Genomic DNA, 116,134 nt, shown 5'->3' on the forward strand with positions numbered 1-116,134 from the left:
AACGCTTTTGAAACCTTCTCACCAGTATCAGTTTATCAGCAGCTGGCAGAGCCCAGCACAAAGTCTGCGGGGGGCGCTGAACGGGCATTTGGGCTCTGATCCAGCATACCCTGCAGCCAGACTAATGACCTTGGGGAAGGACGAGCCCTAAACACTAATAATCAGGGTTTCCTAGGCCATCGGTTTCTCCCAGATGGTCATTAATCCCCAGAAAAGGCATGATGTGCCTCGGTTGTTAATGCCTAATTAACCCCAGAATGGCAACCCCTCTGCCGTAGCTACAGGTTTTCTATCCCACCTTAAATGTATACAAGACCCTGATACTTCCCAGCCAAGGCATACACTTTCCAAGAGAGGCAGCAGACTGTAGCCTATCGATTACGTTCCTGTGGAGCACAGATATGTCAGACGATACTTGGTGCAGCTGCAGGAAATGCACTGGCCATTAAAAACCTGCTGATCCCAGGACTGTATATGCATCCAGATCCCGTTATACAATGTTCACTTGGAAGTCATCATACAGAGGAAGGCTCTCAGCTTTAGTAACTTTTCTTGCACAATACCCTTTCCCAGGACTTCCTTCAGGTGCTGCACATTGTGTGACTTCCCAGGATTGCTGGGGCTGGGGGCTGGCACTGAATCAGAGCAGCAATGAGCAACCGTCACTGAGTAGTTAATACTTTATTTCCTCTTCACTAGCAGCAGGTGACTCACGTCTTACCTCCTGCATCTATGATAACTGTTGAGAATTAACAAATCCTTCTGGCTATGGCACACAGCAGTTACTGGTGCTTCACAGCTTCACATTTCAGCCCTGAGGAGGCAGGGGATATTTTGACCCCCACTTTAGCGAAAAGCAAAGAGAGAGATTTTAATCCTCCCTCATTTTGGATGCCCAGATCTGGCCAGATTTTTCAGAACACGTAACAGAATGTAGGTGACCCTTCCACTGCTGCTCATATGGCAGGGACACTCTGTGCACCTCCGCCAGCAGGGTGTTCAGCTTCTCACCTGATGACAGCTCCTCCGCATCCTCTTGTTAAACTTTTCTGTCTCAGGCACTTTCTTCAGCATCTCTTCAGCAATGCTTACCTTAATCCTGGTCTGCAAAACCGGGTCATCAGCCTGCCTCCCGTGCTCACTGCAGTCGTTCATCAGAGTGGGAAGGGCTGTTTGCCTCCACAGTTTATGACAGAAAAGCATAAATTGTGTTTTTCCAAGCTATTTGCTGTTTGGAGCAAACATATATAGAGAAGCAGGGAGAGCTACCTTTATCCTACAAGTCATCTGAACTTGATTAATTCTGACCTGGGTTTTTGAGGCTCATCTGTGCTGACACATCTCTTTCTTGCCTTCTCTATTTCATTGTTTTCTGGTCCTCTTGAAATCTCTCTGAGCAAGCTGCTGAGCTGATGCTCCTGCTGCATGGGCTGTTGGCAGCATGGTCCGGGTCCAAGTGCTGGGAAAGGATCCAGGAGCTGTTTCAGTCACGCTTTAAAATGACTAGTTCCAGATTTTTGGTTGTGTAGACGGCCTTCAAATTTTAATAATCCACTCAAAATTTGATGAGAGATAATTTCTCCCTTAAAGATATGCTACATTTATACTGTTTCTATTTCTCCTACTAGTATAGAAATTGGGGTAAACATGGTCAGAACACTCAGCAAGTTACTCCAGCCAGTATGATCCCCAAATTGTCCTCTCAGGCTTTCCTGGCTTATTTTGAAGATAGAATAAGAAGCTTCTAAACTCTGTATTCAAGCCCACAGCAACTTTCAGGACAACCTTGATATGTACCAGAGAAAAAAGGGTCAGGAACCCATGTGGCACCTGTTAATCCTTTGCCATTGCGATTTACCTCAGATTAGCCCTTTTTGGTTTTAATACCTACATGGTGCCAGCCCACCAGTCTGAAACACTGGTATATTTATTGTAGTTTGTAGCGATCTCGCAGCTGGAATCACTCAGCACCACACAGCACATCACCTTCCACCACTTCAGACCTATAAACATGGTCCATACAGCTTGCTCGGGATGTTTCCCTGTTTATTTCAGCTTCACCTTTGCTACCCACTCACCACTGCCATTCCTAGCACTTCAGTTCCTATCCGCCTGTGCTTTCGCAAAGGGGGTGCACCTGCTATTTTAAAGGTTTGTTCCCCCAGACTTCCAAAATCTGAAGATATATCTCTCTTTCTTTTCCTCCCTTCCCTTTCTCCTCTCCCCCAAGCCAGAGTAATCTGAATATTTGTGCTAATTTATCAGCTGATTCAGCTCTTTGCTTGGGAATTTTCCTTGCAGATGATAGAGGTCACCTTAAGTCAGATTCACTCTGATAAAGGGCTGTTTGGAAGCCAGAGGATGGAAACATTCGCTCCCTCTGGGGACTGTGATTTGGGTATTTGGTTTCCTTGATAGACTAGGACTTGGGTATTTGTTTTTTGTTTTGTTTTTACATTTCTTTTGACAATCTGTGTATAGAGGCTTAAAACAGAAGAGGACTTCGGAAATACATACTGTACCTCGCAATGGCATGTTACATTTTAATCTTCCCAGCTATGATAAACAGGGAAAGAGCACGCAGCTTGTTCTTGCTATCTGCATTGAATGTGTTGATGCCGACAGACTGTTTCTCTGGGATCTAATGTGGTTACTGTGTAAAAGAGATGGAGAAACTTCTCCAAAAACCCCCTTTGGGTATTTCCAAGGTGATCAGATAGTTCCTTCTTTCTCCAAAATGAGTTTTAACATTTTGACAAGGAGTGGCTTTACCGTTGGCCTTCTTGGCCACAGGGCACATTGCTGGCTCATGGTCAACCTGTTGTCAACCAGAACTCCCAGGTCCTTCTCCGCAGAGCTGCTTTTCAGCAAGTCAACCCTTAACCTGTACTGGTGCCTGGGGTTGTTCCTGCACAGGTGCAGGACTCTACACTTGCCCTTTGAATTTCATCAGGTTCTTCTCTGCCCAGTCCTCCGGTCGATGATGCAGAAGAATTGGACACCAGCATTTTTATAAAATTGTGAGAAGTCAAAGACAACCTGAGGCTCAGACCTGGGTACAAAATAGCACAGATCTGCCAGACTGTCCACTAGATGGAAGTGTTATCCGGTCCACGCATGGGGGGTGTACAGGATGGCTCCTTGCAGGGACAGAACCGTCACTCGGACTTGGGGGGCCACAAAAATCCACCTCAAAGTCTCTCGCTGCCGGCTTTCCCCTGGCACCAGCGCCCCAGCTCCAGTGTGAGCCGAGCACAGCGAGTGACCTGCACTGCCCCACAGGCACTCGCCGCCTTGGCACACCGCGGGACTTCTTGTCCTGGGGTTATGTTACCAGACCTGCACACAGGCTTGGGTAGTGCTGTGTGAACCAGGGGGCAGGGAATGAAAACAGTCAGTGAACACCAAAGAGAAGACAATATTATTTCAGCTTTTCCTACTACAGCCACCTCTGGAAACTGCACAGTTGCTCCTTCTGTCGCAACTGCCCTGCGCTCTCCTGGCATGTTCTGTGCTCCCATGCTTACGTTATTTTTCCTTTTTGATAATCCTTCCAGAAAAGCTCAGGTCTTTGAGCAATTGCTCTTACCTTTGTCTCCTTGTTAATAATCCCAACACCCTCTTTTCTCCTGTGCTCTTGTCTCAGGTCTGATCATGCTTACCTTCAATTGGAAATGGCCCGAGGCTAGGGAGTATGTGCAATTATGAAAGGGAGGATTAAATCTCATTACTCTGAAGAAATTACACTTCTTAATAATGTTTTTAAGAAGCCAAGCCAATATGTATTGAATGAATGATGCTATGGGGAAAGGGAAGAGTTACTATATGACGTTTTGCCTTTACAAAATCTGCCTCAAATAAAGCTTATTTTTGTCCTAAAACGGGATAAATCCTTTATAATCTTACGTTGTCTTAATTCTAAAAATAAATAAATAAATACACCTCTGCTTGTGGGAAGCTGGTGCATCGGATTCTTTACTACAGAAAAGCACCATGTGCTGCTAAAACTGTGCTTGAAACAATAATATGTGTCATGATGGAGAAAAAAATTATAGGATCAAAAGCCATACCCATGTACAACTGACACTGTCATCAACCTAAGGCAGCCTTCTTGTTACAGCTACTGTTTCCTTAGTTATTAGAAGGACAGGTGCAACTGTCTGAGAGATGAGCATTAACCAATAAGTTAAAAACGTTAACAAAACACTTTGAAGGCTTACAGTGTATTGGCAAAACCAGCTTGTCCTCATCACAGCTGGTGAGGATTAACTTAAGCGACTTTGCTCTGAAGTACCTCGCGCCAACAGATTTTTTTCCTCGGATTTATTTTTTTAATAACTGAGTATTTGGAGGAATCATTTGGCACTTAAGCGTATGATTAAACTCATTTACAGTGATGCAAGACCTACTGGTTTTCAACAAAGCAGGTGTGGAGGCATGTCTGTTCCAAAGCAACTTGCTCACTAGTCGTGTTCTCCCACTTCCACGCTGCTCTGCTGAGCCCCATCTTTTCACCTGGATTCCCTCTGTGATGACGGGTCTTCATAGGCGGATGCAGCTTCTCTCTCTGAGCGTGCAGCTCCAGGGTTTGTCCTTTCTGACATTTGCTTTCCCACTTTCCCACACTTTGGATTACCCGTCATGTTCAGGGAGACCTGCCCTGGCAGGTGGGGCTGGTGTTGAGGAGACAAGAACCACCATCACTCTACATGTATCTCCCAATAGATAGCACAGCAAATACAAGATAGTGGAGGAGTTTGCTGAAATAACAATGAAACAAAGAAGCTCTGGCACTGGCAGCAAGAATGTTAACAATAGCAAAAGGGTTTTAGGAGGGTGTGCAAGGTACCCAGTTACAAAGGGAAATAGGTGAGATCCCACCACCAGCTGCTGCATGTTGTAGACTTCCTAACTAGTCCCCAAATTCTTGGGCCACCCTATTTGTGCAAAATTTGTTGTCTTCTCTCTCTTTTTTCTCCCCACTGTAACATCAGTAAAACGAAAAGAGGGGACAGAGACACAAGTGGGAAATGATGAGCCAGGCTCTTGTCGGTGACAACCAGTGATAGGACAAGGGGCAATGGGTGCAAATTGGAACACAGGAGGTTCCACTGAAAGGTGAGAAGAAACTTGTTGGGGGTGAGGGTGTCAGAGCCTGGCCCAGGCTGCCCAGGGGGTTGTGGAGTCTCCTTCTGTGCAGACATTCCAACCCGCCTGGACACCTTCCTGTGTAACCTCATCTGGGTGTTCCTGCTCCATGTGGGGATTGCACTGGGTGAGCTTTCCAGGTCCCTTCCCACCCCTGACATTCTGGGATTCTGGGATTCTGTGACTGCTGTGTCACATGGAGAGACAATCCAGCTCCCAGGAGCACAGAAAGCTTGAAGAAGTGACTTTGTCCACATGCACAATTCTGAAAGGTCTGACTGCATATAGCACAAGGCAGCAGTTCCCCCTGTTCTGCACAAGCAGGGCGCTGAGGATGTATTTCAAAATCTCACAGCACTGTGGGGCTGTGGTTGACCCTGCTGGGGTGGGTGAGACCTGCAGACCCAGCCGCTCCTGCTCATCCAGTGGCAGGAGACAGAAAACCTGCAGAAAATAAGCGTGCCCTGAGATATTTGTGTAGCCTAGGTATGGTCACAAAGCAGGGGTCATGCGGTGAAGCCTTTGAAGTGGGAATATGAGGAATGTAAACAAGCAAGAGAAAGAATTAGGGCGTTGAGCTGCGGGCTTTGATGACAAAGCTCTGCTAAAGGAGGCTGTGGTCAGCTGGAAGTGTATAATCTAAAGGTGGAGTTGGGACTTTTAAAGGTTTGCTGGACAGGCAAGCAGCACGAGGGAATGGCAGAAAAACAACAACAACGACAACCAAACAAACACTGAACAAAAGAGAAATTCAACCCTGCAAGTGTAGCTACATAGGATCAGTCTCATTGGAAACATTACCTGCCTGGCAGGAGAAGAGAAGGAGGAAACGGCAGCCTCAGCATCTCTTTCTCGAAACACTCTGGTTCTACTCGTTCTTAGTTTATGTAGACTGTAAATAGTTTAGTTGGATACAGACTCTTGAAGTAGGGGAATGGGGAGGCCATGGTACAAAGTCTCATTGAGATGACTCCAAGGTTAATCTCACAAATCTCAGCATTTTAAGTGAGTTTCTTACTTCTCACTCTCACTGGGAAGTTCTCTTCTCATTGGGAAATTATGCTGTAACCCAAGCCTGCTGCAGAACTAGGTGGAAAAGCTGGGGAAAATCATCCCTTTCTTTTGCTGTTTGTTTTATCAGTATTTAGAGAAATGAGCAAGTTTCCGTTCTGTTCAAGTTGAATACTGGCATAGAAAAATCTGCAACAGTGATATGCAGACATAGCTAGCACATACACTCTAGAGAGCTTGGAGCTGGCTATGTAGTTGCTCGTTTACAGCAGCAGTAAAAACACTCTTCATTTTGCCCCAGAAATGTTTTATTTGTGTGAAGAATTTTGGCACAAGGTAAGTGTTTGGACCATGTAATGGATACAACTTATGTTCCCATTTTTATATTTTATTCTAAACTTGCATATAAAAGCCATGGGGTTTATATATTTCAATCAATACATCCCCTTCTACCTCACCCTTCAGTATTGCCTTCAGAGTGTCATTGGTTCCCAGGCAGAAGATATCCATGATTCAATCTCAGCCCAAGGGAACAAATGCAAGAATCTCTATGCAATTGCAGCCTTCTGTTCTGTATCTTCTAAGTCAGCAGAAAAACTCAAGATACCTAATTACAGTTCGTGTAATTGTTAGTGTGTTAAAAACGTGTGTAAATCTTCTAAAAGCGGGAATCCTTCTGGCTTTGCCTCACCTTCCAAGACTTGAGTGGGGAATCTATTCTCCTTTCTTCTTCCTACACTGCCATTTCACTATTTCCTTTCTGTTTGCTTGTGCTGCAGCATCAGGATAACAGCCACAGCCACATGAGTAATTCAGTTAGGGGATATCCTGGTTTTATTCTGCTGGAAAGAAGAATTTTTATATGCCAGGTGCAGGATAATGCTTTCTTTCCTCTGCTTGCTCTTTCTTGTTAGGTCCCTAGAGGCAAGGGCAGTTGTGAGCCTCTGGCCTGGTGTGAGCCTTTGTTAATGGCCAGAGCTCAGCTGTTGTGCACGGGAACACATTTGCTTGTCTCAGGGGCCAGTTTGGGGTGGTGGGGTGGCAGGTTTCTACAGGGTGCAAGCAGAAGTGAAATCACAGAATCCCAGGATGTCAGGGGTTGGAAGGGACCTGGAAAGCTCATCCAGTGCAATCCCCCCATGGAGCAGGAACACCCAGATGAGGTTACACAGGAAGGTGTCCAGGCGAGTTGGAATGTCTGCACAGAAGGAGACTCCACAACCTCCCTGGGCAGCCTGGGCCAGTGTTCTGTCACCCTTACTGAGAAAAAGTTTCTTCTCAAATGTAAGTGGAACCTCTTGTGTTCCAATTTGAACACATTACTCCTTGTCCTACCATTTGTTGTCACCAAGAAGAGCCTGGCTCCATCCTCCTGACACTCCCCCTTTATATATTTGTAAACATTAATGAGGTCACCCCTCAGTCTCCTCTTCTCCAATGTGCTGCCTGAGGATGCCTTTAACAGGGATGTAAACCATCTGTAATCACAGTTGGGCAATTGCTAGAGAGACCATTGCACTCTAGCAATTTTGCCTAAATTGTGGGGAAGGAGCAAAGTGGAAGATGTTACCCAGAGAGGCTGGGAGTAGCTGAACCAATCCATGGGAGACCTGGTCTTCCAGTAGGATTCTGGGCTGCATACCCCCAGGTGCATCCTTCCAACCTGCCCTTCTGTGACCGAAGGCTGGGCACAGGTCCTGAGCCTGCAGGATTGGTGAGAGAGTGCCTCAGATGGAGAGACGGTGCCCCAGAGATCCTGTGTCTGTCAAACATCTGTGTCCCTGCCCCAGTAAGTCTCCTCTAGCCCGTTCAGATAGCTTTGTGCACAGTGTGAGTCTTTCAGCCAATGTTACTCAGGGAGGAATAGTCCTCCCAGGGCAGAGCATCTGCACTGGTTTCGTGCAAAGCTCAGTGAGAAGCTGTAAAACTGGTGTTGTCTGGGGAACTGGTGCAGCACTCAGCCTCTGTGGGTGGTGCCTGTGCTTGGCTATTTTCTTCTTTTGTACTTATAGAAGAAAATATATTTAGTTCCTGCTCCTACAATCCATTAAGTGCCTTCCATTTCACAGCCGGGTGCTGTTTTCCTCAGGGGAAAGCAATGCAATAAACATGCTTCAAATAATGAAAGCTCTCTACCCCATTAATGGCTTTTTGAGTTATGCCTTTGGGGAGAGATTTTTGAAGGTACTGAACGAGGTCGAATTTCTCCCTCTGCTTTTGAAATCTCTCTCTCTTACTGTACAGGCTCCAGGGGTGTCTGGGTCACCCAATACAAATAACAGCAGGGTCGTGGTTTTAGCCAGTTTTCCCTGCTATGCCCAAGGGGGTGAGTTGATGGTGAGCCCCACCTTGAGTTACTGCTCAATTGTTCACACCAGTAGGTTAAAAATCGAGAGCCATTCTCAGAAGTGAACATGTACTTCCATGTGAAAGGTGTTATACATCATAGTTGTTACATATCTATCCATATAGATAAGAAGCTATATAAATAGCAGCTATCTGTATCAAACATTCAAATAATCATTAGGGAATTTCGTGAATCTTATCTGAAGACTGTCACACAAATGCAAAGCATACCTTTCAACACATCATTTGCTTTCAGGGCTTTTTTACCTGCTGTTTGTATTTCATGGATCTGACTCATATTTTCCACAAGAGACAAAATGTACTTAGAGGCCACTTTCCAAACCAAATTTGCCATGTGGTAAGAGGGACTCTTTCATGCTCTTAAAGAAGAACAACCCCTTTCCTATGTAGGTACCTTATGTGAAAACACAATGTACAGGACATGCTGAGAAGAGCATGAGGTTGCGTTCAAACAATAAAAAGTCAGTCCTGCAGTGACACTTAATTTGGGTGTGCAATGTAGTAAAAGAAATTACACGGGGTTATACAATTTCCTTTAGGCTGCTTTAGTTTTAAGTTAAATGCCATGACATATGTCAAGTTAATGTGCTTTTATCTGGTTGTGTCAAACTGGGAGATGATATCCCTTTCCTCACTGAACTACCAATAGTGAAGGAGCAAAACAAAACACTTCTCCAGCCGTGCTGGCTCCTGCATGATCATGCAAACACTTGCATGAGGCATTTTACTCATGTCAATAAGTTTTCTGAAGTTATTAAGACACAGAACTGTTTGCAGAAATTGGTGTGTGGTTTGTCTAATCAGTGTTGCATTTGGAGACAGATGCTTCTGGTCAATGTCTGCTCTCTTCGGTCCTAGCTTAGGCCTCACTTCTGACATGTCCTTGTTCCTAAATACATGTTCAAAGCCCAACTTGATGGTTCCAGTTGGTTTATTTTTCTTAATGTTCATTTCTTTGCACTGAATTATGCTGTCAAGCACCGGAACAGGCTGCCCAGGGAAGTGGCTGAGTCACCATCCCTGGAGGTATTTAAAAGACATGTATATTTGGTACTTAGAAACACAGTTTAGCGGTGGACTTGGCGCTGTTGGGTTAATGCTTGGACTCGATGATCTTAAGGGTCTTCTCCAACCTACATGATTCTATGATTCTATATTTAGAGTCAGTTGGCATTTTAAAGATGTTACATGGCAGTACTTAATCAGCTGGCCAAGTAAAACATTTGGTTTACACTTCTCTCTGTAAGAATGTCTTCAGGAAGCAATGGGACATTACTTGTCCATCTGCCAAAGGTCTAAAGCAGTAGGAGTTTAATATTCATTGCTAACAGGTAAAGATGAGGCTGATGGATTTAGAAATGTTGTGAGTGGTGCTGCACTATGCCAGAGACCATGCACCTTAGGGACAAAGAGGAGCTTTCCAGAGGACTGAAACCTGGTCCCTTGTGCTGAGCTAAGCAGGGCAAGGTGGGGAGCAAGAAGAGCTTTGGAAGATGTTAAAGAAACAGAGGTTGTGAGAGCAAAACATATGGATGAAATACTGACAAATGCTGTACTCTTTGAAACTAATAGCCACAATGACATAAAAATACAGCTAGTTTCAGTGAAGTGACAAGTAAGTGGAGCATGTTTTTTCGAGTGTGAGAGGTCTGGGATATATATGGGTTATCTGTGTGGAAGGTATGCTTAGATGGAAACAGGAGAATTCCAGCTATGTTCTTGGCATCATACTCATGTGGGTTTTCACTTATGATAGCACTTTGTCAGTGGACCTTCTCAGTGTAATGATGGGCTATAATTACCATGTAATTTGCATTCATGACTGCCTATAAGAATTGCAGGTATTCCAGTCAAGAACAGGACTACTAACTTTTTATTTTGTGCTACATGTTGAATGATGTTACCTCTATAATAGTGTGAATTTCTTCATGACAGGGTGATAGAGGGTTGCGGTTCTTTGGATGGGGCTTCACAACCAGGCCGTCTCTGGCTTCCAGTTCTTCCCCTCCAACTACCAGTCTTTTTCCAGATATGGTGAAGGAAGATGTAGCTTTTGCTTTGGTCAGCCTATTGTATTTCCTGCCAGAAGAAGAAAGCAAAACTAAATCTATTTTTGTTTGTATTTTTGCCAAGAGCTTTCTTTCTTTATGTGTTCTTGGCAGTCCACCTTCATATGGAGAGCCCTAGTGAGCTACCAAAAGAAATGGGACATGCTAAGAAGAAAGTGCACCTGTTCCCTTACAATGGTCCCAGTGGCCAGTGAGGTGGGATGACACTATGGATGGAGGCACCTAGTCCCACAGACACTGCTTAGGAAAAGCTGTGGCGTGTCTGCTTTTATCTTTCTACGGAATTAATTATGTTTATAGCAGCAAAGAATTTGACTGCTGGGTACAACCATGTGCTTCTGTAGTGCTGCACCTCTGTTTTTTATCAGTGTAAATGTAGGCAAGTCTGTGTAGAAGGGACCTGGCTCTTGCTGTGCACCGGTGCTCTCTCCACTGAAGACTGTACAGCTATGTTTGTCCATAACTAGTGTGAATAGATTCTTGCAATGCCGTCTGTACAACTCGCACCAATACACTCCTGCATCTGCTTTGCAGATACACAAAAGCCACTTCGAAAAATAATTCAGATGTATAAAACTGCAGTAGCTATAAAAACTACCCCATTAAGGTTTAATTGTTTAAATGGATACATTTAACAAGGTGCCATTAACCTGGTGCTCTGCTTTCCTGAACCCTCCTGTGGAGGCTCTGAACTGAGCAGTGAGGCATTTCATTATATTTTAATTGTGGATTTTATAACATCCAGTGGAAACGCTGCCCATAGCAACACATTACAGTTAACCCTTTTTATGCATCTGACAATTTTTTAGTCACCAGGGGTTGACTTCATTTGCTTTTGGGGGTTTGGTTGTTTTTTTCACTTTTTGTTTGTGGTGTGGTTTTGGTTGGTTGGTTTGGTTTTTTGATAGCGGGTGTTTCCAATCAGTTCTGGAAAGGCAGCGTTGTCTGAAAGCCAGAGCAGAGGAACCGGCATCAAAGGACAAAGGCTAAGCTATGAGTCTATTTATTCCTAACCAGATGTACAAAATAGGAAGCTACTGTTACAATCTTAAACCCACACAGTAGTATTTCCGAGGGCTGAATTTGAGCCCTGCCTCAGTTACCAGTGTCTGGCATTGACCACAATTATATATTTTGCTTTCATAAAACAATTTTATTTAGGAATCGTAGGAATTTAATAGGAATTCAAGTTATTAGTAATTATAACAGGAATTACAGCAGATGGACTGTAATATGCTTGTCCCTGCACACTGTCACCTCTCTGTCTGCTCTCACCGCTTCCCAAAATGCAGGAACTTTGCTTCACTACCAGCCTGTGCAGCTACACCAGCCTTCTGATCTTTCTTTATTTAAACTCGGTGCTCTTGTCATTGAGGGCCTTATTTATATGAGAGGAAAATAACAATAAGCTCAGACCTACTATGAATTATTTAGTTGATCAGCTTTTAAATTAGTTGATTAGCTTTTAAGGCCACTGTGAGGTTTTGGTTTCTTTTTTTATTTATTTAATTTTAAAGTTTATCCTTAATCTAATCTAGAAAATTGGCAGAGCAATATTATGCTAAGAACAGGTCAAGATGAGCAGAGAAGGACTAACAGCCATTTCTCACCTTGTTGAGCTACTTAGAAGCACAATGGGCAGGTGAATGCACCAGCAAGAGATGTAATGTACAGTTTGGCTTCCCTGATGTAGGGAAAACGCTCTATTTCAAACTTACACATCACCTAGTGAGTGACATTAAGTCATTCAAAATAGATAAATTCCAGCCCAGACATGAGATGCCACAGAAGTGCGCTTGCTTGGAAGTAGAGAGGAACTTTTGGAAGGACTTTTACACGAGCCTTGTCTTGAAGCACTTCCCAGAGCTTTGCTTGATATTAGGAAAACTGGCATTGCCAGGAAGATATTCTAGGAGTGAGGAAAATCGTCTGACTGCAGAAATGCTGCCTTGCTGTTCCGCCCAGATTAACTCTTCAGCAAAAAGTGATGGAGGAGAAGGTGCCCGCAGCATCCTGGGACTCTGGCACATTGCAGGAGGCTGCAGAAATGCTCCTCAAAGGCACCAAAGCTCCTGTGTCCCCTCTGAGGCCGAGACTCTGACCCACTGATTTTACCCATGTCACACCAACTTGGAGTAATTAAATTGACTTCAGTGAAATTCTGGCTGCATTTAACAGTGCAGCCAAAAGCAGGCTCTGGATTATGCCTGTCTCACTTCAGAGCTTATGAGAAGAGAGAAAATACACAAACTTCTTTCCTCACACTGGTGGAAGCAAGTAGAAATGTTTCTTACATGCAAAGAGGAAAGCAAAATCTGCCCCGCCAAAGCACGTACTGCATTTCTGTGTGTTTGCATAACTGTATTATTCCCCTGTAGGTGAGTTGTAATAGGAAAATGAAAATGAAGGGAAAAAAAAGAGAGAGGGAGCAATAGCATTGGAACGATCTGCTTGGTTATAGTGGTACACCCCTCGGTGGAGGCTCTTGTTTTGCTTCAGTTTAAACATGTGCCTATATGATTTATCTAAAATGAAACAGGCTTGGTTTAAATCCAAATAAGGGTGTGTTTACCTCATCAAAAGAGAGTAAGTAATGGCAGCTCATTTACTCCTTGTCAATCAGGTTTGCAAAGATGGTTTAAAAGGGAACATTTTCAGCAGCATGAAGCATAAACTTTACTGCAGTTCAGTTGATGAGAGGTCAACCGCTTGGGATGACCTGGCCCTTTCTGCAGACCTACAGCAGAGGTTTCCTTAGGTGAATGAGACCAACGAACAAAGATGCTGGAAAGCAAGAGGGCACAGCATGGTCTGGAGAAGCTGCAGGTGGCTCTGAGAGAGGTGCCAGGCTGGCAGTGCGAGGGGGAAGAGGAGAAAACGGAGATGTTTGAGGGGGAAAAAAGCCTCCCTTCCTCTCTGGCAGAGTATGGACGTATCCTGAGCATCTGCTCCCTGCTGCACCTGGCAGATGTCTGCCAGATGTGCCGTTATTTGGACCCTCCAGACATTCCTCCTTCACAGCTCCTGGCAGTGGGCCCTGCGTTCACCAGGCTGGATATCCAACCGCTCGGGTCACGGAGCAATCCCCACCGTTGTTGTGCGCTCCCAAAGGCAGCCCAGGTGTTCCATCAAATGTCCAAAGTTAAGTTGCCTCTTTCTCCTGATCCTTAGACATCTTAAGAATTTGGTTTTGTGACAAACATATCTTAATTCCTCTGCTCATTTCTTGCATGCAGGTGCTATCACTAGCAGCTTTCTGCCAGGAACCCACCACACTCTCGAACATAAATATTTTCAAGCCACCTGAGCCTTTCAGTTTCTTATTTTGGAGGATCTTTTTTTTGAGAGCAGTCATTACCATACCTTGCACAAAGATCTACCCAGTCCCGAAGTGTTCCTACCCATAAAGTGTTTGGTTTTGTTGTTGTTTTGTTTTGCTTTGTTTTCCTTAAACAGAAAACAAGAGAAGGAATTGGGCACTGCTCACCAGGGTTAACTCCCACAATAAGAAAAACTACCCAATTTTATTTTAGCATTCAAGATGTTTCCTGTGTGTTTCTACCACCTTGTGCTCAGTGGTTAACTTTAAAATCTCAGCAGGAAAAAAAGCTGGCCTTCTATTGCATAAGGCTTATTGCACCGTAAACACACTTGGCTGTGACACCTTGAGTCAGTGGGGTAACAGCTAAGCCTTTGGAGTTTGGAAACAGTGAATGGTGCCCAAAATGGGCAGTGACCCCAGCTGTGCCCAGGAGGAGGTGATGGGCACAGGCCAGGCTGTGCTTCTGCACTCATTCCAAGCTTTTATTATGCTATAACATTACCTAAAGGAGGGTGAAGCGGTGAGGAAGCCAGACGAGCTCCCCTGCTGATGGGGGGAGGCCCCCTGGGTGCAAAGCAGGGGCACATTCACAGCATCTTTGTGGAGCTGCTTAGGAATCACAGTGGTCCAAATAAGAGAGGCATCGGGTCCTGTTCAGCCTTTGATGTGTTTTAGAAATTAATTCTACCCATGGTGGAGAAACGAGCATCACAGTTTCTGTGCCTTTGACTCCATACTTGCCCAATGATGTAACCTATGGCAACAGCTGATCACATTTTTCTACCAGATTGGCAACTTCTTTTTCAAGCAGCATGGCAAAGTTGCCCAAGTATTACTGTCTCACAACTGCTTATGGCAGTTGAACTTGCTGCGACATCTTCCTCCTTCCACCATGCAGTCCGTTGGTATGTGAGCAGCTTGTCCCATGGATGTGCTTATCCTCTGGATGATGCCAGGGAACATGGGTTTTGTTCCCTGTCAGCGAATGGAGAACCACTTAAAGCAGGAACTGCAACAGGAAAAAGGCATTGGTGGCTCTTGACTGCGGACTTGCACTTCTCACGTCAACCTTCTGGTTTTTCTGTGCTGGCGTGGCCTACAATACCCTCCATTCTGGAAAGTGGGAACCACCACACCGCATCTGTGATTTTGTCCCCATGTGTGGCTTATGTTAGGTGTCCTTTGCATGGCACTCACTGTGTTAACGACTTCTGACACCTCCTGACTTCCAGCAGTCCTGAGACAGGGAGCCAGCTGCCAGGGACGTGTGCGCGGCGGTGCAGTTTCTGCTGCGCTTTCACTTGGGCTGCATGAGGGTTCGTTTGTTAGTTTGCTGATATTGTGTCCAGCTGTGGCCCCTCAGTTCCAGCAGGACAGGGAACTGCTGCAGAGAGTCCAGCGCAGCCACCAAGATGCTGGAGGGAGTGGAGCATCTCCCGTGTGAGGAAAGGCTGAGGGAGCTGGGGCGCTGGAGCTGGACAAGAGGACACTGAGGGGGGACTCATTCCTGGGGATCAATATGGAAAGGGGCAGTGTCAGGAGGATGGAGCCAGGCTCTTCTGGTGACAACCAGTGACAGGACAAGGGGCAATGGGTGCAAACTGGAACACAGGAGGTTCCACTGAAAGGTGAGAAGAAACTTGTTGGAGGTGAGGGTGTCAGAGCCTGGCCCAGGCTGCCCAGGGGGGTTGTGGAGTCTCCTTCTGTGCAGACATTCCAACCCGCCTGGACACCTTCCTGTGTAACCTCATCTGGGTGTTCCTGCTCCATGGGGGATTGCACTGGATGAGCTTTCCAGGGCCCTTCCAACCCCTGACATCCTGTGACTCTCTGAATTTCCGGCGCCGCGGCTGACAGACGCTGCCGTGACAGACGCGGCCGTGACAGACGCTGCCGTGACAGACGGCGCCGTTACAGTCGCTGTTCGGCCCCGCCCAGCGGACTCGTTCCCGCGGGCGCGGCCGCCGCCGCCCAGCAGGGGCCGCTCTCCTCCCTCGCCCCCGCCCCCGCCCGTCGCGGTGCATGCTGGGAGTTGCAGTCCGGCGGGCGGAGCGCCCCGCGGGGCGGCGGCGGGGCCGAACTACCGTGCCCAGCGTGCCGCGGGGCGCCGGGCCGGCCGTGCTTTTTGAATGATTTCACTGCGGTCGGCGCCCGGGCTGAGTTCCGCAGCGGCGGCGGCGCGGCGTGAGGGGCTCTGCGGCGCAGCGCAGCGGGCGCCTCGCCCGTTGATGGCAGCCCGAGCGGGCTCTGCCATGGCCGCCCGCGGGCCGCGCCGCTGCTAGGAGCGGCACACGGGCTGCGCGTTCGCCTTTTCGCCCGCCCGCCTCAGCCGGGGGCCGTCGACATGTCGCTGGCCATGGAGGAAGAGGAGTACGCCAGGCTGGTGATGGAGTCGGAGCCCGAGTGGCTGCGGAGCGAGATCAAGCGGCTCTTCCAGGAGCTGGGCGAGACCACCCGGGAGAAGATCCAGGCGGCGGAGTACGGGTTGGCCGTGCTGGAGGAGAAGCAGCAGCTGAAGCAGCAGTACGAGGAGCTGGAGCTGGAATACGAGACCATCCGCAGCGAGATGGAGCAGCTGAAGGAGGTGAGGCGGCGGCAGGTGCCTGCCCCGCGGGGCGGCCCGCGCCCGGCGCGAAGGGCGGGCGGACAAAGGCGGCCCAGGGAGGCAGCGGGCAGACAGATGGGCGGCTCGGAGCCCGGGGATGGTGGGCTGAGGGGCCGCGGCGCTGCTGCGAGGCCGTCGGAGGGCGAACCTCCCCCCGCCCTCCCGCAGAATTTGGAGGAGAGCGCCCAGGCCTCGCTCTTGCTCCGGACTGCGAGGTTAAACCCACCGGGAAAGGAAAGGGGAGAAAAAAGAAAAAAAGAAAAAGGCTTTTGTGCCCCTGACCGCTCTCCTGTGCCACGGAGACGTGGGGGAGCACCGCGTCAATGCTCTGCTTTCTCTTCCCGGCCCGTTTCGCCGCGGGCCGCACCGGGCGCGGAGCCGCTCGGCCGCCCGGCGGGGAGCGGGGACCCGGGACCCGGGACCCGGGCGGGGCAGGGCCCGGGGGAGCGCCGGGGCTCGGCGGGCCCGGGCGCCTCTTTGGCGGCTGCCACATCCCTGCTGTTGTGCGGAGGGAGAGATCTTGCGTTGGTGTTAATGGCTTCCTTCATGCCGAGCAGCACGACAATCATATAGCGGGCTTTAGTTCACACAGCTTTGGTTTGATGCAGCTCCCTGTTGTTGGATTATTATTATTATTATTATTATTATTATTATTATTGTTATTATATTTCAGATCTAATCTGTACAGGGGACTAAGGTTTGTCGGAAGAAATACTATTTTCTTAGGTCAACTGTCACATACATCATAGAATCATTTCATTTGGACAAGACCCTCAGGGTCATTGAGTCCAACCATAGCCCAACTCTAGCACTAACCCATGTCCCTAAGACCCTCATCTATGTGCCTTTTAAATGCTTCCAGGGATGGTGACTCCACCACTGCCCTGGGCAGCCTGTTCCAATGCCTGACAACCCTTTCTGGGAAGCATTTTTTCCTAATACCATTCTCGTGCAAGATCTTCTCCAGTCTAGAAAACAGGAAAAGTGCTGCCTCAGGAAGAGTCCGTGCATGGAGTGGCACTCCCTTGCCAGAATATGTAGACACATGGCTGGCTTTCCTTATGAGAGCACAGCTCATCCCCTGCCAGTCTGCTGCTTAGCATGTCCCATGGGAACTTGTTTGTCTGCCTGTACCTTTGGTTATTCTGGTGATTGTTTCTGCGCAGGCAAACCCCGTGCTTATTTTCAAGTGATTTAGGCCTTGTCTTGATTGCAAAAGATTTTATACAGCCTAAGAGGTGAATATATGTGGGTTTAGTTGACGGGTGCAAACTGTATCTTTTGGGTTTTTGGTTTAAACTCATTCAGTTGGAAATGGATTTCAAGTAAGTCAAAATACCTGGTTTCAAATGGGAAGTAAACAAACTGCTACAAATTCAGCTGAATCTGTCAACGCCCTCACTTCCTGCATCCTGTGTTTCTTTTGGTCTTGTAAATAAAACTTTATTCTGCTTTTATTATGTTAAAGAAGCATAAAGAAAAGAGGTTAATTACTTTGAATTACATGACTATAAACTTGTTAACTAAATATGCAAGCTGAACTGATGAACTGCTCTAACTAAAGCCACTTGAGACAAAGGTGGTTACAGCAGCATACAGTAGCAGAGATGCTACATGAGAGTCAAGGGTAGAGGAGCCTTGAAAAGAAGGTGAGCGCAATAGAACTTGTGCTAAAGGCAAAGAGAAGTCAGTAAACCCGTTTGGTAGGTGGGATGGGGAATGTGGCATTGAGAGGTGAAGGGAGTGGCCCAGCATCTTTGAGCAAGCCGGTGCCTGACCCACGGGAGGGAGCCTGGTTGCCTCCGTCACAAGCAGCGCTTTATTCACTGGGCTGTGCTTTGAACACTTGGGCATTACATACGTTGGCTTTTTGATGGAAAAAGGCTTGAAGACAACTTCTTTTCATTCTTTTAGGCCTGTATAACTTCAGAAGCTTGTAAAAGATTTGAAAAAAAATTAAAATGGCAGGATCAGCAATGATTCATTCCTTTTTGCTTTTAACTTTCTGAAGGATTTCCTTTGTGTGTGCGTGTCCCGTTGTAATTAAGTCAAAACCTGGGAGGCATACAGTTTTGGGAACAGCTTGAGTACTCTGCTAGTTAACCTACGCAGGGAAAAAGCATTGCTCCTCTAGCTTGCTTGTGATGCTGTGGAGGAATCTGGTCTGCATTATATCTTGTAAACCTCTAGCAAATGCATGAAGCATGCTTCAGAGGAGGAGTTTATCAGCTTTGCTGTTTATGCAACTTGCTTTTCCCAGGCTTGGCTGGAGGAGCCTTGCATGCAAGACTTGCTACACGTCATGCTCCAACCTACAGGGACTCCACCTTGGGTTACCTGCGGTTGTTCTTGGGAAAGACATGGGGTTGATGGTGGCATGTCTGACTAGAACAGGAGCGCTTTCCATCTCTTGCTCCTTAACTGTGACATCTTGCAGCCTTTTAAAATACAGCAATTCTAGTCTCTCTAAATAATCTTGTGTTGTTCGCTCTACTACATCTGGAGACTTCAGTAGCACAAGGCCATGTTATGCTGAGTGCTGTGCAGGCACACGGCCAAGCTTTCTGTCCTGCTGGGCGTTGTAGGTTTGGATATACTTTAATTTGTTTAATGTTATGAGGCACCCCATATCACGGCCCTGTTCATACTGTAGTTAAATGGGCTCTGAGCATGGGAACTTTGTAACATATTTTGTTGAAAGTACAGGCTTTTCTGCTACAGTTGCCAGATCTTCCATAGATTTCTGGCCAGGTTCTCCTACCTGACCCCATCCTTGGCTGTGGCAGAATTTCATAGCCTTCACCTCCACAGTTTTATCCCTTTGGTAAACACAGATGGCATCCTCAGAGCTGTACCCATTTTGTAAAGCTGTTTGTGTGCAGCCAGTATTTGCAGTTCAAGTCCTACTGGTGAAACTGGGCAGCTGTCCTGCCCTTGCACTGAGGCTCCACACCAGCCTGACTTTAGTCAGGGTCCTTGATATATTGTCGAGTCTTCCCTGAGCTTGTCCTTTTACCTGTTTGCATGCTGTTTTGATCTCATATGTTTTATGGTAATTTGTGCTTCATTTCTTCTGTCACATTCATTTGAGAGAACTAATTTTAAATACCAACTGTCTCCCAGGTAAACTAATTTGTTATCTTGAGTCCCACCTTTGCTTTTGTAAAAAGGAATTGATTTCAAACTTTTAAACACTGTAGATAAATAAGTTTTCCCTAGTTCAGAGCAATAAGCTACTGGTTTTCTTGTAGTGAAATACTGCATCACATTGTATACATATAAGTTTTATTGTTATTTTTTTTTCCCCTCTAGGAGGTGAAGTAATAAGGATTTGTTTCTGTAGGCTGTGTTCAACTAGTAAGTCACCGTGTGAGCCTTTGTCTGTGATGGTGCTAATTGTAGAAATTATAGGGCTGCCTACCTGCTGGAGCCGGGATTTCTGTAGTTACAGGGAAGATAACGTAGGATCAGCTCTTTGTGTGCTCCAGCTCACAGAAGTGATTGTCTGAGATTCAGTTATTGGCATTCCTGATGATTAGCAGAGGAAAGTGTCGTGGAATATTAGACTGGAAAAGGGGTTATCTGCCTCATTCAGTACTTTCACGCTGCTTTTGATACGTCAGATTTCTAACTATTAGCTCGGTTATGAAACCGGCTGCTGTCCAAAGCTCCTTTCTGGTTAGGTGGTTATGTTGTATTGGTGATGGTCTACTTGCCTTGAAGTCCCTTGGAAAGCACGGGCATTATATGATGAATAATTTATTTCTATAATAATGTAAAAGTATGCAAGTAGATTGTGGCTGTCCTTAAAGTCTAAAAGCATGTGTCAGTACAGCACAATTAATGTGATGTATATGTTGTTTAAGGGAGGTGAGGGGAGCTTACAATGAAGGGTGGCATTGCTCTGTACATGCCTCTGCATTTCTCTGTAGGGTGGCAGTGACTCTTGTTTCTGTTTTTTGCCTTTAAGGATCACGTATTGACTTTATGCCATGATATGAATTCTCTGTAGAGGATTCCCGGGTAGGCTTGGAAACTGTATTTGAAGGAAAGATTCAAACAGCACCTTGCTGCTTAATTTCCCATTAAGCTAAGGGGCGGTGGACTATGCAACTGAGGTGATACATGCCCAGGTGTAATATTTATTCTGCTTAGTGGACTGTACAGTATCTGTGGTCACTAGTGGAAGTTTTGCTTTGCTTAATTCACTTACATATGTAACGATTATTTGGATATGTGATACTTTATCCAGATTGGTTTAATGCTTTAACTGTGCACCTTCAAAAGTGGAGGAGAAATTGTTCCCTTTCCTGTATGCCTTATATAATGCTGCATACCTTATAAACAGACATATAAGCTGGTTACTGAAGTAGCAGTGATTTTCCTCACTGGATGTATCCATTTTCAAAGCCTTTTACCAATTATGCTGTTGTACTGCTATGCTCATTTTGTGTGTTAGAATATAAGGACAAAGAGGGAAGAAATGGCCAGCCTATAGTCACCTAATAAGTCAGAAGTAGGCTGGGATTAAATCCTCTGTGCTCATAGTTCAGTGCTGGATTGGCCAGGTCTTTCTATTTAACGGTGGTAAATAATGATGTTCCGTAGTAATACCTCTAAGGCCTCAGATACACCTCTGCAGTTTCCTACCAGATATTCAGGTGTCACATTGATTGCTGCTGAAAGGGAAGGACTGTAATGACACTTGAGATTACCTCTACCCTTCCCGTGCTGTTAAAACCAAAGGTTTAGCACATGAAGTAAAGGAATTATTTTGTGTTGGGTTATTTTGTTTGGTTTGTTTTGATTTCTTTTTGGTTTTAGACAAAACTCAATTCTGGTTATATGAATGTAAATCCAGAATAAGAAAAGTACAATTACAAATTGATGTTGGGGAACTGATACCAGTTTTGCACATACTAATGGAAAATAGTTATAGTGCTGTGAACCTGCCTTGTGGATTTAATAGTGATTGTTACTTGGACTCCAACACCTGCCACACTTGGAATGTAAGAAGAGAACAGAATTGCTGTCTCTAGTGTAAAATCAGACTGAAAACTGCAGTTGGGGTAAGCAAAATATTCCCACGTAAACTAAGCTTCTTATATTTTGATAAGTTATAGTTGGTTTACATTGAGAGTAGAGCCACCTGTAATTTAATCTGTTCTCTACAGTGGTATAAAGACACTTAATACAGGGTTTTGGAAAAGCTACTTTTCTTACATATCCTTATTCTGGAAAAAGCAAAGCCCGAAGAGCTGAACATTCCAGTTTTTCCTGCTGTACTAGAAATAGTAATCTCTAAGGCTTCGTGTTGCTAACTTCATTTTCTTTGCCACTATTGCTTGAACTGCCTTTCTTAAAAATCAGAAATAATAACATTCTCAAAGTGATGATTTCATATTATTTTATTGTAAAATTGCCAAGTTTTCTTCTTGGGCTTTTCTGATAAAATTCACTATACCTTGTGTAATAGAACATCTATAAATATTTGGCTCAACAGTAAGGACCTTTAGGTGGAATTATTAAAAAACCTCTATGTTTCCGGACGAGTGGTTTTCCCTAAGGTGCTGTCGTCTGAGCTGAGAGCTGGGTCTTGCTGAAATGGGGTGTTTCATTTTTGTTTTGTGATGCTTGTTTTTGCCTTGGCCCAGAGTGAGGCCTGTCCCTGACCTTCCAGCAAACATTACATTATTTGTCTCTAATTTTCTACATTAGATTAAACCCAAGGTTTCATGAAAGAAAAGTTTGGCAGCAGTAGTTCCATTTGCTACGTATTTTTCCTCTGGAAGTGTGGCAGCACTGAGTGTTTGCTGTCCTGGTGGAGGGGATACAGGCAACTGCACTATGGAACAGAAACAGATTTTCCTCTTTATTCTTTTACTTTGTTGTTGGTTTTGGTTTTTTAGTTGTTGTTTTATTGTTAACAGATCCTTTTTGGTTTTGAATTAGGTCTTTTCCCCAATTTGGTTCACAGACATGCTGTATGTGGTTGTGCAGGTACCACCTCACCAGCAGCGTGCTACAGCAACAGCAAACAGGTGATGAGAAGAGCATCTTAAGCAAGTTTTGCTGCTCAGTTTGATGGTGGCAACAGCATCACCGTCAGGCTGGAGGGTATGGTGAGGATCTGTACTGGGATGTAGTCTCTCTTGCAGCGCTTTTTGTCTTTACTCAGATAAGCTGTTCATATTAGAGACTTACATTGGGCATCCTTCAGTGCTCAGTCCGGGCTGAGGGCACTGCAGAGCTGAGGCTCTGTGGGTGGGATGGAGGGGCTGCCGGGGCATTCAGAAAACATGGCGAAGGGCTCAGCAGCTGGGGCAGGAGCGCACAGAATCCCAGCATGTCAGGAATCGGAAGGGACCTGGAAAGCTCACCCAGTGCAATCCCCCCGTGGAGCAGGAACACCCAGATGAGGTTACACAGGAAGGTGTCCAGGCAGGTTGGAATGTCTGCACAGAAGGAGACTCCACAACTCCCTGGGCAGCCTGGGCCAGGCTCTGCCACAGAACCTCCTGTGTTCCAGTTTGCACCCATTGCCCCTTGTCCTGTCACTGGTTGTCACCAGAAGAGCCTGGCTCCATCCTCCTGACACTCCCCCTTTCCATATTGATCCCTAGCAATGAGTCCCCCCTCAGTGTCCTCTTGTCCAGCTCCAGAGCCCCAGCTCCCTCAGCCTTTCCTCACACAGGAGATGCTCCACTCCCTTCAGCATCTTGGTGGCTCAAGCCACAGAGCAGCACAAGAAACACCAGTTCAAGCACCTCATGCTGCAGCCTCTCTCTGCAGATGCTGCAGGGCAGCCTTCTTCAAAGCGGTATTGCTGGGGGTTTCTAGTGGGCACCGCTGCGTGGGTGACGGCTGCGTGTTCCCACAGCCCTGAAGCAGAAGCTTGTGCAGCCCCTGGTGTGGCAGAGGTCCCGCTTGGAAACTGAAGGTCTCAAACCTACAGTCATTGGTGTTTTGTCACATGGGAGTTTTCATGCAGCTCTACTAGGGTGATAACTGCAGTTTACTCATTTCAAATTACGATTCTCGCTTGCCATTTCAGCATCTGCTGAAACAAACTCAGTCGTTTCAGGGATGTTAATACTTCATTTATCTCTTTGAATTTAGGACCATTTTTCTTTGAATGTGAAAGAAAATTATAATGACTTGGAAAATTGCCTGGTTTCCCTAAAAAGGGGCGAGTGGGTGGGAATAGCAGTTTCTGGGTCTGCGTGCTGCCCCGGAGTTAATGGATTCACCATTTCCTCTTTCACTCTACTGTATGTGAAGTTGTGACTAATCTGTAGCAGCGTGGGGCCACAAGATGACTTCCAGAGTGTGATGCATCCTCCAGGCATTCATTCGCTTGCTTTCTCTGCTTTTGGCAGACTGCGGAGAATTGTTTGTTCAGATCTGGTAACCCAGCAACAGAGGAATATAATGTGGGTTTGAAATATGATCCACAAAACCTTAGCAGAGGGAAGTGACATAAATAAACTTTGCCATCCAAATGAATGCAGGACCATCCATTTCAGAGAATAGCTGAAGTTTTAACTGTAATCGCTGCAGAGCTGCTCCTTTTTTTCTCATTTTCCCCTTCCTCTAGCTCTTGTCTGTCTTCTTTCCGCCTCCTGCTTTCCTTCCCCTCCTCTCTTGCCATCTGTTTTCCCTACTCTGACTGAAATACAGCCCAGGCAGGGGAGTCTGACTCCACACCCCCCGTGTGCCAGGCTCACCCCCCACACAGGCATCGCTTTGGAGAGGGCAAATGGCACCTGAAGGTTGCAGACTACCTGAAGAATCTGCTAAAGGCTGCGGTCTGGCTTGCCCATGAACCAGCGGGATTTGGCACTGTGGCTCTGGGGAAGCAGGGACCCATGTCACATGTAGAGGGTCCTTTACACAGAAAACCGTTTGGCTCTGGGGTCTGTGTGTCTGCTCATGGGCCTCAGTGGGAATCTTTGGCCCAGAGATAGTTGGAGCAACCTGGGGGTCCTGGGACAGCAGGGTGACCATGAGCCAGCACTGGGCCCTTGTGGCCAGGAAGCCAATGATACCTGGGGTGGGTTAGAAGGGGGTGGTCAGTAGGTCAGAGAGGTTCTCCTGCCCCTCTGCTCTGCCCTGGGGAGACCACACCTGGAATATTGTGTCCAGTTGTGGCCCCTCAGTTCCAGCAGAACAGGGAACTGCTGGAGAGAGTCCAGCGCAGCCAAGATGCTGCAGGGAGTGGAGCATCTCCCGTGTGAGGAAAGGCTGAGGGAGCTGGGGCTCTGGAGCTGGACAAGAGGACACTGAGGGGGGACTCATTCCTGGGGATCAATATGGAAAGGGGGAGTGTCAGGAGGATGGAGCCAGGCTCTTCTGGTGACAACCAGTGACAGGACAAGGGGCAATGGGTGCAAACTGGAACACAGGAGGTTCCACTGAAAGATGAGAAAAACTTGTTCCTGGTGAGGATGGCAGAGCCTGGCCCAGGCTGCCCAGGGGGTTGTGGAGTCTCCTTCTGTGCAGACATTCCAACCCGCCTGGACACCTTCCTGTGTAACCTCATCTGGGTGTTCCTGCTCCATGGGGGGATTGCACTGGATGAGCTTTCCAGGTCCCTTCCAACCCCTGACATTCTGTGGTTCTGTGTGAATGGATGTGGTTTCTCTGCAGTTCTCGTGGCTGTATTTCACACTTGGGTCGGGGAGGACTGCACTGTGTTGGGACTGATAAAGCTCTCGCCGAAGCAAATGGCATGTCTGGTGGTGTGCTGCACTTGTGGTGTATGCCCCAGCCTCTGCAATATGCCACAGTTCTCTGTCTCCTTCAGTCTTTTGGTTTTACCCCTTAATTGCTGCCAACGTGCAGCGTGGATCTTGGCAATGGAGTGGTGGAGCCTATGGAGTGGTGCTGGGTGCTCTGCCGTAGGCAGCAGGGCAGTATTACAGTAAATTCATTGGGAACTATCTCTGCGTGTCCTGTCTGTCAGTGACCGATCCTGGAGTTCAGCTCTGGCCCCGAGGCAGAGAAGTGCATTGACCTAATGAACGAATAACCTTATTTCTTCACTATTGCTACAAATAAAACAACTGCCATCTATCTTGCCAAAACCTAAGAAGTTTCTTTGTTTCCTGTGCACAGAGAGTTTGTTACATCTGATTTTACTCTCTTCTCAAGGTCAAAATCCTTTTTGTTGTCAAATGATCAATGGATTCTGTTTGTTTGGAGCTTGTTCTGTTGATGTCTTGCACTCCCCCCACACAGGGCTATGTGTGTTTTGAAGGAGGGATTTGGTTGTGATGCTCGGTGAGGTGTGTGCAGCACAACCCAGCTCTTGCCAGGGCCCTGCCAGTAGCTGTGAGAGAAGCTTTATGGCACTGTGATGCTAGGAAGGAAACACGGGGAATGCATTTTCAAGCAGTCGGCATCTAATTATATTGTGGTTTGTTCTGATGCCATTTGGAGGGGTATTCTGGCCTTTGAAATGGGACTCGGCTATTGTAGGATGAGCACAACTGTCCCCGAGGGGCAGTGAGCGGAAAAAAGCAGCGTCGTATAGCATGTGCGCTCAGCTTTGGTACGTACTATCAAAAGAAGAAAGATGATTTTGCCAAAACATACCTCTCTAAATAAATTTTGGTCTCTGATTTAGCTGAAATAATTCAGCAGTGATCCCGATTTAAACTTTTCTCTGGCACGGTTTAATCCAGTAGCTTTCTGAGACACATAGCTATGTGAATAAAGGCTCCAGTCTGACTCACGTCTTAGTTAACTGTGTTCCAGCAGCTGTGCAAGCAGTTCTGCTTGCCTCCCTTTGGTGATGCTTTCATAAAGTGTTGCTTTTTAACCAAGAAGTACTTAAAATTAAGCATTCTTGGCTGTTAAAATCAGGCAATAATTTTTCACATAAATAACTTATCTCGAAGTGAGGAACAAAGATGGATCTATTCATTTCCAGCTCAAATTTTCTTTTGTCCCCTTCAAATTTATATAAAGGTACATAATTTAACAGCTGTAACATCAATAACAGCGAGGCTTGACCTATAACAAGAGGTGTCATTTTTCCCTTCATCAAACACCTATTCCTTCATGTGTGTTGCTTTGTCCTCAAACCTTTGTGGCTTCAGTCTCTGACATCTCTCATTGCACAAGTGCATTTTACACATTTGGTGATGGTTTTCATTCTGTCAGCCAGTGGTACGGGAAGATTTTCCCACATCTTCCAGCTGCAGAGGGTTTTAAAGAAGAATTTGCATTTGGAATGCAGCAACATATTTAGTGTGACGAAACACATAAGAAAACGCGAACCTTTGTGCACCCTCTGAAGCGTTAGTGCCCTTAAGAAGGCTTTGTCCTGGCCTTGTCCTCTAGAAAAATACGGCGATTTTCTTTTCTCCCAATTATAATGGAACGATAAGCTTTGTGATCTTAAATAAATCCGCCTGCTCTAGCTTTTGTCGGCCGGCTTTCTGGTCTTTCATAACAATATGGATGGTTGTTCTGAAATTTGAATGGCTGGTTGGTTTTCGAGATGAATGAGATCCTGTCATGTAAAAATCTGTTCTATGGTGTACATAACAAGTACACCTAATGTGAAAGTGGGATCTTTAGCATAACTGTATAGCAACACAAAATCTGCATTTAAATAGTGTCAACGAGTTAACTTCAAGTGCATGAAAACCAGAACGTTTTGTTAAGTCGGAAAATCCCCTTGCTGTGTCAGGTTTATTCGGCATTGCTTCTGTGTTTATGGGGAGGCCTCGCTTTCCTCATGGCAAAGAAAAGATAAGTACAGTAGATTGCAGTTTCAAGTATTACCCTGGCCTTATTGTTTTGATTCACGATTTCTTGTGTATCTTTAATAAGACTTTAAATCCAAACTTGCCTGATTTTTGTGTCATTGTTTTGGCAAACATCTCTGAGTTTTTCAGGCTTCTTGTGTTAGGATATAATGGTCTTTTCCTCCTGGCATTTTTGTAATCAAAACCATTTCAGGTGGGCAGGAAAGCACTTATCTAATGCCTCATGTCAACTGCAAAGGTTACACAGAGCCAATGAAAGCAGAATTGTAATTTGCTTTTCCTAATTAGTGAAATTGCTCTAGCATCTGCTTATTCAGTTGTGACAAGATCACCTGGGACTTCAGTGGGAGCGGAGGCCAGTCCAATATGACTGTTTCATAGGTGAGTTATGGCAGTCTTGCAAGAAGAAAGAATTGGAGTCAGGGGGCTTAATAAATCATTAAGACCCCTTTTCTACCGTGTGCTGGGCTCGCACGGGATGTGCTGATCTCTGTGCCCACACTTGTGCAGCAAACCCATTCCTGGCAGACAAGCATGAAAGCACTGCCCGTCTAGCCTCAAATACAGTTCCTCATAGCCAAAATCTTGGCTTTGCGCACTGCAGTGTTGCCAGTCTTCAATGCCAAGATATCAAGAATTGTGCCTTTAAAAGAAACAAACCCCCTCACACCTACAGTTTTTTGAAATGAAGAGAGCGGAAGGAGGAATTGAGAATTAGGTTGACTTATTTCTTTCGTGCACCCGCAGAGGCTGTAATAGAAAGTACCTGAAGTGCCCCTGCATTTTGACCTTTTCTCCTGAAAAGGATGAATTACGTGACTCCAGTAGTGGAGTTTTAAGTGCAAAATAATTTGAGACTTCTGATGGTCATGAGACAGTTTTGTATATGGATGTCTGAAGTATTAACTGAGCATCTAACCTTTTACAGACGTTCATACTTTGAAGCTCCTTATATAAACAAATGCATGCACAAAATCATACCCTTAACTCTGTAGCTGCTTTGAGTTTAATGAGAGTTAAAACTTGCTCTTTCAAAGAGCCTTTGTTTCGACGTTTCTAAAACCAGCAGAAAAGCGTAGTCTGTGTTTTGCTCTAATTACATACAAAACGGGAGATTTAATGGGAATGCAGGCAGACCCTGAAACCTAATGACCAAGACTGCAACGACCTTTCTTCTCCAATAACAGGAAAGTGATATATTAGCATTTCCTTGGAGCCGTGTCTCGGTGCTTGGTGGGCGCGTGGGCACATGGAAGTTCAGGGAGACACCCCTGTGAACACTTGGATTTTGTTCTGCAGTTGCAGTACCAGATTTGTGTCTTGTTTTTCCTCCCTCCTTTATTTTAAATGGGCTGGGAATGTTTTCTGGGCAGGAAATGGGAATGGCTGTGTTGTGAGCACAGCTGTTTCAAATAAACCAGTGGAAGTGTGTTGAATTCTGTCCGTTTGGAAACAAGAAAAAAACCTCATGGAATTGGAATCGCTCCTTTGCTTTTTGAAACAGCAAACTTAGTCTTTAAACTGTCCTCTTGCATCCTTAGTTTACAGATTTCCCTCATTAAATTTGTGAGAAGGTAAATTGAAGGAAAGGGATTTGAGACTTTGTTTTCCTACTACTGGAGTTTAATCTTAAATCCATTCCTTCTTTAATTCTGTTTAAGGTTAGAATTTCTAATTCTTGTTACCTTTGAGAAAGGAAATAACATCCTGAAATTCCCAAATTTTGTTTTCAGGTAAAACTTAATGTACTTAAGCAATTCTTGATAAAACTCCCAAATACAGTCCATGTAATTAGCGCTTTCTCTCGCATTTGCACTACAGTACAGGCAATTAAATACTGAATGGAAGGACTTGGCTAATTTAACATGACCTTGGTGAACCGCATTGAGAAATCTCTTTGAAGGCATCAATCCAAATTGTAAACACAGATATCCCCATGACACACAACTAATAGATTTCTGTATTACATTGGAAGTTAATAAGGCATAGATGTGGGGTGAATATCTTGCAACAGGAGGCAGCTGCTTGTATTTTTGCTCCTTTCTGTGTGTACATTTGCATGTCTGAGAAACTGTAGCATTAGGAGGAAGACTGAAAAAGCTCAAGTGTTTATTACCTTAAATCTGCTGCTTTTAAGAATGATTTTTGAAAGATGTTTATGATCATCGAGTTTTTAATATATAACGAAAGGATGTGTAAATCAATCTCTTAGGTAGATCTTGGTAGCTGCCAGTTGAGTGGGAAGAAAGGGTAAGGGAGAGCAAAAATGAGAATAGGAGCTAGTGACTGAAATGGTAATGTTAAATCTTTCTTAAATCTTTGTTTATAATCTTTGTTTATTTTGTATTATCAAAACATTCCCTCTGAGTACCCAAGCATTGTGTTAATAGGAACGTCCTTCCTGGAGCGGTGGGGCTGGAGGATGTCACTTCTTGTTCCGTCACTCTTCCCCTTCTCTCTTTTCCCAGCCCCCCTGTAGTCTTCTAAAGTTTTGGAAAGGGTGTTGTTTCTGCTTTCCAAATAAACTTTGCTGGAGAGTTTCATTGGATCTGTGAAAGGATTTTTGGAGGTAACTTTCCCAAAAGTGAGCTGGGTAGTTGTAGAGCTGCCTCTCTCTTTTTCTGGCTCCTGGTCATTCCATGCTTTCCATTGCGTGAAGGTTTGGCCCTTTTGTTCAGATCCCTCCTTATTACAGTTGCTGAATTCAATCTCCTCATTTAATACGCGTCCTTTTGGTAGTTCAGTTTGGTCTCAGAATTTCTTTGTGTTTGGAAGATAAAAGGGAATACATGGAAAAAAACAACAACAACAGCAACAAACCTTTTGGGTGATCTTTCTGTTTGTTTGTGCTGGTGTTTTGTTACGTGGTGTTTTGTTTTCCCCTCAAAGGATGCTGTTTCTCTGGCCCTCCTGCCTGTCCCTGTATGTATTGAGTGCTCAAGAGCCACAGTCTTCATGGTCTTGGAGGGGAATCTCTGGGGCTGGGGGTCACCTGGGGTGGGTCTGTGGGTCTGTCCGAGCTGCCCACAGAACCAGGAGACGCTGTGGTTGGGATTTGACAGTCACCAGCCAACTCCCGTGTTCCTCTGTAAAACCCACAGGGCTTTGATTTGGTTTCGTTCCTGTTGCCGATTGTGAAATCGCCGCGGTTGGAGTGCAGAGCACTTTCCGTAACCTTTATGAAGTCTCTCCTTCTTTCATGAAGGGTTTTTACTGAAAGACTTCAAAATTGAAGGCTTAGAGTAAAATAAAGAAAATATTAGGGAGGTTTATTCGAAATTTAACATGATTAATCTGTAACAAGCTTGTCATGCTTTTCTTAAAATGTTAGCAATTACCTGTTGCTTTCAGTTGTGCATGTATGCCATGTTTTGTGTTGCACGGGTTTATTTATATAATAAACACTACGTGGTAATTTCTCTGTTCACTATGTTAACATTATAGCAATGCCAGGTGTAAAAGTATATGCACAACTGGCTTAAAAATAAAATGATAAGCCTTGGCCAAGGCTACTTTATCTAAAGCATAGTTAGCAGGAAGGAATGTTGTTCTGCCCCAGGATAAGCAACATGCAGCCAGCAGAGCTGTCTCGCTCCCCTGGGACTGCCTGTAAATACCAGCAGACTTCAACGGGAAGTTTATCTTTGCAAGAGAGCTACGTTTGTCAGAGGGGGAGAGCTGATGGTGATCTTGCAGCAGATTTTAACCTTAATAGCTTGGTGCTTGTGTGTCTTGTCTTGGCCAAGCGGCGGTTTCTCTGGGGCGAGGGTGAGCGGCGGCAGAGAGGGGACGTTCTCCTGGGAAGCTGCCGCACAGCAGCGTGCACCGGGGGTGCGAACTGCGAGGAGAGGCTGTGCTTTCTGCCTGACAACAACTGAGGTTCACCTTGCCATGCTTCCGGGCTGGGATGGATGGAAAGGGCCCAGGACATGCTGGTGAGCAGGAACGCAGTGGGTCCACTGACTCTTCTAGCTCTCTGGTGCAGTTTGAGGGCTTGCTACATCTTCTGGTTCCCACCTGCAGCTTTAACACTGGCTTCAATACAGCCACATTTGACTCAGACTCAATAGGCAAAATATAAGGCAGGTATTTTTGATAGGCTGCACTTATTCAAACAAAAACTAAAAGTACTGATTACCACTAGAAGAAGAAGCCTATGTTCTCTACTGTTAGTCCAATTTAGGAAGCTATTTAAAAGTGAGCTGAAGCAAAAATATCCAAACTAATCCCTGGGAAATGAGACTGCTTGCACTTAACTGGCTAAATTGGAGCAGTGTTTGGGGAGTGGGGGTGTTTTAAAACATTTCTCCCCTCCCCCACTGGTTACAATGAAGTCTTGTTCAGTAATCACAGAAATATTTTCAGAGCACATTTGAGTCACTTGGAACAAATCCAGCTGTGGAGTTGTTTAGCTCCAGCCTCTAATGTATTTGTGTTGCTGCAGAACAGTCTGTAAAAACTAGATTGAACCATAGCATATACATAAGTAACCGCAAGCACAATGTGCCATGTTTAACTTACTTTCTCATTTTTTCTATTATTTGCCCCCAGATTATGGAGCCTCCGTCTTTGGAGGCATTCAAACCCAACTGGGCAATGTCCTGCGCAACCTGCTGTAGGTGGCCCTGCTTTAAGACTATATGGTCTCTAAAGGTCCCTTGCAGCCTCAACTATTCTACAATTCTATTTTCCTGCTGCTTTTATATATTTTTATCGTATTATTTTTACACACTGTGCTTTCTAATATGCCCCATAGTCTGGGACACAGTTCTCAAGTTTGAACTCATTTTTATGATTCCCCTCCCTCCAGCTATTTTTAGGCAGTGAATAGTTGCTGACAGATTGAGTAGCTGAATCAAGATTTTAGCAAGTGGAGCATGTGAGATATGTTAGGTGTTTGACTGGATTTTGGGAGGGCTGAAGGAATGCTGACTGCTGTGACACTTGCAGTATTACCTCTTCAGAAAGGAATGCAGAGATGAGTTGTCTTCCGTCAGCGTCTGGCCTTTCACAGGCTTGATAGTTTTATTCCCGCATTTAGGTTTTTGCAATGATCCTACTAATCACTCTCATGTTCAGGAGTGTTTAAGCCCAGCTCCCACCTCTGCGTGCATTCTGCATCATTGTGCAAGACTCTCTGTCTGGTTTTAGCAAAGCACTTCAAATCCAAGGTAGCCACTTTCACAGGGTAATTCAGCCTACAAAATCCAGTTATGTTTTGGCCATTACATGAAAGCCAACAAAAGTAACTCAACTGCTTTAATACCTAGCTGATCATCATTTTTTCCAGTGTGTTTTGTGAATGAGAAGGCAGGAAAGAAAAATGTGGGAGCGAGCTGAAAACAATAATACTTTTGTGTATTCGTATTATTTATGGGGTGGGAGGGAAGCACATCCAATTTTTCTTGCTCTCCTCCTCCCTTGAGGTTTGCTGTGAGTGGAGTTGAAACTCAGATGTTCTTTTAACACCTGTTTTGTTTAGAGAATTCCTGCAACGGAACTCGACCAAACACAGGGCTCAGTGCTGGGGTCAGTTCTGTTTAATCTCGTTATCAATGGTCTGGATGAGAGGATCGAGTGCACCCTTGGTAAGTTTGGAGATGACACCAAGCTGGGTGTGAGTGTAGATGTGCTGGAGGGTGGGAAGGCCATACAGAGAGATCTGGACCGTCTGGATCGATAGACTGAGGCCAATTGTCTGAGAGTCAACAAGGGCAAGTGCCGGGTCCTGCACTTGGGTCACAACAATCCCATGAACGCTGCAGGCTGGGGAAGAGCAGCTGGAAAGTGCAGCGGAAAAGGCCCTGGGGGTGTTGGTGACAGCAGCTGAACATGAGCCAGTGTGTGCCCAGGTGGCCAAGAGGCCACCAGCATCCTGGCTGGTCCCAGCACTGGTGTGGCCAGCAGGCCCAGGGCAGTGACCGTCCCTGTGCTGGCACTGGGGAGGCCAAACCATGAATCCTGGGGGCAGTTTTGGGCCCCTCACACCAAGAAAGGCCTTGAGGTGCTGGAGCGAGTTGAGAGAAGGGAACGGAGCTGGTGAGGGGCTGGAGCACAAGTGTGATGGAGCGGCTGAGGGACCTGGGGGGTTCAGCTGGAGAACAGGAGCTGAGGGGAGACCTTCTGATCTCTGAACTGCCTGAAAGGAGCTTGGAGCCAGGGGGGTCGGGCTCTGCTCCCCAGGAACAAGCGCCAGGAGCAGAGGAAACGGCCTCAAGTTGTGCCAGGGGAGGTTGAGGTTGGATGTGGGGAACAATTTCTTCCCCAAAGGGCTGTGGGGCATTGGAACAGGCTGCCCAGGGCAGTGCTGGAGTCACCAGCCCTGGAGGGTTGGACAGACACATATATGAATGTCTTAGGGACATGGTTTAATGGCAGTGTTAGGTTAATGGTTAGACTCAATTTTGAAGGCTCTCTTCCAACCAAAATGATTCTGTGATTCTGCTCTCTGTCCTTGGCAACTCCTATTTAACTCCTAGAATGGTGTGCATGAGTTGTGGGTCACCTTTAACATCTGTGGGGTTTTGGCATGGTAAAAATCCTGTATTCCAGGATTAATTTTGACTGAGGTGAGCCATGGTTGAATAGACTGTCCTGTCCTTCTGGGTCCCCAGTGGAGGTGAGTACAGTGGTGAATTGGAGGGAGACTTGCACCTAGGTTTGTCCATGGGCAGTAGAATCAGACTTGAAGTATGGATTTTAGCTTGCGACTCCTCCTTTCTGAATTTTGGGAGGTTTTTAGGAAGATGAGAGACTGAGTGCTGAGGTGTAGGCTTTGTCTCAGGGCTGCTAGGACAGTGGACTTGAACATTGGGCTGGCCTGGAAGTTTGGAGGAAAGCTTTCCCATCAAAATGCTCTGTGTTTCAGTCTCCCATGGATACGTGCCAGGGTAGGGAGAACGCAGCTTTCCCGGCTGTTTCATTTTTGAGATGCCCCTCACTCAAGGACTTAATAATAAATCTGCTCAATTTTATTATTCTCTTCGTGGGGGGAGTCAAGGAAGAGAAATGTTTCTAAAGATTCCTTGTTTCTTACTCTTGACTTGAGAAACAAGTAGAAACCGAACAATAGTACAGTAAGAAATATTGTGGTGACAGCTGCTAATATCTGCAGGTACATCTGCATAGAATGAAATTGTGTGGATTTACATTAGCTACTATACTGGTTGGTAGCTGGTTGTTCTGACCTAGCCTGTGTGGCCAAGCACACTGAAATATAAATGAGTTATTTGGACTGAAGCAAATAGACCTTTTGAACGTGACACAAAGCCTGTTAACATCAAAATTGGTCTGATGTTCCCTCTGACCTCCCCATTGTCGGGGTTTGCGAGGAGCATGGTAAGGCATTCATTCCTTTCATGCTCCTCAGCGTGCAGGGCTGCAGCTGCGGAATGTCTCTTGGAATTTGGCTCATCCAGGGAGGCTTTTGGGGCTGGCGAAGCCTCTGCAAGGCGTCTGCTCGCTTTTAAGGTTCTTGGCTATGGGAACTGTGAGAACCATCCTCAAAGAGCATTTATTGCCTCCTCTCCATCAGCGTGCCTGTGTATGCCCTTATTTTCACAACAGGCCTGTCCTGTACTTACTCACAATAGGCCTGAAATAGCACCAAGGTTGACACTGTATTTCTGTGCGTGCTTCACAAGGAATGTATTTTCTCATCTTATTATCATTCTTCTCCTCTGTGGCAAGGTCGTCTCCATAGAAAGTGATAAATTTGATGAAAGTATTTCTCTTGCCCTGGGCTTCTCTATTTGCTGCATAGTACCACGCTGTGTAAGTCATGTGTTAGCTTTGTGTTACTGCACATAATATTAGGCTTTGTATGAAGAATGTGGCCTTAATCTTCAGTGGACGCTGCTGTACAAGGGAATAGAGCCTCCACAAGATGTGGAGTTTATACGGATCTGAGTGTTGTCTTGTTGCCTCTTGGTTCAATGAGGCTCTGAAGCTAGATTGTACTGGTAAAAGATTGCCGGAGCTGCCAAGAACAGCCCGCTACTTGATGTCTGTGTGCACATGAATGCTTTCCAGTGCACAGGCTTGGATTGTTTAACTTTTCCTCTTTTAAGATCAGTCTTAATGCTGCCTTTGGAACTGGTGTTGCAGCAGAGCATAATTATAGTGTTTTCCCATTGGACTTACTGATCTAGTGTCTGGAAATGTCTATTTCTCTTCTTGGAGTGCAGGAAACCGCTGTAATAATGGAAAAGCTACATTTGCGGAGTTTGAAAAACATCTGTGGAGACAGCTAGAATTCATCTTTCTTTAGTTTTTCTTTAACTTCTAGGCCTTCATGTGCTTCAAAACAGCGTCTATTAATAATGCAACAAATCAATTTGCTCAAATTTCAGCTCTAAACACAAAATGTGCTCATGGAGAGACAAAATTCTTTCTTGTAGTCTTGAAAAATAAAACTGATCTGCTTCAGTATGTTCACCAAGCGCAAGGTGGGGCTCTGCTTCTCTCAGTTCTGTGTTGGGATTGTAGATTAGATTTGAATTAATTGTGTTTTAAACATCAGTCCTATATAGACATACCCGGTGTTCATTAGAGAATGAGCAGCAGGGGCAGCAGTGAATGCAAAGTGTAATAATATCCAAGGAATGGTGGGTAGCTTGCTCTTAAGAAGAGCCAGATGTTTGATTCTGAAAGGCTGAAGACCATAGCTTTAATACTTCAGTCCTGACTTTGCTCTTCGGTCTCTTGCTTACTTTTCCGAATCTGGGAAAATGTACTTTTGATAAATTACCTCTCTGTGACCAGAGCAGGGCAAATGTGAATTGAGATGTCCTACATTACATCTTAAATGTAGTTAAATGCTTTCAATCATCCGTTGGTAGTAACTTCAGCATCCATGCAGCTGCACCAGAGCATGCGGAATTGCTTCACATTTGGTCCTGGGGAGAGTGGCAGAGCACTGAACTTCTTTTACCAATATGCCAAGAGCATGGTACTTTGCAACGGTTTATTGAGTCAGATAATATTACATTTTATAATATGACTGCAAAAATGTATCCCTCATTAAGAAAACAAATCCAAGCAAGTCAAAAATCCCACTACTGTTTGCTCCTCTAAAGTGGCTTTCAAGGCATTTTTGAGTGCGATGCCAGGCTATTGGTGTTGACGACAACTTAAATATTTAGGGAAGAATGCCCTTGGTAAATGGCACAATATTCAAGTCCAGCGTTGTTCTCAAATAATCCACAGTGCTTCAAACCAGTATGTGCTTACTTGGTGAAGCTTAAGTCTGGTCATCCACTTCTCTTCTGTAGCTTCTGATGCAGCTGAAAGAAGGTCTGAAATCAACTGCTTGCATGTGTGAAAACTAGACAGAAAGTGCCGTTCTCACATACTGCTAAGTTTAAAATGCCCCTATTCCTTGTCCTGCCTAGGATGATTTCTCTGTCCTTTGTAAAGACTTAGGCTGAATTAATGTCTTGAATAGACCTGTATCTCTGCTAGATTTGGTTCATGTGTGGCCTTTCTAAGGACCCTCACACAGCTCTGTTGGAGGCCATGCTTTTGATCTTTCCCTGAGAGACCAGCATGGGAAGCAAATAGCCTTAGGCTGAGACTTGGAAGCAGCTACCAAACAAAGAGGATGAGGACAGTTGGCTGCCCATTGACATCTGAAAGCCAATGTGGTCCAGCAGCTACAGGTTCACGTCTCCTCTTCCAACTCCTACTTCCTCCTGCCCTTGGTTGTGTTCCTCTTCCTCAGTTTCCTCCTGAACTCAGTTGTAGTCTCAGCCACGCAGGTTCTCTTGATTTCCCTGTTGCCACTGTTATCTTGTGCCACTGACTATTGTCTCTTTTCCCCGTGGACTCTTTGCCTCCTCCTTACAAGATTTGCTTTCTCCCTTGACACTAATAGTTCTTGTGGCTCCGTGTCTGATCAGTCCTTTCCTGACGATTTTCTTCTCCAGCTCTCAGCCTCCTCACTGTAGAGGCTCATTCTCCCCTCCCCGGTTCCCTGTATGACTCCACCAGCTGGGCAGTAGCATCATCTTTGAAACCTGAGGCCATCAGAGGTGCCAGGCGCTGCCAAGCACGGGTAAGAAGCAGAGAGGGAGGAGGTTTGACCTTGCCTTAAGGCCTTGTCTGTGCACAGAAACTGCTACTTGCCATTGAACTTTTAAAAATAAAGCTGGATTGAGTTAAACTATGCAACAGGCTCTGGGATGTCCTATGCCAGCCTAAACTGGGATTATTCCAGTTTATTGTTTGTGCACAGAGGTAAGACGGGACTTACTGCTGCAGCAAAATGTTTGAACAATAATTACACTTTTGTGGACCCCATTCTGGAAGAGCATTAGGATTGCTCCCAATTAGCTGGTATTTGTGACGGGCTCCTGAGTGGCTGAGAGGTGATGGATCTTGGCGGGGCTCTAGCAGCTCCATGCCTGAGGCACCTCAAGTGTCTGTTCAGCAGAGCTCCCGAAAATACAGCCCAGTGCCTGTGTCACCAGGGAATGGCAGAGCAGGACGGCGAGCTGAGGGCTGCTGGCCCAACCAGACTGGTACCAAATGGAAGGAATTGGCATCTCCCCTGCTATGTGATCTCTGCCTGAACCAGCCAGGGCCCTGAGCAATGCCAGTGCCTGTCTGGGCTCCACGGTTTATTTACGTCTGAGCCCTTCACAAGGCCACAGCTCCTCCCTAGCTATTGTGGCAGCTTCTCCAGCCCTTCCTGATCCGCATGTCGGTGAACGCGGAGCGTGTGTCGTCCTTCGGATGCCGTTACCTCCGCGGCGGCGCTGCCGGGAGCCCCGGCCTCCCCTCCCTCGGCCCCGCGGGGCGCAGCGGCTGGTTGGGGACAGCCCGGGGTGACTCTCATCTCCTGGCCGTGGAACTGTCACTGGCCGGCTGGAAGCTTTGCAGGATAAAGGCTTTTCATTGCTGTCTGTGTCTGCCAACTCCTATTGCAATTAAAGGGTAATCTTTTCTAAATGGTGCTAAATTAAGGCTAAATCCCTCCCTCATGCCACATAAGAGGATGAATCCCCGGTTTTCTAAAAACAGCTTATTGTTTGGGCTGCTGTCCAACTGACCCATACAACAATGGTCTGGATAATTTCTTGAGAGGAATCAAACTTTCTGGTCGGTCTGTGCAGATCCTACTCAAAAAATCCCCTATAGGGCTATGGAGAAGTAGATTAGTTATTTCCCACTTCCCTGTGTTGCATTTGGTTTGAAATTGGGGAGCATTTTTTGGGGAGATGACTTTCCCTGTGGCCATGTGGCTGGGTCCCTCAGCTCCTCAGCCCCTGGCCCTGCATGGGGGAAGCCTTAGATCAAAGAGAACAGTCCTGGCACCATGGCTTGGGTTGTTTTAATCAAGGCAACTGTGTGCATAAAACTGGAGCTTAAATTATTGTTTGGCACCAGGCTACTGCCACGACAGAAATCATTGCGGGGGGGAGGGTGCTAACTTTTGACCTCTCTTTTGGGATTACTGATCTGGATTAGAAAACGTGATTTGCAACCAGTTTCACCCTCAGGGACAGGAGAGGACTACCTTCTGATCACTGGTTAACAGGGGGCTTTTATGCCTCTTCTTAGGTGAACTACTGTGTCTATAGGGCAAGCTGCAATCAAAAGTTTATTTGCTTATAAATATGTGGATTTGTTTTTTGAAAAGTTCTTAAATAAGGAAATGCAGTTGAGTAATAAGGAGGGAGAGGGAAAGAGTGGGGGCACAAATTTGGGCCCAACTCATCAATGAATGTGCTACTGTAAAACATATCCAGACGCTTGCCTTTATTCCGTGTTCCTTGGTGGGGGGGATGGGGGCGGAAATCACTTGCGAAATTTCAGTGGGATGATTCCAGCAACAGGATCTGAAATCCTACAATATTATTATGTAAAATCTTCTATTTTTTATGTAAGTTGTGTTGTTTTTTTTCTTCTTGTTCACTTATATAAACCTCTGACATTCCTCCAAAGATCAGCCCTGGTTTTGGCTCCAGAATGTGTACAGGACTAGCTGACTCCTCAAACAGCATGGTCTCACCAAAGCGTCAGGGCCGGTGGTTCTCGCGGGGATGCTGGCACATGGGTTCAAATGCATAAGCTCCTCAGGCAGGTGACCTTAGGGAGCTGAACCTTTCTGTTTGGATTATAATGAACGGCAACGAAACCTGTGTTTTGTTCCTACTAAATGTGAGTTCAGAACTTGAGTCAAGATGTGTTTGCTTGTTTAAAGATGGGGTTTCGATTACCAGTTACCATCTGTAGCGGTTATTCGGGAGACGGGCTGCACACATGTGAAGGGCCTCCGGCTGCAGGGATGGTGGAAATTTTAATAGACATCCCCAGGCTTGGAAAATAACATCAGGAAAACTGAAGAGCCGGCTGAACAGCTATGCTCATGAAAAATAGCCTTTGAATTAGGCCTTGCAGCAGGTAAAAAATGAAGTCCCCTCACATGTCCGAAATCCTAAATGAAGTTTCTTGTATGTGTTTGGGTGTATTTTTAGTTGACAATGACGTTTGTTTCTTTTTAGTGGGTATGGAAGTCAGTGAGAGCACAGCTGAGGAATGTCAGCACTCCTCCCTGCTGCTCTGCTTTCCTGCACTCTCCTGCCCTACTGAAATCAGGCCTGCGATGCACTTGTGAGCACAAGAAACTCAAATTACATCCATTCAGAGGAAGAAAAATAGTTCCTTTTCCTTTTTAAGCAGTACTTGGCTACCGCTTCATTAGTACTGCTTAAAAAGAAAGTGCCTGAACTTAGCCTTTACGTCTTTTCATTGGATTTTCGTGTATAGAGTTGTGTCTTGTGTTGTTTAACAAGCAATTTGGGATCTGCTTTTTATGGTTGGGATTTTACATTTATCATCACGGCTGCATTTACTGTCTGCCATGCAAACCACGGAGCTGTTGCACCCTTCACACAGTGAATGTACAGTCACGCTGCACCTGCCTAAGTAGCACTTCCTACCTAAGTTTACCAGTTGGAAACAATTACTCATGGAGTATGGCAGCAAAAATGAGATTCTTATCTCCTGAAATGATGAAGCACAGGTAATTATTTTTAAATTTGTCTGAAGGGGGGAGAAAATCTCTTCACTAGATGTATGTAGTCATCTTCTGTAATGAAATACAACATATAGACTTAGATTTAAACAGATGTATTCCACCAGCTAGTTTAGGAGCTCTAACTGTTATCTGCTTTCAAAGGCTCCAAAATTCACAGACTTAATTTACTGCCTTTTATTTCTGAATGTCTGGAGCTTTGGAATGAAGTCACAACGTAGGTTATTCGCGTTTCTTGTCTTTGATAATCTCGATCCACTCCTTTCCTTTGTCATGTTTTTTGCGGTTCCTCACTGTGTGCGCATCCATCGTGCTGTGTGATCATCTCTATTGCGCTTCATTGGATCCTCTGTAGCACTGGTGGTATTTCAGATTTCAGGCTTGGCTCTGGACTCCCAAGACAGAGGTTTTCAAGACACTCTACTGGATCTTCTTGTAACGATCCATATTTTTGTTCATTTCTAACTGTGGTTAAACTGTTCTTTGCGTGTATTACATGTCTGCTGAGCAATTCGCTGAAGAGTTTGGTAATTCTATCTTTTCTGTGTTGAATCCTGCAAGTTTTGAGGCTGCTTTTAACTTCAAAGGTGTGGGTGGTGGTGGTGGTGTTGTTTTTAATGGTTTCCTTTTCTGTTGTGGCGCTTTATAGTTCAGTCAATAATTACAGAATCTACATGAGTTCTCTTTTCTTCGTAGTCTTTTAATTAACAAAAAAACCCTTTATCATTACTAAAAATAATCAGACTCTTGTCATGTTATAATTTAGTCATTTATTTTAAATAATTCTGGTTTGTTTTCAGTAGCCTGTGATTGTGTACAGCTAACGTGCAGTCTGAAGATGGCTTTCTCCTGCCTCTTATGTGTTGCTCACTTGCTGCTCCATTGCAGGCAGGGATAGGCCACTGGTTGCTGGGGTGTTTTTGGGTGGTGCTGGTTTTCTTTTCTGAATTATTTTTTTTTAAATTTCCTCTGAAATTATTTTGAAGTCAGGAATAGACCGTATTCACAGGCCATCTTTGGGTTTCTCAGATTACATCCAATTTGGAGAATTCTGGGTTTATCTTGATGCCAGAGGCTGGGCCTTGGTCTGAATGAATGTCAAGGGTTGGAAGGGCCCTGGAAAGCTCATCCAGTGCAATCCCCCCATGGAGCAGGAACACCCAGATGAGGTTACACAGGAAGGTGTCCAGGCGGGTTGGAATGTCTGCACAGAAGGAGACTCCACAACCCCCTGGGCAGCCTGGGCCAGGCTCTGCCACCCTCACCCCCAACAAGTTTCTTCTCAAATTTAAGTGGAACCTCCTGTGTTGGTGTAGCTATATTGCATAAATAGAAATCCAATACCTACTAATAAGGTCTTTACTATTTTGTGCACCCCGCACTTGTCTGCATGTGTGTTATTGGTGTGTTCTGCATTCTAGCTTCCAGTTTCCTTGGCTGTTCACCTGTATTCCTTCCTGTTTGGGCAGGATACATAAAATACCATAAGCTTTAATGTCTCAATGCCATCCATTTGGCTCAGCGCCGCTCTGCGGTGCTGCCGTTGGGCTGTATTTGGCTGCTGATGTCACCGTGGCCGGCAGGGACTGTCACTGGCCCCCTGCATGCGGAGCACAAGCTGCGCTTTGTGTGTAGCGGGTGACTTCACGGTGCTTTGCTTTTGCAGCAGCTCCTGCTAGTGAAGACCCTTGTGTTCACAATTCCATATCTGTGTTAGACTAAAGCCTTGTGAGGAGAGCTCTGCACTTGACGGGTAATAGACAAACTGAAAATTCGTAAGGCTCTTGTGTTAAATATAGATCTAATTGAAGAAAAACGAATTGACCAAAGGGGCTGCAAGATTCTATAAAGCAACGTGGTTTCAGTTATTTGGAGAGTTCTAATTTAAGGAATTCTGAATGTTTTAAACACAAGGGCCTTGCAGAGCTGGAAACCTGGCAAGTGCTGAAGCATCGATGCTTTTAGTGGGGATCTGTAATTCATAGCAGCAGGACCTCTGCATTCACAGCCTGCAAGTGGTAATTTCTTGTAATACTAAACAACACATGATGCTTATTAAAATCATTAAGAGCTGAAGAATGAAGACTTTGTTTTGATGATTTTTTTTTTTTAAATTTTTTTAGAAAGACCATGGAAAAAATGAGCGTCTGTATTGAGTGAGGCTTGCTGGGTGTTTTTAAGTTGTCTTACGAAAACGAGTAGTGGTACAAAAAAATGGCAAGAAATCACTACCAGAATGACATATTTACAAATCTGGAGTAGATTTCAAATGTACTGACTGCTTGTTTCTTTCTGTGATACAAACTGTGTAGCATGTATGAAGATCAGGCATCTCTTCTGATACGGTCTATTTTCTCTACTTGGTTTTATCAGTCTAAGTCTTTACCATTTTATACTTACATTCCTGTAAATGAAAGCAGAACTTAATTAAGCACGTGGTGTAAAATTTAGAGCAGGTAGTGGGAACAAGAAACACATTGTTCTAAAGTTGCTTTTCTGAGCCAGCAATCGTGGCTGGAAATGGCACGAATGGTATTTGTCAATAGTTAACTACAAAGGTCCTTAAATTGCTCCTGTGAGCTTTAGAGTTACTCAGTAGGTAGAAGAAAAGTGCCTGTCGCACCATGGCACAACTAGTTAATGTGTGGCTCTGACATCCGTTAGGAATTCGTGAAGACTCTATGCTTTAAAATAAGACCTCAGGTTTTGTTTGGGAATGTCAAGGTGGTTAATGGTATGGATGCCTTTTGTTCTGGCGTGACATGGAATTTTGTGGCTCCTTTTGATGCTGTTACATGTCACGGTGCTGAGGCCTTGATGTCAAGGAAATAAAAGAATGGGCTTGTGTTAGGGTTAATTTCATCAATGGATTAAAGTGTCTTGGTGCTCCTAAACAATTCTTTACAATTCTACAGGATTGCAGTTGTCATAATTGAAGAACTCAGCGTTAATGAGCAAAGCCCAGTGCTGCAAGGTTGGATTGTTTGTGTTTGCCTGTGCACTAACAGCAATGAAGCCGCCTCTTGTTATTTGGTGCCAAATGTGGACGTGTTTATAATTCAAGTGGAGTTTGTGATAAATTCTGAGGTCTGTATGCAAGGTTGTGGGTACCTGGTTACCATTCCTTGGGTAGCAGGAAAATGGGTGTCTGGAAATACAGTGACCATGTATCTACGAAACTGAGGAAAATGAATGTGAAACTGATATAATGAATATTTTTTTATTATTTATAGGATGGAATAAGAATCTAATTTCTAGTCATTCCAAGGAGTGGCCAGGGGGCACAAAAAGCAAGCAGGAATCTTTCTGATTTTAGTAATTGCAAACATTCTTTAATTATTAAAACAATATGGCACTTGAAAGAATCTACAGAAGAGGTGCCAAAGCACCCTGTAGTTCCATCGAGTCTGGGCTTTGGAGACTGCGGGTACGCTCGTGAAGTGGAAAATAAAAATGAACTTGAATCATGAGAAGTGGGAGAAATATTTAAAAGCTCGAAAAGCAAGCGGAGGCGCTTGCTTTGCTGCTGACACAGTGTCGTGAGGATTTGGTGATTTAGGACCCTCAGATGGCGACAGAGCAGGAACACGTCCCAGGAGAACTGGGCCTGGGCACAGTCTCTTTGGTGCTGTGGCCTGGAGCGGAGCGGTGGGATCCGTAATCATTTTGGCACGTATGTGGTTGTGCTCAGGTCTATCTTTTGCGCTACCCATTTTAGCAAAACCTCTTGCTCTTTCCATCTGCCAGCAAGAACAGTGTCTATAATTTCTTTATTTTGACAGGCATTCTGCTCCGAAATAAGCAGCAACTGCTGTAACCCTGATGGGCCCATGTAAAAATAGCTCCCAGCACGTCTGAATGTGGTGTGATGGGGCTGCGTCCTCCTGGCCTGCGTCACGGTGCGCTGGGGACCCACGGGTGCGCTGGGGACCCGTGGGGACAGCGGTTCCCGCAAAGGAAGCCTTCGCTTCCTGTTTGCCAGCGCTAAGTAATGCACTAGTGCTTCATTTTGCGGTTCTCGCTTCCCTAATCGTTCCTTTTTCTCCGAAAAGTGTCTTGTGGAGTTGCGTAGATTGAAAAGCATTTGTCCTCCCTTTGGTTTTAATTGTGCAGAGAGCCTGTCCGTGAATCGTTTGTGACAGCGGCAGCGCTAGCAGCGAGACGTGCGAGCGCAGCGCGGAGCAGCCCAGCTGCGCTCCCTCCGGCTGGGCGCAGCGTTGAGTCTGCTGCGTGTTTCGGGTTCAGTGGTGCACACCAGTGACTTGGCCGTGTGTGCTAGTGCAGTTGGCAGTTGCTGTCTCCTGTCTGATTGTAGAAATTGTATTACCAGAAGGCTGGTTTTTTTTCCACTGTCCCTTCTTGCTTTTTAACTTAAAGCTTAAAATAAAGGTCCAAATGTGTCTATGTCTGTTTATTTTCTTAAACAATATACAACCATAAGGGGCAGTGGTAAGCGGATATGCTGTAGTTCAGTGTGAAGCCTGGACGTAGGCTACAAGCAAGAAATGTGAAATGGAATCAAGAGACTCATCTGGAGTTTGTTGTTAATACTGTACAAGCTAGACACAAAAGATTATGAAACTAGTTGGATTAAATACTCTAGGCCTTTGCTCCCATTCTAAGTGGAAAATACATTTGCTGTTCAGGTGTAAGGAGTTTTTAATTGAAAGGTTAAGATAACAAGAGAAAGTCTGCTTTTGTAGTGCAGAAATTGCTACTAATGGTATATTTGACAATACATCTTGTGTGCGTGTGTCAGAGTGATTGAAGACCAGTAAGGCCAAAAAGCCTGACCAGTAGGTTTGGTTTTTGTAAAGCCGTGTGCAAGATAAGTGAGCAGCTGAGATCACCTGACCACAGGTAACTTTAACATATGCAGTAAGTGATCCCACAGTTATCATTCAGTCTCCTTTACTATTTCAGTGATTAAAAGTGGGCTTAGATGTTTTAAACAACTAGTCTGAGGGTTTGTTTTTTAATTTTATTTTTCCATGAAGTGCCTCGTGTTTTGGTCCATTCTGGTACTAACGACTTACAAGTATTTCTGTGTGCCGAACTGCATTTACACAGCCGTATTTCTGCCTCCTTGTGGAGCAGCGTTTGTTCACAACAGCCTCTACTATCGGCACGCCAGAGGAAGCCAACAAACAGCAGGGTGACGAGCTTTACATTAGATACGTTTTGCAGGACGCGACTTCCTTCCTGTGGCTGTTCCTGGAGCGCGTTGTGCCCACTGCGCAGGGAGTCAGGATTCCTCGTGCAATGCAATAGGCACTAATGTCCATTGACTGTTGTATTTTAAAAAAATATTAAAAGGTAGAGAGTTACAGAAGTATTACTGCAGAACTTTGCGCTCGCTGTTAACCACATAGATCAAAGATCATTTGTTGTGGACTGAAACTTTCCACAGCGTGCTAAGTCTCAGTACTGAGGAGAACGGAACAAGACTTGCAACGCTGTGCTCTGTGCTTGTGTGGTCCTTTGGTTACCAATAATTAAAGAGTGAGTGGAAGCTGTGTCTTGTCTTCTCATCCCTAAATACTCAAACTTGCTCCCAGTTAAAACAAAAGTTGTCTTAGTTCTGTATTTGCAAATGCTGGGTTGGGGCAGAGGAGGTGAGAGAGAGGTTAAGTCTCATTTCCTTGGACTGGATGCTGAGACAGGGAGCAGTTCCCTCAGCGCCAACTTAAATTCATGGTCAACCTTGTGGACCTCTGTAATTAAACATCGTTTGCGTAAGTGAGTTGTATTCATATTTAATAAGTAATTTTCTCATGTGAGAATGAGGTGTTACATTTTTTTTGTTGTTTTTATGCTAACTTTATAGAAAAGTAGTTCTTAATATTGCAGCAAGATCTCTCAATTGTTAAGTTAACCCATAATGTTGAAGGATCTTCAGCAGGCTTTTATGGGAGTAGATGAAGAGCCTGATTCCCTGAAATTCTGCAATGTCACTTTATTTCCTCACAGTTACAGTCTGTTACTTAACAGACATCTACTGATAAGCAAGCTATGCTTCGGGCTTGTGCTGCTGTGATGTTCTGCAAGGACTAATCCTGCTCCATATTCTTGGCTCTGCCAACTCCAACCACAACATTTTATAGAAAGGCAATCTAGAATTTTGTGTATTAATTGGCTTTCACCAAAGAAAGCACAAACTATTATTTTAACAACATTGAAGTGAGATCAAGGGCTGGATTCTTCCCTGCAGCATGCGTGAATCTTCACCATTGTACAAGGAAAGGCTGAATGATCTGGGGCTCTGCAGCTTGGAGAGGACTGAGGGGTGACTCATTCATGGGGATCAATATGGAAAGGGGGAGTGTCAGGAGGATGGAGCCAGGCTCTTCTGGTGACAACCAGTGATAGGACAAGGGACAATGGGTGCAAACTGGAACACAGGAGGTTCCACTTAAAGATGAGAAGAAACTTGTTTGGGGTAAGGGTGTCAGAGCCTGGCCCAGGCTGCCCAGGGGGGTTGTGGAGTCTCCTTCTGTGCAGACATTCCAACCCGCCTGGACACCTTCCTGTGTAACCTCATCTGGGTGTTCCTGCTCCATGGGGGGATTGCACTGGATGAGCTTTCCAGGTCCCTTCCAATCCCTGACATTCTGGGATTCTGTATCACCTCTTGGAAGATGAGTTTGGTGATCGTCTTTGGGTTGTGCTGGCATGATGTGTTGTTTTGAAAAGCCTTATGACTTCCCCATAGGTACTGGATCAGCTGTGAGCTGGTGTTTGTGAATCCGCTTCGGCTGCTTAGCTAAGGCTTGTGTTTGGCCTCTGGGGATATTTGAGCGTGGGAGAGTCTGCTTCCAAACTTGTGGAAATGTGAGAGCTTTCGCAATGGTGCGGAACAAATGAGGAGCTGAGGTCGGTGTGGTTGTAGTGACACCCACGCGGTGGCTGGCCACAGTCAGAGCGTGGGCTGGGGCTCTGAAGGAAACTGGTGGTGCTGGGTTGGAGATCGGACGCCGCCGCAGGGGAACTCGGCCACACCTGCTCCTGGCAAGGCCACCCACGTTCTCACTGCGTATGCCCCACGCTGCAGTCAAACTGTTTGCAGATGTTCAAATACAAACATAAAAGATCTGTTGGGGTGGGGTGGGAGGGTGTGCAATTATACTATTCCCATTTTGGTCTGTTGTGATGGACATCATGCATCTACTTGCTTTATCAGCTAAGTATAATTCCTCCTAACCTTAAATACAGTCACATCTGTGTTTAGAGGACCAAGATCTCATTTGATTGTTCTTTCATCTCCTTGCAGAAGTTTTTAGTTGTAACGAAAGTTCAGCTGACTCTGTGGTAATAGCATTGTGGTACGATACTTAATACTAAATGTAGGAGAGCAAAAAGGCACATGCATGAGGGGGGAAATGCTGGTGCTCATGTTATTGAACATTAGTTAATCCTTGTCTCACTCTCAAGTTATGTTCTGAGGTTGAAGATGAAGATGAGAAGGACTGCAATAGCGTTAGCAGAGGTGTCTCCATGATGCATTTGCCCGGTTTCCAGTGGTGTGTTGATCAGACACTTGCTGAACAGTCTTGGTGTTTAACAGCACTTGATGAAAGTTTTCTCTTCCATGAATTTTTATAACACAGGTTGTGTGAGGCCTGTACTTAAGATAACCCTATATTGTCCTTTGTGAAGTGTGTAATTTCAGTGTGATCTTGTTGAGCTTTAAGAAAAGAGCTAACATTTTAAGAAGAAATAGTTTTTTTTCTAACATTTCTAGTGTCAATTACACCTTTTAAGGTTCATCACGTATCTTCTCAGGTCTATTAATGGACTTCAGTGATTTATGCTTTGTGGTCAGTCTGGCGTAATATTTGTAGATCACTAATCTTGGTTTTCAGTTTTTCAAAATTATTTCGTTGCAGTTAATACCTACATTAAATTTCTGCACTATCACTTTTTATGCTGGTCCTGACAATTGCTCAGCTCGAGCACCTGCAGAAGAGCCACAGTCTGTTGTTGATCATCTATTTACAGTCACTTCCCAATTCATACACAGGGCAAGATGAAGACCCAGTGGTCTGCTTAACAGGATTGAACTGACGTTGCGGACCAGCCTGTACAAATAAAGCATTGCATCAAATTTAGCCAAAGAGTTTAGAAGTCAGCACCTGATGATCAATATTTTCACAATGTGATTTTTGGTAAGAGTGAATGGCTTTGATACCTAGTGGGCAGTGAAGGGCATGCTTTGCACTCATGAGTAGAAGTCTATAGTTTCTCTTGCTGTCAAACTACTAAATAGTGCTGATGTTCAGCAGCATTGACTCCTCATCCTGCACATCTCCATCTCCATCATGCTTCTCTTTGAGGCCTGGTCTTGAGCTGTGCAGATGTCTGCTTGCAGCAGGCATTAGACCATTAGTTCCCTGATCTGTTATGATGCAGAGGAGACAAAGATGCCTCAGGATAGCTTTATTTAATTTTTTCTTCCTTCACCCATCAGACTTGAAATTATCAAAATGCATTTGAGGCCTTCTAATTTGCCTTCCCTGCTATGGTTACAGCAATTTTTTTAAAAAACAAACAAAAGCCTTGGATGAATGCCCATACCAGTCAATGGAACCAACTGGAGCAGCTGCTGATTAGCAGCCACTTACTCCCAGACAGACTTTGAAGCTCGCCAGTGGCTTTCTGAGCAAGGGGACTAATGGTGGAGCCATCAGCAGGTTGTGATGTGATCATGGGGACACCATGCTGCTAATTGTCCCCAGGGCAGGACATGGGGGCGCTGAGGGAGTGCTCGGCACTGTCACTAAACGTGGTTTTGATGTCAGTTCTCACATGTGCTTGTGAGTGACAGAGAACGCTATTTGGGAAGATGCGAATGCTGATTTATAGCACCAGCTGTGTCACGAAACCCACTTGTGTTGGCATCTTCAGGAGCAGCGTGTTTCGGTGAGGGAGGAGGGGGCAGTAATGAATGAAATGCTTTGTGACTGATGTGCTTTGGCTTTTAACTCTAAACTCTCCGATCGCTCTGCTTGGCAATCAGAGTGCACAGTAACAGTCCTGTTACTGGCCTTGCTCCTGACACCATGTTACGGTCCATTTGGTGATGGAGTCATGATGGTTTGTTTACCTTGATCTCAAAGCGCAAAATTAAGGCAACCAAATATTGTTCTTCGGATCGACTCTTACACACCACAGGGAGAGCACCTGGACCCTGAGCACCGTTCTGTGCCTGGAGCTGAAGGAGGGCAGGATGGGCAGCGTGTGTGGTGGTCTCTGCTAATTGATATAAAAAAAGCGCTTTGAATCTCTTTGAGATGTTGTAAAGATCAACTGAAGGAAAATGCTTTTTTTTTCTTTAAAAAAAAACCAAAACAACACAACTTTTTTGGGTCTTGTGACTTTTATACTTATTTAAAAAATAGAGAGTGTATCTTGATTAGCTGCCCTTTTATTTATTTTGTTTTAATTGGGGGTTTGGGTTCTATATAATTTTTGATGCATAATTCCCATTTTCACTGGAAGAACAGCTAACTGTAGCCTCCTAAAAAGGGCCATTTCTGCAAATCTTGCTTGATTTTTTTTCAGCAAAGCAGCAGCTGAAATGGATCTACTAGAATGGTCCCAAACTGTGAACAAGCATCTCTGTGGTGTGTTTGCTGTAGTGATGGTATGTAGAGGATACCGCTCTCCTGGCACGCACACACACATGGACATTGCTGTGCTTTCCAAACGTATTGGGAAAGGCAAGAGATTCTTTTCAGACAAGCTCTCTTATACTCCCTTTCTCCCATATAGATGTCTGTTCAATGAGTTTGAAACAATTTCCTCTTGGAGGAACACATTGTGCATGTTGCATTCTGCTTGTGGCAGTGCACCACCCATAGCAATGTTAGGGTGATAACAAGCTCCAGCTCTTAAACAGCTCTTGGTGAGTGAAAGCAAGGGTTAATGCCTCGTGTTGGTTCATCTGCTGAGTACAATTAGCTTCATATAGCAGTGTTTCACTGTGGAGAAAAGGGCAGCATGGCATTTATTAAAGACTGCCTCTTGCCACTTGACATTTCAGCATCGCATGGGGTGGGACACGCAGCCTGAAAAATGGGGAGAAATGCGCTTCTTGGCTGGGTTGTCAGCGCCAGGGCAGGTTTCACTTGGGCAGAAACGAGCACGAGGGACACTCATGTCTTATATTCCTGCAAGATTCCTTTCTGAAAAGATTAAAGGAGAAGAATATGCACACTCGGGCATGTGGCCGCAGGCAGGCAGTGATGCCCCATCTCTCACTTCCAACTGACAGCCTTTAATTAGAACCTGCTGTGACGAGGCCGCCTGACTCCAGGGCATTTGTGGCTGGGCAGGAGCTGTGTAGTTTGCTGCCAGGATACTTTATGGTGTTGGTTTGATCCTATTTTCATTACGTTTTTCAAACCCCTCTTATAGTTTTGAAGATTACCTTTTAATCTCAGAAAATTGGTTATTGAAGTAACTGAGGAATTAGGGAGGCTGGTGAATAGGAGAAATGCATTGGTTTTTGTGGTGCTGTTTGCAGGATTCAATTGGAATGAAAAAAAATATTCTCTTGTATAATCGCTTTCCATTCTGTCGTGTGATTCTGGATGTAATAACGCAAATGTGCTCCTCCTGTAGTTTGTGGTCCTTCTGCAGCTTCTGCTTCTGAAGAGATGGCCCTTGGCCAGTGCTCTGATCCTATGGAAATACGTGGGAAATACTAGTCGTGACACAGCACAAGCTTCTCACGTTCATTATGAAGTCCACAAGTAAATGCTCGTCTTGGTAAATGAGTTTGTAACGAAGTTAAATGAAGAAAACTTACTAACGCAAGCATCGCCTTTGAAAACTGCTGCAAAGCATCGAAGTGCTGGGGCGTTATCACCAATGAAGTTTATTCTTCCCCCTGTGTTGGCTGTAGAAATTTCTTCTTGTGATAAATACGTTTTTGGACTGGTGCTTGGTTTGGTTTCAAATGCTTCTTCATTTAATAGAAGAGTGCGATAGTCGAAGTGTAAAACCAACACTTGTTTATTGTGTTCCTGCCCTCCTTTTTTTGTAGGTTTACTACTATCCTGTACTTCACAAGGCATTGGGACTGTTGTTTCCCAATTTAGGTCAGTAAACTGAAGGAGAAAGTGAACAGCCATATGAGACATTTACTGAAGAGCTGGGAATACTTTAGTGCAGCATTGTACCTGATACAGCCCCTTGCAGTCTGCATGGGTACACGTGTCGCGGGTGCAACAGCACAGTGTGATGAATCGGTGACCAATTTTTCTCTTTGCGCTTGAGCTAAAGTGTTGCTCCCTCCTGTGATGCTAGTAGGGCTGTTTTTTTGGGGATGACATGTGAAGTAGATGTTTTAAGCAACAGAGAGCAACCTTTTCCTTAGCGTGTTTTATCTGTGGACGGGAGCTGCCTCAAATTTTAACTTGACAATGGGGTAATGGGATGGGAGAGCCCAAGAAATTTCACCTTGGGTCAAGCGCATCCAGAAATAATTGCTGCTTCATACTCGGTGCGTGGCCGTTATGAAAGAAAGGGGTTATTTTGGCATGGGCAGATGTTCACATAATGAAAACTTTGAAATTAAGAAATCACTTTGAATGTCTGAGACCAGTGGGGAATCAGTTCCAAGGGAGCACAGCTACAAGTGCCCAAAGGAGTTTCTACTTTCTTTCTTTAGGAAAAGAAAAAACAAACTCAAAATTGCACTTTTCTAGTCCTGAAGTATCTAGCTACTACCCTTTTTCATTAAAAAGACACAGTAAAAGCATGGCTGGTTTATTTTGCCATGTAATCTTCACGCTTATTTTCAGTTTGATTGTTTATTTCTATAATTTTTGCATTGTGAGTGTGTGTTTGGTTTGTGGGATTTTTTTTTTTGGTTGTTGTTGTGTTTGTTGTTTGGTTTTTGTGTGTATATGTGTTTGTTTTGTTGTGGATTTTTTGGGTTTTGTTTGGTTTTGTCCAAGCAGTTGTCAGCTTGAACTTGCGTACCGGGGAATGAATGTTTTATATACAGCCTGTGCCTTCAGTACTGCGGCCTGTTCTCGCTCGGCTCCTGCTGCCCGATTTGCCTGTGCTTATTGAGGTGGTCCCAATTCTAACTCTTTGCTTGCCGGTGAGTCCAGGCTTTATTGCTGAATGAGGGTAAGAATTGAAATTTAAGGATAATTTCCAGAGCGAGTTGCTGGTGAGGCTGCCGGGCTTGCCAAGGAGCAGCCGTCCCGCAGGCCTGCGCTGGGCGCCCTTGCTCCTCGGGCAGGATCCTGGGTGCATTTCTCCATCTCCTCACTCGAGCTGTCATTTTAACACCTTTTCACATGAATTCAGTTTGGCAGCAAGCTGATTCTTTGCTATTTCAGCAACTTCCACACCTGAAGCCGAGCTCTCAGCTTCGGTAATCCCTCTGGAGCCTCTGGCCACGCTGGTTCCCGCCTGTAAGAGGATCCTACATACCAAATCACAAAAGCAATGGAAATGCAGCACTCGTGCCTGTAAACAAAAGAAGTCAAGTGCTGGTGATTAAGTGCAGTGCCTACTGCATCGCTCAGAGCCATTTCCACTGCCTTCATTTAGCCTGTGCTTTATCCCTCAGATATTTTTTTTGGTGACTCATATCAAAGGAGAGTTTATTGAGGGAGGAGAGGAGGCCACAGCCCCTTCCACCTGTGTCCAGTATGGCCAGCATCTGGCCACTAGCTCTTGTTAACAATACATCGAGCTGCTGCTTAGCTATTGATTCAGGCACAATAGCATTTAGCCCTCTGGACTGTGCAAGTTAATACAGTTTAAGTGTCTAGCTACCAAAGCTGACAGGCTAAATTAGACTTTTTATCGTTGAATCTTTTCCTCCCAGAAGCAGCGCACTGAAACAATATGTTCTAAACATAAGCTCCAGTGTGTTTTTTATCATTTAAATAAATAAATAAATAATCCCTCTAAATCGTCTGTGGAATGTCCCTCTAATCTGTGAGGGAGAACATTGTGATTTTATAAGGCATTTGAGTTTCTTCCTGCTGAACCTGAAACCGTGTTAAATCTCACGTGATTCTGATGGGTGCTCTGGCTCAGCCGGAACGGGAGGCCGGGAGTGCTGGAGCTGAGCCGTGGTGCTGCCAGCCTTGTATTGTGGTGTTAAAACCTCATGCTTGTGTTTTGGGAGGTTTAATTTTCTTTTTTTTCCTCTCAAATTTTAATCTCTTAAAAGCCTCAACTCCTACAGGGTATTTTCTTCTACTATATAATGGCACAAAATGCCTGTTTTGTTTGGACTGCAACATCCTTGATGCTGCTGAGGGTTCAACAGTAGTGAGGTCTGTGAGGTGAAGCAAGAATCCCAGAATGTCAGGGGTTGAAGGGCCCTGGAAAGCTCATCCAGTGCAATCCCCCCATGGAGCAGGAACACCCAGATGAGGTTACACAGGAAGGTGTCCAGGCGGGTTGGAATGTCTGCACAGAAGGAGACTCCACAACCCCCCTGGGCAGCCTGGGCCAGGCTCTGCCACCCTCACCAGGAACAAGTTTCTTCTCCTCTTTAAGTGGAACCTTCTGTGTTCCGGTTTGTACCCATTGCTCCTTGTCCTGTCACTGGTTGTCACCAGAAGAGCCTGGCTCCATCCTCCTGACACTCCCCCTTTCCATATTGATCCCCAGGAATGAGTCCCCCCTCAGTGTCCTCTTGTCCAGCTCCAGAGCCCCAGCTCCCTCAGCCTTTCCTCACACGGGAGATGCTCCACTCCCTCCAGCATCTTGGTGGCTGCGCTGGACTCTCTCCAGCAGTTCCCTGTCCTGCTGGAACTGAGGGGCCACAACTGGACACAAGATTCCAGGTGTGGTCTCCCCAGGGCAGAGCAGAGGGGCAGGAGAACCTCTCTGACCTACTGACCACCCCCTTCTAACCCACCCCAGGTACCATTGGCTTCCTGGCCACAAGGGTCCAGTGCTGGTTCATGGACTCCAGGACTTGAGGGATTTAGGAGAAATGTGAAGGAGCCCATCAGCCTCACTGGTGTTACCGCTTTGGTCTCAGCAGGGTGGCTGAGCTGGGGGTTGCTGGAAGGAGGGGTGCGTGTCTTGTGCACATCCACCCATACTCTCCGTCAGGCCGGTGCTGCCATCAGCCCTGGTCACCAGCCGAAGGAGCCTGAGCCGAGAGGGACTGAGTCAGCGGGACGCAGGATTAGGTCATGCTCAAAGGATTAGGATGTTTATGGAAGCACATGAAAACGCTTGTGTCACTGCGGCTTTGGGCTTCTTGTACAAATCTAGAGCGTTCATTTGAGGACTTTGCTGAGAAGCGGTTAGTCAAAGCACTGGTCTAATAACTGAAGAATGCACGGATGGCCACTTAACAAGAACATGTAAAATGAAAGCATATGAATGCAGTGCGCAAGAGGAATATAATACCTCCTTTTATTAAATTCCTTGCTCACTGTAAAGAGGCATCAGTCTCTTCAGATCAGTGTTTTTGCACTTTGCTATTGCTGTTTTAGATCATTATGGTCATAATGAATGTGTTGTTATGAAAAATGCGCAATGCTTGCTGAAGCCACGGAAAATGCCTTTTATTTTGGAATCTGATAAGCAGAAAGAACTAGGAGCTGAACTGGTGCTAAGAACGAAAATTTGTGTGGCTTTTAGTGCTAATTAGTCTTCTGATGCATATTAACATATCCTGATTAGCTTAATATTGATGAGCCATATTGATAATTAAAATGAAGTTGCTAGGAGCAAAATCTGAAAATGCAGGATTTTCATGTAGGGGGAGGAGAAAACCAACGCTGCGTGGTACCGTTTGCAAACTGCTTCAAAGGTGCTTGGAGCTGCTCTGTTCCCTGGGCAGCTCTCTTGGTGAGGAACGCTTTTCAAAGTCAAGTTGAGAGGCATATTTAAACTCAAATTGCCAATGGCTTTACACACAGCTCTTAAGAAAAGCTGCAGTCTGTACTGCTCTATATAGATTAAACTCCCTCAAATGACAAAATGGGGGGAACAGGTAGGGGGTTAAAGTCTGGAGAGGGATGGATTGATGATGGTCTTCAGTGGCCCTTGTCACCATGGGCCTGTTTGTAGGATGGGTGGCTTGCTTAAAGCATTTCACAGAATCCCAGAATGTCAGGGGTTGAAGGGCCCTGGAAAGCTCATCCAGTGCAATCCCCCCATGGAGCAGGAACACCCAGATGAGGTTACACAGGAAGGTGTCCAGGCGGGTTGGAATGTCTGCACAGAAGGAGACTCCACAACCCCCCTGGGCAGCCTGGGCCAGGCTCTGCCACCCTCACCAGGAACAAGTTTCTTCTCATCTTTAAGTGGAACCTCCTGTGTTCCAGTTTGCACCCATTGCCCCTTGTCCTATCACTGGTTGTCACCGAGAAGAGCCTGGCTCCATCCTTCTGACACTCCCCCTTTATATATCTGTAAATATTAATTACAACAATTTCTCCTCCTCACACCCTTTCTTGTGCCTTTTTTTCTTTTCCTTTAACTTTTCACATGGCACTGGTGTGTGAGATTTTAAGGGCAGGGTTGTTCTAGAGTGTGGGAAGGGGTAAGGGAGCACAAATACATTCCCATATTGAATCGGATCTGTCACCTCTTCAGTCCAGCGTGTTTCTGACAGTGACCAACATCTGGAAAAGGCACCTGGCAGTTGCAGAGCGATGCCACCAGCACAAGGCAGCAATCCCTAACAATTAGACACAATCTTAAGCTCCAGTGCCTGGACTTCAACTTTTCCAAAATGTCTTGACCTTTGCTTCTACACTCAGATGTTGTTACTGTGTAAAAGCAAATTTGTCGTCACTCCAGAAATACACATAGCTTGCATTCCAGGCTAGGTATAAAATGTTAATTGCTTTACTGCAAATACTTTACTAACATCTTGACTCTCCTTCAGCTGAAGGATTTGTGGTTAAACATTCACTCAAAGCTAGCATTTCTTTTTCCTCTCCATTGCATTAACAGTTGTATTTTGCCTGATTTCTTTGCAGTTAAAGATAACTGGCATGATTGAAGAATTGATCTCGGACCTCTATCTTTTAAATCTCTCTTTGCTTTTTTGTTATCATACCACATTTGTGAAATAAGCAGAGAAACATCCTCAAAATTCAATATCAATAGCAAGAAATGTCTCCAAGAGATTTAATGATTTTTATATGCTGTCGATCTTATCCACAGCTTGTATACCAAACCTTAACGCTATATGGGTATATGTGGTAAGCAAAAAGCAGGTAATTATATTTGCTTTCCTAGCTCCATATTTATGCGAATAAAGCAATATGTCCCCTTAAGATAGCAAAATAACCTACAGTACAAAGAAGAAGTCTGAGACAGAGAAGGTTGGGGAACAAAGGAAGGTTGGGCACACCTCCATTTAGGCTCTATAGGGTAGGGAAATTAAGTCTTAGCCTCTAAAGTACATAATCTTGAAAACTGCAATGCTGGAGTTTTGTGTGTCTAAAGCAAGTTGGAGCTTGTAGGTGCTGGATGGTTGTGCTGTTTGTAATGCATGTCCATGAAGGTTTTTGAAAAACCAGGATTGCTGGAGGTAGCACCCTGCCCTTAGGGCGGGATGCCAGGGCCAAGCATCGTGACTATCATGCAGTTCTAAAAGAAGGGAAATGAGATATGACACGTAAATATGAACTTTTATTAGTAGCAAAGGCATCCAGTTACCCAACATTTTTAAAAAGTGTATGAATCCTAAAAGGACAGTGTTGTTTGTCCTGTCCCCAGCAGTTTCAGGTCATGGCATTTGTCATGGACTCCTTTGAAGTCTGTGATCCTAATCAGTATGTGAAGACTTTGGGTTGGGTGTTTTGTTTTGCTGTCTGATATATCTTGGGGACCACGGCAGGAGTCTTTGACACAGTCTTGTTTATTAACTGTTTCTCTGTATATTGCTGCTGTAAAGCTGGTGTTTGTCCTCTGCTCCTAGCGTTGTGCTCAGAATCTTATTTTCCTATTTCTTCCGTATGTCTACAGATAAAAAAGCAGCTATTATACAATCAGTGACGCCTCTTTTACATCCTGTATTTGCAGTCAGTATTAGTGAACCCTTTTAGTCAGGATTAGTGAACTCTTTTGGCCCCGGCAACTCTAGTTCTGGACTGGCAATGCCACAGGCAAGTTGCTTTGGGCAGCAAATTGTTAAGGGGCACATAGGTGCCTCTTTATCCCCTAAGGAAGGTGGGCTCTGCACCCTCAGTTCTAACCAGGTCTGCAACTGATGGGTGCACAGATCCAAGACAAGCCGGGTGGCACCGCTTCCCTGCTGGTCCTGCTTCTGACATGCTCTCTCCATTGTAATGCTGTTGCGCACAAGATCACCTTTCCTTCGGAGGCTTTTTGTAGCTAAATCCCACTGAAATATGTGTTGGTAAACCAATAAAGGCTTTTGAAGTGCAAGGTTTTGCATGGATTTCATTAATACCAAAAAACCCAAAGCCCATCGTTTAGACTCTTCTTGGTGTCTATTTTCACCAGTTTGGGAATCTGTGTACTCCAAGGGCTGTGAGCGAGCAGGAGCTGTGCTCAAGGAAAACATTGATTATTTACCTGAGTTTTTCCTTATCTTTTTTTTGTTGCCCTTGAACTGTTTTCATTTAAGGAAACCGAACTGGTGCATGTGATGAAAATTTTGCAGAAGTGCCATTCACTGCAAGATGTGCCACTGCCTCAGTTCATTGACGTGTCTGTCCTCTCTACCAGCACATGGAGATGAAGATTTTAGAAACTCCCAAAATGTGTGTTTATTGAAGAAAGGTTTGGTGTTCTTGACATACTAAGGAATAGAGGCTGTCTCTCAGGGTTGCACAGGGGGGTGTATTAAAGAGCTGTGTCTGAGCAGCACCCAGGGGTGCTGGGTGGTGATGCTGGGCACACCGGCTCCCTCCTCCCTGCTGTTTTTCAGTCAGATGATGCAACTTGAGTGCAGCATTAAAGCCACTTAGGTTGAAAATATCCTTGGCTAGCATTCATTTCAACGTGTTAAAAGCAATTTGCTGTTATATGGGGGGTTTATTATGTGCCCTTGTTAGGACTTCTATAGACTAAGAGGGATGTACTCAAATTTGCAGTGCTTTCACTTCATGAGTATATGTAAATGCAAATTTTAAGCAATTACAGAATAGACATTAAAATCACTAATAGTTTAATGCTGCTTTCCCCTGCTGCTGCTGAGATAGCTGTTGAGTAACTCCTCAGTGACTGGGGCCAACAATCAGTATGAGAGAGTTTTAGTTTATCAAAGAATAAACTGTGTTCTCAGGTCAGCTGTGGTGAAACAGCAGACACCTTGTTTAAAACGGGACTAAATGGTGGGGGTATCAAGGGGCATTAGCAAACTCTATGGGGTTCCCAGTACTTGGCTCTAGGCTGCCTATGAACTGGTTAGTAAGTACCTGCATCTCCTTGAAGATCTGACCTTGGTTTCTGATTCGTTGGGTTGGGTTTTTCTTCTATTAATTCTCAACTGTTTCTATCACAGCAACCAAAGAATGTGAGATAAGCCGAGCAAAGGAGAAAAGGGGAAAAAAAAAAAGGGTAACTTTTTCTTTAAAAAGATCATTTTGGTTTGGTTCAGGCTGAAGAATTACACCAGCTAAATATTATTTGTGCAAAGTCTGTGTGTGTGTATATATATATATATAATGTTTTTCATGTTTGTTGCAAGCCAAAGTACTCTTTCTCCCCCTCGATCCCCTCTGCATGTTACTAGGATTAATTGTTTAATTTATTGGGATGTAAATTGTAACTAGGAAGTGCAAAGACTTGGGTAACATCGCAGAGATCCAGCAGTTAGAGAGTGATACAGAGGTGCTTTTATATTAGCTTGTGTTCCCTAGTTTTTTTTACCTCACAAAAATTTGGTGAACATGTCTTTTAAAAGCTGAATATTATAGATATCCTCAGTAATACCTTATGCTGTTTAATACAGGAAGCAAAAGTTACATTTCCATGGTCTTAAGCCTCAGTTCAGCAAATCCCTTCAGTTCCTGTTTAATTTGACTTGCGTGATAAAATCCTCAGTGTATCGAATGAAGAGTAAGTTTGGAGGAACGCACGGTATTTGTCACTGTCCAGAAGCTGATTTGTATGGTGGAGCCCTGGGCCCATTCAAGATTTTCCTTCCTCTTAATCTTTAAAATCACGCATAAGCAGTTGTGTTTCTCTGCTCTCTGTGTCTTTAAATGGAGAACGTTTTAGTTCCGTTTTAGATGACAGTGTAAGCAACTTATGAAACTCCTTCACTGAAACATTTTTGTGCTTTCTTGGGTGTGTTCTTTGATGACACAGGAAGCTCCTCATCATTTTGACTGGGTAAGAGGGAAATGTTATTTCTGCTGCCCGTTCCTCTGGAAGGTCTCTGGGGGTGGGTTGTGGCACTTTTCTTGTCAGTCCATCTGCATTAAGCATCTCTGAGGCTTTTTCTCTGCCTTTGCATTCTTGCTGTGTTTCAGTGCATGTCTCGACTTGCACCCTGGATAAAAAGCAAATATGGAAGCATAACCAGCATACTTTGGGTGAATTTCATTGCTTTTAGGACCTGCTTTTGGCCAAGTAGAGGTCTGGAGTGACAGATCAAAGAAAGAGGCAAAGCAAGCAGCACTATTCCCAGTTTCCACAAGGCCTAGAGTCTTGCTGTTGAGCATGACCGAGATCAGTCTTTGCATCTCCCGTATCACAGCAGCTATTCTGAGAGAATCGCAGCATTCAAAACTCACCAAGAAGTGTGTCTCAGAGATTCTTTGCATTTAATGTGATCAGTGAACATCTGCATGTGAAGGAACTCTTTGAAAACAGGTTCGAAATCTTAATCTTGATAGAGAAGCACTCGATACCTCAACAAGCAGCAGAACACGGAACTTTGCAGCCCTCGTGTCCAGCAAGGTGCGTGCTAATGAGTTGTCAGAAGCTCATTTATTTTGTGAAGAGATTATACTCCTAAGAGTATCATTCTGATAGAACTGTGAACAGTTTTCTTCACTGTTTTGGTACCTTCGTAGCTAGAAAGAGAGGATTTGGACGAGGAGGAAGAGCAGAGTAAATTTGGCTTGTATTTCTGTGGTTTATATAGTGTTAAAGGAAAAGTGGATGAGTAGATGCTGGGCTTCTGGGTAAATAAAGGATTATGGGTAAAAAGTCAATTTTCCTTTTAATAGCTTGGTTTAAAACAGGCCTGGGCTGTAGCCATGGAAAGTAATTGCATTGCCCTGTAATTTTACACAATTTTGTTAAAGTTAAATTTCCTGTTCCACACAGGCTGTTACAGTTACAAAAATGGCTTGTAACATGAGTGTATAAGGTCATTTCTAAGTATGTACAAGAGAATAAAACTTGGTTAGAATTGAGGTGCTTTTAAAATGTTCCCTTATAAATCCACCCAGACAGGATTGTTCCAGGCTGCCTGTCCTGATGACCATGTCAGGGAAGAAAATTGCCTGTGTTCTGTTTAGTGTCAGAGTCCAGTCAGTATCGGTTCTGTCCCCACCTTTCCGAGCCCTGACAGTAATACCTTCAAGCGAATGGCAGGGCTTCTGCTGGATCTTCCCGAGAGCAGCAGCATCCTTCGGCAGGGCTGCTCCCCGAGCCTGACCTGTAGCTGTTCACTGTGAGCTGAGCTCTGCAGATCCCCCGTGCTTGGGCTAGTAGGGGAAAGGGAGCTGGGGGTCCTGGGGACAGCAGGGTGACCATGAGCCAGCACTGGGCCCTTGTGGCCAGGAAGCCAATGGGACCTGGGGTGGGTTAGAAGGGGGTGGTCAGTAGGTCAGAGAGGTTCTCCTGCCCCTCTGCTCTGCCCTGGGGAGACCACACCTGGAATCTTGTGTCCAGTTGTGGCCCCTCAGTTCCAGCAGGACAGGGAACTGCTGGAGAGAGTCCAGCGCAGCCACCAAGATGCTGGAGGGAGTGGAGCATCTCCCGTGTGAGGAAAGGCTGAGGGAGCTGGGGCTCTGGAGCTGGGCAAGAGGACACTGAGGGGGGACTCATTCATGGGGATCAATATGGAAAGGGGGAGTGTCAGGAGGCCAGGCTCTTCCGGTGACAACCAGTGATAGGACAAGGGGCAATGGGTGCAAACTGGAACACAGGAGGTTCCACTGAAAGATGAGAAGAAACTTGTTCATGGTGAGGGTGGCAGAGCCTGGCCCAGGCTGCCCAGGGGGGTTGTGGAGTCTCCTTCTGTGCAGACATTCCAACCCGCCTGGACACCTTCCTGTGTAACCTCATCTGGGTGTTCCTGCTCCATGGGGGGATTGCACTGGATGAGCTTTCCAGGGCCCTTCAACCCCTGACATTCTGGGATTCTGTGAGTTGGGACAAGCCATAAGAAAAGGCACTTTCTAAAGAGACCAACTGTCTTATGGCATGGAAAGCAGTGATAGTTTTCTGAACATCACCTCATCTTCAGCAGGGAATAGAAGGGTGCGATGGGAGTCTTGAAAAACAGTGGGTGATTGACCGAGGATCATGGAATAACAACACACCTTCAAGTCTCTGAACAGAAATGCATTCTCTTTTATGAAAATGTGGGAAACTTGTAAACTGACAAAAAACGGTCATGTGAGAGCATGATTTAAAATACAGAATTTATTTCTGTAGAATTTCATTGAGACCAAAAATGCATAAAACCATGAAAAATAAGGGGTTATTTTACATGGATAGCTAAATGTTAGTAGCTCTTCCAAATTTGCATTAAGCATTCTGCTTCAAGGCTTGAGCCAATCACCAGTTCTGGGAGATTATGAGCTTTCTTGCACCTTTCTCTGAAGTGTCTGCATTAGCCTCTGTAGGGGACAGGATATTGGATTAAAAAACCCAGTCTCATCTGCTATGGCAATTTCTGTGTTCAGATACTCACTGTCAGTAGTGATTTCTGCAAAATGATGGCATTTTCCTTTCGGTTGTTAAAGAAAGGCCGAGCATCTATGGCAAAAGTTTGAAGAGTGAATAGTTGTTATTCTCAAGAGTTTCTCCCTTAGCGGTGTTCCTGAGCTCCTGGATTGAATCCCACGTGGGCTGGCGGATCAGATGGGGCTTGGCACGTCCTGCGCTGCGATGGGCTCATCCCGCTACCAGAACATGGTGCCGCTTCACTGGGCAAACGAGTGCCCAGGGTCCCTTTCTCTGGGTCAGATTTGTAATAAATGCAACTCTAGGAAAGTGGATCTTAGGGGTTTTTTACGGAAAAAAAAAGCCAACATGTTTGAGAAGCTTGCATTTTTTTGCTATCCCTTTAACATTTATGGCGATCTTAGGTATTAGGCTCTTAAGCTGCTTTGTTGAAACTCATTGGACAAGGACTTACACAGATGGTGCTTTACTTTCTGTCTGAAATGTGACACTTTTTAATTTCCCTTGGGTCATCTCAGTGAACCTGGCTAGAATTTCTTCAATGCATATTTCTCTCCTGTATCTCTGAATTGCTTATCTGAAATAAAATGTAGGCTGATAGGAGCAATATGTGGATGTCTTTAACTGTAGGCAGGGCTAGCACATTCTATCATGTTTCAGCTCTGTTCAGTAATTACTGCATCTGGTCTAACATGCAGAGGTAATAAAATACTGCAATCTGCTTCTCTTCAAAGCAGATTTTTCCTCTGCATTGACAGTATATTTTTGAAGAGCTAGCAAAAGATGATTAATTGAAAAACGCAACACATGACTAGACAAGGAGTTTTGTGAGATGCTGATCTGTCCTTGACCTGGCTTCACTCCTGGTATTAATGTTGGCTATGAAAATCTGCCATATGGATGCTGGCATCCCAAAAGATGCTGTGGTACCTGAAAGCTCCAAATACATCCTGGGCTGGGTTGCATTGCAGGCACATGCAGCACTTAAAAGCTTGCGTTCATTAATCTCATTGACTTGGGTCCATCTGCCAGGCTGTGTGTTACTAATATATACCTATGTGAAACGTTAAACTCTTTCCTTTATAACATCTATTAGTGAAAGCCACTGATGGGTTTCTTAAATGGGGTGTCAATACGGGCTGGTGCTCCTGTCTTGAAAAGCGCTGCAGCTCGGCGCGTCGCCTGGTAGAGCTTTAAGCAGAATGAGAACCCCCAAAAAGAAGCAGGAGGAGGTAAAAGGGTGAATCAGAGGCCTGATTGGGAGCACACTATGCTGAAGAGGTCAGATGTGTGAGCTGCCTCTAAGTCCCTTAGCGGCGCTGCCGAGATGCCGTCTGGGAGCGCAGGTGGCAGAGCTGGCGCGGTGAGCGTCACTGACCCGCTTCAGCCAGAGTGACCCACGCCGGCTTAACCGGGCTCCGCAGCCGCCCTGCTGACCTGGCTGGGGTTAGCGGGGTTAACGGGGCAGTAATCTCCAGCCACCAGCAGCTGAGGGTGGTGATAATGTTCCTTGGTGTGGCTGGATGAGGAAGAGTGAGTGTGCTCCCAGCCTGAGAAATGAACAGGCTCTTTATACTCAATCTCTTCACAGCGATTCAATTTTTGCAGGAGACCGACCCAACTATAGAGAATATGCATGTGCAGGAGTGTCTGGTCATCTTGCAGTTGTCTTGTTGAAAACCAAAATCTTGCTTTAACAGCAAACTCAAACTGATACCTTCTTTTTCCCTCCCACAAGGGTTTATATGAGGTTCTACGTGTATCACAAAACACTGTTTGGGTGCTATGTGTTACTTTAAAGAGCCCCATGATCACCACTTGACAGCATTTAAAGGTCTGATCCCAGAAGAGGAGGGTGTAGGAAAGCATTGCATTGTTTTGCATCAAAGAAATATGAGGGTAAATACTCTCAGCTATTTACAATGGAAGTTACATAGGCAAAATTCTGAGTTTCCTAGTAAAAGCTCTGTTTTCTGACTCTCCTAGGCTTTCGGGCAGGCCCACACCAACCACAAGAAGGTAGCAGCAGATGGAGAGAGCAGAGAGGAGACCTTGATTCAGGAATCGGCCACCAAGGAAGAGTACTACATGAAGAAAGTTATGGAGTTACAGACAGAACTGAAGCAGCTCCGAAACGTCCTTGCCAACACTCAGTCTGAAAATGAACGCCTTAATTCTGTTGCACAGGAACTGAAAGAGGTAAGTGAAGGTGCACAGTGTGCACCACGGTTTGTATTGTGGTTATGTTTTCTTGTGCTGTGTAACCAAAATAAGGAAGATTCTTGAGCTGATTGGTATCTGCTTAATACTGCTGGCAGCTGCTAAGATGGGTTGTCTCCCTGAGACTTCAGCAAGTTATTACATCCAACCAAAGCTGTAATTCAGCAGTCCAGTAAATCCAGCTTTCTGGTTCCATCCACTGAACCTACCTGTTGTGCCCACAGTGGTTCTGACAAAACACTGAATTGCACAAAAGGTGTAGTAGTAAAATGCATAGTCATGTGTTTTCTCTCGAGAAAGTGATGTGTTTTACTTTTTTCATAGGTTGCTTAATTTACTACCTCAAAGTATCTTTGACCTTTTATTGTTCTGTCTGTTTCTGAGGAGAAATAATCACTGAAAAATTGACTTTAAAAGTTTAATTACTTATGAAATCTGTAGCTCAGCAAGAGTCTCTGTGGCACTGATGCAGAAAAGATTGTTTTGAGAGCTCAGACCATTGCTCAAATTTAAACTGGGTAAAAGTTAGAGAGACTGTGAACTGCAGATGATGTGGTAAACAATCCGCAATTATTACTCATGAACTTTCTTGCACCTTCCTTTAAAGTGCTGGGTACAAGTCTTGTCTGACCGGGAGATAATTGCCTGGGCTCCCCTGCCAGGAGTTGGGGTCCTCTAAGAGCCCACGTGTTAATCTCAACATACTCTATGTCACCACAGCTGAGAATCAGGAGTGTCTGATTTAATTTCTTTAGGACATAGTAACAAATATGTGGTGGTAAAATTCACGGGGAAACATGGGTTACTTCTGTGGAGATGTGGGAGTTCAACACATCCTCTCTTTAAGGTACAACAGAGAAGATTTGTAGGGCAAATTGTCAGAGGTGATCCAATGGACCACTCAAGCCCTCCTATAGTTCCATGGGTCCTGACTGTGGGATAACAGAGCTGGAATCAGGCCACATGAAGGAACCTGTCCCTGCAAGCACACACACACAAATCTTGTCTATATTTCTAACCTTTAAGAACAGCTTAAAAGAAAAGCTCTCCACCCAAAGGCAGCATCGTGTCCGTAATGGATCCCACCCGCCACTCGAAAGCTTGCTGATGGGCAGGTTTCCATCCCGCTCCCTGCATCACTGCAGCTGAAGGCAATTTTTCCTTCTAGATACTGGCACTTTTCAGCCACCTTTACTTGGAGCTGCGTTTTGCTTTACACAACCCTCAGACGAGCTGTTTGAAAGGTTTTAGGGTGTGGGTGTGTTTTTTCTTTTGCTTTGTCCTTCCACCTCACCCACACACGCTTGTGTGCAAACGTGAGAGATGGACCCCGGTGCGAACTGAACAGTGCAGGAAGATGGAAAATGCGCGATGTCAGTTTTCTTGTGAAGACTTTTTTTTAAGACTTTAAGGTCTTCTGCTAAATGTGGAAAGATGCGTTTAGTTACTTGATTAGAAATAAAGGCTGATGATAATTAACTGGATGTGACTGATTTGAAACTTGGATTGGAAACTGAACTCAGTTAGAGAAAAATAAAAATCGAAACTTAATATGATAAATAAATGGAATCTTGTAGTTAGGGGTTTATCTGAATGTCGCTTTGTGTCATCTCATAGAATCATTTTGTTTGGAAAAGTCCTTTAATGTCATTGAGTCCGACTATAACCTCACTCTGGCACTGCCCCATGTCCTGAGAACCTCATCTGTTTGTCTGTCCAGCCCCCGAGGGCTGGTGACTCCAGCACTGTCCTGGGCAGCCTGTTCCAATGCCCCACAGCCCTGTGGGGAAGAAATTGTTCCCCACATCCAACCTCAACCTCCCCTGGCGCAACTTGCGGCCGTTTCCTCTGCTCCTGGCGCTTGTTCCTGGGGAGCAGAGCCCGACCCCCCCTGGCTCCAAGCTCCTTTCAGGCAGTTCAGAGATCAGAAGGTCTCCCCTCAGCTCCTGTTCTCCAGGTGAACCCCCAGTGCCAGCACAGGGACGGTCACTGCCCTGGGCCTGCTGGCCACACCAGTGCTGGTACCAGCCAGGATGCTGGTGGCCTTTTGGCCACCTGGGCACACACTGGCTCATGTTCAGCCGCTGTCACCAACACCCCCAGGGCCTTTTCCACTGGAGACTTTCCAGCGTCTCTTCCCCAGCCTGGAGCGTTCATGGGGTTGTTGTGACCCAAGTGCAGGACCCGGCACTTGCCTTTGTTGACCCTCAGACAATTGGCTTCAGCCCATCAATCCAGCTGGTTCAGATCCCTCTGTATGGCCTTCCCACCCTCCAGCACATCTACACTCACACCCAGCTTGGTGTCATCTCCAAACTTATCGAGGGTGCACTCGATCCTCTCATCCAGATGATTGATAACGAGATTAACCAGCATCTCAGTACATGCATTCCTCTTTCCTTCCCTTTTTTAGCCTAGCTGTTTGTTCTGCTGCTGATAAATTATGGTGAGGTGAAGAGGTATGGAAGAGGAAAAGAAATGGCATGAAAGCTTTAGTTTTAAAATGAAAATGTCTGCACCAATTGACCATGTGTGGTATGGGATTCTTTTCCTCTGAAGATGCCTATTTGTATATTGCATTTTGATTTCGTTTGTCTTATAAGTACTAGTAGGGAACAGTGAGACAGGATATGTGAACAGACATATCAACCTTCTCCTGGCCCACAAAAAAGCCAAGCCAACATGACCCTCTTAAGGAACTTGGCCTTTCTCTCATACGATGCAGTAGGAAGTGGCACAAGTTCAAAGGGTTGCTACTTCACCCTTGTTGTCCAGGTAAGTGGAAACAGGAGGAAACACACAGGCCTCCTGTGATGATTTATACATCTAATAGCATATTCATTTTGAAAGCGTTGTGCAAGAGGAATCAAGGAGAACATGTTGTGGCTGTTGTAAGCTAGTGAGCAGGATAAGCAGCGTGGTTTTCCCCAGTCCCTGTTGCTGTGCTTAGTTTTAGGCTGCTGTAAAAAATCTGATGTTGAGTTAGTCCGAGGAGCCCGTGCTGTGAAGAATGATGCTGTCATCTGAACGCATTGAGGATGAAGGTGGAATACAATCTACTGCTTTATACCACAGAGACATAGTGGAAATTCCTCCCTTTGTTTGTTCTGACTGCTGAGGAAGGCAAAAATACTGTGGCTCTTCTCCATCTTGTCATGGAGAATGTTTGTAGGCAGATGTAGTCTTTATAGTCTGTATTTTGGATGTCCCATATTATTGCCTATCAAAAGAATGGACTTGCAAGATGTCTGGGGGAACAGGAAAATTTACTTCCATTGCAGTCGTTCTGGATTGGACACAGAAAAGAGGAAGGATGTGGAAAATGCTTGATTGTGTGTCCCCTGGCGAGGCAGAGGGCTCCTCCTGTCAAAACTAAAAGTTTAAAAGTCAAGAAAAAGAAACAGTCAGGAAGGAAATCATCTGACGCTGAATATCTGATTTATTTTTAAGGGAGACCTGCTTGTGAGGGCTGGCTGCAAAAGGCTTTATCTGCTGTTTTGTAGCTATTTGATAGCACATGGAGTTTTGCTGTTGCTGGGGCTTTTTTGGAAGAATCTGGTCAGTCCTTAGTAGTGGCAGGAGGAGGATGGTCGAGGGCACCGGGCAGCAGCTCCGGAGGCACCTTGGAACCAAGCAGACCCGTGTCGGTTGGAAACGCGTTCAAGACTGCGTGTTCAAGGTGCCGTCGTTCCTTTTGTGTCTTGTTAGGACACTTGCACGGAAGCATTGAGTTGGTTTGGGAAGGAGAAGTGACACTGGGTGCACCTGGAGCTGCTGCAGCAGACACAAGCGGTTTTGACGTTTTCAGGTGACTTATCTAACTCTGGCCTGTTGAGACAGGCCGGCAGGGTGGTTACGGATGATGAGTTTTAGTGCTGACATTAGCTAGCTCAGCAGCTCCTGTGTCCTGGAGGAGGCAATGAAGGAGTAATTGCTCCTGAGTAATTGCTAATTGCCATTCCTTTTTAATCTGCTTTCATCTCTCCTGTGTTTAGTGGCACCCAAACAGATTTCATAGCGTGATTTGGCTGTGAAGTCATGAGGTGGCTGTGCCTAGCAGACAGAAGCTGAAAAACAAGTGAGCGACTCTTTCCCAGGGAAGTAAAGCTGTTCTGATTATGTAAACTAAAGAAGGAAATAGATTTTAATGTGTGTGGTTTTACCTGTGAAGAAAAATAGCTGACGTGATATGGTAAAATAGAATATAGACTAAATAGTATGTTTTTTAAAGTTATCAGCAGTGTATGAGTAATTTTATTCCTCCGAGACTATAAAATGGAAGCTGTTTTTTTGAGGTTTGTTACGAAGAAACTTTCTTGTTCTGCATTATTTGCTTTATCAAGAAAGTGTGTGCCAATCTGAAGGACAATGCACACCGTGCAGTGACCTGGCCCTGCTGTGCGCAGGGGATTCTCCCTCTCTTTTCTGTGGATGATGCTGAGATTTTCAGGTCTGTGTTGAACACAGACACCCAATTGTTTGTCCTGGGGTTTTGTTTGTTTCTTTGTTTTTAACCCTAGAGAAAAAGGCTACCCAGAATGGAGACCTATAAAGACCTGTCAGTTTTGTCTTGCCTGACATGGGCGGAATCGGTCATGAGTTTGGTTTTCTGGAGTCTCAAGTGACTCTAACAACCCTCATGCTCCAGTCAAATCCCGTAAATAATTTCCTTCACTAAGTTTATGGCCTGTGAAGCTCACCCATGCTCTCAGATTAAACCTAAAAAACTAACCAACCAGCCCTGATGTGTTTATTCTTCAGCGAACAAAACAATGTCATCTCTTCATTGCAGAATATAGTAAGCACTGCTAGAAAGCCTCTGTGCCAGGAATTTGTGGGTGGTTTTATGTTTCAGCCTTGCATACCACTTACTGCTATTCCCGTATGTTGCACAGGAGAGGCTGCAGGAGGCTGGTGCATTTGTACATCGTCTTTTCTTGCCCTGAAAGCTCATAGGAATCCATGTATTTATCAGCACTGAATTTGAGCGTAAGGCAGCAGCGTGATGAGGCTTTCAGTGTAAGGCTCTGGGGATAAAGATGTTTCTCCCCCATTTCTCCTTGTTCCTGTGGCAATCCTCAGCTTCTAATGGAAAAGGCTCTGAGCACAAAGGGGTTTTGCAGAGCCGAATGCCTGTGGATTTTCCTGTCCTTTCTGAGCCCAGGTGTAATGCTCCAATAACAGCCCACAGCAGCGCATAGAAGATATTCCGTGATTCATTGCTGGCTTTTTAAACTGTGCATACAGAAGCGTATTTAAATAATGCTAAAACAAACTGCAAGAGTTATATCTGAAGAGAGCAGCCTGGCTGGAAATCAGCAGCTAAACGTGCCCCAAATGTAAAAGTGGCTGTTTGCACATTGGTAAAGCTCCATTTCCAAAAGCAAAGCAGTGCCGAGCTCGCTTCTTGAAGGCATCACATTTAGCGTGCAGGACTGGATTTCTTGTCCTTTAAGGTGTTGAAAGAATGAGAAGGGTCACAGTGTGAATAGTTTTGTTGTATTTATTTGGTAAAACCTGCCTTTTGTGCGGTGCGGGAGGTTCGGAGGCGGCACTGCCGCTGCGATAGCTGCACGTTGCAGGCGGCCGCGCCTGCCAGCTGTTCTCTTCCCACCTTTTTATTTTCATTGTAGTTGCTTTTTATACTGACAGCTTCCTTTATTTTCCCTTTTTTTCCCCAAAGAGCTATGAGAGCTGAGTATTTTTACAAAAATACTGTCGTTTTTAGGCATTTGAAACACAATAAAAATCCGTTCCGAAGAAGACGAATGGTTGCGGAGATTCGGTTGGTGTGCTTTGCACGTATTCAAGGAGGCATCTGCTCGTGATTTCTCTTTTGTTGTTGTGCGCTGATATATTCAGAGGAAAGATGTTAACAACAGCGTTTCTCTTGCTGTCGTGGCTGCTGCCTAGAAACTCCGTGTCCAAAAATGAATTAATACTGAAAGCGGGTGCACTGAAAGTCACCATTTGAACACTGCGTATTTTCAGATTTTAAAGAAATATTAAAATAAATTCTTATTCTTTTGACATTATAAAACTCTAAATGTGATTCTCAGAGTTTCAATTAGTTAAGATTCCCCAATACTGTATTGTTTGGGAATTAAGCTGGTAACACGCTCGCTTGGGGATCTTTTCATTGTTCTAATTAAATTGCTGGGTACCTATGGGTGCAGAAATAGCAGGATAAGTCTTCCTCTTCAGTCGTGGCTCCTCACAGCCTTCATTGCGACCTTTATTCTGCTCATGGTTTCTGACTGGCAAGAGCACTGGAGGGAACAAGTCTCTTGTATGCAGCTGTAAGCTTTTAACGGATGTAAAATCAAAAGGCACAGTTGGCGAAGTAGCTGGAAACTCTCTAATGAGTGAAACAATGGCTTGAAGTTACTTTGCAAATTAATTAAAGAGGTGGGAGGTTGGTTTGTTGGGTTGGTTTGTTTTTTCCTGCTGAGTGCAGTGTGATGTTAGGACGCAGAAGCAGGGAGATCGCTTTGTTTGCTTGGCACGGCTTCCATGAAGTAGGTGACCCTTGGCAACCTGTCCCAGCAAGATTTGGTGGCATTTTTTGAAAATAGGAAAGAGCATGTACCACAGTATGCTTCAAAGCAGTACTGTAATTGTAATGTGCTTGGGGGGTAATTCCTTTGTTTCACCTAGTGCTTCTGTGCTGATAAATCAACTCAGAACTGCACCCTGAGATTGTTTTTCAAGTCACATATGGTAGGTTTTAAGAATGTGGCTTGTGACAAACATTGCTCGGGCACAGCACAAAGAGCCGGCTGGGGATGTGCCTGTGGTGTCGGAAATAGTGTGGCTGTGCTGTTGATGCCCTTGTGACTATCAGGATCCATTATTTTTTTTTCCCCCCATATTTTGTTTTTCAAGTTTAGGGTTTTTTTAGGTGAAGTAAGTTTGAGGTCATAACATATCAAGTTTCTCTCGCCATAATGGCCAACGGATCACCTGCAGATGAAGAAGGCTATCAGATTTTTATAATTGGCATTGCATGGTGTTCTCTCCCTTTATTTAATTAGTGAGCATAGCTAACTCATTAACCCCTGCTACTGCTTAGTATTTGGTTGCCCAGAGGGAGGTGTCTGCTGCTCTAAAAGTGAAGCAGATGGGAGAAACCCGAGACAGTTGGCATTTCCCTGACCCATGGACGCCTGTGCTGTGTCAGACTGGCACCAGCCCAAGCGGTGCTCACGTAGCCAGGTCTGAAGGGGAAATCCTGAAAGAAGATTGAAAAGATGGCTGATTTCAACCTGATAACCTGCCAGCACTGGACCCTTGTGGCCAGGAAGGCAAATGGTACCTGGGGTGGGTTAGAAAGGAGTGGTCAGTAGGTCAAAGAGGTTCTCCTGCCCCTCTGCTCTGCCCTGGGGAGACCACACCTGGAATCTTGTGTCCAGCTGTGGCCTCTCAGTTCCAGCAGGACAGGGAACTACTGGAGAGAGTCCAGCGCAGCCACCAAGATGCTGAAGGGAGTGGAGCATCTCCCGTGTGAGGAAAGGCTGAGGGAGCTGGGGCTCTGGAGCTGGACAAGAGGACACTGAGGGGGGACTCATTCATGAGATCAATATGGAAAGGGGCAGTGTCAGGAGGATGGAGCCAGGCTCTTCTCGGTGACAACCAGTGACAGGACAAGGGGCAATGGGTGCAAACTGGAACACAGGAGGTTCCACTGAAATCTGAGAAGAAACTTGTTCCTGGTGAGGGTGTCAGAGCCTGGCCCAGGCTGCCCAGGGGGTTGTGGAGTCTCCTTCTCTGCAGACATTCCAACCCGCCTGGACACCTTCCTGTGTAACCTCATCTGGGTGTTCCTGCTCCATGGGGGGATTGCACTGGATGAGCTTTCCAGGTCCCTTCAACCCCTGACATTCTGGGATTCTGTGATAAATTACTGGTTTTTAGATCTGGTTTTTAGAATATCCAAGGAAGTTCTTAGTGTTACAGTAGCATGGCCAATATGAAAACAGCAGGTATTAGTTGGGACAGCTGGTGGCTACCAGGCAATATAGATGGGCCTGTCAGCACAGACACTGCCAACTACTTCCCAGAATAGGGCACTGCCACTTCTGCTGTCATGGTATTTTGCCCTAAAATGCAGAATCTAGAATGGAGACTTGTCCTTTTTGTGTCTTAATAATGCCTATGTATGTTCTGTGGTTATTCTAACAGAGCTGTTTGGTCGTATCTATGTCTCAACCATTGGAGTTCAGAGGAATTTAGACAAAAACTCTTGTGGAAGGAAAAACTGGCCTGGGGTCCATGCACATTGCTTTTTGTGTGATGCAGAGACTGTTCTATTTTGCTGCTGCCAGTATTGCCTACATGTAGATTTTTATACACTATAATTTTAGTGTGGTTTATGGAAACAGTGCTTATAGAAAGAGGGCAGTGTGTTACTCTTATATGGCCAAAGATTTATTTTTTTAATTGCTTTATGAAAATATAGGTCAGTGGCCCTCTAAGAGGCACAGATCGTGCACTTTTGAGTGCGACTGGAACAAAACAGTATCTTGCTGATGACTGGTATACAACTGGTATACAACACGTGCTCCCTCCAAAGCGTGTCCTGCAAGGAAGAGGCTGGTGTGGCATAAATACATTCAGAACTACTGACCCTGCAGAGCTTTTGGCTTTTCAAAGCCTCTTGTAGCTCTAAGATAAGCGTCATGAGACAAAGGAAATCTCTGGAAGCAACATGTAGTCATTATTTGACAAAGATCCAATTGCCGTGTCGCACATCTGTTTATTTCTGTAGAGTCCAAGCTAGATGTAACACACTGTCTCAAGTACAACTGTGAAAAGGGAAGGAAATTTCATCATTTAGTCCTAGTATATATGAAGTAATTTTATTAAGTCATCAGAAAGTTATTAATTCTGCCCTGCTAAGTGGTAAACAAGGCCGCTGAAAGAAAATCTGGGCTGCTTGAGTCCTGCTCCTGTTGTAACCTTCAGTTTGTCTGTTGGAAAGCAGAAATACAGCCTGGGATATGGCAGCAGCTGGGGTTGTGCCCAGACGGATCTCCCACAGCTCTGTCCTTGCTCTCCATCCCTTTTCACTCGATCCTTTTTTCTCACCACCACCTTTAGTTTCATGCAAGTTATACACAGCAACTTCATTTAGATCGATTTTGCACTGCAGATACTTGCAATTTGTGCAACTGTGTGCAAGTCAGTGTGTTGGATGTGAAGTGTTACTAGAAAATGTTGCTGCTAGATTAGAAAACAACTTTTAATTGGGAATGCTGAGTGATCCCAGTTTGGCAGCAGGAACCGTGCTGGAACTTGTAAAGGGAAAAATATATATATTTTAATCCAGCCTCCATAAGGCTTCCATATGATATTAATATTACAGCCTTTGCCTCTATTCCATGGGATTTTCTGTAAAGAAGTACCACTTCCATAATAAGCAAAATCTTTCATATGCCTCTGCTACTCATAAAGTAGTATCATAGGTATAATTAATTTAGATAGATAACTCCTTCGGGATGGACCACATTAAAATTGTTTGAAGTAGTGATGGGGCTCTAAGCCAGTGATTTTGAGATGATTGTATCTCAATAGGATTGGGTAATGTAAACTGAGCACTTTCCACATCCAGGAGGTGCGGCATCTTGTGAAAATAGGCCACTAATGCTGCAAGTATAAATTTAGCCCAAGGTTTTATCTCGTGCCTTATGTTTAAATTAGTTATGGCCAAATTAAGTCAGTAGGAGACCTCTAATCTTTAATAGCTGTATTAACTTCAACGTTTTGTCAACATTATTTTAATCGTAAATTCTTTTAAGTCTGACGGATCTGTGGTATCTAGCGCTGAAGTTGCAGAGCTCTGCTCCGGGCCTGCTGGTGCAGTGCAGTGCGGTTAAACCTGCCCGAGGAACACTGTCCTTCATGGAAACTGTAACATAGGCCTTTAATATAAGAGTAAGAAACATGAGTAAGAAAATAAATGAGTCTTTGACAGACCTTGTAAAAGAAGAGGACAGGCTTTAATTAACATGAGAAACTTGTGTTTATTGAAAAGATGTGGTTTGTGGACGTTTCTAATGAGGCAGAGTTAACGTGGACTTGCAAAGGGACGTAACAGCAGGTAACAGTGCAGTTTTATCACTGATTAACAGAAGGATGTTTAAAAAATAAAAGTGACAACAGTGAAAAAAACTTGACCAGGGAGAAAACTGTTGAGAAGTTTATCACCTTTTCTAGGTGGCTTATGGAAATACTAAAACATTAGACTTGTTTTAGCTTGGTTAGGGACAAGCGAGACTATTCAGGATGTTGACAAGGGAATGTCTGCTGGTGTTAGAAGGGATTTCCTGCAGGTTTTCACCCTGGTCGCTGGCCTGTCTCCTTCTGTCCGAGGCTGTTGGTGCCCGAGAGCAGCAGCAGCAGCTCTGCCTCATCGTAAGAAAAGGCCATTGAGGTGCTGGAGCGAGTGGAGAGAAGGGAACGGAGCTGGTGAGGGGCTGGAGCACAAGTGTGATGGAGCGGCTGAGGGACCTGGGGGTTCAGCTGGAGAACAGGAGCTGAGGGGAGACCTTCTGATCTCTGAACTGCCTGAAAGGAGCTTGGAGCCAGGGGGGTCGGGCTCTGCTCCCCACGAACAAGCGCCAGGAGCAGAGGAAACGGCCTCAAGTTGCGCCAGGGGAGGTTGAGGTTGGATCTGGGAACAATTTCTTCCCCAAAGGGCTGTGGGGCATTGGAACAGGCTGCCCAGGGCAGTGCTGGAGTCACCAGCCCTGGAGGGGTTTAAAAGGCGTTTAGAGGAGGTTGTTAGGGACATGGTTTAGTGCTAGAGCTGGGTTAGGTTATGGTTGGACTCAATGATTCTGAGAGTCTCTTCCAACTGAAATGATTCTCTGATTCTATGGCCCGGGCTGGGCACAGGGCTCTGGGGCCAGAGCTGGTCCAGTGCACCCTGAGTCCCAGCACGGGGCTTCAGCACACGGTGAGTTCACACCTCACCAAAAATAGTCCCTGTTCGATGAGGGCTGTTGTGGATCTATTGCGAGCCATATCCCAGCAGCGTGGTTGCTCTTGAGAGGCGGAGTGTCTTCACAAAACCAGAGATGTAGGCCAATCTCTAGTTAGGGGAACTGGCCTGTTTGGGCTTTGCTACCAAATGATCGCAGTGAATTGCAGGTGTGTGACTCTCCTAAGACAGCTGGTGCATTAGAGGAGTCCAGATTATATGCTTTGGTCAGGAAATGAAGCCCTGAGAACTTTCGAGGACCTGAACTCAATTTCAGCAAATTACAGTTTCAAAGTTGGCTTTGTGACCTCCTGTTCTGTACCTCCTTAGAGCCACCGCATTTCTCCAGGCAGAGCAATATCTCACTTGTAGCTTTCATTGCTGTTCTTTGTTAAGGAGTGCAGATATAGGGAATGCCTGATTTGGGTTATTAGCTTTTAATAAGCAGTCTCAATCTGAAATATCTTATCATCATCTAGGTGATCCTGCTCTGCCAGGGGGATTGAACTAGATGATCTTCTGAGGTCCCTTCCAATCCCTGACATTCTGTGAAATATAAAAACTGTTTGATGTCACAACTGACTTGAAAAAAAAAATATATATATATATATATGTATATGTGATTTCAAGTTACTAATTGAAATACCTTTTTGGTACTACTTCATTCCCACAAGTGTGGGCTGTAGACAAAACCACAGAAGAGGCAGTGAACGTTCTTTATGCTTCTTTATGCTTCTGGTTTATAGTTCATTTTGTTGTCCTGGAAGCGTGCTTTACCCTTCCAGTCCCTTTCTAGTTTGCATCCATAGGGAGAGTTACTGCAGTGGGAGCTGGACTTTGTCTCTTCCAGGGGTAAATCCAAGTTCAACTGTCCTCCAGGAGATGACATTCCTGTGTCTTCCCAAACCTGGGGCAATGACGGTCATGCTGTTGAATGCAGAGAGCTGTCGTCTCGGTTACTGAGCGTTTTTCTTCCTTCTCATTTCAACTTTAAGGAGGTTTGTTGAAACAACCTCAAGTTTGTTTCATTAGCATCTGAAAATACAAACAGAGCCCACAGAACACCCCTCACAAGCTGCTCGCTGAGGCCGTGGCAGCTTTCAGCAGGTGCAGCAGCGAGCGAGGCTGCTGTTGAGCGTCACCCACCTGTGGGTGTTTGCCTGGGGACACTGGGGGTGGCAGTGACCCTCCTTGGAGCTGCGCTTGGCTCCACCAGCCCCTCTGGAGGTAAGAGATAGCAGCTACCTAAGAGTTTATTGGCAGGCCTTGGAAGGGTTAAATGTTTTCTCTGTGGCAGTGAAGGACATGGAAAGCTGCCAAAGCATTTAGATTTGATATTTGAAAAGCAGCTGGAGTTTAACTGCTCTTAGCAAGCAATTCAGTGCGGGAAGGGGGAGACTGTAATAATAACGTTTCACACTGCCATTCATAATGTTGTCGTTAAGTTTAGGGCAGCGTTTTCCAGCCAGCCTCCCACGCTCAGCCAGAGCCGAGGTGCAGAGCCCAGGTCTCCAAAGCAGCGTGGCTGGGGACACACATTGGGAGCAGGGTCCCCTCTAGTGCTCCCAGAGCTCAAAACCAGCACAGCTTTATAGGTGGTGAGATCACTGTTTGGAAATGAGACCATTGACAGGAACTGACTTATTCCAGTTTTAAAATGGGCTTTGGATGGCTTTTAAAAGTTGTCCTCTGATCTCAGAGACTCTTCAGTGCCCCCAGATTCATTCCAGTCCTCCCAGTTTCTTCCACACCATTGATCTGGTTTATTTCTGTGGAGACACGGCACTGCTGCTGCCTTGTCCCAGACACCCAGGGCTACAGACCACTCGTTTGGGTGGGCAGATGAAGCCTGGGGGACGGTGTATTTATCCTCCCCGGAGTTGTCACCTTGCAGTGGGAGAGCATCGCTAGAGCAGGGCTGCGATCTCTTACACAAGACTAAGTGGCGGTTTGCTCATCCCAGCTCTACGTGCGCAGGTGTTAACGCTCCCATGACAGAGAAAGGGTTCCAAGGGTGGGTTTTTGATTTGGCTCTGGATTGGATCAACTGTTGAAACAGCAGACGCCACATTAAGCAATATGACACACGTATTGTAGCAAGACTTAATGCTGATTAAGCTATAAGAGATTTTAATGGCTCCAGGATGTGCTGTAGTAACTGAGTCTCACCTCAGGTGTCTCTAATATTGTGCAGGAAAGAAATCCATGACAGTGCATTTCCTTGTTCTCCAATGTTGCAATAAACCCATCCCTAAGGTCACAGCTTCACAAAGCTTCTTGATTTTTTCGCAAACCATTAAATAAAAAGTCTTGAGCTGAGTACATTAGTAGGGTGGTGCCCCGGCATTAATCACTGCCATGTATCTGCAGTGAGATGCTTTGTCATGGGGCAGGTGTTTGGATCATAAGAGGACAGGTTAAAGAAAAAAACCAACAAACACGACAGAAACAAACAAACAAAACAACAAGCAGCCCCAAACAACACCAAAAAACCAACAACAACCACAACCAAAACCCACAAAAAATAATCAACACCCAAACCTACTAAAAAACAAGCAGTTGTCACATTTACTACCAAAGCTTCAGGGTAGCTCCATTAACATTTCAGAGCTATTGGGAGCATTATCTGTGCGTTAGGATACATAGCTGGTGTACTCTATTCTGCACTTTCTGCAGGAGAATAAATGTGCTGCGAGGTGCACACATTCCACCTCTTCTTCCCTGTCATCTCTGATTTTTGTTGCCTGCAGGATATTTGTTGTGAAGTTCAAGCCGGCTGTGCTTGGGAACAGCGGGCCTGTCTCCTGTGAATTAGAGCTCTCCAGAGCTTGCCTCCTAGTACAGAAAAGAAAACTAAAAATAATAAAGAGACTGCAGCTTCTGCTAGGAAAGAGAAATTGGGGCAGATTTGCTCAGCGGCTCCAAATGCATAAAGTGGGCATATAGGTGGCCCCAGTGTAGGAAACCTCAGAAGGGGTGAGGTGAGGAACTTTTTTGGTAAGTTCTTTTAGGATGAGTTGCAGAGCAGCCCGAGGTGCTGGCACGGGAGCTCCCGTGTCACGCTGCTGAGCTGTGCTGGGGGGCAATGGGTGCAAACTGGAACACAGGAGGTTCCACTGAAAGATGAGAAGCAACTTGTTCCTGGTGAGGGTGGCAGAGCCTGGCCCAGGCTGCCCAGGGGGGTTGTGGAGTCTCCTTCTCTGGAGACATTCCAACCTGCCTGGACACCTTCCTGTGTAACCTCATCTGGGTGTTCCTGCTCCATGGGGGGATTGCACTGGATGAGCTTTCCAGGGCCCTTCAACCCCTGACACTCTGGGATTCCGCGCTGGCATCGCAGTGTCACAGCGGTTTCTGTGAGAACACCGCGGACAAGTGCTGTGCTGCTGCCCTTGGGGCTTCTCTCCTGCTTTTGGCTGCAATTGCCACTGCTGTGGTTTTTTTTGCAGGGGGGAGGTTTTTCTTTGTTTGGGTTTTTTCTCCCCTGTTCCCAGAGTGAAATAATATTTCAGAGAGGCACCTGGGAAGGGAGACCGGCTGGGCTGTGAGTCATCTCTCTCTCTTGGGGTTTTTTTGGCTCAGTAATTTTTTTCCTGTATGAAATGCAATTAAAGCTTGACTTATTTATGAAAACACACAAACAAAACACTGTTTCTTCTGCTTCTAAGTGACCACAGTGTTCTGTCTCCCCCCTTCCTTCTCTATTTGTGTCTACTTCTGTCTGCAGTCACACCAAGGCTTACAAAGTTGAGCAGTTTTTCATCAGATAGACCATGGCATGGCATGACTTGTAACAGAACGGTGGAGAAGAGTCCAAACTACAGTTTTGCGTAATATCTGCTTTATTTTTTTCTCAAACGGGCTTGTGTGATCACGACACCAATAAATTTTGGAAAATAGTCGGCCTGATGCAGGCAGTGACATTCTCTGCTGGTTGTGTGGTCTGTCTTTTGCAATATTTCTTTTGTGTTTGTGTTGTAAAACACTTCTGAGAGCGCTCTAATTTTTCTGTTGCCTATAACAACTGTTTTCTTAGTAATTTCCCGTGCAGTGTTTGGAGAAGAGGGCACAGGTGCTAATACAATTAAAAAACCCCAAAGCTTTGTATCAAAAGAATAGTCCATTTCTGTTGTGTAGGAGTGGAGAGGGATGTCTGTGACTCCTGAACGGAACTCAAGTGTAAAAGCCATGATAGTTACATTTGAGTAACTCGGTGACTGTCGAATGTCAGTGGGAATAGTTGAATGCTGAACAACTGTCATAAACATACATTTGGGGTGGTAGTTCTTATATGTTTATATATGTATAGAAATCAGCTATAGGTGGAGCTGTGCCTGGCCCTCAGCCTCCACCAGCCGTGTTTGCAGGTTCAGATCACAGTGTGTTCCTGGGCAGGAGGGGTGGGAGGTGTCTGTGTGTAGGAACGTTCTCCAGGTTGAGAAGCTGAGGAGTTTTGTTGGACAGATGATCTCTCAACGGGACTTTATGGCCATCAGTTCTGCGCACAGTGGTAATGATGTTTTAAAGTGCTGTATGATTAGCTTGGAGCGGAGGTGTGATTTGTGTTTTTCTGTGTGTAGCTGAGAGCCCAACACTTGTGTTCCAGCTCCCCCTCGCCCCTGTGCTCAGGGGCAGCTCAGGGCAAGAGGGAAGGAAGAAACCAGTTATATGAGAGAGCATGGCACCCCAGTTAACCTTGCAGCTTGCAGGCACACACATTTATTTGACAAGAAAATGCTAAGAGCAAACTGAATGTGCAGCTTGCTAAACAGCCAATAAATCTAGGTTATATCTTCCTTGCCCAGTCAGGGAACAAGGGAGCTATTTTTAAATCTGCCCTTCCTGTACACACATTGAAATAGAACGGTTTTTCTTGTGCTAGGCAGAGCACGACGATACTTTTGCATTAAATAATGGGCTCTTGCTGTTGCTCTGAGTTAAACGGGCAAGACTGGACAGAAACCGTTCTTTCTCAACAAAGACTGGCTCCAGTGATTTCTCCAGGCATTGACCTCTGCAAAGATTAAATCACCCAGGGAGGAGGAGGAGCAAAGCAACCCCTGAATGGTGGGGAGAGAAGCTGCCAAAAAGCTTTGTGGGAGGTCTTCCATTGCATTCCACTTGCTTGGGAATGGGGGGGGAAATTACAGATAAGATCTCCTAATTTGTATGAAACACGGTTTGATGTAAGAGCCTTTTGCAGCCCTAACAGTTGGGGTTGTTCAGCTGGAGGCTCTTTCTGCCGAAGACAAGAGGTCTTCATTGCGGTTTTAAGACGTTTGGATGTGAATTCACGTGAGCCTGTAGCCTTCAGCTCCCTGTGTCCCACCGCTCCCTGTGGCCCCGGATTTGTGTGAAGACGGAGCCTACACTTGCTCAGGTGTGGAATATGGGATGTGACAGGTTTCCATGGGCATCTTTGTGCTGTAGTGTCTTGTTTCAGCAATGAATGCTTATTTTAGCTTTTCACCCTGCTGGGAAGTAGTGTTCCTCATTGCTAAAAATAAGCTGGCAAGTTTATATAGTCTAATCTCTACCTGATGTGTGAGGGATCTATAATTTAAATTATCGGCCTTAACAGTCGCAGGTGATTCTGTGTTTGTGTTCGGCACATGCCAGATCCGAGTCCTGCCGTATGTTCCTGCCACAATCATTTCCTTTATCTCTCACCTCTCTGTAGGTGCCTGTTAATACCTGTTGTATTGCTTCCGCGCACTCGCAGGAGGAGCCAGACCACATCTTACTCATTGCTGACATTCTTGTTTCTAACCAGAAAGGGAGAACACAGCAGAATCTGAGTTTGTATACTGGAGGATTAAGCTTTCTTGGCTAGGCTGCTGGATAGATGAAAACAGAAATAACATAGCATAACCTAAGCAGCCGAATTGATGGGATGCCTCTTTCATGAGCTCGTGTTTGCTTTGAGCCTATTTAGAACTGTTTGGAAAACCATCCTGTCACTTCACATGTATGGCTGCTAAAATATCTGGATACTGTTTTTACAGGGAACTGTATTGCCTGTCTCTGATGATATTTACACTGATGTTTTTGAGCATATTTTTCACTTTGTTTTAGTTAAGTATTTGAAGGTGTGGACAGAAGGAAAATAATGTTGGAAAAAATAGAGCTAAGTACAGTGAACCAATCACATAATTGGATAAGTGCTAGCTTGATTTAAGTGTCCATGTATATTCACAAAACATCTGAAGATCATTGTACACCACTATATTGATTTTTACTTCTCATCTATCCCAAAACAATGGTGACTTTTTGGTTAAATTTTTTTTAAGGTAATACATGAGTCTTGGGGCCGAGAGGAGCGAACATTTTATAAGTCAACCACAGTTGCTATTTCTTTCTACCTGGGATCCTGGATTTAATTTGAGCTTTAACTCAGTGTTTCTCTCCAGAAGGATTCATTACAACACGTGGCCAAATTATTGCACTGGGCATAAAGAAAAGATCTCTTGAAAAGCAGCAACAAATACATGTCCAAATAAGAATACCTGAAGTCATCTGAATCTGTCTCTTGTGAAAAGGCCCTTCATGTTTAAGCATTAACAGATTTAGGCATTGACTTCTTATCTGGAAAACTACTGTTTGGTGCTCACAGCCAGTGAGACAACGTAGGTGTGAGTGCTGCTTTCCCTGCGTCGCAGTTTAACCCCTGCTGGCAAAATAATCATGACAGCCACTCGCTCCATCCACTACCCACAAATAGGGGAGAGAATCAAAAGGGAAGGGAGAAACGCATGGATTGAGATATACACAGTTTAATGAAATAACAAAGTAATATTAATATACCACTACTGATATAATATACATAAAATGGAAATAGAATATAAAGTAAAGGAGCACCTGGTCCTGAACAGCTGATCCCAAAGAGAAAAGAGAGATAGAGGCAGAAAGGCCCAGAGGTTGTGCGAAACAGCAGGATGGCAAAAGGCCAAACTGAAGAACATCCCGAACAGAACTCCTCTAGAGCGGAGCAGACACCAGAACAGGTCTCAGTCTCTGTCTCCGTTCCCTTTAGCTGGAAGATGCTGACTCTCCTTAAATCTGAAGCCTGGCACTAATGGCGTGGAATGTTCCCATTGATCGGTCTGGGTGTCTGTCCCATCCGTGTCCCCCTGCCCAGCTGCCTCACACCTGCAGCCAGAGGCCTCAAAAAGACTTTGGCTCCCAGACAGCAACAACTAAAAAACCCATTAACTCTGTCCTGGGGTGTTATCTTCTTGTTCTCAAACTAAATCCAAATATCGACTGTGCTAGCTACAAAAAAGAAAGGTTTGTAACTGCGTGAAGAAAACTAATTCAGTCAAACAAACACACTCTGCTCACTCATTCACTTTTCTCTGAGTCAACAATGAGAATATGTAAGAGAAGCAAATACCAAAATCTAATTATTGTGTAAATGATTTGGATTTCGGTAATTTCATTTTGGTGGGAGAGGAAGAATGTCTGTTTGAATAGAATCTAATTGATTAGGAAAGATAAAATTTTGAAATTTAATTGTAGCTGACCATTTCACCATCCTCTTTGAATTTATTTGATTTTCCAGGTCAATCAGAACGTGGAAATCCAAAGGGCCCGTCTGCGAGATGATATTAAGGAATATAAATTCCGAGAAGCACGTTTGCTGCAGGACTACACTGAGCTCGAAGAGGAAAACATCTGTCTCCAGAAACAAGTGTCTGTGCTGAAGCAAAATCAGGCAAGTATTTCCAAAGAATGAGCACTGCCTGGGTAGCACCAGTTAATTCCTGTGGTACAGCACGGTTCTGTCGCATCTGAACATCCAACCGCTCCTTGTCTGTGTTTGCACTACTTTTGAGACCATAAGCTCTTATCTTTTAGTACCAAAAGCTGTCACAAAGTGTTTAAGTTCTTGCTGACTCTGCTTCTACGCAGCCATAAGACTTCATTGCTTCTATAAGGACCTCCTAGTCCATCCGTTGCCTTCTCTCTCTTCGATGGAAGTGACGTCTCTACCAGTCTGATTTGTTACTTGGTTTAGTCTTTTTGCTACACTAGGCTTTCATTGTCTCTTTGCAATATTCTCCATCCATCCTTCCATCCTCATCTCCTGTATCTGTAACTGGGTGTATTTCTGAGCAGGTGTTTTTATTGCTATATAGCGCTTAGGTCCTCTCTCCAGTTCTGTACTGTTCTCTTCTAGCTGCTTTCATTAAACGTGGACGACTGTTCTAGTTGCTCTGTACTGTCAGACCTGCGTGGCTACTGCTCATCTGAAAAGTCACATTTAATTGCACAATTCCAGCTATTTTCACAAATTTAGAAAACCGCATTTTTAGAACAACTCAAGAATTTCCCTGAGCTATCATTTGCGGAGATAATTAGATTAGATGTGGTCTTTGGCACGGTTCGCTTTTCTTCATCTGCCAATTGGAGACTTGCTCTTTTTATTCTTCAGGTACCCATCAGTCTCATTTTATACATAAAACTCAAGGTTCAATTGAGAAAACAGTATCATATTCCTGAAATAAAAGCTCTTGAAGAAAACAGTAGTGTTAACATAATCTGTTGGAGTGTGCGCATAGCAAAAGCTTATTAGGATTTGCTTCACGTTTCCTTCAGTGGTCTGAATTAAAAGCTGCCCTACCGAGTGAGGCATTTGGGATACTGAATGTATTTCATTTATCTCTGGTGAAAATCCATGTTGGTGTTTATCACTTTGGCCTCACCACTGTGCCCGAAGGGGTTCCGTGTTGGGCCTCTTCTCACCTCGATGCCTTTGGTCTGGTGGCGCTGTTTTGAGTGCCCTGACGCTGTGCGGTGGGGATGAGGATGCCGTTGTGTCTGGGTGCAGACTGGAAGAGACGATGCTCTGGTAAAATCCAGCCTGCGCCGTTGTTTAAGTTCATTTTTTACCTCTTTTTTTGCCTCGTTCATTGTATTTAGGGGAGCAAGTGAAAGTTCCCAGCTCCAAGTTCACATTCTAAAATAAGAATATTGAAGAATGCTGGCATTCTGGGCCGAGCCAAGTTTAACCTCAGATGCTATCTAGGAGTTATTGACTACTGTGGTTGTGTTCTGGAACCTTCCAAAATAGACTGCAATCTTAAATATTTTTGCTCAGCAGACATATATAGAACCAAGAGCTAATTCCTTTCATGGCCATGGGTTATTTCATTTTCTACCTTGTCCTAATCCTACTTGATTAACTTTATTAAGCTTTAATTATCACACTGACATAACTAGAAGAAAACATCACGTTTTCCCAGGCTTAACTTGCAAAACCGAATTAACATGATTGGATCCTGGTTTTTAAGTCAGATGTGGTTCAGCGCTACCAGGCTGGTGTATGTTGGCATCTAAAACTCCTTCAGCAGTTGGCAAAAATCAATAGGATTCTATATCATGTGGTATTTTTTCCTTCCTTTGTTTCAAGGTGAGGAAAAGAATTTTGCAGGTAAAAACTTATAACATGCCATCAAATTTCATGTAGCAGCACTATGAGTCTGAAGTGTAGAGCCCCAATTGTAGTCCTCTCAAGATACGTTGAAATACTAAACCATTTTATTTTTAATGTATAAAAGCAGAGCTCGATTGCTCGGTGCATCCCAACAGTTTTAAGCGCAGTGTCCTGTTGTAGCAGCTTTGAGACGCCGGCTTTTGGAAGTTTGAGCTTGAGTTTGTGGGAAGGTTGGCCAAGAAATTTGTTAATCAAACAGAGAAAGCGTTTGCATAATGTGCTGGGAAAGCCTGTTTAGCGGCGCCTCTGTATCACAGGCTGTATCTCCCACCTGTCTCCATTAAGCTGGAATAGCTGCTTAAAAACTGTATTCCATGGTGTGTGTGAAGGTGAATGATGTAAGCAGTGTTTACAGTCATAGTGCCAAAACTAGACTCCAGATCTGAAAAGATTATTCTAGTCTCACCATATTTAATGAAATAATACATTCAGAAGTAAAATCACTTGATGTCTTGTGGGCAGACGTTTTCATTAGGGCGTTTTTTCCCCCTCCAGGTGGAGTTTGAAGGCCTGAAACATGAAATCAAAAGGCTCGAAGAGGAAACGGAATTTCTCAACAGCCAGCTGGAAGATGCCATTCGGCTGAAGGAGATCTCGGAACGGCAGCTGGAGGAGGCCTTAGAGACCCTGAAGACAGAGCGGGAGCAGAAGAACAACCTTCGTAAGGAGCTGTCTCACTACATGAACATCAACGACTCCATGTACAACAGCCACCTGAACATCTCTCTGGATGGACTGAAGTTCAGCGATGAAGCCACGGAGCCCAATAATGATGAAATCATGAATGGATTGGAACAAAACTGCCTCAGCAAGCTCAGCAATGGCAAGAATAGTACATCAACGCCCAAGAAAAATGAAAGCTTCCCTCCAGCCCCCAGTCTGGTTTCAGATCTTTTGAGCGAATTAAACATTTCTGAAATCCAGAAGCTGAAACAACAGCTTGTACAGGTAAATGGGTTTCCTAAACAACTGGGTATTTCCAAATAGCTGCTGGAGTCGTTTTGTACCGTCATTTCAGTCTGTTTGGTATCTCACATGGCCACCATACGGTATGAACTGTATTTGTAAAGGCTCTGATTGATGTAGAAGTTGAGGATGTTAAATGTTTGTCGGTGGAAATCCATAGCGCTTGTTTTTAATGCAAAGAAGCTGGCAGTCACGTAAGCTGTTTGGACGAGGGTTGTACTGCATCTTCTATGCAGCACGTGCTCTGTCTGTTCGTTATGTCACTAGCGAGAAAGGTAGTATTTTGTTCCAAAATTGACAGTTCCTCCAGTGATCTTCATGGAAAGGACTTTTGTGCCCCATAACAAGTTTCTTTAATTAGTTCAAAGAACTTGAAGTTTTAATCAGTACCAAGCACTTCTGTGTTATATTTGTGCTATTAGGAGGATGGAGAGGTTGAAACAAGGTCGATATTTGTGTTGCCTAGAAATGTTTTCTAGTTATTTTGTCGAGCATTTTTAAAGTGTTCTATAAGAAAAAGCCTTTGTGGAAAAAACAAGATGGATGTTCTCAAAATGAGAACTTTGAGAGGAGAAACTCCCAAAGTTTAAGTACTTCTGAGTCTTTGATAAAGCTCTGAGCTTCCACCATAGACTAGCTGCATGCTTTCGAATATTTACTTAATAATTTGCAAGATAACAGTAAAATTTAGCTTATCTTCAGCTGAAAGGTTGTTTTCACAATGGGACCATCAGCTATGGAAGAAAAGTGTAAAAATGTGCATTTTGAAGTGGAAATGAGGAAGAATTGGCAAGGTACGGTAGCTTTAGAATAAATTAAACAGCCTTTTCCATAATGTGCTTGCGATCAGATTTCCGCAACCATATGGACCTCGGCTAAGTTGCTGTCTCTTAGAATAAAATCATGTAGGTGATACAGTTCCCTTTACATACATGTCTGTGTTCATCCATTTCAGATGGAAAGAGAAAAGGTGAACTTGTTAACGACGCTGCAGGAATCTCAGAAGCAGCTGGAAAATACCCGGGGGGCCCTCTCAGAGCAGCATGAGAAGGTCGGCAGGCTCACAGAAAACCTGAACGCGATGAAGAAGCTCCAGGTCAGCAAGGAACGTCAGTCTGCCCTTGACAATGAGAAGGACCGAGACAGCCATGAAGATGGAGACTATTATGAAGTTGATATCAATGGGCCAGAGATCCTGGAGTGCAAGTACAAAGTGGCTGTGGCAGAGATTACTGACCTAAAAGAAGAGCTTAAAAGTCTTAAGGCCAAATACAAAGAGTGTGAGTCTAAGTATGAGGAAGAGAAGAACAGATACGAGACTGAGAGCCAAGCTCTCACCGAAAAGATCACCTCGCTAGAAAAATCCAGTCGGCATGATAGAGAACAGGTGGCCAGGCTGGAGAAGGAGCTGAAGAAAGTCAGCGATGTTGCTGGAGAAACGCAGGGCAGCCTCAGCGTGGCCCAAGATGAACTGGTCACCTTCAGTGAAGAACTGGCCAATTTGTACCACCACGTCTGCATGTGCAACAATGAAACTCCAAACAGAGTGATGCTGGATTACTACAAGGAAGGTAAAGGCGGACGCAGTAGTCCAGAGACCAAGGGAAGAAGGTCGCCCATTCTTCTTTCTAAAGGGCTGTTAACTATAGAGCTAGGAAAGGCAGAGAATGGGAGCGGTGACAGCAGCCCATCTCCAGTGTCATCTCTGCCATCTCCCGTGTCGGATCCTCGGAAAGAACCAATGAACATTTACAACTTGATCGCGATAATCCGGGATCAGATCAAACACCTGCAAGCTGCCGTGGACAGAACAACTGAGTTGTCCAGGCAGCGTGTTGCCACTCAGGAGCTTGGGCCAGTGGTGGACAAAGACAAGGAGGCGCTCATGGAGGAAATCCTGAAGCTGAAGTCCTTGCTGAGCACCAAGAGAGAACAGATAGCGACGCTGAGAACTGTGCTGAAGGCCAACAAGCAGGTAACCAGGTCTTATACATAGGGAGGTTGTAGAGTCTGGGAATTAGGTCACAAAGATAAGAGAATTTATCACAGCGCTGTACTTTCAACTCAAAGAGGCTTTTGTTGCTGCTGTTTGTTTGGTCCGCTGCACGCTGGGGCTTTCACTGCCTTCTGCTGGTCACACACTCGCGAGACTTTTTATTATAGCTGCAGTCTACTGCTGGCTGGATTATATCAGATGGTATTTAATGTAAGACACCTAAAATGAAGAAGTAAATCTTATTTTCTGCTTGAAAGAATTCCAGTAGTTACCCTTAAAAGAGTTCTTAAGCTTGTGTACCCTCTCAAATTTCAAAATAAAAGGAAGCCTTTCAAGATGAGGATGTGATAGAAGAACATGGTCAAAATAACAGGGGTGAAAGGTAAAATTAGTCTTTGGGGACTGGGCTGTGCTATCTGATACATACTAGCAGTGCCGGAGATGGAAATAACAGCCATTAGGACACCATGTGACATGCTTCATTGTTTCCTTTAAAGTAATGTAAGTTGCAGTTGCAGAAAAGGTATTGTGTTGTTTAAGAAGTATGTACATACTTTCAGCTTACTTTTGCATATTTATTTTAGTAAAGGTGCCCCAAAATGTAAGATAGGTAAGGTGCTCTAAGGGTTAGAGAACTGTGCAAGTGATTGATGAATGCGTTTAAGTATAGAGATAATAAATAGACTTTATATACGTACCACAAAGAACAGTTTAATTTCTTTTAGTAGTTGGAGATGAGTGTCACTAAATTTATATTCTGTAACTCCCTAGATGCTGCTGCAGAGTTAATGGGAGTAGGAGACCCGTATGTCTGCTCTGTTTCCAGTGTTAAAACATGAAATTTTATTTAATTTGTACAAGAAAAGTTGACTAGAAGTTTAACATTCCAGTGCAAAGTAAATGTTTGATTATGTGAACAGTGATTAAAAATGTTTTAGCCAGCCACTTGGTGAAGAGTTTCATTAACTGGTATGTTTCTGTTCTTCTTGGTAACCAACAGACTGCGGAGGTAGCCCTTGCCAACTTAAAAAGCAAGTATGAAAACGAGAAAGCTATGGTTACAGAGACAATGATGAAGCTGCGAAATGAGTTGAAGGCTTTGAAAGAAGATGCTGCGACCTTCTCTTCCCTGAGGGCAATGTTTGCTACAAGGTAAAGAACGTATGAACTCGGCAAAATGACGTTCCTTGCTTGTTTGGGGAAGAGCTGAGCATCTGCCCACCTCCCCATGCAGAGTGGCGGGGTGGGCTCTCTTTGCTTACAGTGTCTGTCTGTAATATATTCCTATTGCTGAGGAAAATGCCAGGGATATAGAATGTTGCTACAAACTAAGAAGTTGTGGCAGTATGTATTTCATTTGGGTGCAACATTATCCCTGGTTCTTGAAGCCACTATCTTTGAGAAGAAATGACATTTAACAATGCAAAATGAGCATTTGTTCCACAATGGTGACGGGACTCTGCTTGACCTGTAATGATCCAGAAAAAAGTAAAGATGTTGCAAGCATCTTACTGTCAGATTGTCCATCTTGCAGTTGAATGTTGAGGCAACAGCATCACGTTACAGAATCTAGATCTGCTTCACAGCTCAGGAACGTTCAGTTGGTCCTGGAAAACGGGAAAAGAAAAAGCTTGATTTCAAAGTGGTCAGCCCCAGTTTAGTGGGATTCACAGGGACATCCCTGGCAATGTGCATTTGTTTGTGTATTCCATGTGTTGCCTAAAGAAGACAGAGAAGGGAGACTGTAAAGGATGCTGTTCGCTGCAAGCTAGACTCTCCTTTTCAGCTGGTTCAAGGGGATGGGGGAGTCTGTATGTGCTGTGTGCTGCTTCGCTCCCTGCTTTTCTCTGGACACTTAAAAACCAACCAAAAAATCCAAACCAACCAACCACAGAATCACACAGAATCACAGAATCCCAGAATGTCAGGGATCCCCGGAAGGGCCCTGGAAAGCTCATCCAGTGCAATCCCCCCATGGAGCAGGAACACCCAGATGAGGTTACACAGGAAGGTGTCCAGGCGGGTTGGAATGTCTGCACAGAAGGAGACTCCACAACCCCCCTGGGCAGCCTGGGCCAGGCTCTGACACCCTCACCCCCAACAAGTTGCTTCTCATCTTTCAGTGGAACCTCCTGTGTTCCAGTTTGCACCCATTGCCCCTTGTCCTGTCACTGGTTGTCACCAGAAGAGCCTGGCTCCGTCCTCCTGACACTCCCCCTTTCCATATTGATCCCCAGGAATGAGTCCCCCCTCAGTGTCCTCTTGTCCAGCTCCAGAGCCCCAGCTCCCTCAGCCTTTCCTCACACGGGAGATGCTCCACTCCCTGCAGCATCTTTGTTGCCCTATACCAACAACAACAACAAAGGTTTTCTTTCTGTTACCTGCTAACAAGTACAGTACTAAGGAATCCCAAGGGTGTTTATGAGGATGCCTGAGGTTTTTTGTGGGGCTGGTTCTGCAGTGGTTCTCGTGTTCCTTGAGCAACCTTACCCTTCCTGACGATTCAGCCTTTCTCAGCAGGATCTGTGCACGTGGGTAAGCGTGGAAAGGAGAAGTGGACACCAAGGAATGCTAAAAGTTGCGTTGTGGCAGCTCATTATTCTAGAGGAAGGAACGCCCTGTACAGGCTGCATTTGTCCTACTTTCTTTCCTCTCTGTCTTCCCCTTTTCTGGAGTGTAATTAATATGCAGGAATTGCAATCTCTTTTCCACTTGTAGGTCAGCTTGAAGCTGAGAGGAAAGAGAAAAAGCAAACTATTAGCTTTCAGTTGTTTTTCCTAGATGCAGATAGCTAGCTAATGACATGTAGCTGCATGTTTTCCCTATATGTTAATTTTCCTGCCTTGGTGTGAGAGTGACTGTGAACTGGTTTGGAGAGGAGGAATTGTCAGAGAAATGCCAGAAGGGTAATTCTCTCTGCCTTTCTCTAAGTGTATTATCTAAAGGTCAATCTTGTCCTCTTACCAGGAAGACAATAATGAAGATTCTATGGCATGGGGGAAACTGGAGGCAGAGTAAAAGGTTTTTTGAAAGGAACAGACTTAAGGGCTCTACCCTGGAGCTGTGGTGGGAGCTGTGGGTGACTGGAGGCAGGAGTGAGCTCTGCTCGCGGATGCACAATCCTCAGTTCTGAATATGCGCTTTACTTAGTAACGCTAGTGAAAAAAATAAGGGGCCAAGAGCAAAGGAGGATGCAAAAAGCTGAGGATGGAGTGAGTGGAGATATGGTCTGCTGAGCCTTTGCCTTGTGAGCACTTGCATTCCTGATCCTTGCATGGCAGAGCAGCAGCTGGGCCTTGGCCTGAGATGGGGCAGCTGCACAGAGCAGGAGGAATTGCTTCTGTTTCCAGTGTGCCCTGTGCTTCAGGTGCCACAACAGCTATCTAGACCTGTTAGTGCAGGTAGAGTCCAGTCCCACCTTCCCTTCCCGATCTCTGGCCAGAGAGAATCACAGAATCCCAGAATGTCAGGGGTTGAAGGGCCCTGGAAAGCTCATCCAGTGCAATCCCCCCATGGAGCAGGAACACCCAGATGAGGTTACACAGGAAGGTGTCCAGGCGGGTTGGAATGTCTGCACAGAAGGAGACTCCACAACCCCCCTGGGCAGCCTGGGCCAGGCTCTGCCACCCTCACCCCCAACAAGTTTCTTCTCAGAGGTTTGCTGGCTTGCTGGTTGGTGAGTGCTTGCTCATCTCCATTTCAGGTATGGTAGGTTTTGAAGGGGTGTTCCTAGGTGCTTTGGTGAAGATAACCTCAAAAACCGCTTTGAAGTCCAATTTTTCAGGAGTGTTTCAAATATTAGAAGTATGTAACCACCCCATTTGTCTTCCCCGTCGCAAACACCCTGCTAATGGAGCATCTCTTGGCAGCCTGCAGTAAGTTACGGTCCTTCCCTGACCGAGAGGTTTCTATCAGCAGAGACGGATGGCAGGTGCCGGGGCCTTTACCGGGGTGATTGTTTCAGAGCTGTGCTGGAGGGTGGGTAAAGCAGACTGCTACACACAGGCTGTATTTTCCGCAGGAAACTGCCCGTCTCGGAGGACGCAAGAGATCTGTAACAATACGTGAGAGTCGAAGGCTGGGCATGAATATAGTAACTGACCTAATTTCCTTTTTAAAGTAGGTTAATCCCACTAATTTGACAATACTACCAGCTATTTTTAATAGGTAATGAAAATACAATAAGACCTGAGCCTAGAGACAAAGAAAGGCTTGCAAAACACAGATGAACAGCTTCCAGGGACTGCTGCAGCCCTGTGCCTAAAATTAAACTGTCATGCAAAGGAGTAAATCAAGATGTGCTTAACATACTATAGATGTACATGCAATAGCTGTCCTGTTAAAGTCCAGATTTTCTTAATCAACACACATCCCTGCTATATATGCAAACAGACTGCAGCCACTGGAAGCCAGATTTAAATCTGTCCTGTAGAGCTGAAAATTGAATTTATCTGCTTAATTAGACTGCAATAACTATTTATGTATCACTGCATTACAGTCAGACATTTTGTAGTAAAATCTCTCGTGACCAGAAAAAAAGAAGATGCAATCACTTCTCCATTTCAAATGCAAAGAGAAGTTGAACATCACCTTTGTTTTACTTTGTCGAGTAGGTTTGTGCTTGGTAACAGCAGCTTGGGGGCTGCAAGACGTCAATAACCAGGTGCTGACAATGATGCAGCAAATGTGCATTAGGATGCAGCCTTCAGCTTTATTACAAGGTGGCAATTGGTACTCCTTTCTCTGTATGGATGCCATCTGGCTCCTGCACTTTACCTGCTATCTGGAGCAGCTGTTTGAAAGAATGTTTCACAAAATAGTCTTTCTCAACATCCATCACACCAAAGGCACTACTGCAGTGATGAGTTAATGTACTTAGCAATTTAAAACAGAATAGCTCGTATTCACATGGTTGAACACCGTAAAGAAAGCAGTCACTTTCACAGCAGAGTTGCAACGTTGAACTAGAATAATATCTGAGGTGGGCACATTGTGTATTTTAAATAATAAATCCTTGCAAAGTGGCAAAAGGGAATATGGCTTCACAGAAACCACTCATCTTAGAATTTTTACCTTAGGTGATATAAACTAATAACTAGCTTGTTTTCAAATGAAATCTACAATAGAAATACTTTACAGAATACTTTAGAATGCAGTATTTGCTCTCAGAGTTTGATCTGAGTTTTAATCAGTATAAAGAGCCCATATTTGCAGTTAACTCATTTCACTCAGGTCTTTGTTCAAGTACATATGAAGTGTCTTTCAAAGTGTCTGAGGATGTATTGATTTTAACGTGACCAACACCTTATGTTAACAGCACCAAGGAAGGAAAAAGCAGTGAGTGGAAACAGGGATTCCCAGGCTAGAGGTGGATACCGCTATTCGGGTCACTTCAAACGGTGCTGGGGGAGCTGCTGCTCTTTGGTCCCCACAAAAACTATTTAACCTCCAGAAATATTTGATGGTAGGCTTGATTTCTGTTTAACTCTCATTTAGTCAGTTATGAAAATGGAAGGATATTTTTTAAATACAGAACAATAGAAATCCCTACTGAAGTGTGAGGAGGGGGGGTTAGTAGCAAATTGGAGGTAAATGAATTCATCTTACTCTAAAACATTGTCAGAAGAAAGGCTGATTCCTTTCTTTGCTAGACAAAGAGTGTCTCCCTAGTGTTTGAGGGAACCTGAAGGAAATATGGCCTGTTTTCTAATGATGCTGGGTGGGACTGAAGCGCAGTTTCCTTGTCTTGTAGGTCAAGATATATTTCCAGGTTGCCTCTAAGCAATTTGTTATTCAAACTGCAAGCACATTAGAGCTCGGATTTCTTAAGATCGACTATGGAGAAAAAAAACATACTGTATCAAAACAGATGAGAAAAATCCAGGTTGGCATTTAAGCATGAGGCTTGTTTAGCTTTTCAGTAAGGAAGGAAGGAGTAAGAAGGCTGTAGGTTTCTTCTGGTTGGTTGGAGGACACCTCTGAGTCTGCACTTTCCAGAATACGCTCCAGGTATGAAGCACAGGTGTGCAGATTCATCAGCTGCCAACTGAGGCTTAAAGTCCTTCAAGGATGGTTAGATGAAGAGGAGGAGGCCAGTATGGCCATCACTTCACGGCCAGGGAAAGGATACGCTGAGAAAAGCTTGTTATGCATTGGACAAGGAGAGAGCGTAAACACAATTTTGCATTTTAAAAAGAAAAAGGTTGTTTTATTGCACCAGTCTTTTCCTTGTGTTTTATTTGCTCGAATTTGGGTAGGCATTCTTCCAAAAATTCTACTAAGTGTAGCAAAGGGTGTATTACCATACGCAATGAGAATACAAAGTGGGTTTTCACCTTCTCTTCCCCGTGCCATTTTTCTGTCCTTGGATACATCCTGCAGGTTTCTTGTCTGAGCCGCTGGTGAGAGGCGCCACGTGCACTCCCGGGAGGACACCCCGACCTCCTCTCTGCCCGGCCCTCCCGTGGGACCGGCCGCACCCCAGCGCTCAGCTACAAAACCAGGCTATTGTATGAAGTTGCATTTGTCCTGATAAACCCTGACAGGCTTAAACTGGCTCAGAGAAGTGTCTTAGGATACACCTTCACTCCTCTGATTAAAGACACACGTTTCACAACTTTGCTGCTTGTGTATTTTTGGTTTCTTTTCCAGAGCCTGAGAACAAGCAAGAATAGTAAGAGAACAGCCATTTCTCGTCCATCTAAGATAAAGATAGAACGGTAATTAAGAAATCTAGCAGTAGCAGATGTCTTTGAAAAACCAAGAACAAATGGGGACAGCCATTATTTACATCTAGGCCCAAGTTCCAGTGCTTCATAAACTAAATAGAAGTAGAGACAAACTCCATAACAAGTCAGCAAGGGGACAAGTGGCCAGTGTTAGAACATACTGGAAAGACTGACAGCGTGTCACATGAGATTAAAATTACAAGATAGTACTTGTGATAAACAAACCCCTGAATACACACAAGAAATTAGCAGCTAGCTGTTGCTCATTAGTGAAGAAAAGGTGTTTCAAATGAATACGTATGTCCGTTCAGAATCACAAAAGCTCGGTCAGTTTTCCAAATATCCAAAGCATTTGGGAAACTATTCTTGTGTCCATGGACATCAAAGTCCTGCAGAATACAAAGGAGTTTAAATTCATGCAGAGGACAGTGCACAGAACCTTTCCAGATTGGGAATTACAGCTCAAGGGTCTTCATGCTGGTCTCTGCACAGTAGAAGTATTCAGCTTCTCTAAAAATATCCCATAGGATAAACGCTCGGAGGGGCCAGACACAGAAAATGTGACTTTGAAAATTTCCAGAATGGGATTCCCAGAGGGGAATAACAGCATTCACCTCCTTATTGCTGGGCTGAGATCTAGAGGTGACGAATGACATCTGCAAAGAAAAATGTCTGGGCTGCCGGCACCCACGTGAAAGCGAGGAGACGTCCGGCCAGGACAGAGGCATTTGGCTGTCTTAGAGGTGCTGCAAAAAGACAGGAGTGATGTTTTGCGCATAGTCATGTTTATAATAATGATGTGCCTGCTCTAGAATTTAAATGTGTCTGGCAATCAGAATATCTGCTACAAGTAATGCTGGGTATATAAAGACTCAGCCTTGGTGTTGGAGGTGGACCCTGATCATGGGTTGCAATGAGGAGTTGGTGCTCTTCTCCCAGTTATTTTTTGGAGTAGCTCTGTCCATTCCACTTACCTGTGTGGTTTGTTTGAACACCTGCTGTTGAGTGTAAAACACAGGAGGTGTTTCTGTATATGAATATTTCTACAGCAGCACTATTAGAGTAAAGACAATGCCAGATGTTGCTTGTCTGCCCTTTTGTTTCTAATCGGGAGTTACTGCAAAATACCTTATATGGGGGACTAGTGCAGAGGCAGATATTTGTATCCATAGTCTTTGAGACAGGCAAGTCTTGGTTTCATTTGGCAATTAGTACGAAGTGTCAGGGTTCACAATCTGTATTAAGAACAAGGTGTGTGCACAACTCCGTGGGACAGATCCTGCACCGGTGTTACAGGCTGGGGAAACATCCTGCCTGTGTCATAGCTTGGAAATTAACAATCCTGTGCCACTAGATTAGAAGTCATTTCAACCTTTAACTATAAAAAAGAAAGGAGTTTTCTTTTAAATTCTAGGACAGAATTTGCTGTAAAAGTTTATGATGTCTCATTATTATTTAATAGCTTTTACTAATGGACATTGATTACACATGGCTGAAGATAAACATTCTGGAAAACTACAGCTTGTTATAAACTATTCTCAGTTCTTGGTGAAAATCCCAATGGTTTATACAAATAAAGGTCATAGCATTTATTCCGTTCAGATCTGCAGCTCAGGTGAGTTTTCAGTGTGTGAGGTATTGAGGCAGGAATTACAAATGAGCAATTGACTAAGGTTTCCATAGAAACTCCCTTGAAGTTGTTTATCTGTAATCCTAATTTGCCTAAATCTGGCTGGAAAGGTAGGGATGTGGTGGGGTCACCTGCGTCTGCCCCACAGGGCAGAGTTGGGGCCACTTTCTGAAAGGAGATTCAGGAGCTTCGTTACTGTCTCATAATCTTCCTGCGTTCATCCTTTGTAATACAAAATTGTCCATTTCTCTGCAGATGAGCTCGTTTTCACAAGGGGTTGACGTAAAGGAGTGTGTGGGGGCAGTGTTAAAATTCACTCTTCCTATTAATTTCTATTATAAAGTTTCAGTTTGAAGTAGCGAGTGGCCGATATCCCTTGTAGCCGAACGCAGCCAGTGTTCATTTACACGTCATTTTAACCGCTTCTCTGCTAATATATTTCCCAGTTTTTAATAAAGCCAAAAATTGCTATGGAATCTTCCATGTCTTAACTTCTTATGTAGGTTGACAATTTAATCTCTGGCTATAGGAGCTGGTGCTTCTCTGAGCAGGCCTTCTCTGTCACATCTGCCTTGGAAGTTGTCACACGGCCCTTGCATTGATTGCAGAGGAAAGTATCATTATACCCAGGTGCATTTGGTGATGTTTTATTTTATCCCAGAACAGATCTTGATTCAGTAGTGAATTTAGCTGTATGTTTTATATAGTATAGCACATGCTAAAGCTTAAGTAAAATAAGGGCCAAATGGCTTTAGTGGGAAGCAGTGGCGTGCAGCTTTGGAAAACGAGACAGCCCATTCTTATATTTTTCAATAATTTAGGTTCAGGTAGTGGTTTAAAGGATCTCATTTTTTTCTCATCATTATGTTTAACGTTCAGGATATTGATTTCCTCGGTGTTTTTAAAAGCCTGGTTGATGTTTCCTTAAGCTCCTTTTTTCATCGTTGTTAATTACCAGCCATAAGAAAACAGGCAACATCAAAGCCTTCTGTTCACAATCCACTTTAAACTGCGAATGTGTGAATATACAACAGGCTTACGCTAATTTCTTATTCTTCTTTAAAGCATGAAAGCTCCATTATTTGCTTTCAGAGACGTTTTTAAAACAAAGGCATTTTCTCTTCCGACCTTCTAATGATTTTTCACGTTGAATATACAGCGGGGAAGTAGCTCAGCACATGTCAAACGAAATTGTAAAAGGGAAGGATCTTTTATTACAGCTGCAAAGCAGCAAAAATATAGATACACAAAAAATATGCTGCCGTTAGTACTACTACTATTAGTTTGCATTAAGCTAAGTAGTGCTGGGGGCTCTGTTGCTTTATATGCTTAGAGAGGCTAAGTTTTTGAGCAAATGAAACGGGGAGTCAGCGAAGAGCAGGAAGGCAGACGGTAAATGGGGCAGGTCCCCGTCCCCTGTGCAGGGGAACCCGTCGGAGAGCGTCTGCGTTTGGCGCTGGAGCGTTTCATCTGGCGGAAAGGTCGGGAAAAGAGGTTCAGGATGCCAAATCTGTGCGTGGTCATAGTTATCAGCCCTGCCTCCCCCAGTCCTCACCCCTGTATGAGAGAACAGTTACCCAGGTGCAGTAAGAACTACTGGTAACGCTTCCTTTTGGTTGGAAAGGAAGGGAAAACTCCCTGTGCGGAGTTCTATGGAAAAACATAAGCTAATTTAGATATCTGAAGCAGTGAATGCCATGTAATTTCTGAGGAGAGTTGTGTGATGTTTTAAACCTTTGTGCTTGATGAGATAATGACTTGCTACAATAACCTTTCAGAAGCAAAATCGTGGCTTTAATTATAGCTTGGCTCACATGAAAATGATTTTGCTGCCTCGTAGCCTCTGCCCAGCATTTCTGTGTTAGCAGTCAGCTACCGGGCTTGGCACAACTCGCTGTGTTTGATCAAGAGGCATAAGAGTAACATCAGAAACGTTTAGAGAAGACAATTAAGGGACATTAGTGAGACTGTGTGGGAAGTCCCTGCTCTGCTTTAATGAAATGGATTCACTTTTTTTTCCCATAATGTCTTATTTTGCTTTCTGTTCCTAAGTGTGGTGGGGGCAGAAATCTGCCCCTCTTGCCTTGGGGATACATTTTGATTCACAAGAAGGGATCTGGGAAAGGGGAAAAACCTCCCCGTTATTTTGTCTTGCCCAAATCTCTTGGCAGGGAGAATGAAACCGGGGTGATGGGGACAGGTCACTGTGCTGCCAGGTCATGTTTTCCTGAAGCACTTGCATTATGTTCCTCAAGGAATCGGTACCGTTTTCTGGACGTTCCCCTGGTTTGCAGCACTGGAGCTTTGAAGGAGTCAGGTTTGAGCTGTGAGTAGAAAAGAAAGCAGAAAGGTAACTTGTGATATAGCCAGACGTGCACTTCTCACCTCAGATGTAACGATTCTGTTTGAAAACTGGGAGGAAATCCCGTAGCCCTCAGGCCTCCCAATAATGTTCAGTCTGTGCCTTATGTACAATAGCTTTTCTCCATTGTAAATAACTGTTCAATGAGCAAAACAACAAAGAGCATTTTCTATAGAGTTTAGAAGAGCTGAAGAAAGAAGAATGAACTATTTATAAAGAAAAAAATAGTAGAGTACCCCCAACTCACTCGTTGGTCATCAGTGTGGGGTGGGTTGGTTGGTTGTTTAATTTCAAATGAAATTTCCACTATATTTCAACGTTTTTTTAAAAAATCTTAATAACAAGAAAGCAGGCAGGGCAGAGTTACGCCGGGCAGGGGAGCCTAAGTCAGTTAAGTGGAATCTTTACAATATTTCTCTCAAACGTTTTTGCTTTCCTCTTGGTTTTTAAGCTGGTGACCCAGCATTATATCCTGGTCACCTCCAATGTCTTAATCCAGTGTTTACTTCTAGCTGTAAAAAGAATCCTTTTGTCTCTTGGGAAGGAAGAGACAATTCTATATTGAACAATCTTTGAAACTCAGGGAAGTATAAAGAATTCTAAATTCCTCAACCCCCCAGAAAAGCAGATGGGTGTCTGACCACAGAACCACAGAATGTCAGGGGTTGAAGGGCCCTGGAAAGCTCATCCAGTGCAATCCCCCCATGGAGCAGGAACACCCAGATGAGGTTACACAGGAAGGTGTCCAGGCAGGTTGGAATGTCTGCACAGAAGGAGACTCCACAACCCCCTGGGCAGCCTGGGCCAGGCTCTGACACCCTCACCAGGAACAAGTTTCTTCTCATCTTTAAGTGGAACCTCCTGTGTTCCAGTTTGCACCCATTGCCCCTTGTCCTGTCACTGGTTGTCACCAGAAGAGCCTGGCTCCATCCTCCTGACACTCCCCCTTTCCATATTGATCCCCAGGAATGAGTCCCCCCTCAGTGTCCTCTTGTCCAGCTCCAGAGCCCCAGCTCCCTCAGCCTTTCCTCACACGGGAGATGCTCCACTCCCTTCAGCATCTTGGTGGCTGCGCTGGACTCTCTGCAGCAGTTCCCTGTCCTGCTGGAACTGAGGGGCCACAACTGGACACAAGATTCCAGGTGTGGTCTCCCCAGGGCAGAGCAGAGGGGCAGGAGAACCTCTCTGACCTACTGACCACCCCCTTCTAACCCACCCCAGGTACCATTGGCTTCCTGGCCACAAGGGCCCAGTGCTGGCTCATGGTCACCCTGCTGTCCCCAGGACCCCCAGCTCCCTTTCCCCTACACTGCTCTCCAACAGGTGGATGTTCTAGGGCAGCAGGGCAGGACTGTTATGCCCCCAAGATCTATTCTCGTATTTTCCCACTTCCCAAGGCTGTTTTCTGTCCACGTTCCTGCGCTGGTGACCGGGTGAGGTCCGACACTTGCTCTGCTCCCACGCCCTGAGGCGAGAGGGCTGGTTCTGCCCTGTAAGGCCCGTCTGGCTGTGAAGGGGAACGGGCAGTTCTGGGCTTCTAGCAAATCGAAGCTTCCTGGGTTTGTTTTCTAAAAAGCAAAAGCCCTGACACACTGCACAGTACCAGAGAGACTGCGCTAGGCGCCAGAGACTCGTGAGAACAGGCTCCTGCTCCCGCAGCGCCCTGAGCTCCCTCTCTCCCGCAGCGCCGAGCTACGGCACATGGTGCTCGCACGGGTTTTAGGTGAATAGTTCTGGATTGTTGGTTATTCCCCATATGTATTAAAGAAATAGAATTCTATTTTTTCCTTTCCCTTCTTCTTCCCAAGCAAATCTAATTAGGAGTATAGGCCTACTCCTGCTATTTGAAATCAGCATTCAGGACTTGATAGTATAAGCACAGCTGATAAATCTGTATGTGAATGCAGTTTGGTTTTGTAGTGGTGGTGTTTTGTTGTGGGTTTTTTTTCCCTAGCCTGCTCTATTTTTTTACTTAATGATGACAACTGTCCCTTAAAGTCGGAGGGATTCCATTTTGATGTTAAAAGGAACTTCTCTGCCGAAATTATTGCTCTTATGAAGAAGTTGTATTTTACAGACGTGGCCATTGTGGATTCCAGCTGGTACCTATGAATATTTATCTTCCTATCCATATGTATAATTTATCTTCCACGTGCAGTAAATACACGTCTACATGTAAAGACATTAATTTTTTTAAGCTGTTCACGATACGCTGTGCAAGTTAAATAGCACCCAATCTCAGTGAAAATGACTGTAAATGAAACAGCTTCCCCACAGGGTTCCCAGCAACACTCTGTTCCTTTGTCTAATTGTCTCAAATTTAATTTGGTGGTGAACTCGCTATAGATTAAACAGTAATAAGTCACTATTTGTGGAATTTGTACATAAGGAATCAGAGTAGGTCAAAGCAGAGTTATGAAAAAGCGCTCGTTTTTAACAATGCTGTTCAGTCACCACTGCAAGTTTGCTATTCAAACTCTATGTCTAGAGTATCAAACTACAAGGTTCAGGTGGTTTTAAGAGCTATTTTAGTAACAGTCATTTTACAGCACTCGTGGTGTTCCCCCAGGGTCCCTGTGCAGCCTGAAGCCGAGAACCGTTGTGGTCTCTGTGTGAACACAGACAAAAGTGATTTCCATGCTCGCTATGGGAAGGTCTTGGCACCCTTCAGACAGGAGCACTTCTGTGTCAGGCTCCATACCTTCATTATCTACAGATGCTGTTAATTATAGCACATCTTGAGAGGTGTGAACGTAAGTGCAGAGTGTGGGATTCTAAGAAACCCAGTGAAAGTAATCACAATTTTCTACAGGTTTGGTTGAAGTTCATGTTTAAAAGTCTGTGTATGCAAGCAACTGCAGAGCTGTCACTCTGCTAACAGCAGCCAGACACAAGGGATTCGTGTTTTATAGAGGGAAACAGGATGGCTAAAGATGGATGTATCTCGTTGCAGATGTGACGAATACGTCACACAGCTGGATGAAATGCAGCGGCAGCTGGCGGCAGCCGAGGATGAGAAGAAGACTCTGAACTCCTTGCTGCGGATGGCTATCCAGCAGAAACTGGCACTGACCCAGCGCCTGGAGCACCTGGAGCTGGACCACGAGCAGTCCAAAAGGGTGCGCACAAAATCCGCCTCCAAGGCCAAGAGCGGTAACCCCAGCGTAAGTCACGTTCGGTCCTGTGGAGACAGGTCTGAAGGATCTGTCCTTAACAACCAGGTTTTTTGTAGCGAGAAATACAAAATCTATTGTGACTAGGACACGTGTGTAGAAAAAAAATCGTATTATGCATCTTATTTTATGCTGTAACTGTCAGCGTAAATCCCCACTATCTAATGTCGCAGTGAGTTGACTTGTACTAGTATGTTGTTGAACCAGGTAATACAGATTGTATTATGGTGGTCTTAACTGTAACGGATTCATAAGTATGGGGATGCTATTAACGAGTTAACAGTGGAAAGGAATTAGCTTTTTCCACAATTAACATGTATGGGTTTTGCTGTTTATGGTAAGTGTTAAAAGAGTACACCTGATAGAGTATATCGGGTGCTACTAACTGTAGTTTGTGTAGGCACAGACGTGATCCTTTCTCCAGGGTTGCAGCATACTTCAATAAATGCGGTCACAGACAGAAACGAACAGAAAACCTTCCTTGTTATTGTGGCTGAAGAAGTGATGAAAGGCAGATGTTAAAATTAGAGGTTTGTCTTGAAAATGCAGAGCATTTTGAAACTGGAACCAAACTTCATTTGCCTATTGTGGCAGATATTGAGAACTTGCTGTCATATCACCACTGCCCAGAGTCCTAAAGCTTTTATGGGCTATAAAAGCTAGAAAAAGCTTGGTAGGGTACGTTATTTACACTCTGCTTCCCTCTCTTCAGAGGGTTAACCAGAAGAAACTTGCACATTTATATTTAAAATATGCAATATTTACCCCATCTGATATAAAACTTAAAAGTTGAAGAATTGGGATCCTACCCGGTAGACAGTTCCACTTTAAGAAGTTATGCTGTGGAAAAGTGTCATGTCCTGAAAGGATCTTTGTGGTCTCGTGTTGCTCCTTGCAAGCGTAACACTTGGAAAGCATCTGTTTTATATATTACTGTAGCCACACAACCTATATGTGTAGAATTAATGTGACTATGGTCTAGTATTGTCGGTCACAAACCAGTTTTTCTCAGCTAGCAGTATTAATTGAAATAGGATAGTATTTCAGAGCTCTGATCATTTTTTTTAATTACACAAACGAAATTGCATTCCTTATGCAAGCAGATGTTTCACAGGGCTCTACATTATAGGCACAGGAAATTGAACCAGATCATCCTGCTGATAATTATTTATGAAGTAGCTTAGCATAGATATTAATCTTTAAAAACAAATGAACCTTCGTCTGCTATTGACGTTTTAAGGAGCCTTTTTAGCCTCTTAATTACAATATGTTTGATAATATAAAAGTGTACTTCATAATTGGTGCCTACATAAGAGAAAAAGGTCGAAAACGTTGCTTCTGAAATCGTGGCAAATTCACGGAGCACAAGGCGGCACGCTTGCTTCTTCGAACCAGAGTTTCAAAGTGCCTAGCCTCACGCTTTATTTTAATGTAAAGCCCTGTTCATTTTGTACTCTTTGGAATAATTTTGTATGCCTATAGTATTACTAAAAGCAACGCGAGTCTGCTTGCTAGCGCTGTTTTCTAAAGCCATTCCAACGTCGCTGGTGTGGCGCTGCCTCATCTCACCACCATTTCTCGGAGCCGGTCGGCAGCTGCTCCTCCGCATCGCCGCTCTGCCTATAAGTAGCCAGGAGACGTCACGGTGCTAAGAGAAGGTGATAAGGAGCACAGGGAGGGGAAACTACAGGTGACTAGGGCTTCTCAGATATTGGAGGGACACAGGCAAAAGATTCTAAATTCATACAATGAGACTTGAAACAAATGGGACTAGAAACCTGGCTGCAAAGCTGGGAACCATCCCAATGTCAAGCACCAGAATTGCGTTGAGAGGAGGAAAGAACCCCCTCGAGTGATTGAGGTCTAATACGTTGCTCAAACGTCACTGCTTGAGAAGTTTAAACAAACGGCAATTCTGGCTTTAGAAACTAGGCCCTGTGCATCTATTATTACTTTTTTTTAGAAAACACTGAATTCTCCTGCATTTGAGCTTTAATATTGCAAAGAGCAGGTTGGATATTTTAGAAGCGAGACATCTTTGAACAATTTTCAATCCTGCTTTTCTCTTCTTTGCTGCACAATCTTCCAAAAGGCCTTTATTCTTCTCCTTCCTGCATTAATTGTAGTTTTAAGAAAGACTTGAGAAAAGCAGGCATTTGAGTGCTAACTTTCTCTGCTGCAGTAGCAACAGTGACGGTTTTGCTTCCGCTCTGCTAGGGAGCTTTTATACAATTTTCACTGCTTCCACGTCTCTGCTGGCAGTATTTTTGGAAAATACTAATGGCAAGAAGGTGAATTGGAGAAACGAATTGAATGCATTGTTAAATTCACTAGAACCTTCTGTAAAGCTTTCAGTGTTACCAGACGGTGACTATTACTATCAGTCTTCGCTCACACTTTCAGTTCCAAGTATGAGCAATGTTGCTATTAGCCCGATAGTCTTAGTAGTCATTTCCATCTTCATTCATTTATGTGAACCTTTAAAACACAAGAAAGCCAACCTGCCCACTATTTGAGCTTGTCAAGGTGATGGTTTAACTTCTTGTAGCACCTGATCTGAACAGAAATGAGGAATGGTGGTAAGGCGACTTGATCCTGCTGTTTCTGTGTTTAGATGTTATTTAAGATTGACTCTTGTAATTCTTGGTTAACAATTTCTTGAAACGTACATTTGCTGTAAGTCTCTCGTATCACTTCCAATGGGTTGGGATAACGCATGGAGGATTTCTTAGGCCGTCACCTACCTCTGCGAGCAGGCTCCTCAGGACGCTGTTCTCTGCATGATCCGCTGACCCGCATGTTTCTGGAGACCTAAAGCTTCACTGGAAATGTTCCTTGCACATTCACGGCCGTTCACTTGTGCTTCAACAGCAAAGCTTTATTCAGTACTTGTAAGAAACCTTCTTTCTGCAGAGCTGCCGCTTCCAGGCGAAGCGCTTGGAGAGCCCCTTCCCACCCCCCGTCTAACAGACCCCAGCCCACTAACCCGCTTGCGCAGCACTCGTGGCTTCAGTTCTTTCATAGAGAAATAAACAGTGTTGTTGGTTTGGTTTTTCCCTAATGCTATTTTATTTTTCCGTTTTTCAGCTGTAGAGTAGTCCCTGGAGAAGGCCTTTCCAGCAGGGTAACAGCATTTCTTAGCCTCTTTCGTTCTGGTTAAATGTGGTAGCACAAAGAATGGAAACCACTGACCCCATCCTAACTTTTGAAAACACCTTTTCCCATGTACTACCTGAAACTTCCCTTCTATGCCTGAAGCTATAAAACAAACAAGCTTTACCTGTAAGTGCTGCTGCAGTAAGAAAACTTACAAGTGCTGAAGAAACCTGCAAATGTAACGATCACCGTATTAGTTGATGATCTACTAGAAACGTTCGGGTGGGGGAATTTTGTATTTCATTGCAGACGCTCAGTTTTTTATCTGATTGTTAAACCTGTGCACTTTTGATATTTGGATATTTTTCTTTAGCTTCTTTAATTCCTTATGTAGAAGAGTTTATAAGATGGTTTGTGGTCATAGTCTCCCTCCGGTTTGGGCTTGTGATCTTGGAATTTGTACGGCAGAGATTTTGTTAGGGGCTCTAGATTGTGATTAGAAAAGAGATTGGACAAAAGCAGGAGCTCTGCTAAACTGTGCTTCAGCTTTTTTATGATCATAAAAAGTTAAGTTTTATGTTTAAATTACTGATTTTTTTTTTAACTGCCATGTTCATTAAGAAATCCAGGGTATTCAAATTCTGGGGTTTTTTTCATATTGTATTATTATTCTTAGGAATAGTTCAATGTAACAAGAAGAAAACTTGACTTTGCTCTGGTTAAAACAGTAATAGGCACTTGAAAAATATTAAATAACTAGTATTAACTATAAATATCAGAATTCCTGGGTTTTAGGAAGTTGAAGTATTAGTGATTAACAGAATTTTATACAACTGTACCAGTGAAATTCCAAATTGGAATTGTTTTGTTACTTTTTCATTTTATTGTGCCAAATTATGGTACATTTAGAAAGGAAAATTCTAAAGTTGTCAATGATAGGGTGTGACTTCTCAGCGCCTTTCTGTCATTCATTATTGCCAGTAGTGCCTTTAATCAGTTGAAGGGAGACTCTTAGGGTAGCGTAGGCTGAGTCCTGCAACTTAGAAGAAACGGAACGGCTGGTTTGGAGTTTATTAAAGACGTGGAGCAATAAGTGCAAAGTGAACTCCCCTTTTGCACATTTTTAATGGGTAGTCTTACTATAGAGATTATATATTCAAGGAATTGTAAAAAATTCTGTTAGTCAATGATATTTCATCATGCAAATTCAGGGGTATAGAGGAAAAAAAACAAAACCTACAAACAAACCCAAATACACTTTGGGAACCAAATGGACTCATGCTGAGCAAATGAGCAAGATGTCTGAACACGTTTGTGGTAACAGTACAGAGAACGTATCAGGAATATTGCTGTTATGTTAGCTTTGTACGGTGGTGGACGCAGTTAACCATAGTGTCGTTTGCAAACGAGAACAACAAAACGTCGGGATCTTCTCTTGCATGTTGTATCTAATCAGTGTAATTTCAGGAAACAGAAATGGAGAAGCGCATCAACAAGCTGTCCCGACCCCGGCCGCTTGTTGAGGCTCATCCGAACGATTGAATTGATACTCGCCGCGGGGAAACCTTCCCGCTCCTTACAAAAGTACAAATTGAAATAATATTGCCAGCTGGGAGAAGATTTCTGTTTCCTGGAACAAGAAGCATAATTATTCCTAGATGTGGGGACTTATACTTCCATCTTCTGTTACAGTATTGATTCATAAGGAATATTGTTGCATTTAAAATTACTACATTTGTATGTGGGTATTTATTTGAAATGATGTCAAAGTACTGTATTACGTTTTATGTGCATTACCTTTTAGTGGTGGATTGGTCTCCATTTAACGTCATATGCATGTGTTCTTGCCAAGTAACCTTTACACAGATCTGAAAAAAGAAATGTTAAAGAAAAAAATGTGGAAACTTCTTAAAAGTATATCTGTGTGTTCATTGGATAACCTTAGGAGGTATAGAAGGCAAAACGTTACTTCTAAATTAATAAAAAAGCATTTAATGTAGGAAAGCAATCTGCCTGCGTAAAGGTAGTCACATTGGCAGTATCAATAAAAGAGAAAAGGAATTGCGTTTTCTGCTTGTTGGTTTTGTGTTTGAAGAAGGTGCCGTTGCAATCGGCTGCTCTTTCAGCGCGGGGCCAAATGAACGCTCCTTCTTATCTGAGACAAATGGGAAACTTAAACCCAAGTTCACTGCAGAACTGGAAGGTTAATTCTCCGTGCTCCTATTTGGGAGCATCCTCTGGGCTGTTTGCGGAGGTTTTCCTGGGGTGGTTGTGGCGTGACCAGGCTGGTGTAACCGGCGTCACTCACCAGCCGCGGCCACTTGTTCTGGCGTGGGAAAGGGAATAAATGCTTTTGGTGACAGGGGTGACGCGTTCCTGAAACTACATCTTAATTTCTCATATACTCTCCAAAATGTGTTGGATTATGTTTATCCAGCAGAATTAGCAGAGACACCCCTGAAGGACCATGATTGAAGTCTGAGGGCGAGGCTGAGGTTTGCCCCACGGATTCAAGGATATTCCTGGCTTAATGAACTGATATTGGCCCCTACTAATACCAAGTCTGGCTTTATACTGTAGTTTAACAACTCTTATGTCCCCGGGCAGGACTCTTAGAACTATTGTGCTTACTGTTTGTGTAGCTGCCCACAGTCAGGGCGTTACACCAGCTGACCCGTGTTATAACTGGAGAGCAACGTGACAGTTTTTACTGAGGCATCAAAAAGGCTTGTTGAATTGTGTGCGATAAACTCGCAGAGCGTATCTGCTGGGGCACTCGCCCTGATTGCAGAGTTCTGCATTTGCAATAACGGGGGCTTTACCTGCAGGGTCATCTAAGGGAGAAACATTATAGAGACACACGCAAATGGCAGCGGAACAGCCCTGTTGAAATAGTAAAATGCCATGAGTCAAAGATGCTTTAATAAGAAAACCGTAGATTATTTAGATTAAAAGCTTGTCTAGGAAAGAGCTATGGATTAAAACATGAATTTGTGTTACTCTTTTCCGTGTAGAAGGGAGGGAACGTCGCCCATGCGTCCCGGGGGTCACCGGCCGCGGTCCAGCTGCAGATGTTGCTGGGTTGGGTCTCTGGGAAGGAATCTGCCAGCTCACATCACGCTCCTGCTGCCTTGGATTCAGTGCTGCAGTGCTGGTCACTCCCTTCTGGCACGTGAGGGTTCAACACCGGCTACTGACTTCCCAGAGGAGGAACGGGGCCGATTTTCAGATGGGCTTAGGTGCCTCAAGATAAGGAGAAGCAGACCTGAAAGTCCCCATGTACCTCATTTTACAGGATGAAGGCGAAGAAAAGGCGTAGGTGCTTTTTGGAGATCCCACTGGATAAGACGGTAAAATTCAGCTACACAAATATTTACAGAAGTTACGGTTTCAAAAATAGATTGGCAGTCTTTGTGGTTTTTGAAGGCTGATGATGTAGATTGACCTACAGGACCAGGAAACGGTGTTTTTCCACACAAAGACTTAGGGAAAACAAGGAAAAACTATGACCATCACCTCTGTGAGCTCAAAAACAAGCAAAGCAGCTAGTTAGTGTGATTGTTTTGAGTATTATATTGAATGTTTATATACAGAAGTTTCAAGCAAATATTCATTAGTGGTTGCTGAGAAAAACAATTGTGTACAAGCTACTCAAAAGAGGATTTCATCCTATTCCTCTCTTTTAAGAGTAAGCGGTGGATGGTAGTTCTGCTTCTCAGTGCAAAAGGGAGGGAACTGTCTTTCCTTTAATCTGAGACCTGATCTCGAACGCTGAATCTGTGTCTGCCACTTTGGGACATGCTGCTCTTAACCATCGCATTTTGTAATAATCAAGAGAAGTGCTTGTAAAATGACCATGAGCCAGCACTGGGCCCCTGTGGCCAGGAAGCCAATGGGACCTGGAGTGGGTTAGAAGGAGGTGGTCAGTAGGTCAGAGAGGTTCTCCTGCCCCTCTGCTCTGCCCTGGGGAGACCACACCTGGAATCTTGTGTCCAGCTGTGGCCCCTCAGTTCCAGCAGGACAGGGAACTGCTGGAGAGAGTCCAGCGCAGCCAACAAGATGCTGGAGGGAGTGGAGCATCTCCCGTGTGAGGAAAGGCTGAGGGAGCTGGGGCTCTGGAGCTGGACAAGAGGACACTGAGGGGGGACTCATTCCTGGGGATCAATATGGAAAGGGGCAGTGTCAGGAGGATGGAGCCAGGCTCTTCTGGTGACAACCAGTGACAGGACAAGGGGCAATGGGTGCAAACTGGAACACAGGAGGTTCCACTGAAAGATGAGAAGAAACTTGTTTGGGGTGAGGGTGTCAGAGCCTGGCCCAGGCTGCCCAGGGGGTTGTGGAGTCTCCTTCTGTGCAGACATTCCAACCCGCCTGGACACCTTCCTGTGTAACCTCATCTGGGTGTTCCTGCTCCATGGGGGGATTGCACTGGATGAGCTTTCCAGGGCCCTTCAACCCCTGGCATTCTGGGATTCTGTGAAAATGTCTTAGATCCAGTAAATGCATTTAAAATGGAAAGAAAAAAAAAAAAGCAAAGAAGCGAACAAGCTGGATCTGGTTCTAGATATTAAATCAGACCTTTTCTGAAGTAAGGATAACGTACCAAGCAGGAACAGTGTAATGAAAGCTGATTTTTGTGATTATGCTGGAGGAAACCAGAGAGAAAGTTTAAATTGTACTTAAACCGTAGTATATTGTCCTAGGCAAATAGCAATATATATGTAATGTACTTCTTGCTGATTAAGGCTACGTACATGGGCAAAGCTCGGCTTAGGTGGATGCGGAAGCCATGAACACTGTGTCTTTTTACTGAATCAGATGTCGGGTTAGAAGGACACCCTGCAAAGGCCAGAAATTTACCTGCCCACATCTCTTTATGTTGCAAGAATTTTGAACAACTTTACATTTAAAATATTATCTCTGTGATTTCATTTCTTAAAATGTCAGCAGGTGGATATTTGAGTTGTGAATGTCCGGTACTAAACTACTATAATAGGCTTAATGGGCAGGAAAAACTTAAAAGCTCATGATTTAATAACAGTTTTAGATAGATCATACATAGTAAAAGAGAAGAATTTTTTAAAAGAAATTATTGCTAGTGCCTGCATAGTCCATTTTTCTCAATAACAGTATGTTTTCTGATACTGATGGTTACTGCTTTTCAAACAGCAATGTATTTGAGGAATTACAAAGCTCCGTATCTAAGGAGGGAAGGGAAAAACAACTGTTCATTTTAGTTTATGCTACTTTGTATTACTTGATGTTAACAAGATAGTTTCTCCTTTATCTTCTCCTTGAAACCTTTCTCCCTGTTTTTCACACAGAAATTGTAGGTGTAACTCAGGTGCGTGCTGACTTTAACTAAAGAAAACGCTCCATTGGGCAACTGCATAATCACAAACATTTTTCCCTTCATTTCTGGTGATGTGACCGTTTCTAACTAGACCAGTTTGTATCCTCATTCCAAATTATATTGAGAAAACAGGCAGCTTCAGCTAATCTCAAATGTTATTTAGCTTATTTTCCTGTGTGCGTTCTACCCTGGAATTGAAATTAATGCAGCTCGAGATTTTTTTCAAGAGATAAAGAGTGAAGTATTTGACCCAGCAGTAGGATATTCGCTTCCTGTTATCGCCAAATGAACCACGAGCCTTATTAAGCTGAGCATTCATCTGTCTCCGTTTAGAGGCCGGTGTTTCCGTCAGGGAGGAGCATTGAGCCGATGCTGCTGACAGCTTTGGGAGAAGGTTTTTGGAGTGTGATCTTACCTGAGTCTAAAGAATGGACTGAACTTGTGCTTTATTAGGGTGGGGAAAGCATTAATTCTTTTTAGCTGCCAGTCATGTGGTTATTTAGTAACAGGTCTCAAAAATAAGATTTGGTTTGTAAAAGCAAGTTATTTGTGGGTTTACCTTTCTCCATAAGGGCAGAATTCCCATCTATCACCAGTAAGAGGCCATGAAGTTGGTGCAGGTTTGGGGTGAAGCCGTGTGAGCAGCGGCTGCAGTCCCTGGGTTTGCTCAGCTGGAGCAGAGCAGACAGGGCAGAGCTCATGGGCTGCAGGTTCCTCAGCAGGAGCAGGAGGGGCAGGGTGAGCTCTGCTCTGTGACAGTGACAGAGCCCAGGGAACGGCAGGAACGTGTGCCAGGGAGGGTCAGCTGGACATGAGGAAAAGGTTCTTCCCCCAGAGGTGCTGGACACTGAACAGGCTCCCCAGGGAGGTGTCACGGCCCCAACCTGACAGTGTTCAAGAAGAGACTGGACAACGTCCTCAGACACACGGGGTGACCTGTGGGGTGTCCTGTGCAGGGACAGCAGCTGGACTTGATGATCCTTGGGGGTCCCTTCCTGCTCAGGACATTCTATGATCCTATGACTTTCATGCTTAGGGTGGCGAGTTGGTTTTGGTCAGTGCAAACACTCGGGTCAAACAGCTCAAGCGTGACCCGAGCAGCCCAGGAACGTGCTGCCGGTGCCTCACCCGCCGGGGACAGCTGCAGGGACAGCTGTTCATAGCTGCTTCAGCACTGGTAGTTACCACTACAGCCTGCCATGCCTCAGGTCTGCTGTGTTTCACATCTGTTGGCAAAAAGTCGGTGTTTACTCTTTCCTGACTCCAGATGCTTGAATCTGAATAACAAATCAGGTTACTGGGCAGACTCAGAACAGGGTGCAACTCTGTCAGTGTATCCAAAGGTGCTGCCACGATGAGGATGAAGTGGGGACCCAGCTAAGCTGAAGCAGCACATCTGACCGTGCTCAAAGAGCGGGGCCAAACAGAACTGACCACACAGTGTCAGCACTAAGTGTCAGCCCATGCTCCCCGCCCTCCGTCTGTTCTCCCTGGCGAGGCGGTCGTGGTCTTTGGCCTTCAGACCTGATGCCTTCAGATCTCGCCATGAACACAAGCGCTGCTTTTCTCATGCGGGTTCTTGTCATGCTGCTGGGTTTGTGCGAGCTGCTGAGAAGCCATTAGGTATCAGTTCCGGTCTCTGCTGATGTGACTTGAGGAACCAGCTGGAACAGGAATGAATCCAGTTTTGAGGCACCTGTTTCACAGGGCTCTTGGCTGTAACTGGCACCTTCTGCTGTGCTGCTGGCCGTTCATCAGAGGTGGTGGCACCTTCTAGATGTCTCTGAATTGCACCTTCCTATAGGCTGCCGGTGAAACTACAGGCCTGGCTTTGCATCACTGGGAGTGGGTTTTAGGGTTTGTGGGTTTCCCCAGTTACAGTTTTTGGGTACAATACCAGAATGGTAGGGGAAGAGAAAAAGTTTGCGTATTCAACTTCTACCTTTTTTCCTTTGTGCTGTGTGGATGAAAGCCTGGGTATTTTATTTTTTCTTTCAACAACATAGGAATGTACATGTATATATCTTTTCTGATTGAATGTTTACTTTCTGTAAAAAAAAATATTTGCTAAAAGCTTGCTTGGCTTTCAATTGGAACAATGAGGGTGTGGAATAGCTGAGAACACCTTACTTCTAAGAGCTGTTAGGCAGAGGCTAAAGGATCTTTCACCTCAGTAAAGTATGAGGTTGGGCTCTTCGTGCTGTTCTCAACCCCCCTGAGTCTCTGGAATTCCAGCCCAGAGAAGGGCTGAGCACTGAAGATGGTATTTGTGTTCTGCCTTTCCAATCTACTTGCAGAAGCTGGTTGGGCAGCAGAAAGTAGGGTAGGAATTCATGCCTTTTCCTCCTTCCCTTTGTCTCTTATTACCCTCAGAATCATTGTTGTCATGAGCTTTCCCGATTCCTCTTCTGACGTGGGTCAGACTCTTCACTCTCACCGGGAAGGCTCCTCCAAGAGCTGTAAAGAGCGACTGTCGCTTCTGCTGCTTCATCATACCCGCGGAGCTCAGGGCTCTTTTGAGAAACCAGACAGAACATCTGTCAGCAAATGGGCAACAAATCCATCTTCTTCCTTCTCTGTGTCATTTGTAAGGTGCAAAATTGTCATTGCTGCTTCCCCCGTTGCTCTGAAGGCCGGTTTTCACCTGTGTCCTGTTTCAGAAGGGATGTTACTTCCTCAGAGGCAGATAGAAGCTGCAAAAGCAGCCACTGCTCTAGCCCCAAATTCCTATTTGTAGAAAAAATGGTGTGTTTTTTTGGTGGGGGTGAGAAGGCGAAGTGGCAGGAAGAGAAATGATAAAGTGAGGAGAAAGGGTGTACGCATGGGGCGGATTTAAGAAAAGAGAGGGAGGTATGCAAGAAAATGAAAGAGGCAGCAAGGAAAAAATGGCAGCAAGGGGTTAGGATGGACTGTTGAGCAACGTGGAGCAGCTGGATGTGCCGTGGGCAGGGATTGTTTGGCATGACGCCTAGGAACAGCTCAATTCCAAAAAAGCAGCTGGCAATTTAGCGGAGTCTGGTAGTACAGACTGCATAGTGTGCGTTTCTCCATCTTAAAGGCATCAGCTAGCACGTTTACTGGCCACCAGGGGCTGGGGAGAGGCACATGAGGCTACAGAAAGAAGGAACAGTGTAAGAAAATGAGGAGAACGTGTGGGAGAGAAGTGTGTTCCTGGCGTGTTTGAGTGCTTTTGTGTGTGCTCTCCGAATGGCCCATGCAAGCCTCCTGGGCTGCAGCAATCCTCTTTCGGCTTGGTTCATACAATGAGTTCCTATCAAAGCACATCAGGATATTTCTTGTAATTAATATGAGGAATGTCAGTATCGTGTGTAAGCAGATACATTTGACTAGTCTTGAGTTAGGTTGCTTTTGAACATGGTTTTAACTAAACTAGTTTCCCTGTTGTTTTATTAAGAGGACTAAGCTTGCTGCCCCAGGTGCCCATGGAAAGCTCCGAGCCAAGGCAGCGTTGGTGCCAGTGCCAGCTAAAGCTAAAGGAGCCCGAACACTGGGACATGTTGTCCCAGTGATGGACACGCTCCAGGCAGGGCTAGGGGATCTGTCACCTTTAGTACCCACTGGAAATTGTGCAGAAAGTCATGGACAGAGAGGCAAGAAAGCCAGGAGGTGCCAGCCAGGTCCATGGAGAGGGGGCCAGAAGATCAGTGTGGGGGAACAATCTGTTGGAGAGCAGTGTAGGGGAAAGGGACCTGGGGGTCCTGGGGACAGCAGGGTGACCATGAGCCAGCACTGGGCCCTTGTGGCCAGGAAGCCAATGGGACCTGGGGTGGATTAGAAGGGGGTGGTCAGTAGGTCAGAGAGGTTCTCCTGCCCCTCTGCTCTGCCCTGGGGAGACCACACCTGGAATCTTGTGTCCAGTTGTGGCCCCTCAGCTCCAGCAGGACAGGGAACTGCTGCAGAGAGTCCAGCGCAGCCACCAAGATGCTGAAGGGAGTGGAGCATCTCCCGTGTGAGGAAAGGCTGAGGGAGCTGGGGCTCTGGAGCTGGACAAGAGGACACTGAGGGGGGACTCATTCCTGGGGATCAATACGGAAAGGGGGAGTGTCAGGAGGATGGAGCCAGGCTCTTCTGGTGACAACCAGTGACAGGACAAGGGGCAATGGGTGCAAACTGGAACACAAGAGGTTCCACTGAAAGATGAGAAGAAACTTGTTGGGGGTGAGGGTGTCAGAGCCTGGCCCAGGCTGCCCAGGGGGTTGTGGAGTCTCCTTCTGTGCAGACATTCCAACCCGCCTGGACACCTTCCTGTGTAACCTCATCTGGGTGTTCCTGCTCCATGGGGGGATTGCACTGGATGAGCTTTCCAGGGCCCTTCAACCCCTGACATTCTGGGATTCTGTGAATGTGGCAGTTGGTCCCTGACTGGTTTAGATCTTGCTCTTCACAGCTGTGCTGTCCCTGTGACAGCCACGTCGTGCCCAGCTCTCCCTTGCTCATATAAAGCCGGCACCTCTGCAACATCCTCACCAGGAGTCAGTCCCTCTTGGAGGGTTCGGTGCATTCGGTGCACACGGCTGTGTGAGGGCAGACACTGTGGTCAGTCCACTGTGCTGGTATGTTTACAGCAGAAGGCTGGCAATGTTCACACGATTGCAGACCACTAGGGCTCCTGCCACAGAATACAAGTATTCTCACGCGGAGTTGTTTAAGCCGGCCAGTCTAAAACTGCGCTCAGCAGCGTGAAGAAAATTCTTCCAAGTGAGTTTCAAGAGAGCAGAGGGAGGAAGAACACGAGCCCTCGCCAGGGGAAACCTGACCGGGGGAGACTTGACAGCAATGCTGGTTCTCTCACCTTGCTGCTTGTGGTTTTTATTCTTAGCGCCCAGCAAATCAAGGCATAAATTTGGACAAATGAGTTAAAATTTGTACTAGCAGATCAGTCTATGCAGCGTGGCTGGAGGGTCTGGCCACCTGCCTATTAAACCGTATTCTTTACAAGTCTGGCCACCACTGAAGATCTGAACTGTTTTTTCTTCTATGTGGCATTTGTGCTGAAAGTGCCAAATTTCCAGTTCAGCCCCCTCGTGCTCTGTTAGTTATAGAACCACTGAATTTCTGGAACAGCTCTCTTGGTAATCTCAGCTCTGTGAAATAAGATGGACTGTGGGCTAAGAGAAAGGGGGACAAATCTTGTTCCCATCTTTCCAAGAACTCTTTTGCAGATATCAGGATAAAAACAAACAAGCAAAAACCCAACAAAACACCCACAAACAAACTACAGAAGCCCAAATGCCAATGCTTAAATTTAGTGCCAGTGGCTGATTTTTGAGGTGTTGCCTATAAACCATTGCAATATTTTAAAAGGCAAAGCCTGTGCATAAGTACACTGAAGAATTCTCCTTCCTCTGTGCTCGCTGGGGCTTTTCCCAGCTCATCCTCAATGTATTCCTTGCCCTTCTCACGAGCTGCTGGTGGGGCAGGTTTGGAACGTGAAGCTTTATGAATGGTTATCACTGCTGCCACCGATTACCCTGAGAATCACGTGATGGACGATAAATAGAACACAAGTGCAAAGATTTTCTGCTTTTGTTTCTGGATCCCTCTGGTACCTCCAGCGTGTGCCATTTGTCAGTGCGCCACATCGTCAACCAGTTTGGGCTTAGGCTGGCCCTGCCATCACCAGGAACCTGCTGATTTTAATGCCCAGTAGGAATGGGATGTGGGCCAGCAAAAGCTGGTCAAGAGGCTTGACAGCGTGGTTGGCAACCAGCAAGAGCTCAGCTGCATCTTCCGCTTTGCTCGTCCTTAAACCAGAGTTTGAGACTTTGCTGTCTCAGAAGAGCATGGCTGAGATTTCATCAAGGGTGAGTACAGCAGCCTGTGGCCACTTCTGGGGGAGCTGGGTGCAAATAAGTGAGAACTTCCACATCTTTTTGGCTCACCGATTCCCAGCATTGCCGGTTTGCACGGGGTCTTTGTGAAAGGTC

General features: G+C 44.9%; 1 protein-coding gene across 2 annotated transcripts; it reads left to right on the plus strand.

Annotated features, from left to right (window-relative positions):
- Positions 1-16,261: 16,261 nt before the first annotated feature.
- Positions 16,262-104,959, plus strand: BICD2 (BICD cargo adaptor 2; the record flags this gene model as incomplete). Of its 2 annotated transcripts, XM_080350634.1 has the most annotated exons (8): positions 16,262-16,501; positions 64,172-64,384; positions 82,948-83,100; positions 85,378-85,830; positions 86,804-87,823; positions 88,845-88,996; positions 101,518-101,728; positions 104,825-104,959. In XM_080350634.1, the coding sequence occupies 8 exons, from the start codon at positions 16,262-16,264 to the stop codon at positions 104,828-104,830; spliced, it is 2,448 nt and encodes an 815-aa protein (XP_080206760.1). The 2 variants fall into 2 exon arrangements, with proteins under 2 accessions (XP_080206760.1, XP_080206759.1); XM_080350633.1 differs by lacking the exon at positions 104,825-104,959 and having other exon boundaries at positions 101,518-101,824.
- Between the last annotated feature and the right edge of the window lie 11,175 nt (positions 104,960-116,134).

The sequence above is a fragment of the Nesoenas mayeri genome (assembly GCF_963082525.1).
Source record: "Nesoenas mayeri genome assembly, chromosome: 10".
Taxonomy (NCBI): domain Eukaryota; kingdom Metazoa; phylum Chordata; class Aves; order Columbiformes; family Columbidae; genus Nesoenas; species Nesoenas mayeri.